General features: G+C 43.0%; 2 protein-coding genes across 5 annotated transcripts; one reads left to right on the top strand and one right to left on the bottom strand.

Moving 5' to 3' along the window:
• The first annotated feature begins 25,114 nt into the window (after positions 1-25,114).
• LOC115102592 (choline/ethanolaminephosphotransferase 1-like) lies at positions 25,115-56,268 on the top strand. The gene is made up of 9 exons (XM_029622698.2): positions 25,115-25,410; positions 25,932-26,465; positions 39,923-40,070; positions 47,997-48,138; positions 51,072-51,156; positions 51,518-51,649; positions 54,144-54,302; positions 54,597-54,722; positions 55,041-56,268. Exons 2-9 carry the CDS (start codon positions 26,046-26,048, stop codon positions 55,182-55,184), a joined length of 1,356 nt encoding a protein of 451 aa, XP_029478558.1. The 5' UTR covers positions 25,115-25,410; positions 25,932-26,045; the 3' UTR covers positions 55,185-56,268.
• A 15,989-nt stretch (positions 56,269-72,257) lies between these two features.
• Positions 72,258-123,128, bottom strand: LOC115102593 (DENN domain-containing protein 2D-like). Of its 4 annotated transcripts, XM_029622699.2 has the most exons (15): positions 109,555-110,496; positions 90,495-90,554; positions 89,758-89,856; positions 85,786-85,955; positions 84,314-84,426; positions 84,141-84,210; positions 83,955-84,032; positions 83,334-83,474; positions 80,337-80,485; positions 80,041-80,212; positions 79,437-79,487; positions 75,080-75,161; positions 73,950-74,195; positions 73,684-73,754; positions 72,258-72,756 (listed from the first exon to the last, which is right to left on the bottom strand). In XM_029622699.2, exons 1-14 carry the CDS (start codon positions 109,700-109,702, stop codon positions 73,684-73,686), a joined length of 1,650 nt encoding a protein of 549 aa, XP_029478559.1. In that variant the 5' UTR covers positions 109,703-110,496; the 3' UTR covers positions 72,258-72,756. The 4 variants fall into 4 exon arrangements, with proteins under 4 accessions (XP_029478559.1, XP_029478561.1, XP_064861623.1 ...); XM_029622701.2 differs by lacking the exon at positions 109,555-110,496 and adding an exon at positions 123,025-123,128 and having other exon boundaries at positions 72,258-73,754; XM_065005551.1 differs by lacking the exon at positions 109,555-110,496 and adding an exon at positions 90,749-92,833 and having other exon boundaries at positions 72,258-73,754.
• Positions 123,129-144,179: the final 21,051 nt, after the last annotated feature.

Genomic DNA, 144,179 nt, shown 5'->3' with positions numbered 1-144,179 from the left:
GTGACTGGACACAGCCCTTAGCTGTGGTATATTGGCCATATACCATAAACCCCAGAGGTGCCTTATTGCTATTATGAACTGGTTATCAACGTAATTAGAGCAGTAAAAATACATGCTTTGTCATACCCGTGTAATACGGTCTGATATATCACGGCTGTCAGCCAATCAGCATTTAGGGCTACAACCACCCAGTTTATAATACAAAATACATCCCTACACAGGCTCAGGGGCCTGTGATGGCGGTACATTCACAGACAAGAATTCTTGCATGGCCTCGGCTATGAAATCACGAAGGCCCAAAAAACTTTTAGCGGCATTCATTAATGATTCCAATTTTCTTAGACTTCTTCTCTGCTTGTGCTGTACAGTTTATGACCATTGCAAAAATCATACAAAGTCCACCTTTTTAACACATAGTATTTCACTATCCCTCAGCTGATCCCTTCACTGGTCGTGGTGGCTCTACTACCATTGCTTCTTCCCCACCACTCGTTCCATCCCATCTTCTCACCGACTCCAGATAAGAGATAAGCTGGACACTTCTTACCATTGCCAACTCATTCTCCTTCACCCTAACAGGGCAGTCCAGGAATTCAGGCACATGTTCACCTCCACAGTTGCAACATTTCACTTCATCTGGCATACAACACTTTTCCCTTCTGCACACACTTGACAAAATCTTCTACATTTACTGCATGGCACTGAAGGGGCTTGTGCACGAAAGCTCTTACAGGTTATCTCATGAATCCTAACTTTATATGAGAAGGGAGAGACTCTTCATCAAAGAACAGTAGCATGGATGAAGTGAATTTCTTTCCTCCGTCCACCATACAGGTCAGTCAGCATGCACCAACCACTCCATCGATGTCTTCAGTAATATCCTCAGTCTTTCTTTCTTGCACCACCCCAGAAATAACCCACTTGATTGGTGCCCGGCTACGAAAATCCATACAGGAAACGTTCTACTTCAATATCTTTTTGAGTCTTAAAACATGCTTCTTTCCTCCAAGACATTCCAGATTTTCTTTGAGACGTTAAACTGATTTTTGAAGTAGCATTGATCCAAAACCCTCACTCTGACTAAAACGAGTCTAGTGGTTTGAGTGGCTTGCTTGTGGGCGTGCTAGGCAGCAGTTTGTTTGTTTGGAGAGATTCCTGAGTTTCAACATGGGATTCTGAGTTGGAGGACCATTCAAAACAATTTTTCCCAGTCTGAGCTAGTTTTCCCGAGCTCCCAAGCACTAAAATCAGATATCTGAGAGTTCCTAGTTCTACGTTGTTTGAAAGCACATTATCCTAGGACATGGGTACTCAACTCTTACACTATGAGGTCCGGAGCCTTCTGGTTTTCTGTTCTACCTGATAATTAATTGCACACACCTGGTGTCCCAGGTCTAAATCAATCCCTGATTAGAGGGGAACAATGAAAACATGCAGTGGAACTGGCTTTGATGTCCAGAGTTGAGTTTGAGGCTCCTAGGGTTTTCAGCGGTTAGCAGACGGTTGGCTGCATGTGAACTACAATTCTGAAGCTGGGTTTGAACGTTTAGAAACTTCAATAATCATCTCTTGCAAAACTGTTTTAGAAACATATGCTGATATGCCCCATCTTTCATATCAGCAAGAAATAAGCATTCAAATAAAAAATATCACTTACTGTAGCAGTTTGCACAGATCCATACACTCAAATCAAAATCCAATCAAATTTATCACAAAGTGCTTATACAGAATCCCAGCCTAAAACCCTTAACAGCAAGCAAAACAGATGTAGAAGTGCGGTGGGAAAAACTCCCTAGAAAGGTAGGAACCTAGGAAAAAAGTGAGAGTTGCCAGGCTCTGGGGGGTGGCCAGTCGGCTGTGCCAGGTGGAGATTATAAGAGTACATGGCCATTGATTCAAGATTGTTCTTCAAGATGTTCATAGATGACCAGCATGGTCAAATAGTAATCACAGTGGTTGCAGAGTGTGCAACAGGTCAGTACATCTGGAGTAAATGTCAGTTGGCACTGAGAGGTCGAGACAGCAGGTGCGGGACAAGGTATCGCATCCGGTAAACAGGTCAGGGTTCCATAGCCGCAGGCAGAACTGTTGAAACTGGAGCAGCAGCATGACCAGGTGGACTGGGGACAACCAGGAGTCATCAGGCCAGGTAGTCCTGAGGCATGGCCCTAGCACTCAGGTCCTCTGGGAGGGGAGGACGAGAGAGAGAGAATTAGAGGGAATATACTTAAATTCACACAGGACACCAGATAAGACAGGAGAAATACACCAGATATAACAGACTGACCACAGCCCCCTGGGCACATAGACTACTGCAGCATAGGTACTGGAAGCTGAGACAGGGAGGGTCGGGGGACACTGTGGCCCCGTCTGACGATACCCCCGGAGAGGGCCAACCAGGCAGGATATAACCCCACCCACCTGCCAAAGCACAGCCCCCACACCACTAGAGGGATATCAACAGACCACCAACTTACTACTCTGAGACAAGGCTGAGTATAGCCCACAAAGATCTCCACAGCACAAGCCTGAGGGGGCACAAAACCGGACAGGAAGATCACGTCAATGACTCAAGCGATGCATCCCTCCTAGGGATGGCATGGAAGAGCACTAGTAAGCCAGTGACTCAGACCCCGTAATATGGTCAGACGCAGAGAATCCCAGTGGAGAGAGGGGAGCCGGCCAGAGACAGCAAGGGTGGTTCGTCACGCCATTGTCTTGCCGTCAACCTTTGCACCTCTGGGCCAGACTACACTCAGTCATAGGACCTAGTAAAGAGATGAGTCTTCAATAAAGACTTAAATGTCGAGACCGAGTCTGCATCTCTCACATGGATTGGCAGACCGTTCCATAAAAATGAATCTCTATAGAAAAAAGCCTTGCCTCCAGCAGTTTGCTTAGAAATTCTAGGAACAATAAGGAGGCCTACCTCGCGACCGTAGCGTACGTGTAGGTATGTACGGTAGGACCAAATCTGAGAGACAGGTAGCAAGTCCATGTAATGCTTTGTAGGTTAGAAGTAAAACCTTGAAATCAGCCCTAGCCTTAACATGAAGCCAGTGTAGAGAGGCTAGCACTGGAGTAAAATGCTAACATTTTGGGGTTCTAGTCAAAATTCTAGCAGGTTCATTTAGTGCTTTATCCAGAAAGCCAGGGAGCAGAGCATTGAAATAGTATAATCTCAAAGCTATAAAAGTATGAATTAGCTTTTCTGCATAATAAAAAATAAAAAAGGTTTCTAATTTTTGTAATGTTACGCTTACACACAGGTGTTCGGAGCATGCTAGAGGTTGAAAATGTTGTAAAGGCCACTGAAGACATCTGCCAGTTGGTCAGCACATGCCAGGAGCACACGTCCTGGTAATGCGTATGGCCCAGCGGCCTTGTGAATGTTGACCTGTTTAAAGGTCTTACTCACGTCGGCTATGGAGAGCGTGATCACACAGTCGTCTGGAACAGCTGATGCTCTCATGCATGCTTCAGTGTTGCTTGCCTCGAAGCGAGCATAGAAGTGATTTCGCTCATCTGGTAGGCTCATGTCACTGGGCAGCTCGCGGCCGTGCTTCCCTTTGTAGTCTGTAATAGTTTGCAAGCCCTGCCACATACAACTTGCGTTAGAGCCGGTGCAATATGATTAAATTTTAGCCCTGTATTGGCGCTTTGCCTATTTATGGTTCGTCGGGGGGGCATAGCAGAATTTATTATAAGCTTCCGAGTCCCGCACCTTGAAAGCGGCAGCTCTACCCTTTGGCTCAGTGCGAATGTTGCCTGTAATCCCAAGCTTCACGTTGGGGTATGAATGTACAGTCACTGTGGAGACGACGTCCTCAAAGCACTTATGTGGTGAACTCCTCAATGCAATCTTTTTATTTTTATTTTACCTTTATTTTACTAGGCAAGTCAGTTAAGAACAAATTCTTATTTTCAATGACGGCCTAGGAACAGTGGGTTAACTGCCTGTTCAGGGGCAGAACGACAGAAACAGAGACCTTGTCAGCTCGGGGGTTTGAACTTGCAACCTTCCGGTTACTAGTCCAACGCTCTAACCACTAGGCTACGCTGCCGCCCCGGAACATGTTCCCGGAACATGAATCCCGGAACATGTTCCAGTCTGTGATGGCAAAATAGTAAGCAGGAATCATTTGGATAGAATTGTGGTCAGGTTTAACCAAATGGAGGGCGATGGAGAGCTTTGTATGCGTCTCTGTATGTGGAGTACAGGTGATCTAGAATTATTTTTCCTCTGGTTGCGCATTTAACATAGAGACCAGGCAAAACTGATTGAAGTTTCCCTGCATTAAAGTCTCCGGCAACTAGGAGCGCCGCCTCTGGGTGAGCGGTTTCCTGTTTGCTTATTTCCCTATACAGCTGACTGAGTGTGGTCTTAGTGCCATCATCTGTCTGTGGTGGTAAATAAACAGCCACGACAAGTATAGATGAAAAATCTCTTGGCAAATAGAGTGGTCTGCAGTTTATTATAAAATACTCTACTTCAGGCGAGCAAAATCTAGAGACTTCCTTAGATTTCGTGCACCAGCTGTTCTTTACAAATATGCACAGACCGCCAACCTTCTTCTTACCAGAGTGTGCTGTCTAGCTGAATATCCATGTCATCATTCAGCCACAATTCAGTGAAACATAAGATGTTACAGTTATTGATGTCCTGTTGGTAGGATATTCATGATCGTACCTCGTCTAATTTATTGTCCAATGATTGCACGTTGGCGAGTAATATTGATGGTAACGGCAGCTTTCCCACTCGCCTACTGTGGCTCCTTACGAGGCACCCCGCTCTGTGTCCTCTGTACCTGCGTCTCTTTCTTTTGCCAATAACGGGGATGTTGGCCTTGTCAGTGTTAGAAGTATATCCTCTGCATCCTGCTTGATGAAGAAAAAATCTTTGTCTAATCCGAGGTGAGTGATCGCTGTCCTGACATCCAGAAGCTCTTTTTTGCAGTAAGATACGGTGGCAGAAACATTATGTACAAAATAAGTTACAAATAAAGCAATCAAAACAAACACATGATAGCACAATTGGTTAGGCCTCCGTAAAACTGCTGCCATTTCTTCCGGCGCCATTTTGGACCTAGACTTGGAGCTCCGGTACCGCTTGCCGTGCAGTAGAAGAGAGAACAGTCTATGACTAGGAAGTTATTATGCTAGTTTTCTTTTTACTGGTTAAGGTAGGTAATATGCGTTGTACACGTAACTATAGTCGGTGCTTATCTAGATCATTTTCATAAGCACCTATAGATCTTTGACCTAATCAAAATAGCTTGTAAGCAGCTAGCAAACAGGGCGTACCTTATTACACAACTCCATTGAAATAACTCTTACTTACAGAGGTCAGAAAACAGTAAAAATGCACGTTTGCATATCAGAATAGTGGTCGGATCGACGAAGAGTCCTAAGGTAAGCTAGTTAGCTAAAAAGAGTAAAAAACTTGAGTAATTTGAAAAATGCTAAACAATACACACGAGTAATAATGGACGTACCGGGCTGGGAAGGCGCACTGGAGGCCTGGTGCATGGAGTCGGCACAGGTTGCACCGGACTGGTGACACGCTCTTCGCCTGCGCTGCAGCCTACTCCTGGCCAACACCTCTCTCCGATACCCCTCCTCAAACTGCTCCATTGACTCCCAGACGGTCTCTGGCTCTCTCCTCAGCCGACCGCCCCTTGTGCCCCCCACCAAAAAAGACTTGAGGTTGCCCTTGAGCTGTTTGTGGCCGCGGACCTCGGCATCGTCACTGTCATCCTTTACTCCTCGGCGACTCCCGTCAAGGAAGGGTCTCACATTCACCTAGTATCTCTTCCCATGACCAACCCTCCTTCACCTCCTGGGCACGCTGCTTGATCCTGACATGGTGGGATATTCTGTCACGACCGTCGTATGAATAATTGGACCAAGGCGCAGCGTGAGTAGAGTTCCACATTTTAATAATAGTGAAACTTCCAAAACAACAAAGCTATAACGATCATGAAACACGTAGTGCACATAGGCACTCACTCAAAACAATATCCCACATCGCAGGTGGGAAAAAGGACACACTAAGTATGATCCCCAAGTGTCATGACGTTGGCTTGGGGGATAGGTTTATGACAGTCATAAATACCTCTTTCCCCCTTTTTCCTCTCTCTACCCTACTGATGTTACATTTGCAAACCCTTGGTTAACATAGAGATTCTGGGAACATCAGAAGGTGGGGCGAAATGAACAATATTCTGGTAATCCGACCAATGGAACATATGCGGTGGTACTTAATGAATATGATGTCAGTGCGGTTGTCATCTGAGACATTCTCATCAATGATAAGATGACATAAACTCTACCATGGAAACTCTACATATCAGAGTTATCGGATTCACATGGAATTGTTGTTCAATTTAAATGTTTGAATATGAAATTATTCGTAATAGGATGTAATGTGATTTTAGCTTCTAAAATGGGAGATTTGGGTTTTCATAAGATAGGGCACTGCTCAATCAGTGGCCCGCCCCTGTGAAGGGACATGGACTATAAAACTTTTCAAACACACCCTCCTCTCCCTTCCCATATAAGCCCTTGATGACAATATAACCTCCTGTTCTGAGGACGTGAGGACGACGGTCCTATGTCAGAATGGTTCAGATAATAATTACAGAACGAAACCAACATCAGCGTGAGCTTTGGTTGCGAATGGTATGAACTCTTATTCACTACAGAAGTGATACATCCTAGCCGTTGAGTTAGCAACAGCAGATGCAAACGAGGGTTAGGAAGGAACAGACAGAGTATCCCGTCTACCACACAACGACGTTACGACAACGTATCCAATTGACCACCAGAGACATTCTTCAAAGGACTCGGTTGGGCAACACGGCCTTCCATCTACCACCAACCTACCCAAGCGCAGCTCAGAGTAAATATTTATTGCATTTTCCTTTTCCAAATGGGCAGTAATTAAGAATGCATAAGATACTGTATTTACAATAGCACAGCTTCTTCCCTTTGTTCCTCAGTCTTCCCGCTCTTTCACTCAAACCCAGCCCCTTGTCACGACTCCTACTGAAGGTGGCTCCCCTTCCCGTTCGGGTGGCGCACGGGTGGTCGTCGTCGCAGGCCTACTAGCTGCCACTGATTCTTTCCTCCTCCTCCTTGTCTGTTTATCGGTTACACCTGTTATGTATTGTGGTGATTAGTTGGGCCAGCCAGCCCGCCTGTTCTTTGTGCGAGATTGTTTGTGTGACATTTGTGCATGTTTGAGACGAACGTGCTTTTTCCTGTTCGTGGGTTTTGCTGGACTGTTTTAGTCCCCGTGTTTGGGGCATTTGTTTTTGTGAGAGCCCAGTGTTTCGTGGGGTGGCCTATGTTCGCCGTGTGTGCATTAAAAAGCACTACCTTGAACTCTCTGTTTCCTGCGCCTGACTTCTCACCCACTACACCCAGATCGTTACACCCCTTTTCTTTTGTGAAACAAGCTGTCATATCTGTTCCGCCCGCTAGGGACATTTTCCTTTATGGCGTAATTTGTAATCAGCTTTAGGATCTTAGTGAAACAGTCATTTATTGGTTTAGGGTGTGTTAGGCCAAGGCCAGAGTTACAACCCACAGGACAGCAGACCCCCCAGGGCCAGCCCAGCAGCTAGGGATTGCCTAAATAGGTGTCTTCCTATTATGCATGTTTTCAATACCTTTATTCCTACTGTATTCCATATAAGGAATCCAGACCCCAATGAAAGTAGCCCAGTATACTCTTAATCTTGTAATAAATCAAATCTAATGTATCATAACTTGACATTGTGGGACTATAACCAACCAAATAACAGCAAAGCATTTCTTAGCCACTATAAATGCTTGGTTACAAAGTTTATTAAGATAATAGTCTCCAGTATCAATATTTCCAAGCAAACGAAAACAGGGAGAAGGGAGAATCTGTAGCCATACTGAGATAAAAGAACATACTCTTTTCCAGAATTCAGGCAGACTTCACAAGACCATAACATATGTCCCCGTTTGTGTTTTTACAACTCTAGCAGAGGAAGACATTTCTGAGTGCATGTATTTCAATTTCAATGGCAAATAGTATGTTCTATGAATGGACTTAAACTGCAGTAATTTATGTCTGAGATGATATGAACATGACTGGGCATTCAAACACATCTGTATCCATTCATCATCATCATCAATAGCTTCTCCCAGGTCTTCCTCACAATTATTTATTTTTTTACATGTTTTGTGTCATTGGGAAAAGCCTCTATCAACCCTTGATACAGTTTGGAATTCAACTTTCGAAGTTTGTCAGACTGCCTTAAAATAGCAACTGGCTTGTTCAGTGTTTACTGCACAGAGAGAATAAAGTGTTGTATCTGCAATAATTCACCTCAACTCTGTCACAGACTGGTCTTCCCTGGCTGTCGGACCCTGCTGAGGCCACTGTCACCATCTGATCCTCCTAAAATGAGGCATGACAAAGAATTACCTTGGTGTACATTTATACATTAGATTATCCAAGAAAATAATCAATGGTTCAATAATTTAAATAACCATTATTCCCAGATCCAAGACTCGCTTTAAGCTGCCCTGTAGCTACTTAAATATTAAATTAACTTACATATGATTAGACTGTAGTTTACTACAGTGTCTGCAAATAAACAGCCTAATGGAAAAAAGTAGAGCGGTCTCAACCAACGTGAGTCCAAGTGCAATCAAAAATATAATCATCATTGAAAAGGAAAAGGCACAATGCGCACATAGGTTACATGCTGACTAGACTAGGCACATGTGTGCGTCTGCGTGCGCCATCGCTCGCATGTTGATTTTGTCCATCAACACCAGATGCTATCAGGACACGCAGGTTGAAATATCAACACAAACTCTGACAGGTCGAAACGCAAACATTCATGGACATTTAGCTAGCTAGCTTGCTGTTGCTAACAAATTTTTCCTGGGATATAAACATTGGGTTGTTATTTTACCTGAAATGCACAAGGTCCTTTTTATCCTGGATCTTTGTAGAAGTTTGATCCATTTTGAGTTACACAGAATTGTGCGTTTTCTACTCCGACAATTAATCCACAGATAAAAGGGGAAACCTAGGTTCTAGTAATCTCTCCTCCTTCAGTCTCCTTCTTCTTCTTCTGTGGACTTTATATGGCGGGTGGCAACCAACTTAAGGTGCATTACCATCACCAACTGGACTGGTGTGGACCTCAGTTCAGCTTTTAATCACCCACTGGTGTATATTCTGCTAAAAACCAATGAGGAGATGGGAAAGGCGGGACTTGCAGTGCGTCAATCGTAAAAAATAGAGCCAAGTTCTACTTTAGCAACTGGCTACACAGACGCTCGCGAGCAGTTTTGATGAAAAGATTGAATAAAATGTACGTGTCATTTTATTTTGCAATGTTCGCTCGTGCAACTCATATATTCTGCTAAAAACCAATGAGGAGATGGGAAAGGCGGGACTTGCAGTGCGTCAATCGTAAAAAATAGAGCCAAGTTCTACTTTAGCAACTGGCTACACAGACGCTCACGAGCAGTTTTGATGAAAAGATTGAATAAAATGTACGTGTCGGTGTGGTCAGCATGAGCGAGCGTCGCGCCTTTTCATTTTCAATTAATATTGATTACCCATTTATTTTTCTCTGCCTGCAAATTGTCCTCCTAAAAGGTAGGCTATATCCTATAGATCTATGCAAAGCGTAGCAAGTGTTGCTGTCATCATTATTTGCTACTTCAAGTTCAGTAGCCATACCTGTGACATCAGGTGTGCATCAGGAGCTCGTGTGGTCTCAATTAAATAGAGTAGGCTATAGCCTATACATGAGTGGAGAAGCACAGGGCAGTTGTCTTTCCAAGGAAATGTCTGAAAATATTTCCTCTCCTGAAAGGTAGGCTATAAAATAGCTAAAGAGAAAGTGCAAGTCTCTCCTACTCTGCTCTCTTCAAACTACATCTAGCATATTGGCTGATATAGCCCAGTAATACAGATAGCCGAACACAAGGGCCATATGAGAATCTCTGGGTATTTAAACTATTTCTTAAGTTCTTTTTGCACGTTTGATTTTGCCTATCGTGTACAAAATTGCTGGGACCATGGATGGCAAGTGAGCTGGGTCACATATGCCTAAAATAACATTGTGGGACTGTGGTTGGGTTTGGTACCAGTTCTTGTGGTGGAGGGTGGGAGTCAGACAGAAAGCCAGTGGGTGTGGGCCCAGAATGGTATGAAAAGCTGTGGATGGGGGTGGGAGCGGAATGAAGAAAAGGCATACCTCTACTGTGCACCATAAGAGTGAAGCCTGTGAAGTTAGAGCTGTTTATTACGGTGTCAGTGTGAAAATGTGGGAATTAGCTAGGGAAACTGACAGATCAATAACAGTACATTTCCATACTGACTAATACAAACACACATTGCACTGAAAAAACATCAGAATATCAATCTTCAATCATTTGGCTGATAGTTTCATCATTTGATTCAGGTCTAGTGTGATTGAAGCAACTAAGTAACTAATTCATTCACCTCAGTCAAGAGGAATGAAACATTAGCTAATGTTACAAGTCAGTTACAATACTAGCTCAGAACTGCAAATAAACACTTTCATTTTTCTTGTTAAGTTAAACACCAGTTACCTTGTCAGCTAAAGAGTAGCCAGTTTCTGCTCTACTTGCTTTTACAACTTGGTGAAAGAACACAACATACACACTGAACTATGCTCAACTCTCCTGTGCTGTTCCAGTCAGCCTTCCAGAAGCTTTGCCTTCACACAGCCTGTCAGCCTGCTCTGTGGTGTCCAAGTTGTCCTAAATTCAGCATTTACATTGCAATGGAAACCCATTCACGTGTATTTTTCATTCGGTAAATAGGAATTTAACAGTAAAGTTATTTTACGTGCACTACGTCATCACACACAGACTTTCATCCACAATAAGTCAGTTTGTTTGAAACATACAGTATCTCTTGTGGGAAAATGTACATATTGTTTTATGCAAATTTGCATGAAAATCTGTCGCAAATTGGATGTAAACCTAGCTACTGATAGTCACTCACTTAGCCCATGTCAGCTAACATTTTTTAGATTGCTAAATTACTCTAGCTATCTAAACTTAGTAATCATGGTCGAATTACCGGTCGGGGGGCCCCCAATGATTTTGTTAGTCAGTCTAAATCAGATATCAACATGCAACAATTTCAAAGATTTTACAGAGTTACAGTTCATGTAAGCAAAACAGTCGATCGAAAAAAATTAATTAGGCCCTAAATCTATGGATTTCACATGACTGGGAATACAGAAAACTGGATCAGAAAACCAGTCAGTATCTGGTCTGACCACCATTTGCCTCATGCAGCGCAACAGAGTTGATCAGGCTGTTGATTGTGGTCTATGGAATGTTGTCCCACTCCTCTTTAATTAATGGCTGTGCTGAGTTGCTGAATATTGGCAGGAACTGGAAAATGCTGTCCTATACGTAGATCCAGAGCCTCCCAAACATGCTCAATGGGTGACATGTCTGGTGAGTATGCAGGCCATGGAAGAACAGGGACATTTTTCATCTTCCAGGAATTGTGTACAGATCCTTGTGACATGGGGTCATGCATTACCATGCTGAAACATGAGGTGATGGCGGCAGATGAATCGCACGACAATGGGCCTCAGGATCTCATCACGGTATCTCTGTGCATTTAAATTGCCATCGATAAAATTAAATTGTGTTCGTTGTCCGTAGCTTATGCCTGCCCATACCATAACCCCACCTCCACCATGGGGCACTCTGTTCAAAACGTTGACATCAGCCAACCGCTCGACTGCACGGCACCATACACGCTGTCTGCCATACAGCTGAAACCGGCCACTCCGGGATTCCTCCGTGAAGAGCACACTTCTCTAGCGTGATAATTGCCATTGAAGGTGAGAATTTGCCCACTGAAGTCGGTTACAACGCCGAACTGCAGCCAGGTCAAGACCCTGGTGAGGACAACGAGCACATAGATGAGCTTCCCGATAGTTTGTGCAGAAATTCTTTGCTTGTGCAAATCCACAGTTTCATCCGCTGTCTGGGTGGCTGTTTTCAGACGTTCCCGCAGGTTAAGAAGCTGGATGTGTAGGACCTGGGCTGGCGTGGTTAGACGTGGTCTGTAGTTGTGAGGCCGGTTGGACATACTACCAAATTCTCTAAAACACCATTGGAAGTGGCTTATGGTAGAGCAATGAACATTCAATATTCAGGCAACAGCTCTGATGGATATTCCTGCAGCCAGCTTGCCAATTGCACGCTCCCTCAAAACTTGAAACGTGTGGTATTGTGCTGTGTTAAAAAACTGCACATTTTAGAGTGGCCTTTAATTGTCCCCCAGCACAAGGTGCACTTGTGTAATGATCATGCTGTTTAATCAGCTTCTTGATATGCTGCACCTGTCAGAGCCGTGTGTATAGGTGGCAGGGAAGTCAGGCGCAGGAGAATCAAACTGAATGTAATGGAGTTGTTTTATAACAATAAATGAAACATAACTCCAACACTAAATATAACAATAAAACAAAGTGTGTCGGAGGACCTGTCGCGCACAAATACAAACACCACAACACTGAACAACAAACAATCTGTGACAAAGACATGAAGGGAAACAGAGGGTAAATACACAACAGGTAATGAATGGGATTTAAGCCAGGTGTGTAGGAAGACAAGACAAAACCAATGGAAAATGGATCAATGATGGCTAGAAGACCGGTGACGTCGACCGCCGAGCACCACCTGAACAAGGAGAGGCTTTGACTTCGGTAGGAGTCGGGACAGTAGCCGCGCGCCGACATCGGCCTCGGGGACGACCCGGAGGGCGAGGAGCAGGGCGACCCGGATGGAGACGGTGGAATTCTTGCAGCATGGAAGGATCTAACACATCCTCCACCGGAACCCAGCATCTCTCCTCCGGACCGTACCCTTTCCAGTCTACAAGGTACTGAAGGCCCCTCGCCCGACGTCTCGAATCCAAGATGGATCGAACGGATGTCCAGAGGGGGCGGAGGAACATCCCGCACTTCAGCCTCCTGGAGGGGGCCAGCCACCACCGGCTTGAGGAGAGACACATGGAACGAGGGGTTAATACGGTAATTAGTGGGTAGCTGTAACCTATAACATACCTCATTCACTCTCCTCAGGACTTTAAACGGCCCCACAAACTACAGACCCAGCTTCCGACAGGGCAGGCGGAGGGGAAGGTTTCGGGTCGAGAGCCAGACCCTGTCCCCTGTGTGAACACCGGGGCCTCACTGCGGTGACGGTCTAAGCCAACTTTCTGGCCCAGGACTTTCTGGCGCTGAACGTGGGCGGCCTCCCAGGTTTCCTCCGCGCGCCGGAACCAATTGTCCACCGCAGGAGCCTCGGTCTGACTCTGATACCAAGGAGCCAGAACCGGCTGATACCCTAATACACATTGAAAGGGAGAAAGGTTAGTGGAGGAGTGGCGTAGCGAGTTTTGGGCCATCTCTGCCCAGGGTACGAACTTCGTCCACTCTTCCGGCCAGTCCTGGCAATAAGACCGCAGAAACCTACCCACATCCTGGTTAACTCTCTCCACCTGCCCATTACTCTCGGGGTGAAAACTTGAGGTAAGGCTGACCGAGACCCCTAGACGTTCCATGAACGCCTTCCAGACCCTTGATGTGAACTGGGGACCCCAATCAGACACTATATCCTCAGGCACCCCATAGTGCCGGAAAACATGTGTAAACAGGGTCTCCACAGTTTGTAAGGCCGTAGGGAGACCGGGCAAAGAGAGGGGTGACAGGACTTAGAAAAACGATCCACAACGACCAGGATCGTGGTGTTACATTTACATTACATTTAAGTCATTTAGCAGACGCTCTTATCCAGAGCTACCCTGTGAATGTGTTACCCTGTGAAGGTGGAAGATCAGTTAAAAAAATCCACCGAAAGGTGCGACCACAGCCATTGTGGAACGGGTAAGGGTTGTAACTTACCTCTGGGCAGGTGTCTAGGAGCCTTGCACTGGGCGCACACTGAGCAGGAGGAAACATAAATCCTCATCCTTAGCTAAAGTGGGCCACCAGTACCTCCCATCAAGACAGCGCACCGTCAGACCTATCCCAGGATGACCAGAGGAGGGTGACGTGTGGGCCGAATAGATCAGTCGGTCGCGGACAGCCCAGCTGGACACTGAGAGGGAGAGGGCTCTGCACGTGACGCCCGCTCAATGTCCACGTCCAGCTCCCACACTACCGGCGTCACCAAACAAGAAGCTGGAAGTATGGGAGTGGGATCCATGGACAGCTCCTCTGTGTCATACAGCCGGGACAGTGCGTCTGCCTTAACGTTCTGGGAGCCTGGTCTGTAAGAGAGGGTAAACACAAAACGGGTGAAAAACATGGCCCACCTTGCCTGACGAGGATTCAATCTCCTCGCCGCCCGGATGTACTCCAGATTGCGATGGCTAGTCCAGATGAGAAAAGGGTATTTAACCCCCTCGGGTCAATGTCTCCACGCCTACAAGGCTTTTACGACAGCCAACAGCTCCCGGTCCCCCATATCATAGTTTCGCTCCGCTAGGCTGAGCTTCTTCGAAAAGAAGGCACAGGGGCGTAGCTTCAGTGGCGTATCCGAGCGCTGAGAGAGCACTGATCCTATCCCAGCTTCGGATGCGTCCACTTCCACTATGAACGGCAAAGATGGATCCGGATGAGCCAACACAGGAACCGAGGTCAACAGAGCCTTCAGGTGCCTAAAAGCCCTGTTGCTTCAGCTGACCCCTGCAAGTGCACCGGGCCCCCCTTTAGCAGTGAGGTAATGGGAGCAGCGACCTGACCAAAACCACGGATAAACCTCCGCGCTCTCCATCTCCACTCCTGACGTGGAAATCCGATGCTCTAGGAAGGAGACGAACTGTTGGAAGAACAAGCATTTCTCAGCCTTGACATATAGATCATGCTCCAACAGGCGACCAAGCACTTTTTGCACCAGGGACACATGCTCGGCGCGTGTAGCGGAGTATATCAGGATGTCATCGATATACACCACTACACCCTGCCCATGCAGGTCTCTGAAAGTCTCGTCTACAAATGATTGGAAAACTGATGGAGCATTCATCAACCCATATGGCATGACGCAGTACTCATAATGCCCTGAGGTGGTGCTAAATGCCGTCTTCCACTCGTCTCCCTTCCGAATACGCACCAGATTGTACGCACTCCTGAGATCCAGTTTAGTGAAGAAGCGTGCCCCGTGCATTGATTCAATCGCCGTAGTGATAAGAGGTAGCGGGTAACTATACCTCACCGTGATTTTTTATTTTTATTTTTTATTTTACCCCTTTTTCTCCCCAATTTCGTGGTATCCAATTGTTTAGTAGCTACTATCTTGTCTCATCGCTACAACTCCCGTACGGGCTCGGGAGAGACGAATGTAGAAAGTCATGCGTCCTCCGATAAACAACCCAAACAAGCCGCACTGCTTCTTAACACTGCGCCATCCAAACCGGAAGCCAGCCACACCAATGTGTCGGAGGAAACACCGTGCACCTGGCAACCTTGGTTAGCGCGCACTGCGCCCGGCCCGCCACAGAAGTCGCTGGTGCGCGATGAGACAAGGATTTCCCTACCGGCCAAACCCTCCCTAACCCGGACGACGCTAGGCCAATTGTGTGTCGCCCCACGGACCTCCAGGTCGCAGCCGGTTACGACAGAGCCTGGGCGCAAACCCAGAGTCTCTGGTGGCACAGCTGGCGCTGCAGTACAGCGCCCTTAACCACTGCGCCACCCGGGAGGCCCTACCGTGATTTTATTGAGACCGCGATAATCAATGCACGGGCGCAAACCGCCATCCTTCTTCTTCACAAAAAAGAAACTCGAGGAGACGGGTGAAATGAAGGGCTGAATGTACCCCTGACGCAGGAATTTGGAGACGTATGTCTCCATGGCCACCGTCTCCGCTTCCGACAGGGGATACACGTGACTCCTGGGAAGTGCAGCGTCTACCAGGAGATCTATAGCACAATCCCCCCCGTCGATGGGGTGGTAATTGAGTCGCCTTCTTTTTACAGAAGGCAAGAGCCAAATCGGCATATTCTGGGGGAATGCGCACGGTGGAAGCTTGGTCTGGACTTTCCACCGTAGTAGCAACAACAGAAACCCCTACACACCTACCTGAGCACTCTCGCGACCACCCTGTGAGAGCCCTCTGTGGCCAAGAAACAGTGGGGTTATGACAAGCAAACCAGGGAAGGCCCAGCACCACAGAATACACAGGAGAATCAATAAGGAAAAGACTTATCTTTTCCTTGTGACCCCCCTGCGTTACCATAAGCAAAGGAGCGGTGGCCTCCCTGATAAACCCTGACCCTAATGGTTGACTATCGAAGGCATGAATGGGGAAAGGCATATCCACAGGAACAATGGGGATCCCTAAACTATGAGCTAAACTTTTATTAATGAAATTCCCAGCCGCACCTGAATCTACTAGCGCCTTATGCTGGGAACGCGGGGAAAATTCAGGAAAAGTGACAGACAAACATATGTGCAACAGAGGGCACTGGATGAGAATGGTGCCTACTCACCCGGGGTGAGGCCAGAGTGCCCTGCCTGCTGCCTTGATTCCCAGAGGAACCAACCTGGCGCTGACAAGCAGTGTGACCTCTGCGACCACATATGGTGCATGAGCGGGAACCCCCTCCGGTCTCCCTGTGCACCATCCCTCCCAACTCCATGGGTACAGGAGAGAGGGTGCGGGAGGATGGAACAACCAGACCCCGATCTAGACGTCCACGAGTAGCCAGCATGTTGTCCAGGCTGATGGACATGTCCACCAGCTGGTTGAAGGTGAGGGTGGTGTCTCTATAGACCAGCTCCCGACGGACGTCCTCGCGTAGACTACAGCGATAATGGAAGATCAGGGCCCTGTCGCTCCATCCAGCGCCGGCAGCCAGGGTTCTAAACTCCTGTGCGCTCCTCGTCTCCTGCCTCAGATGGTAGAGGCGCTCACCTGCCGCTCAGCCCTCAGGTGGGTGGTCGAATATTGTCCTCAAAATGGTCCAACGCCGAATCCTTTTCCCCACATACAGTCCTGGCCCACTCCAGGGCTTTCCCGGTGAGGCACGAGACGAGGGTATAACTCTTCTCACGGTCCGATGGAGCTGGGTGGACCGTGGCCAGATACAAGCTTAGTTTGAGGAGAAAACCCTGGCAGCAGGCAGTGTCTCCGTCGTACCCCTTTGGCAGGGATAAATGGATCCTGCTGGGTTCAGGCGGGGAAAGGGGGCTCACAGTGGTACTGGTGGAGGCGCTGGAAAAACTCCCTGTGTCTCCCAAAGCGATCCATGGCGGCGCTCAGATTGTAAATCATCTCCGTATATTCCATGACGAGCTCCTCCACCTCCATGGCCGGGGTACCTTCTCCTGCTGACTTCATTTTTTGGTCAGAGATTCTGTCAGAGTCGTGTGTATAGGTTGCAGGGAAGTCAGAACAAGGAGAGGCTTCGACTTCGACAGAAGTCGTGACAACACCTGTCAGGTGGATCGATTATCTTGACTAAGGGGAAATGTTCACTAACAGCCATGTAAACCAATTTGTGCACAACATTTGAGAGAAATAAGATTTTTTGTGTATGGAAAATTTCTGGAATCTTTTATTTCAGATCATGAAACATGGGACCAACACTTTACATGTTGTCACGCCCTGACCGTATAGAGCGTTTTATGTCTCTATTTTGGTTTAGTCAGGGTGTGATTTGGGTGGCAGTCTATGTTCTATGATTTTCTATTTCTAGGTGTTTGGCCGGGTGTGGTTCTCAATCAGAGGCAGCTGTCTATCGTTGTCTCTGATTGAGAACCATACTTAGGTACCCTTTTACCCCACCTGTTTTGTGGGAAGTTAACTTTGTAGTTGTTCAGGGCACATAGCCCAAAGCTTCACGGTTAGTTTTTTTGTTCTTCGTTTGTCGGCGTCATTTGTAAATAAAGTTCAAATGTATGCTTACCATGCTGTACCTTGGTCCAGTCCTTCAGCCAGCCGTGACACATGTTGCGTTCATATTTTTGTTCAGTATAAAAAACAGAGCAACTGTGGGCCCTCATGATGATTTCAGATTTTTTTGTGGCCCCCACCCAATCAAAGTTGCCCATCCCTGGTTGAGAAGAAAGACTAGCTAGGTTTCCATCTAATTGGCAACAGATTTTCAAACCAATATTCTAAAATCCGCTTAAAACAATGTGCAAATTTTTCCGACCAGAGATGTAAATCCATCAAATTGGGGGGATTCGCGTTATTACGGCAAAAAAGAGCTTCTGGATATCAGGACAGCGATCCTTCACCTCGGATTAGACAACGATTTTTTCTTCAACAAGCAGGATGCACTGGACATACCCCGAACACCCGACAAGGCCAACATCCCAGTTATTGGAAAGAGGAAGAGACGCAGCTACAGAGGACAGAGCGGGGTGCCTCGCAAGGAGGCGCAGAAGGCGAGTGGGAAAGCTGCCGTTACCGTCAATACTACTCGCGAACGTGCAATCATTGGACAATAAATTAGACGAGGTACGATCACGAATATCCTACCAATGGGACATCATAAACTGTAACATCTTATGTTTCACAGAATCATGGCTGAATGATGCCATGGATATTCAGCTAGCGGGATATACGCTGCACCAGCTAGATAGAACAGCACACTCCGGTAAGAAGAAGGGGGAGGTCTGTGCATATTTGTAAACACCAGCTGGTGCATGAAATCTAAGGAAGTCTCTAGATTTTGCTCGCCTGAAGTAGAGTATCTTATGATAAACTGCACACCACACTATTTGCCAAGAGAGTTCACATCTATACTTTTCGTGACTGTTTATTTACCACCACAGACAGAGGCTGGCACTAAGACCGCACTCAGTCAACTGTATAAGGAAATAAGCAAACAGGAAACCGCTCACCCAGAGGCGGCGCTCCTAGTGGCTTTAATGCAGAAAAACTTCAATCAGTTCTACCTAATATCTATCAACATGTTATATGAGCAACCAGAGGGAAACAAATTCAAGATCACCTGTACTCCACACACAGAGACACGTACAAAGCTCTACGCATACAAAGTACTACACCGGCTCTGACGCTCGTCTTATGCGGTAGGGCTTGCAAACTATTACAGACTACAAAGGGAGCCGCCAGCTGCCCAGTGACACAAGCCTACCAGACGAGCTAAATCACTTCTATGCTCACTTCGAGGCAAGCAACACTGAGGCATGCATAAGAGCATCAGCTGTTCCGGACGACAGTGTGATCACACTCACATACAACAACACAGAGTTACACATGGAATAAACAAACATACAGTCAATAATACAGTAGAAAGGTCCATATACAGCATGTGTGTCACGCCCTGACCTTAGTATTCTTTGTTTTCTTTATTATTTTGGTTAGGTCAGGGTGTGACAAGGGGATTTATGTGTTTTAGGCTTGTCTAGGGGTTTTGTATGTTTATGGGGGTGTTTACTAGTCTAGGTGTTATGTATGTCTATGGTTGCCTAGATTGGTTCTCAATTAGAGGCAGCTGTTTATCGTTCTCTCTGATTGTGAACCATATTTAGGCAGCTATATTCCTTAGGTTCTCTGTGGGTTATTGTCTATGTCTAGTTGCCAGTGTCTGCACTATTATATTATAGCGTCACGTTTGTTTTGTTGTTTTTGTAAGTTTGTTTAGTGTTTTCTTCATGAATTAAATAGGTATGTATTTACATCACGCTGCGCCTTGGTCTCCTCCATATAACGAACGTGACAGAATAACCCACCATAAAAGGACCAAGCAGCGTGAATGGGAGGAACAGCGCTTAATGGAGAAATGGACCCGGGAGAAGGACGAGTGGGTAACAACCTGGGAGGAGATTGAGAGGTGGTCGATCGATCCAGGGAGAGTGCCAGAGCCTGCATGGGATTCTTTGGAACAGTGCGAGGAGGGATACAGGAGAATGGAGGAACGAAGATGATATAAAGGTACACGGCTAGCACGGAAGCCCGAGAGGCAGCCCCAAGATTTTTTGGGGGGGGGAGCACAGGAGGAGATAGGTTGAGTCAGGAGGGAGACCCAAGCCAACTCCTCGTGCTTACCGTGGGGAGCTTGTAACTGGTCAGGCACCGTGTTATGCAGAGATGTGCACGGTGTCCCCAGCCCAGTACCACCAGTGTGAAAACACCACGCACCATGCTTCCTGTATGTCTCCAGAGCCCTGTATGCCCTGTTCCTCCTCCCCGCACTCGCCCTGAGGTGTGTGTCCTCATCCCGGTACCACCAGAGCCGGCACCACACATCAGGCCTATAGTGCGTCTCGGCAGTCCAGTACGCCCTGTTCCTCCTGCCCACACTCACCATGAGGTTCGTGTCCCCAGCCCGGTACCACCAGTGCCGGCACCACGCACCAGGCCTACAGTGCGCCTCGCCAGTCCAGAGCGTCCGGCGACAGTACCCAGAGCGTCCGGCGACAGTACCCAGTCCAGAGCGTCCGGCGACAGTACCCAGTCCAGAGCGTCCGGCAACAGTACCCAGTCCAGAGCGTCCGGCGATAGTCTACAGACCCGGAACCTCCTACGACAAGCCGCAGACCGGAACCTCCTACGACGTGCCGCAGTCCGGAACCTACCATGACGGGTCACAGTCCGGATCCGCCAGAGTCTCCCTCCAGTCCGGATCCGCCAGAGTCTCCCTCCAGTCCGGATCCGCCAGTCTCCCTCCAGTCCGGATCCGCCAGAGTCTCCCTCCAGTCCAGAGGCGCCACTCACTCCAGACTCGAGCATCAGTCCAGTGGCGTCCTCTAGTCCGGGGTCGGCGGTGAGGGTTCCCGCTCCAGAGACATCATGTAAGTGGGCCGGGTCAGAAGTGGAGCGGGGTCCACGTCCCTCACCAGAACCGCCACCGCGGAGTTATGCCCACCCAGACCCTCCCATATAAGCTTATTTGTGCGGCCGGGAGTCCGCACCTTCGGGGGGGGGGGGTTAGGGTGTGACAAGTGTGATTTATGTGTTGGTCTTGTCTAGGGGTTTTGTATGTTTATGGGGGTGTTTACTAGTCTAGGTGTTATGTATGTCTATGGTTGCATAGATTGGTTCTCAATTAGAGGCAGCTGTTTATCGTTGTCTCTGATTGGGAACCATATTTAGGCAGCCATATTCCTTAGGCTCTCTGTGGGTTATTGTCTATGTCTAGTTGCCTTTGTCTGCACTATTAAATTATAGCGCCATGTTCGTTTTGTAAGTTTGTTTAGTGTTTTCGTCATTAAATAAGTATGTATTCACATCACGCTGCGCCTTGGTCTCCTCCATATAACGAACGCAACAATGTGAAAATGAGGTAGGATGGAGGTAAGGCAAAATACTTATTTTCCACCATAATTTGCAAATAAATTCATAAAAATATCCTACAATGTGATTGTCTGGATTTTTTTTTCTAATTTTGTCTGTCATAGTTGAAGTGTACCTATGATGAAAAAGTTACAGGCCTCTCATCTTTTTAAGTCGGAGAACTTGCACAATTGGTGGCTGACTAAATACTTTTTTGCCCCACTGTATTTGTAGTTGTCCACATATTCTAAGTCAAAACCGTCCAAAGTAGTGATGCTAGACGGGCAGGCAGGTGTGGGCAGCGATCGGTTGAAAGCATGTATTTAGTTTTACTTGCATTTAAGAGCAGTTGGAGGCCACAAATGAGAGTTGTATGGCATTGAAGCTCGTCAGGGGGTTAGTTAACACAGTGTCCAAAGAAGGGCCAGAAGTATACAGAATGGTGTCGTCTGCGTAGAGATGGATCAGAGATTCACCAGCAGCAAGAGTGACATCATTGATGTATACAGAGAAAAGAGTCGGCCTGAGATTTGAACCCTGTGGCACCTCCATAGAGACTGCCAGAGGTCCGGACAACAGGCCCTCCAATTTGACACACTGAACTCTGTCTGAGAAGTAGTTGGTGAACCAGGCGAGGCAGTCATTTGAGAAACCAAGGCTGTTGAGTCTGCCGATAAGGATGTGGTGATTGACAGAGTCGAAAGACTTGGCCAGGTCGATGAATACAGCTGAACAGTAATGTCTCTTATCAATGGTGTTTATGATATCGTTTAGGACCTTGAGCGTGGCTGAGGTGCACCCATGACCAGCTCGGAAACCAGATTGCTTAGCGGAGAAGATACGGTGGGATTCGAAATGGTCGGTGATGTGTTCGTTAACTTGGCTTTCGAAGACCTTAGAAAGGCAGGGTAGGACAGATATAAGTCTGTAACAGTTTGGGTCCAGAGTGTCTCCCTCTTTGAAGAGGGGATGACCGCTGCAGCTTTCCAATCTTTGGGGATCTCAGAGGATACGAAAGAGACATTGAACAGGCTAGTAATAGGGGTTGCAACAATTGTGGCGGATAATTTTAGAAAGAGAGGGTCCAGATTGTCTAGCCTGGCTGATTTGTTGGGGTCCAGATTTTGCAGCTCTTTCTGAACATCAGCTATCTGGATATGGGTGAAGGAGAAATTGGGGAGGCTTGGGCAAGTTGCTGTGGGTGCAGGGCTGTTGACCGGGTAGGGGTAGCCAGGTGGAAAGTATGGCCAGCCGTAGAAAAATGCTTATTGAAATTCTCAATTATCGTGGATTTATCGGTGGTGACACTGTTTCCTAGCCTCAGTGCGGTGGGCAGCTGGGAGGTGCTCTTATTCTCCATGGACTTTAGTGTCCCAGAACATTTTGGAGTTAGTGCTACAGGATGCAAATTTCTGTTTGAAGAAGCTAGCCTCGGCTTTCATAACTGCCTGTGTATGTTGGTTCCTAACTTCCCTGAAAAGGAGCATACCGTGGGGGCTATTCGACGCTAATGCAGTACGCCACAGGATATTTTGGGGTGGTCAAGGGCAGTCAGGTCTGGAGTGAACCAAGGGCTATATCTGTTCCTGGTTCTACATTTTTTGAATGGGGCATGCTTATTTAAGATGGTGAGGGAAGCACTTTTAAAGAATAACGAGGCATCCTCTACTGATGGAATAAGGTCAATATCCTTCCAGGATACCCGGGCCAGGTCGATTAGAAAGGCCTGCTCGCTGAAGTGCTTTAGGGAGTGTTTCACAGTGATGAGGGGTGGTTGACTTCAGACCCATTACGGATGCAGGCAATGAGGCAGTGATCGCTGAAGTCCTGGTTGAAGACAGCAGAGGTGTATTTGGAGGGCAGGTTGGTTAGGATGATATGTATGAGGGTGCCCGTGTTTACAGATTTGGGGTTGTACCTGGTAGGTTCATTGATAATTTGTGTGAGATTGAGGGCATCTAATTAGATTGTAGGACGGCCGGGTTTTGTGTCATCTGTAGCCTAATAAACTGCATGCTTTCCTGATGAGTCGTAGTGTGAGGACTAATTTTATTTGAAAATGCTGCTTAAAGTGAAGCCTTGTGCATTTTTGTTTGTGTATACCCCAGTGTATAAAGTTTGTTATTTTATAGATTTTTTTTGTAAATTATGTTTGTATATTGTATTATAATTGTTCTTAATGCATTTTTAAAAAAGATGGTTATATCAATATTAGCGCATAAAAGCGTTTCCACCGACATTTGTCGGATTATTAATTTTACCAACACATAAAGATCCCATCCTATGGAACGCCGTTTGGGTCTTTGCATGTCAAAAAATATACACGTCAAAAAACACTATTTAACACGTTAAATAAGCTCTTAATTTGACACGTCAAATAACAGTTCTATTACAGAACGTGTGTTCTGAATATGCATGTGCAAGCCAAGCGCCATCACTACTATCAGTAGCACTGTCAAAGCTGTACAAACAAGCAAACACCGGCCACGAACGATGTGTTTACATTCATTGTTTTACCACAACTTCTGGGGTAGGTAGCTAGCTAGCTTTAGCTTGGCACCTAGCTAGCACCAATACAACCAACCTGAAAACAATGACCAGTAGAAACTGCAGTCATTTTCATTATTGTTAACAATAATTTAGGAATCCTTGTAAGTATTATTAGTATTGTATTAGCTAGGTAGCCACTTGTTTTTCGCCTATTGAAATTGAACTTCAGGCTCGACCGGACCGGTTTATGTGTTGTGAAGATAGCCACAATAACGATTATGCACAATAGTGGAATTTGTGGTTTGCCTTCAAAATAAAAGTACCTATTTGAAAGTGATGCAGAAGGTTACAATTGGTGGAATCATGCCATATTTAGACTAGACGATGTTAAACAAGGTTGGAATGTGAAGCAATGAAATGCAGTATCAGTCCTTGGTGTCACACAGAGAACTGTGAAGAGTTTACGGAAATATTTGCGTCGTAGCTCTTATTGTGGGACTTTGACTGCGGGATCATCTCCCCAGTCAGCCTATTGTGCGTATTGACATTCATATTGCACTGTACAGCCTTACCTAACGATTGGGGAACAATGAAATTGTGTATCAGCCTACTCAGAACCCAAGTGTTTTCCCCCAAAGCCCTCAAGAGTTAGCAGGCTCCAAAACATTCGCGTTGTATTTTTTTTCCTCAGGAATAGTGTTCAATATACATAGCAGGTTGACTGGTACAATAAATGTGGCTCAATTCACAGGGGTTTCAGAGTCCCGCAATAAGAGGGGCGGCAGGTTGCCTAGTGGTTAGAATGTCATGCCATATTGGATTTGTAACTGTAAGGTTGCAAGATCGAATCCCCGAGCTGACAGCCCCTGAACACGGCAGTTAACCCTGAATAAGAATATAACTTAACTGACTTGTCTAGTTAAATAAAAAGAAGAGCTACGATGCTGATGTTCTCCTTGTGTCTGACACCCCATGCCATTGATCCACAATCCATAAGGCTGTACAGTGAAATGTGTACGCTCCAATGCAATTCTAATACACCCAGGGTGATTTTAACACATTATTGTCTTCTGTTGAATTTATATAAGAACATTCCAACCTCGTTTAGCATGATCTATTCCAATATGGCATTACCTTTTTTTATCTGACGTGCTTTACTCGCATAAGACATTCGACATGTACTTTTACTCGCATAAAAAGTTGGTTATTGACGTTTATTTATATATATATATATATATATGATTTTAAATTGATTTATTTAGACCGGATAAGGCTTTTGATGCACCCGTAGCTAAGATTCCTCCCACTCCCCTTAGTGAAACGTTTTCCAAGTGAAAGGCCTATTGTGCGACGGAAGTGGGATATCCCTATTCCCTGTCAAATATCGCTCCGCTTTTCTTAAATATCTCTCCGCTATAACCACAAAAACAGCTCATAGCTCGTTGGGAACTAGACTCATTTGTGCGGGGATTAGACTCCTGCAGCTAGTCCATACACTTGTTAGTTACATATAAACTGACAAAAGGGTCCGAGGTTGCCGCATAGTTAAATTAGCACACTAGCTCTCAGGCAGACCACGATAGAGGCCATCGCTTCCGCATAGAATCAAGCATCAAGGTAAGAGATTTCCGAAGGACGACTGTTTGTCAACTTGTCTCAGCTTTTCATGATCATGATTGTATGGTGTTGACAATCTATTATATGTTTAGTTAGCTACATATATTGATAGCTAGCTAGCTAGCTGACCAGTGGATTTTGTTGCTAACTACTATGATTGCATAGGGCAACATGAGATGAACTTCCTAGCTATATAACATTGAATGGCTTTTTTTGTAGACATGATTTGGTTACTATTCACTATAGGTAGACTTAAAAATGCCTGCCCTAAGTATATACCCTTCAATGCTAATTCAATGCCCTAGCTATAATGCAAGCCTTGCATTTATTTACTCTGTCTCACTGACTGCTGTTTGCAATATCAGCACAATCTATCAGGAAAATTGTGATATGCATGTATGGTTTAGCAGTAATTTTTTTTTACCAGCCCTCCCTCTGCTTGTGCCCAGCATGTTGCCATAGTCAAATTGTGCTCACCAAAACATACTGTCAAGTAAAAAATAACTCTCTCTCCTCATAAGGGCCAAGCCCAGGAAAACTGTTGTTACCCCACTGTGGATTCCCTGAATAGTACCAGGGTGGAGGCAGTCGTAGGCAGAGTGGGCGCCACGTGAAGTGTGGTTTCGGCTTCCTCCATGAGTAACAACGCTGGTCAAAGAGCTCCACGGACCCGGGCGGCGAAGGAAGCCCAGGGGGCAGGGGGGACAACGACATGGATCCCTCAGGACCAGAGAATGGACCCATCCTACAGGCCAACTACCACTGCAGGCCCAACCACAACATGCAGTGGTGGAGGGAGTTCCTGTGTCCTGAGTAAGCTGATCCAGCTGCCGGCTCCACCGCTGTCGCGCCACCAGCTGAAGAAGTTGGAGGAGCACAGGTATAGCAGTGCAGGCCACTCCCTTCTGGAGCCCTTCATGCAGCACTACTGGGAGTGGCTAGTGGCGCGTGTGCCGGCATGGATAGCCCCCAACCTCATCACTATCGTGGGCTTGGCCACAAACATCCTCACCACATTGGTGTTGGTGTACTACTGCCCCACTGCCACTGAACAGGTAGGTGCAGGGGCACCGCTGGGAATTCTAGGCCACGGGGGAGAATTTAACGTTGGGGCCCTTTCACACACTGTCTATCACGTGACCCACCCTCCCACTGAGCACCCACATATTAATTATTGAACAGTTATTGCTACTAAGTAATAACCATGGAATAGTAGGTCAATGTTTATTGTCACAGCTGTACGACTAATGTACACTACTGACAGGACATTGAGAAAAGACGAGAGCCTTCAGAATTTCTTGATTGAAAAGTATTGATTGTCAGATATAGCCTACCCATTTGGAGCCAAAGTCTAGATATGATTGTTTTGCCAATGTTTACTGCACTTTTTTCTAGATAAGTATGCTACATAGCCTAATACTATCCACATTGTCTGTATGAGAGAACTGTATTCTAAACCAGTTTACAGTCGCAGTCTTTGATGAACACTGTTGCGGTAAAACACCAGAATGTCACAAACCGGATCTTAAATGTCACTCCCTTGGCTGTGTCTGAAAATGTTACTAGCTGTCAAATCCTCCCTCCATCCTAGTTTCCTCAATTTCTCTCAAAGCTCATTAGAGGAGGAGGTCAAAGGGAGGGACCTTAGATCCTCTACTCCAATGCGATTTCAGAAGAATTTGAAGAAACGAGGCAAGGATTGGACACTAGCTCGTAAAATTTGTCACTAGCTATACCGAACAAAACATAAATGGAACAATTTCAAAGTTCATATAAGGAAGTCAGTCCATTTTTAAATAAATTCATTAGGCCTTTATCTATGGATTTCACATGACTGGTAATACAAATACCCCCCCAAAAATAGGTAGGGGCGTGGATCTGAAAACCAGTCAGTATCTGGTGTGACCACCATTTGCCTCATACAGCACGACATCTCCTTGGCATAGAGTTGATCAGGCTGTTGATTGTGGCCTGTGGAATTCTTTGCCACTCTTCTTCAATGGCTGTGCAAAGATGCTGGATATTGGCAGAAACTGGAACACACTGTTTGTACACGTCGATGGGCGACATGTCTGAGTATGCAGGCCATGGAAGAACTGGGACATTTTCAATTTCCAGGAATATGCATCATGGGGCTGTGCATTATGCTGAAACATGAGGTTATGGTGGCGGATGAATGGCACGACAATGGGCCTCAGGATCTGGTCATGGAATCTCTATGTATTCAAATTGCCATCGTTAAAATGCAATTGTGTTTGTTGTCCGTAGCTTATGCCTGCCCATACCATATCCCCACCACCACCACAGGGCACTTTGTTCACAACGTTGACATCAGCAAACCGCTCGCCTGCACGACGCCATGCACGCCATCTGCCCGGTACAGTTGAAACCGGGAATCATCCGTGAAGAGCACGCTTCTCCAATGTGCCAGTGGCCATGGAAGGTGAGCATTTGCCCACTGAAGTCGGTTTCGACGCCGAACTGCAGTCAGGTCTAACATGGGTTTGAATGAGAAGAATAGGAATACAGTGGTTGCTATGCTATACTAAACAAAACTATAAACTCAACATCTAAAGTGTTGGTCCCATGTTTCATGAGCTGAAATAAAAGATCCCAGAAATGCTCCATAAACAAAAATCTTATTTCTCTCAAATTTTGAGTACAAATTTGTATACATTCCTGTTAGTGATAATTTCTCCTTTGCCAAGATAATCCATCCACCTGACAAGTGTGGCATATCATGGAGCTGATTAAACAGAATGATCATTACACAGGTGCACCTTGTGCTGAGGACAATAAAAGGCCACTCTAAAATGTGCAGTTTTGTCACAACACAATGCCAAAGCTATCTCAAGTTTTGAGGGAGTGTGCAATTGGCATTCTGACTGCAGGAATGTCCACCAGAGCTGTTACCAGAAAATGTAATGTACATTTCTCTACCATACGCCGCTTCCAACGGCATTTTAGAGAATTTGGTAGTACGTCCAACCGGCTTCACAACCGCAGACAATGTGTAACCACACCAGCCCAGGGCCTCCACATCCGCCTCTTTCACCTGCGGGATCATCTGAGACCAGCCATCCAGACAGCTGATGAAACTGAGGAGTATTTCTGTAATAAAGCTCTTTTGTGCGGAAAAACTCATTCTGATTGGCTAGGCCTGCCTCCCCTGTGGGTGGGTCTATGCCCCCACAAGCCCACCCATGGCTGCATCCCGGCCCAATCATGTTAAATCCGTAGATCAGGGCCTCATTTATTTAAATTGTCTGATGTCTTTGAAATTGTTCATTGTTGCGTTTTTTTTAAATATCTTTGTTCAGTATATATGGTCCTGCTCCTTGGTCAATTAAGCTACAACAGCAACTTTAAAAAGTTCAGCCGAGCCTAACTTAAAATTCTCTAAAACCTTTATGAACTATATATATTTTTAAAATTGGCATACATTTTTGCATAAATCACCAACTGTCAAGTGTCAGTTGTGCAGAGGTGAGGACGGAGTCAGGCGCAGGACACAGAACTGAGTAAAACAACGTACTTTACTCTGAAAAATAAATCAGCCAAAATAAATCCACGCAGGGAATAACAAACCCTAACACAAAAGACTAACACAAACCAGGAACAATCACGCACAAAACATAATGAGAACCAGAGGGTTAAATAGGGAAATAATAATAACGTAATGGGAACCAGGTGTGTACAATCAAGACATAACAAATGGAAGGAAACGTGGATCTGTGGCAGCTAGAAAGCCGGTGACGACGACCGCCGAACAAGGAGAGGCACCAACTTCGGCGGAAGTCGTGAGAGTACCCCCCCTCCGACGCGCGGCTCCAGTGGCGCACCGACACCGGCCTCGGGGACGACCCAGAGGACGAGGCACAGGGCGATCTGGGTGGAGACGGTGAAATTCCTGCGATAAGGAAGGGTCCAGTGTGTCCTCCACCGGCACCCAGCATCTCTCCTCCGGATTGTACCCCTCTCACTCCACGAGGTACTGCAGGCCCCTCGCCCGACGCCTTGAGTCCATGATGGCTCGCACAGTATACGCCGGGGATGTCCAGAGGGGGCGGAGGAACCTCCCGCACCTCAGACTGCTGGAGCGGACCAGCCACCACCGGCCTGAGGAGAGACACATAGAACAAGGTGTCAATACGATAATCGGGAAGAAGCTGTAACCTATAACATACCTCGTTCAGTCTCCTCAGGACTTTAAATGGCCCCACAAACCGCAGACCCAGCTTCCGGCAGGGCAGGCGAAGGAGCAAGTTTTGGGTCGAGAGCCAGACCCGATCCCCCGGTGCATACACCAGAGCCTCACTGTGGTAGCGGTTGGCGCTCGCCTTCTGTCGCCTGATGGTCCATTGCAGGCGTACATGGGCAGCGTCCCAGGTTTCCTCCAAGCGCGGAAACTATTCATCCACCGCAGGTGCCTCGATCTGGCTCTGATGCCACGGTGCCAGAACCGGCTGATAACATAGTACACACTGAAACGGAGACAGATTAGTGGAGGAGTGGCGGAGGGAGTTTTGGGCCATCTCTGCCCAGGGGATGAAAGCCGACCACTCCCCCGGCCGGACCTGGCAATAAGACCGCAGAAACCTACCCACATCCTGGTTAACTCTCTCCACCTGCCCATTACTTTCGGGGTGAAACCCTGAGGTCAGGCTGACCGAAACCCCCAGACGTTCCATGAACGCCCTCCAGACCCTTGATGTGAACTGGGGACCCCGATCAGACACTATCCTCTGGCACCCCGTAGTGCCGGAAGACGTGTGTAAACAGGGCCTCCGCAGTCTGTAGGGCCGTAGGGAGACCGGGCAAAGGAATGAGACGGCAGGACTTAGAAAACCGATCCACAACAACCAGAATCGTGGTGTTCCCTTGTGACGGAGGGAGATCCGTCACGAAATCCACCGATAGGTGTGACCACGGCCGTTGTGGAACGGGTGGTGGTTGTAATTTCCCTCTGGGCAGGTGTCTAGGTGCCTTGCACTGGGCGCACACCGAGCAGGAGGAAACATACACCCTCACGTCCTTAGCTAAAGTGGGCCACCAGCACTTCCCACTAAGACAATGCACTGTCCGACCGATGCCAGGATGACCAGAGGAGAGTGAAGTGTGGGCCCAACAGATCAAACGATCACGAACGTTGAACGGAACATACTTACGCCCAACTGGACATTGGGTAGGAGTGGGCTCTGAACATGACGCCCGTTCGATGTCCGCGTCCACCTCCCATACCACTGGTGCCACCAGGCAAGAAGCTGGAATAATGGGAGTGGGATCTGCGGACCACTCCTCTGTGTCATACATCCGGGACAGTGCGTCTGCCTTAACATTCTGGGAACCTGGTCTGGAGAGGGTGAAAGAAAAGCGGGTGAAAAACATGGCCCACCTTGCCTGGTGAGGGGTCAGTCTCCTCCCTGCTCGAATGTACTCCAGATTGCGGTGGTCAGTCCAAATGAGAAAAGGGTGTCTGGCCCCCTCAAGCCAATGTCTCCACGCTTTCAGAGCCTTGACAACAGCCAACAACTCCCGGTCCCCCACATCATAGTTTCTCTCCACCGGGCTGAGCTTCTTCGAAAATAATGCACAGGGGCGGAGCTTTGGTGGCATACCCGAGCGCTGAGACAGCACAGCCCCTATCCCTGCCTCGGACGCGTCCACCTCAACTATGAAAGCTAAGGAGGGATCAGGATGAGCCAGCACGGGAGCCGAGGTAAACAGAGCCTTCAGGTGACCAAAAGCCCTGTCCTCCCCAGCTGACCACTGCAGTCGCACCGGTCCCCCCTTCAGTAGTGAGGTAATGGGAGCCGCTACCTGACCAAAACCCCGGATAAACCTCCGGTAGTAGTTGGCAAACCCTAAAAACTGCTGCACCTCCTTTGCCGTGGATGGAGTTGGCCAATTACGCACAGCGGAAATGCGGTCATTCTCCATCTCTACCCCTGATGTGGAAAGGCGGTACCCTAGGAAGGAGACGAACTGTTGGAAGAACAGACATTTCTCAGCCTTGACGTACAGGTCATGTTCCAACAGTCGACCAAGCACCCTGCGTACCAGGGACACATGCTCGGCGCGTGTAGTGGAATATATATTAGACTCATCTATATACACCACTACACCCTGCCCATACAGTTCCCTGAAAATCTAATCTACAAAGGATCGGAAGACTGATGGAGCATTCATTAATCCGTACGGAATGACGAGGTAATGAGTACGGGTTAATGAATGCTCCATCAGTCTTCCAATCCTGGCCGGACAGATGCCAGGTAGAGCTCCAGCTGAAGTAGGAACCCCTGACACCCGGCAGCCGTCCCATCATACGCCCTCGGGAGCGAGAGCTGAATCCCACCGGATCCTGATGATGGAGAGGCAGACATCACGGTAAGTAGCGGTGGAACCTGAGGAGACGACACAGGGTTCACAGGAAAAACCCCTCTCTCCCATCGGTCCATGGTTTGCAGCACGCGATCCATGGCTGTATCCAGACTCTGCAGCATGGTCGTGTGCTGCTGAACGCGCTCCTCCATTTTAAGCGGAGGGCTGGCTGCACCTGCTGACTCCATGTATATGGTGTGGGATTCTGTCAGTCTATCTAGAAGATAGCGAAGGAATCGGGCGCAGGACACAGGATAGAACTCCAACACACGAAAGACAATCACGCACAAACAGAAAGGGAAACCAGAGGGTTAAATAAGGAACATAATTATGAGATGGGAACCAGGTGTGTAAACAGACAAAACAAAAGGAAAAATGAAACATGGATCGGTGGCAGCTAGAAAGCCGGTGACGTCGACCCCCGAACGCCGACCAAACAAGGAGAGGGAACAACTTCGGTGGAAGTCGTGACAGTATCTGTCACGATCTTCCTCCTCTTCATCTGAAGAGGAGAGGCGAGAAGGATCGGAGGACCAAAATGCGGCGTGGTATGTGTTCATGATGAATGTTTAATTAAAGAAAGAACTGAACACTGAATACAAAAACAATAAACAAATAGACTGTGAAGCTATCATAAGGACTGTGCTGACACAAGCAACTAACATAGACAATCACCCACAAACAAACAGTGCAACCCAGGCCACCTAAGTATGATTCTCAATCAGAGACCACTAATGACACCTTCCTCTGATTGAGAACCATACTAGGCCAAAACATAGAAATCCCCAAATCATAGAAAATCAAACAGACTGCCCACCCCAACTCACACCCTGACCAAGTGACTAAATAATGAATACAAAACAAAGGAAATAAAGGTCAGAACGTGACAGTATCCTAACTTCAAAGTCTTTTAAAATCTTTATAAACTAACAATTTGCATAAACTAACTCTTGAACTGTTAAAGCTAGACTCACCATATTAACTTTCCCATGTTCAGGCTATCCTATCTATCAATCTGAACACAATCGCGCAACTATCAAATTTAATTGGTCACATACACATGGCTAGCAGATAAAAAAATGTATTGTGCTTCTAGTTCCGACAATGTAGTAACATCTAACAAGTAATCTAACAAATTCCCAACAACTTCCTTATACACACAAATGTAAGGGATGAATAAGAATATGTACATATAAATATATGGATGAGCGATGGCCGTGCGGCATAGGCAAGATGGTATAGAACAGTATATTCATACACTGCTCAAAAAAGTAAAGGGAACACTAAAATAACACATCCTAGATCTGAATGAATGAAATATTCTTATTAAATACTTTTTTCTTTACCTAGTTGAATGTGCTGACAACAAAATCACACAAAAATGATCAATGGAGGTCTGGATTTGGAGTCGCACTCAAAAGTAAAGTGGAAAACCACACTACAGGCTGATTCAACTTTGATGTAATGTCCTTAAAACAAGTCAAAATGAGGCTCAGTAGTGTGTGTGGCCTCCACGTGCCTGTATGACCTCCCTACAACGCCAGGGCATGCTCCTGATGAGGTGGCGGATGTTAGGTGGCGGATGTTATTTACGGTGACTAGTGATACCTTTTTTAATAAGTCAATATACTCAAATGTCTGACCAATTTAATGTCTGTTTAACAGGCCTTGAGGTAGAAGCTGTTTTTAAGTCTTTCGGTCCCAGCGTTGATCCACCTGTACTGACCTTGCCTTCTGGATGATAGCGGGGTGAACAGGCAGTGGCTCGGGTGGTTGTTGTCCTTGATGATATTTTTGGCCATGCTGTGACATCGGGTGCTGCAGGTGTCCTGGAGGGCAGGTAGTTTGCCCTCCGGTGATGCATTGTGCAGACCGCACTACCCTCTGGAGAGCCTTGCTGTTTAGGGCGGTGCAGTTGCCGTACCAGGTGGTGACACAGCCCGACAGGATGCTCTCGATTGTGCATCTGTAAAAGTTTGTGTATTTTAGGTGACAAGCCAAATTTCTTCAGCCTCTTGAAGTTGAAGAGGCGCTGTTAACAAGCTATAGTTTTGGCATGTCATTTTTCCAACAATTGTTTAGACAGATTATTTCACTAATACTTCACTGTATCACAATTCCAGTGGGTCAGAAGTTTACATACACTAAGTTGACTGCCTTTAAACAGCTTGGAAAATTCCAGAAAATTATATCATGGCTTTAGAAGCTTTTGATGGGCTAATTGACATAATTTGAGTCAATTGGAGGTGTACCGTACCTGTGGATGTATTTCAAGGCCTACCTTCAAACTCAGTGCCTATTTGCTTGACATCATGTGAAAATCAAAAGAAATCAGCCAAGACTTCAGAAAAAAAAAATGTTGACCTCCACAAGTCTGTTTCATTGTTGGGAGCAATTTCCAAAGGCCTGGAGGTACCAGGTTCATCTGTACGAACAATAGTATGCAAGTATAAACACCATGGGACCACGCAGGCATCACACCGCTCAGGAAGGAGACACGTTCTGTCTCCTAGAGATGAATAAACTTTGGTGCGAAAAGTGCAACTCAATCCCAGAACAACAGCAAAGGACCTTATGAAGATGCTGGAGGATAACGGGTACAAAAGTATCTATATCCACAGTAAAACAAGTCCTTTATCAACATAACCTGAATGGCCACTCAGCAAGTGAGAAGCCACTGCTCCAAAACCGCCATAAAAAAGCCAGACAACGGTTTGCAACTGCACATGGGGACAAAGATCGTGCTTGTTGGAGAAATGTCCTCTGGTCTGATGAAACCAAAATAGAACTGTTTGGCCATAATGACCATCGATATGTTTGGAGGAAAAAGAGGGAGGCTTGCAAGCCAAAGAAACACCATCCCAACTGTGAAGCACAGGGTTGGCAGCAACATGTTGTAGGGGTGCTTTGCTGCAGGAGGGACTGGTGCACTTCACAAAATAGATGGCACCATGATGACGGAAAATTATGTGGATATATTGAAGCAACATCTCAAGTCATCAGTCAGGAAGTAAAAGCTTGGTCGCAAATGGGTCTTCCAAATGGACAATGACCCCAAGCATGTTGTGGCATAATGGCTTAAGGACAACAAAGTCAAGGTATTGGAGTGGCCATCACAAAGCCCACACCTCAATCCTGTAGAAAATATGTGGGCAGACTGAAAAAGTGTGTGCGAGGAAGGAGGCCTACAAACCTGACTCAGTTACACCAGCTTTGTCAGGAGGAATGGGCCAAAATTCACCCAACTTAATGTGGGAAGCTTGTGGAAGGCTACCCAAAATGTTTGACCCAAGTTAAACAATGTAAAGTCAATGCTACCAAATACTTTGAGTGTATGTAATCTTCTGACCCACTGGGAATGCGATGAAATAAATAAAAGCTGCATTAAATAATACTCTACTATTATTCTGACATTTCACATTCTTAAAATAAAGTTATGAGCCTATCTGACCTAAGACAGGGAATTCATACTAGGATTAGAGTTTAGGATTAGGATTGGCTTCCAGTTGAAGCTCGCATCCACTACAAGACCATGGTGCTTGCCTACGGAGCTGTGAGGGGAACGGCACCTCAGTACCTCCAGGCTCTGATCAGGCCCTACACCCAAACAAGGGCACTGCGTTCATCCACCTCTGGCCTGCTCGCCTCCCTACCACTGAGGAAGTACAGTTCCCGCGCAGCCCAGTCAAAACTGTTCGCTGCTCTGGCCCCCCAATGGTGGAACAAACTCCCTCACGACGCCAGGACAGCGGAGTCAATCACCACCTTCCGGAGACACCTGAAACCCCACCTCTTTCAGGAATACCTAGGATAGGATAAAGTAATCCTTCTCACCCCCCCCTTAAAAGATTTAGATGCACTATTGTAAAGTGGCTGTTCCACTGGATGTCTTAAGGTGAACGCACCAATTTGTAAGTCGCTCTGGATAAGAGCGTCTGCTAAATGACTTAAATGTAAATGTAAATGATTAAATGTCAGGAATTGTGAAACTGAGTTTAAATGTATTTGGCTAAGGTGTATGTAAACTTCTGACTTCAACTGTATGTATATGTAATGAATTTCCTCCTCTTCCTTTGAAGAGGAGAGGCAAAACGGATCTGAGGACCAATATGCGTCGTGGTAAGTGTCCATGGTTCTTTTTAATACGTTAAGGTACACATGAACAACTGACTACAAAAAACAAGAAATGTGAAAACTCAAAACAGTCCTATCTGGTGCAAACACAGAGACAGGAACAATCACCCACAAACACACAGTGAAACCCAGGCTACCTAAGTATGATTCTCAATCAGAGACAACTAATGACACCTGCCTCTGATTGAGAACCATACTAGGCCGAAACATAGAAATACTCAAATCATAGAAAAACAAACAGACTGCCCACCCAACTCACGCCCTGACCATACTAACTAATTACAAAACACAGGAAATAAAGGTCAGAACGTGACAGTATAGCTTACCTATCGTATGAATATCCTTTTCTGACTCAAATAGGATTCCCTAAAGATTGATTTGATGTCCAAAATATTTCAAATCAATATTACGTATATTTGAAAATATCTACATTGGTCAATCCTAAATAGATTTTTATTTCCTATTACCAAGTCATTTACGGTTTCTTTGCCTTAAATTGGTCCGCAAGGAAAACGAATCTGTGAATTCTGAAACGCTATCTCTGGTGTGATGAATCACGCTTCACCATCTGGCAGTCCGACAGACAAATCTGGGTTTGGCGGATACCAGGGGAACACTTCCTACCCCAATGCTTAGTGCCAACAGTAAAGTTTGGTGGAGGAGGAATAATGGTGTGGAGATGTTTTTCATGGTTCGAGCTAGAGGTCGACCGATTATTATTTTTCAACGCCGATACCGATTAGTGGAGGACCAAAAAAAGCCGATACTGATTAATCGGCTGATTTAAAAAAAACATATATGTATTTATTTGTAATAATGACAATTACAACAATACTGAATGAACACTTGTTTTAATGTAATATAATACATCAATAAAATAAATGTAGCTTCAAATAAATAATGAAACATGTTCAATTTGGTGTAAATTATGCAAAAAGTGTTGGAGAAGAAAGTGAAAGTGCAATATGTGCCATGTAAGAAAGCTAACGTTTAAGTTCCTTGCTCAGAACATGAGAACATATGAAAGCTGGTGGTTCCTTTTAACATGAGTCTTCAACATTCCCAGGTACGAAGTTTTAGGTTGTAGTTATTATAGGACTATTTCTCTCTATACGATTTGTATTTCATTAACCTTTGACTATTGGATGTTCTTATAGGCACTTTAGTATTGCCAGTATAACAGTATAGCTTCCATCCCTCTCCTTGCCGCTACCTGGGCTCGAACCAGGAACACATCGACAACAGCCACCCTCAAAGCAGCGTTACCCATGCAGAGCAAGGGGAACAACTACTCCAAGTCTCAGTTTATTCTTTCAGGAACCGTTCCGTATTTTATCTAACGGATGGCATCCCTAAGTCTAAATAATGCTGTTACATTGCACAACCTTCAATGTTATGTCATAATTACGTACAATTCTGGCAAATTAGTTTGAAATGAGGAGCCAGGCTGCCCAAACTGTTGCATATACCCTGACTCTGCGTGCAATGAACGTAAGAGAAGTGACACAATTTCACCTGGTTAATATTGCCTGCTAACCTGGATTTCTTTTAGCTAAATATGCAGGTTTAAAAATATATACTTCTGTGTATTGATTTTAAGAAAGTAATTGATGTTTATGGTTAGGTCCACATTGGAGCAACGACAGTCCTTTTTCGCGAATGCGCACCGCATTGATTATATGCAACGCAGGACACGCTAGACAAACTAGTAATATCATCAACCATGTGTAGTTATAACTAGTGATTATGATTGATTGTTTTTTATAAGATAAGTTTAATGCTTGCTAGCAACTTACCTTGGCTTCTTACTGCATTCGCGTAACAGGCAGGCTCCTCGTGAGGCAGGTGGTTAAAGCGTTGGACTAGTTAACCGTAAGGTTGCAAGATTGAATCCCTGAGCTGACAAGGTAAAAATCTGTCGTTCTGCCCCTGAACAAGGTAGTTAACCCACCGTTCCTAGGCTGTCATTGAAAATAAGAATGTGTTCTTAACTGACTTGGCTAGTTAAATAAAGGTGTAAAAAAATAAATGCAAAATCGGCATCTAAAAAAAACGATTTCTGATTGTTATGAAAACTTGAAATCGGCCCTAATTAATCGGCCATTCCGATTTAATCGGCCAACCTCTAGTTCGAGCTAGGCTCCTTAGTTCCAGTGAAGGGAAATCGTAACGCTACAGCATACAATGACATTCTAGACGATTCTGTGCTTCTTACATTGTGGCAACAGTTTGGGGAAAGCCCTTTCCTGTTTCAATATGACAATGCGAGGTCCATACAGAAATGGTTTGTCGAGATCGGTGTGGAAGAAATTGACTGACCTGCACAGAGCCCTGACCTCAACCCCATCGAACACCTTTGGGATGAATTGGAACGCCGACTGCGAGCCAGGCCTAATCGCCCAACATCAGTGCCCGACCTCACTAATGCTCTTGTGGCTGATGTCCCCGCAGCAATGTTCCAACATCTTGTGGAAAGCCTTCCCAGAGAAATGGAGGCTGTTATGGCAGCAAAGGGGCATTAATATAGAGTTGGTCCCGCATGATTTTGGAATGAGATGCTCGACGAGCAGGTGTTCACATACTTTTGATCATGTAGTGTAAATCGTTTTATTGTGAGGCACAGCTGAGTGAGCATAATAATTCATGTTTTTTGTTCTTTCTTTTTTTTACTGGACCGATTGTCTGCATCTGATTGTCAGTCTGAGTGGACGGAGGGAGCAGCTCCCAACATTTTTGTTGTTTTAAAGTGACTTTGAGATTCTGTATGAAAAGCACCATATAAAATGCATCTATTGTTCAGTATACATCACCATGAAGAGAATTGCATTCATAATTATGCATTTCTGTAGAGTACAGATCAGGGACCATGATGTCATTCTGTTACCATGACTCTGTTGCCAGAGGTTAATCCACTTCACTTGCTGTAGTTTTCAAACTCAAGGTGTCATATCATAGCTGACACCCCATTCTTTCTGCAGACAATTTGAATAATATTTCAGAGTAGATATTTAAGATTTTGGAAAACATGGTCACAATAAACAGAGGGAGATTTTAACATCATTCTGTTACCAAACTACATTCTTTGGTTTGAAATGGGTTTTTGTCAAATTTATATTGGAAATGTAAAAAAAGTTGTCTTTGTGTATAGATTGTATGGTTTGTTTTAACTTAGCAATCAATGTTTTTTGTTTGGTATACTTTTACAGTGAAAAATCTGAGTTTCTGCGTCATTTTGTTACTTTGGAATTACCCATATACTGCAAGTTTTGCATTTGACACATTCTTCTAGAATATTAAGATTTATTATGTAGTATAATATGGTGGTATCTATCCCAACAATGGGCTTTGCATAGGCGTTTTGAGAACTCACACACTACTGTAAGCCTCATTTGAAGCAACAAAAACGAAATTGTTCAAACTTAACTTGTGATAACTATACAACAGAACAGATGAACAGGAAGGACATTTACTCTCATGAGTGGTTAAAAATAACTATCTGAACGCCACGTGCCTACTAAACTACCCCTCCAGTCTTTTGATCTGACCCGCTGGGTAATACAGTATCTCAATAACCCAGCACCAAACCAACCATGCTCTTTTTTAAAGAAAACAGCCCAACTAAGTGACATCAAATAGCACCTTGGTTGAACCCATAGCAACCCCACATACTTGTCTTTTCCTATTAGCACTGATTTTGCTGATAGCTGCTTTTTTTTTTTTTAAATGAAAGTGTTTTACTTGCAATAAATGTGATATGTGGTTGTCTTACCAACCTTAGTTGAGTGCATTGGATGTAAGTCACTCTGGATAAGAGCATCTGCTAAATGCCAAATGTAATCATATTACTCAAACATGGAAATGACGTTCATGAAGGCTGAACCCATGCTTTTCTGTGAATGTCGACGAGCACTAGACTAATAATATTATTGTGAAAGTTTCTGATGCCATAGAGATTCCTCATTTATGATGTTGAATGTTTGTGCACTTTCCCTTTCAGGCACCTCTGTGGGCATACCTGTCTTGTGCAGTGGGTCTCTTCATCTACCAATCACTGGACGCCATCGATGGGAAGCAGGCACGGCGCACCAATAACAGCACCCCACTGGGAGAGCTCTTTGACCATGGTTGTGACTCCCTCTCGACAGGTGTGTGTGTGTGTGTGTGTGTGTGTGTGTGCTGGAGCGTGTGTATACAGTCTCAAACATACAGAACACACTCACAGACTACAAAGGACAGTACAAAATGCTCTCAGTCCCCTACAAACACTCGCTCTAAGACGGAGATGTAGACATAACACACTTGCAGACATAAACAACATACACTAACAGTTGAAGTCGGAAGTTAACATACACTTAGGTTGGAGTCATTAAAACTAGTTTTTCAACCACTCCACATTTCTTGTTAACAAACTAGTTTTGGCAAGTCGGTTAGGACATCTACTTTGTGTATGATACAAGTAATTTTTTCCCAACAATTGTTTACATACAGATTTCACTTATAATTCACTTTCACAATTCTAGTGGGTTACATACATTAAGTTGACTGTGCCTTTAAACAGCTTGGAAAACTCCAGAAAATGATGTCATGGCTTTAGAAGTTTCTGATAGCTAATTGACATCATTTGAGTCAATTGGAGTATGTACCTGTGGATGAATTTCAGGGCCTAACTTCAAACTCAGTGCCTCTTTGCTTGACATGGGGAAAATCAAAAGAAATCAACCAAGACCTCAGAAAGAAATTGTAGACCTCCACAAGTCTGGATCATCCGTGGGAGCAATTTCCAAAAGGCCTGAAGGTACCACGTTCATCTGTACAAACAATACAAACTGTACAAACAACAACGCAAGTATAAACACCATGGGACCACGCAGCTGTTATACCACTCAGGAAGGAGACGCATTCTGTCTCCTAGAGATGAACGTACTTTGGTGCGAAAAGTGCAAATCAATCCCAGAACAACAGCAAAGGACCTTGTGAAGATGCTGGAAGAAACAGGTACAAAAGTATGTATATCCACAGTAAAACGAGTCCTATATCGACATAAAATGAAAGGCTGCTCAGCAAGGAAGAAACCACTGCTCCAAAACCGCCATAAAAAAGCCAGACAATGGTTTGCAACTGCACATGGGTACAAAGATCGTACTTTTTGGAGAAATGTCCTCTGGTCTGATGAAACAGAAATAGAACTGTTTGGCCATAATGACCGTCCTTATGTTTGGAGGAAAAGGGGGGAGGCTTGCAAGCTGAAGAACACCATCCCCACCGTGAAGCATGGGGATGGCAGCATCATGTTGTGGGGGTACTTTGTTGCGGGAGGGACTGGTGGACTTCACAAAGTAGATGGCATCATGATGACAGAAAATTATGTGGATATATTGAAGCAACATCTCAAGACATCAGTCAGGAAGTTAAAGCTTGGTCGCAAATGGGTCTTCCAAATAGACAATGACCGACCCCAAGCATACTTCCAAAGTTGTGGCAAAATGGCTTAAGGACAACAAAGTCAAGGTATTGGAGTGGCCATCGCAAAGCCCTGACCTCAATCCCATAAAACATTTGTGGGCAGAACTGAAAAAGCGTGTGCGAGCAAGGAGGCATAAAAACCTGACTCAGTTACACCAGCTCTGTCAGGAGGAATGGGCCAAAATTCACCCAACTTATTGTGGGAAGCTTGTGGAAGGCTACCGGAAACGTTTGATCCAAGTTAAACATTTTAAAGGCAATGTTACCAAATACTAATTGAGTGTATGTAAACTTCTGACCCACTGGGAACGTGACGAAAGAAATAAAAGCTTAAATAAATAATTCGCTCTACTATTATTCTGACATTTCACATTCTTAAAATAAAGTGGTGATCCTAACTGACCTAAGACAGGGAATTTTTACTAGCTTTAAATGTCAGGAATTGTGGAAAAACTGAGTTTAAATGTATTTTGCTAAGGTGTATGTAAACTTCCGACTTCAACTGTACGTTCATAAACGGAATGATTTCCATTAGGGCTGTCCCCGGAAAAAAAAATTATAGACCGAAAGTCATCTGGTCTTTTGACCAAATGTTTGCTCAATTTTTAAATGTGTATTTTTCCATTATATAGATTTAATGTGCAATGAGCTAGTTTGATGCTTTAAACTTACGGTTTGATGTCTCGAGGGCACCAGAGATCTATATAACCAGAAGAAAAAAACCTTAACCTAACCCAACCATTCTCCTCCAGCTGGCTTTCACAGGTTCTGCCATTTCTCTCCTGAAGTTGCTGTTAATAGGCTACACGAGGAGTCAAACTTTCTCATGTGGAATGACCATTTATCTTACAATTTCTACCAATCTGCATGCCCTTTTATAGTTTTCATATGCACATTTTCATGAAACAGTTTCATTTCATTCATAATAATGTCTTCATATCTCATATCTCATTGTCGTGGTTAATACAAATTATATCCAAATCTAAAAGAAAATTACACAAACGTAAAAAGTAACTTATTGCCAACTATGTAAAAATAGTCTACATAAAGCCAACAAATAAAAACAATGCAGCTTGCAGGTAGAACATTTCCAGATTAAAAAATATATAAATATCCTATAAATCACATTGGCTACACATGGCTTGTCTACATTGAGCTTGAAACATTGTATCAACTTGGATCTGGCCCAAAGCTTGTGCTAGCAAACTTGCAACATTGTATAGAATATTCTGTGCCCTCAGTTTCCTGCACCTGTGAGCTCAGGACAGACACAGCTGTATGCTATTTGCGCAAGGGATAAGAAGCAGTGCTTGACTTGAACAGGAGCTCACCGGAGCTGACTACCGCCACCTCAAATGTTCTCCTGCTTGAGCTCCTGTTCCTCTTATATAATATTAGCTCAAAAGTATTGTGGAGCTCCTGCACCTACATATAAACAGTACCAACACCCAAAATGAGGACCGGAACGTATTTCAGTCCAAGTCGAGCACTGATAAGAAGCCTATTTTATGACGTATCCACTGTATCGGAGCATGACATTTCCCCCTTTCATTTTCCCTTTCACGCTGAGTGGTTATTGAAAGTGAGAGAGCTGGAAAGATTTTTCAATTACATTGAGGAGCTATTGGAATGTATGTAAAAACAGACTTTGTTTGCTTGAAGAAAACAACATTACTTTGAGATGCTCCACGGGTCATTAGTGGTGGTGCGTCAAGCCAATCAGAAATACTATCAGATCCCCAAATGGGCACATTTACAACGTCCTTACTCAACATCGACAGGAGCGCTCAAAACAAAAGACAATGACTAAATTTGACAGAACTCGTAAACGGAATTAAATAAACCACAACTTTTTTTTCTCAAAGTGTAGCATAGGTTGTGCGCTCTGCAAACAATGTATCCACTCTGACAATGAGAACAGGAAGACTGGAATAATATTGAATGCATTAAAATAAATGACCGTAACCAAAGTAACAAACATTGTAGATCAGAAAGGATAGGAATTGATGGTAAATGTACTACTGGTGAAATGTAATGGGAAATTGATATACGCTAACAATCAAACGCAAACAATTCACAAGATGAAGTTATGACACAATGAATGTGCACAAATTGGTGGGAGAGAGCGCATTCTGGAGAGAAGAGCATTGTGCATCTGGGTGAATGGTCAATCCGCCGTCTGCGTTGTCCATACAACATTTCCCGGCGATATGGCCTCAGCAGAAGTCAGGGCATTCATACTTCTTGCGCTTTGCGGAGCAATGCAGAGATGTTGTCAAGGAAGTGAGTTTGTGTCCAAACGTTTGACTGGTAGTGTGTGTGTGTGGAATATAGTAAAAAATGAAGAAAAACCCTAGAATAAGTAGGTGTTATATATTACATTACATACTACCGGTCAAAAGTTTTAGAACACCTACTCATTCAAAGGTTTTTCTTTATTTTACTATTTTCTACATTGTTGAATAATAGTGAAGACATCAAAACTATGAAATAACGCACATGGAATCATGTAGTAACCAAAAACGTGTTAAACAAAATATTCTTTAAATAGCCACCCTTTGCCTTGATGACAGCTTTGCATGCTCTTGGTATTCTCTCAACCAGCTTCACCTGGAATGCTTTTCCAATAGTCTTGAAGGAGTTCCCACATATGCTGAGCACTTGTTGGTTTGGGATAAGTCGGACCGCAGAAGCAGCCATCTCAATTTGGTTGAGATCGGGGGATTGTGGAGGCCAGTTCATCTGATGCAGCACTCCATCACTCTCCTTCTTGGTAAAATAGCCCTTACACCGCCTGATGGTGTGTTGGGTTTTCATTGTCCTGTTGAAAAACAAATGATAGTGTGACAAAGCACAAACCAGATGGGATGGCCTATTGCTGCAAAATGTTATGGTAGCTATGCTGGTTAAGTGTGCCTTGAATTCTAAATAAATCACAGACCGTGTCACCAGCAAAGCACCCCCACCCCATCACACCTCCTCCTCCATGCTTTACGGTTGGAAACAAACATGCGGAGATCATCTGTTCACCCACACCACGTCTCACAAAGACACGGCGGTTGGAACCAAAAATCTACAATTTGGACTCCAAACCAAATGACACATTTCCACCGGTATAATGTCCATTGCTCATGTTTCTTGGCCCAAGTAAATATCTTCTTCTTATTGGTGTCCTTTAGTACCCTTTTCGTGGCAGCAATTCGACCACGAAGGACTTATTCACGCAGTCACCTCTGAATAGTTGATGTTAAGATGTGTATTACTTTTATTTGCGCTGAATGTGTCTGTTAGCATTTATTTGGGCTGCAATTTCTGAGGCTGGTAACTAATGAACTTATCCTCTGCAGCAGATATAACTCTAGGTCTTCCATTCCTGTGGCAGTCTTCATGAGAGCCAGTTTCATCGTAGCGCTTAATGGTTTTTGTGACTGCACTTGGAGAAACTATCAAAGTCCTTGAAATGTTCTGTATTGACTGACCTTGTCTTAAAGTAATGATGGACTCATTTCTCATTGCTTATTTGAGCTGTTCTTGCAATAATATGGACTTGGTCTTTTACCACATAGGGCTATCTTCTGTATACCCCTCTACCTTGTCACAACACACACTAAGAAGGAAAGAAATTACACAAATTAACTTTTAAGAAGGCACACCTGTTAATTGAAATGCATTCCAGGTGTCTACCTCATGAAGCTGGTTGAGATAATGCCAAGAGTGTGCAAAGCTGTAATCAAGGGAAAGGGTGGCTATTTTAAGAATATCAAATATAAAATATATTTTGATTTAACTTTTTGGTTACTACATGATTCCATATGTTATTTCATAGTTTTGATGTCTTCACTATTATTCTACAATGTAGAAATTAGTACAAATAAATTAACTCTTGAATGAGTAGGTGTTCTAAAACTTTTGACCGTGTGTGTGTATAATTTGTTCCTGCTCGACGAAAACAATCTCAGTCGACCAACAGCCTAACGACCAAACAATTGACCAGTATACTAATTGGGGTAAAAATCATCCTTCTCCATGACCACTATCTTTGTGTACCGTCTTCTTAAAGCTAATGAATCATTCCTGTCTGAACTATCTGAACTACTTACTATTGCTGTCCCACTTACCCGCTAGAACTCCCGTCAGTGGCCACACCTCAGACTCAGCTGTGGTTACACAGGCTGTCCCCCAGGGCTCTGTGCTGGGTCCCTTACTATTCATAATTTACATCCTCCCCTTTGGTTAGATCCTGCATCACTTCAACCTTGACTTCCACTGCTATGCTGATGACACACAGATCTACCTCGGCACAAAATCCCTCAACCCACCTCTGACCCATATTATTGATTCTTGCCTCTCTGCAATAAAAACATGGATACAACAAAACTCCCTCAAGCCCAGTGATAAAACAGAACTCCTTTTCATAGGCACCAAACCCACCCTTACCAAAGTTGGCACCCTCACCATTGACGACACCACTGTCTTTCCCACAAACTCATAATACTGGAATCCACCCTCTCCTTTGAGCACCACATAAAACAGACGGTCAAATCCTCATTCTTCCACCTCCACAACATTGCCAGATTAATGTCCTATCTCTCCTGTCCTCTCCGCTGAAACCCTCATACATGCATTCATCTCTTCCAGTCTTAACTATTGCAACTCACTACTCTCCGGCATCAACTCAACTCCCGCCATAAGCTCCAAATAGTTCAAAACTCTGCAGCCCGACTTCTCACCCACACCGTGGGTCCTGTGCAGCACATCAGCCTTGTAATCCGTGAACTCCACTGTCTCCCTGTCTCCCAACGCATTGATTGCAAGATACTCCTTCTAACCTACAAAGCCTTTCACCACCTTACCCCCCCTCCCACCCCACCTCTGTTAAGTTCTCCTTTTTCAGAGTAAATAACTCATGGACACTAGAGAAGCTTAACCAAGTTTAATTCTTCCCAAAGGGTTGTTACAGCTGTAATTCAGGCAAAACATGTTCTCACCATATATACTCCACTTTAGACACCCCTCCATCTCTCCAATCCTTACATCTTATGGTTCGACAGGAAGAGAGTAACAGGATAATAAAACCATTATTTCTCCCTTCCAAGGGATCTGACCTGACCTCCTGATCTCAACCCCTCCTTCACCTAATCCACAGATGTCCTATCGTATCACCTATCGCACTCCCGTGACCCTCTCCCTCTCTCCCAGCACATTCCACAGCCACTCTGTCTTTCTACAGATCTCACTCCTTTATATACAATGTGTCTGATCTGTCATGTCTTTAATATCTCAATGTTAAAAGTTTACCCAGAATCCAACACCTCTCAGACCTTCTCCCCTGCAACCCACACATGCATTTCACCTTGTCCTCAGGTCGAAGCTCCAGAGCTTCGGCGAGTCCATCACCATTTTTCAGTCCCTCCTAAAGCCCCACCACATACAAGCAAAGTATATTGAGCACCACCTAACCCAAACCCTCACCCTATCCATTAACCTAAAACATGTTCGTATCTTACCCTATCTGGGTTTGTATACAAACCCCTACCCTCCCCATACACTGTTACATCACACTCTTTCCCTTCCTTGAGCCCACCCCTCTCTTTGTTTTTGTTTAGTCTGATGTTTTGACTACTGTTTATTTGTTGTTTAATTTCTACAATTGTAAAGTGACTTTTGGGTCCTTGAAAAGGGACCCAAAAGTCCAATTTAAATAAGTCCCACTTATTATTATACTGAACAAAAGTATAAACGCAACATGCAGCAATTTCAAAGATTTTACTGAGTTAGTTCATATAAGGAAATCAGTCAATTGAAATTAAATTAATTAGGCCCTAATCTATGGATTTCACATGACTGGGAATACAGATATGCATCTGTTGGTCACATATATACCTTTAAAAAAATGAGCCTCACAATTGGCCTCAGGATCTCATCACGGTATCTCTGTGCATTCAAATTGCCAATGATAAAATGCAATTGTGTTCATTGTCCATAGCTTATGTTTGCCCATACCATAACCCCACCGCCACCATGGGGCACTCTGTTCACAACATTGACATCAGCAAACTGCTGTGAGGCCAGTTGGACGTACTCCAACTGCTCACAAACAGGGATGTAAACAAATTTGTGTACAAAATTAGAGAATACGCTTTCTGTGCATCTGCAAAATTTCTGGGATATTTTATTTCGGCTCATGAAACATGGGACCAACACTACATGCTGCGTTTATATTTTTGTTCAGTGTAGTATTATATTATTTTTTTCTTGTGTAATTGAACTTTTCTCTCTCTCTGTCACTCTCTCTCTTTCCCTCTCTGCATCCATTGATGTCACTGGTACTTGACCCACAGTAAAATACATGTTTCTTACTCATGTTCATTTCCACACGCAATTAAGCACAGTAAGGATAATAGCCTGGTGCCAGATATATTTGTGCTCTTGCCAACCCAATTGATTGCTGTCATTGTCAAGCCAAACTTGTGCCATTACAATGAGTGAGAAGGAGTTGGCATGATGGCACAAACAGACACTCAGGCTGGAGGATACCTGCCTCTTTTGAATCTTTCTCTCACTCACTCATTTTCTCTCTCGGACTTCCTTCTCTGCCCCTCCCTCAGTGTTTGTGGTCCTGGGTACCTGTATCGCCGTCCAGCTTGGCACTAACCCCGACTGGATGTTCTTCTGCTGCTTTGCCGGCATGTTCATGTTCTACTGTGCCCACTGGCAGACCTACGTATCAGGCACCCTGCGCTTTGGCATGTGAGTGAGTGGGGGAGGCAATAACAAGGCAGGAGGACAAGAGCATCATGCCTGATGTTCCAGGGGCCGTGTTCATAAAGCGTCTCAGCGTAGGAGTGTTGATCTAGGATCAGGTCCACCTTCTTATTCTTTCTGAACAAAAAGGCAAAACTGATCCTATATCAGTTCTCTGAGACGCTTTATGAACACGGGTCCTGAAATGTTTGAATAAAAGGGCTATGTCATCGCACTCTTTAGTATTTGTCTAGTATGTATGCAACCATGGGAACATTTAGTAACCACGTGCTGTTTTGTCATAGGCCTACATGTAGGGAGATGGGAGATGTTTATTTCATAGCCAGGTTTTAACCCAGTGTCTATCTAGCCATGTCACAGAGCTACCTTGTCTTTTTCCTGGTGGGCAGATTTGATGTCAGAGTATCTGATCGTGTAGCTATGTTAGACGTGCACAGCCACGTTTGGGCCCGGGTTCTGGAACTTAACGGTAAAACGAGAGCATAATCCGCGTGACTTCCCTGTTGAAGATAACCTTTGTGTCCAATCAGGCCCCACTTCCTGCACAGACTGCCCCCATCGCCAACACCAACCATTCCTGTGCAATAGGACAACTTTCTTATAGACCCTGTTTCATTCGTTCTCACATCGCTTTGATACTGTCATTTGGTATTTGATAGAGGTGGCTCAATTTGATTAGATGTGAGATATCCTAGATTACGTTAATCTCTGTTGACCACTAGAGTAATTTTAGGAAGCAGAGAGATGATGGAATTCACATAAATCTTATAATTTACGACAAATTTTGGGCCCACCACCACCTTTGGTGCAAAGCTTTAAGATCAATGGCTATATTTCGACCTCAAACTAAACATGTTTATTCTGATTGTTTTTAATAACGATAGGTCTGTCATGACAGCTTGTTCACCCAGTACATTTCTGTACCAGCAGCCGTGTTGACGTAGACACCAGGACATTAGCAGCTGATTTAGATTTTGATGGAACTTCACATATCAACATTGGCTAATCCGATTGGCTTTCGGGAACAACCACAAGGACAAGCGATGAATGTCCTTGGAGTATGGTTGATTTCATTGAACAATATGATTTGATATGATGTAAGCCCTTCACAGAGTAAGTAAGCGCTAAGTAGGTTGTCAGACAGAACAACTAAAAAAACTTTTAACAGATCAGGTTCCTCTCAGGCTTTCAAGGGAAATGTTCTCCACACTCTACACACACACACATTCACAATAGAGGTCGACCGATTAATCGGAGTGGCCGATTAATTAGGGCCGATTTCAATCGGAAATCAGTATTTTTGGGCGCCGATTTCCGATTTAAAAATATATATTTTTTTTATACCTTTTGTTTATCTAGGCAAGTCCGTTAAGAACACATTCTTATTTTCAATGACTGCCTAGGAACTGTGGGTTAACTGCCTTGTTCAGGGGCAGAACGACAGATTTTCACCTTGTCAGGGGTTCCAATTTTGCAACCGCACAGTTAACTAGTCCAACGCTCTAACCATTGCACTCCACGAGTAGCCTGCCTGTTACGCGAATGCAGTAGAAGCCAAGGTAAATTGCTAACTAGCATTAAACTTATCTTATAAAAAACAATCAATCATAATCACTAGGCAATATTAATCAGGTGAAATTGTGTCATTTCTCTTGCGTTCATTGTACGCAGAGTCAGGGTTATGTGCAACAGTTTGGGCTGCCTGGCTCATTGCGAACTAATTTGCCAGAATTTTACGTAATTATGACATACATTGAAGGTTGTGCAATGCAACAAGAATATTTAGACTTAGGGATGCCACCCGTTAGATAAAATACAGAACGGTTCCGTATTTCACTGAAATAATAAACGTTTTGTTTTCGAAATTATAGTTTCCGATTTCGATTATATTAAATGACCAAAGGCTCGTATTTCTGTGTGTTATTATGTTATAATTAAGTCTGATTTGATAGAGCAGTCTGACTGAGCAGCAGCAGGCCCGTAATCATTCATTCAAACAGCACTTTCGTGCGTTTTGCCAGCAGCTCTTCGCAAGCACAGCGCTGTTTATGACTTCAAGCCTATCAGCCTAATGGCTGGTGTAACCAATGTGAAATGGCTAGCTAGTTAGCTGGGTGTGCGCAAATACTGTTTCAAATGTCCCTCGCTCTGAGACTTGGAGTAGGTATTCCCCTTGCTCTGCAAGGGCCGCGGCTTTTGTGGAGCAATGGGTAACGATGCTTCGAGTGTGGCTGTTGTCTGTGTTCCTGGTTCGAGCCCAGGTAGGGGCGAGGAGGGGGACGGAAGATATACTGTTACACTGGCAATACTATAGTGCCTATAAGAACATCCAATAGTCAAAGGTATATGAAATACAAATGGTATAGAGAGAAATAGTGCTATAAATACTATATTAACTACAACCTAAAACCTCTTACCTTGGAATATAGAAGTCTCATGTTAAAAGGAACCAGCAACTTTCATATGTTCTCATGTTCTGAGCAAGGAACTTAAACGTTAGCTTTTTTACATGGCACACATTTTCACATGGCACATATTACTTTCTTCTCCAGCACTTTGTTTTTGCATTATTTAAACCAAATTGAACATGTTTCATTATTTACTTGAGGCTAAATTGATTTTATTGATGTTTTATATTAAGTTAAAATAAGTGTTAATTCAGTATCGTTGTAATTGTCATTATTATTATTATTATTTTTAAATCGGCCGATGAATCGGTATCGGCTTTTTTGGTACTCCAATAATCGGTATCGGCGTTGAAAAATCATAATTGGTCGACCTCTAATTCACAACCAAGAGGAATGGGTACAGTTTGTGCAGGACCTGCTAGGGGGTGCTATGTGCATGTTGTTTTTCATGAGTGATATGTGAAATCACTAATGGTTGCTCATGATTCCTCTGTCTCTCTGCCCGTTCAGCATTGATGTGACTGAAGTGCAGTTCTTCATTATAATCATGTATTTGCTGGCTGCCATCGGAGGATCAGCTTTTTGGCAGTTCTTGGTAATGCATTTAACCCATTTGATTCAGCAAATTATGGCCTGTTTCTACTGCTTGGATTTGAAAAAATGACACTAATGCTAATATTTACAGATCATGCATTTGATCTGGCATGTTGGTTGAAGTGTTCAGACTCACGTCCTGGTTCATGATTGTGTGAATACTTCAGAAATGCATCCTTTCCTTCTTTCCTGGAGGTAAGCACAAATCTAATACGTGATTGGATAGGTGAAAGCCAGGTTACAGCCCTATTACTTTCACCAATCCAACTAATTCTGATCTGTCTTTACTTAAAGTATGGTAGGAAGGATGCATTTCGAAAGTATTGGAACAGGGCTCTTACTAATCTCCCTAACATACACAGATCCCTGGGGTGAACATCCAGATTAAGATCATTCCAGCCATCCTCACTGTGGCAGGAGCCATCTTTTCCTGCACCAACTACTTCCGGGTCATATTCACGGGAGGTGTAGGAAAGAACGGATCCACCATAGCGGTAAGTAAGACGTGATCCATCCTTGCTGATGAGGATCCAGTTGAATTGTATGGCTGAGTTACAGTCTAGGAAGGAAGGTTTACAGTCCTACTGCTCATTGTATTGGTTATTTCAACAGGTAGTAATATGATATGGGTGACAGTTACAGAAGGTTGGTGGTACCTTAATTGGGGAGGACATGGCTCATTGTAATGGCAGGAGCAGAAGATGTGGAATGGTATCAAACACATGTTTGATGCCATTTCATTTGCTTGGTTCCAGCCATTCTTATGAGCCATCCTCCCCTTGGCAGCCTCCTGTGGCGGCAGGTAGCCTAGCGGGTAGAGGCAAATCCAAGGTCTGATGGGAAAAATCTGGTAGGTAGTGAGCTGGCAAATGGAGGGTTGCACGTATCAAATCCTAGATGCTATTGCCTACTATTGTACCCTTGAGCAAGGCAAACCCCCACACCAAATGTGCCCATGGATTGGCTTCATGGGAACTTCTTACGTACCATATGGTCAAGCTGCTCCCACAACAGCTCAATAGGGTTGAGATCCGGTGACTGTGCCGGCCACTCCATTATAGACAGAATACCAGCTGACTGCTTCTTCCCTAAATAGTTCTTGCATTGTTTGGAGCTGTGCTTTGGGTCATTGTCTTGTAGGAGGAAATTGACTCCAATTAAGCGCCGTCCACAGGGTATGGTATGGCGTTGGAAAATAGAGTGATAGCCTTCCTTCTTTAAGATCCCTTTTACCCTATACAAATCTCCCACTTTACCACCACCAAAGCACCCCCAGACTATCACATTGCCTCCAACATGCTTGACAAATGGCGTCAAGCTCTCCCCCAGCATCTTTTCATTTTTTCTGCGTCTCACGAATGGTCTTTGTGATCCGAACACCTTAAACTTATATTCGTCTGTCCATAACAGTTTTTTCCAATCTTCCAATCTTCATCTTTTGCCCATCTTAATCTTTTCTTTTTATTGGCCAGTCTGAGATATGGCTTTTTCTTTGCAACTCTGCCTAGAAGGCCAGCATCCCGGAGTCGCCTCTTCACTGTTGATATTGAGACTGGTGTTTCGCGGGTACTATTTAATTAAGCTGCCAGTTGAGGACTTGTGAGGCGTCTGTTTCTCAATCCAGACACTCAAATGTACTTGTCATCTTGCTCAGTTGTGCACCGGGGCCTCCCACTCCCTTTTCTATTCTGGTTAGAGCCAGTTTGTGCTGTTCTGTGAAGAGAGTAGTACACAGCGTTGTACGAGATCTTCAGTTTCTTGGCAATTTCTCATATGGAATAGCCATCATTTCTCAGAAAAATAATAGACTGACGAGTTTCAGAAGAAAGTTCTTTGTTTCTGGCCATTTTGAGCCTGCAATCGAACCCACAAATGCTGATGCTCCAGATACTCAACTAGTCTAAAGAAGGTCAGTTGCATTGCTTCTTTAATCAGAACAACAGTTTTCAGCTGTGCTAACAATTGCAAAAGAGTTTCCTAACACAGGAATGATGGTTGCTGATAATGGGCCTCTGTATGCCTATTTAGATATTCCATTTTAAAAAATCAGTCGTTTCCAGCTACAATAGTCATTTACAACATCAACAATGTCTACACTGTACTTCTGATCAATTTGATGTTATTTTAATGGCCAAATCTGTGCTTTTCTTTCAAAAACAAGGGCATTTCTAAGTGACCCCAAACTTTTGAACTGTAGTGTATATCGTACAGTGGCTTATAAAAATTTAAAAAAAAAAACATCAACAGCATTTGTTTTTTTTGTAGCCAGTCTTTTCTAATGTTCAAAAGGTGACTGCACTTCCTGATTTGGCGTCGTTTTAGATTCGTTTTTTAAAGAAACGCTAGCGGCCATGACTGAATTCAAAAGCAAGTTGGTTTCGGGTGTGGTTTAATGTGTGTGTGTGTGTGTGTGTGTGTGTGTGGAACCTAATAAATACAAAATAAAAAAATTAAAATCATTTTGGATGATTGACTTTGATCAAAATGATTATTTACACTTTTGTAGTAATTTTTAACACTAGACTGACTCATATCGATGCCGCATAGGACATTTTCAAATCAAGATGTTGCTTTATTTTATTTAACCTTTATTAGGCAAGTCAGTTAAGAACACATTCTTATTTTCAATGACGGCCTAGGAACAGTGGGTTAACTGCCTTGTTCAGGGGCAGAATGACAGATGTTTACCTTGTCAGCTCGGGGATTCGATCTTGCAACCTTCCGGTTACTAGTCCAATGCTCTAACCACTAGGCTACCTGCCACCCAGCTTTCTGGTGGCATTCGCTCTTTAAATACCATTTTTCATTTCTTTGCCTCCATAAAATGGTGACAGTGGATGCCTATCATGCCTGGACTTTTTCCCATTTGTTTCAGCCAAGCCACTGACTGCTCTGCAGACCTTTACCGTGCAGTTTATTGATCACTTTAGAGAAGATTTTCAGCTAGGTACAGTGATTGTGACATCCATGTCCCGTCGTCTTCCTCAGGGAACGAGTGTCCTGTCACCGTTCTTCCACATAGGGTCAGTTATCACTCTGGCTATTATGATCTACAAGAAGTCTGCGTCCCAGCTGTTTGAGAAGCACCCCTGTCTCTACGTCCTGGCCTTTGGGTTTGTGTCGGCCAAGATCACCAACAAGCTAGTGGTGAGGAAGCAGATGGTCTGAAACATTAAACACTGAAAGGGCCTGGTTACTTTCCAAATCCACACTAGTATACCACTTGGAATACATGTCCAATCTTTTGCTTCATTCTAAATAGTATGTTGGTGTGGATGTTGGAACATTGGCCTAATGTGCCCTGTTTTAGTTGTGTTAACTTAGGGTTAAAGCTCAAATCTGGGATTCCTTATTCAGCAAATTGGCGTACCAACTCTAGTCTTGTTTTTCCTTGTTTAACTTAACACTGCCCCATCTTATTTATATATATTTGTTTTACAGGTGGCTCATATGACCAAAAGTGAGATGTCTCTCCATGACTTGGCTTACCTGGGGCCAGGGCTGCTCTTCTTGGACCAGTATTTTAACAGCATCATAGACGAGTACTTGGTCCTCTGGGTGGCACTAGTAAGGCTACACCTCAATCGGTTCATCCATGTGCACGTACCAAGCCAATTGAAACCTAAATGAAAGTTAGGATTTCCCCTTTTAACTTATTTTGCAGTACAATGTAGATGCCTAGCTTAGATTTGTGCCATTTTTTTTTTGGACCCCAGGAGGAGTAGCGCCTGCCTTGGCAGCAGCTAATGGGATCCTAATCAAATACCTTTTCAAGGGGAATTTATTCAAAAGATGATTGACCATATAATAAACACAACCAGTTTTGTATATAAGGAGCCTTAAATTGACTATTTGACATCCACCCTCTGTCTTGTTTCTCTCTAGTTCCTGTCCATCTTTGACCTGGTGCGCTACTGCGTCAGCGTATGCAACCAGATCGCTTCTCACCTGCACATCTTTGTGTTCAAGATCAAACCCCCCAACCTGCGGCCCATTGCTGCCTCCCAGTCAGGCAAAGATGTGTGGTGACACTTGTGTCCCTGGTCTGGTGACACTGTCCGTACGGAGATGAAGTTGGTGGGTGTACCTCTACCGCCTCCCCCTTGTCACCACAGGATTCCCATTGGATGAGACAAATTGGGAGGCGGTTTCTCTACGAATGTATTAGCCAATGAAATTATGAATACATTGAGGGTGGTGGAAAAAAATGGAAATAATTTATTTCAATCTATTTGTTGTGCAATAATGCTCTGTTTTTGCCGATGTTGTGTTGTTTTGGTGTTAAAGGTTCATAACCGAAGAGAAAGGGGTTTTGTTTAGTTTGTCATAAGAGCACCCCGTTATTTGGTAACAAACTATTTGAGAATTAGTTGTCTAACCAAACTTTATGGATAGGGGTTAATGTTGCTTACTATAACCGTGCTGCCACTATCTGTGTATTAGCTATTTTTTAAACTGAAATAAATGTTATCCATGGGAAGGAGCAGGTTATACCTAACCAAGTAATATTATAATATTATATTTATCTACAGGAAAAACACCTACAGTTTATTAATGTGTCAGAGCAGTATGACTGAATTTAAATGTCTCTGTTCTTTCAGTATTGGTACTAGTTTAGCTCCTCTACGTACAACTACTTGTTCCACTCCATAGAAAACATTAGTCCTCTGTTCAAGGTATAGTTCTGTGTACTGCATTCTGAGGTCTCATCATTAACCAAGTATTAAACGTTAGAACTATATCCGTACGGATGAACGCAGTACCCGTCCATGTTCAAACATAAGGAATGTTTTTTTTTCTGCAAAAATTAAGGAATGCCTCTTACCTTATATCAAACAGTGACGCACAGAGTATTCAAATGTCTGCAGCTAATGTCTCATAACAAGAGTAGAACTTGTCATTGTTCTCGTGTGTATCATATGCATGGGATGGGCATTTACAACCCACTGTAGTGGTCACAGCCAATATCTCTAACTGATGGGGTTCAACCAATCGAAACATCCATTCAAACGTACATTTTTTCTCCCTTGGATTGTTTGTCATTACTGATAAATGCAGAGATTTTGAAAATAAAATGCGAAGGGTGAATCAATCGTTGGCCGTTAAAAACAAATGCGTCTGTCTTTTTTTTTTTTTTTTCAAAATGGTTACTTTGTCAAAGAATATAGAGGCTATTGGAAGACCGCATAATTGGAGAAAAAATACTTTCAATAGAGTGGAGAGAATGTTTCAGAGGGACAAACACACACGTTCACTCTAGACCCATTTTTCCTAGTTCTAACATGCATCCTTCGTGCGGATAATGTCCTGATGTCCGTTTGTACTTTTAAGATTGGATCACAATGAGTCTTGTCTACACACCCATCAAAGAATGTGGACAAGATCAAGACAAAGGACATGTTAGAACCAGGTATAAACGGGGCATCTCTCACTCACAGATCTGTACCACCTTGCTTTATTCTGCAACATAGCAGAAGTTTGTTTCTTTATTCTGTGTACCACAATCCATGTGTATATTCAACATAACTCACAAATAAAACTGAATATATTAAATATTTAATTCATAAAACCTTATTGTATATATTTCACAAATGAAACCATAGGGGTCTATTTTAACAGATCTAACTCAATGGTAAATCTAAGCACTGCTTGTAGCACTATAGGTTGGGGGGGGGGTGTCAAATATTTGAGCTATTTTCACAACCACTATCTGCTCAGATGCTGGTGTTATCACAAAAGGCCTGGGTTTTGATGAATTAACTAATTGTGGATGTGTTGAGGATTGGCAGCGCATTGGCCAATCAGAACGTGCCCCATGGCTAAATATGTGGTTGCTTCAAGTTGTATATTTAAGGTATTTTATGTATTGCCTTGGGATCAACTCCAAAGTTAGTATGTTATTGTTAAACAGCTTACAGAAACAAAATAGCTAAATGTAGACCTATCCCAGCCTTCCTAAATACACTACTCAAAAAATAAAGGGAACACTTAAACAACACAATGTAACCTCAAGTCAATCACACTTCTGTGAAATCAAACTGTCCACTTAGGAAGCAACACTGATTGACAATACATTTAACATGCTGTTGTGCAAATGGAATAGACAACAGGTGGAAATTATAGGCAATTAGCAAGACACCCCCAATAAAGGAGTGGTTCTGTAGGTGGTGACCACAGACCACTTCTCAGTTCCTATGCTTCCTGGCTGATGTTTTGGTCACTTTTGAATGCTGGCGGTGCTTTCACTCTAGTGGTAGCATGAGACGGAGTCTACAACCCATACAAGTGGCTCAGGTAGAGCAGCTCATTCAGGATGGCACATCAATGCGAGCTGTGGCAAGAAGGTTTGCTGTGTCTGTCAGCGTAGTGTCCAGAGCATGGAGGCGCTACCAGGAGACAGGCCAGTACATCAGGAGACGTGGAGGAGGCCGTAGGAGGGTATTTTAGTGTTCCCTTTATTTTTTTGAGCAGTGTATGTTAACTTGAACCTGTTTGCAATCCACTTGTTCTAAGTAATTGCATGGCTTCAATGTGGAAATATACTGAGCAAAAATATAAAGGCAACGTGTTGGTCCCATGTTTCATGAACTGGAATAAAAGATCACAGATATTTTCTGTATACACAAAACGTTTATTTCTCTCAAATTTTGTGCACAAATGTGATTATATCCCTCTTAGTGAGCATTTCTCCTTTGCCAAGATAATCTATCCACCTGACAGGTGGCATATCATTAAGCGTATTAAACAGCAAGATCATTACACAGGTGCACCTTGTGCCGGGGACAATAAAAGGCCACCAAAATGTGAAGTTGTGTCACACAACACAAAGCCACAGATGTCTCAAGTTTTGAGGGAGCGTACAATTGGAATGCTGACTGCAGGAATGTCCACCAGAGCTGTTGCCAGATAATTTGATGTTCATTTCTCTACCATAAGCCGCCTCCAACGTTGTTTTATAGAATTTGGTAGTACGTCCAACCAGCCTCACAACAGCAGACCACGTGTAACCTCGCCAGCCCAGGACCTCCATATCCAGCTTCTTCACCTGCAGGATCATCTGAGACCACCCACCCAGACAGCTGATGAAACTCAGAAGTATTTCTGTCTGTAATATAAAGCCCTTCTGTGGGGAAAAACTCATTCTGGTCCTGCCTCCCCAGTGGGTGGGCCTAGCTCCCAAGTGGGTAGGCCTATGCCCTCCGAGGCCCACCCATGGCTGCGCCCCTGCCCAGTGCTGTGAAATCCATAGATTAGGGCCTAGTGAATATATTTCAATTGACTGATTTCCATATATGAACCGTAACTTAGTAAAACCGTTGAAATTGTTGCATGTTGCGTTTATATTTTTGTTCAGTATATATATATATATATATACACACATATACAAAAGTATGAACACCCCTTCAAATTAGTGGATTCGGCTATTTCAGCTACACCTGTTCCTGACTGGGGTATAAAATCGAGCACACGGCTATGCAATCTCCATAGACAAACATTGGCCGTAGGATGGCCTTACTGAAGAGGTCAGTGACTTTCAACGTGGCACCGTCATAGGATGAAATGGAAACGTTTAGGAGCAACAATGGCTCAGAAGTGAAGTGGCAGGCCACACAAGTTCACAGAACGGGAACACCAAGTGCTGAAGCGCATAAAAATCATCACTCCTCGGTTGCAACACTCATGACTGAGTTCCAAACTGTCTCTGGAAGCAACGTCAGCACAGTAACTGTTTGTCGGGAGCTTCATAAAATGGGTTTTCAGCTAACCATGCGCAATGCCAAGCGTCAGCTGGAGTGGTGTAAAGCTCGCCACAATTGGACTTTGGAGCAGTGGAAATTAATTATTTGGAATGATGAATCACGCTTCACCATCTGGCAGTCTGGGAATCTGGGGTTAGCAGATGCCAGGAAAACGCTACATGCCCCAATGCATAGTACCAACAAACTCCTTTGGGATGAATTGGAACACAAACTACGAGCCAGGCCTAATTGCCCAATATCAGTGCCCAACCTCACTAATGCTATTGTGGCTGAATGGAAGCAAGTCTCCTCAGCAATGTTCCAACATCTAGTGGAAAGTCTTCCCAGAACAGTGAAGGTTGTTATAGCAGCAAAAGGGGGGTCCGACTCCATGTTAATGACCATTATTTTGGAATGAGATGTTCGACGAGCAGGTGTCCACATACTTGGTCAGGTAGTGTATCATTCATACTGATATAGGGGCAAGGCCTGCTCTTAATTGCATTATGGCTGAACATGCCAAATGTTGTCAATAAAGCAAGATATTTTTTTCACCTTTATTTAACTAAGCAAGTCAGTTAAGAACAAATTCTTATTTACAATTACGGGAACATTGGGTTAACTGCCTTGTTCAGGGGCAGAACGACAGATTTTTACCTTGTCAGCTCGGGGATTCGATCTAGCACCTTTCGGATACTGGCCCAACGCTCTAACCACTAGGCTACCTGCCGCCCCCACATTCATAACGGATAAAGCCTAAAAAGAGAGCAAATAACTCCAATCAAATTCTAAAACATCTTGTTTTAAATAGGCTATACAGGCACCATAATTGCTTCCTGTAATATGCAGTCATTTCAAGATGCAGTAATCTCAATGCTTTCCACTCAAGCACGAGTGGTCTTTCTACAGATTTAAGAAGGCTGTGGTTAAACGATTAGTGTTCTTTGAGTACACAACAGGAAACACTGCTGAGCATATCTTCCTTTTTAGAAAATACAAAACAGGCGCACGCATGCAGCAGGCACACACACACACACTCCATATCAGTTACAATAGTTGAGTGGTCTTACTAAAAGTATGAAGCGGTCTATACTCCCAATCAGACTACTAGAATTTAGTGCCTGAAAATGTTGTTAAAGTGGGTGACAGTTTGCAGGACTGATAGTTTGTTTCCTCTGTGACCTAGTTCAACACACTGCTTGAACATGGACTTGATTCTATTCCCGGTTGAACACTTCCAGGGAATTCAGTCATGGTGGAGTGTGGCTTTGAATGTCAGCCAAGGAAATGACTCTGCTAAGAACAAATCTAGTGTCATGGGATGTTATTTACGAAGCAAAAAGTATCCCGCTGGGCACAATGGTTGAATCAATGTTGTTTCCACGCTATTTCAATGAAAATATGTTGAACTAACGTGGAATAGAAGTTGAATTGATGTGCGTGCCCAGTAGGATGTGTTTGGTTCAGTTAGACCTAGCAGGGATTGTGGAGCGATTAGTTTGATGATCTATGTGGCTTCATTGTTTCTCTGCAGTTAAGTTACAGTGGGTACTTTTATTAGTCATATGACATGAAAGAGTGACTTGAAACACACACACACACACAAAGTAGGGGTGCTGAGGGTGCTGCAGCTCCCTATTCTTTTTTCTCACCTCGAGGCAAATACCATTTCTTCCATCTGGAATGTGTGACAGCTTGGGTCAGGTATGGATGTGTTGTTCTGCGCTTTCACAGAAAACCACCACCATGACAGTATACCTGCAGGGCGCTCTACATCCTGGTTGAAATTGGGGTGTCGTACCACGGGCCGGGACATCCTGTGGGCGCGGGCTCACAAACACACATGCACACGCACACAGGGAAGCTGCAGACATTGACACATTAGAAGGGGACACAACACTGGGAACTGAATGGATCTGTTAAACGACCATGGAAAAGCATTGCATTTTGGAAACTCGTGGACCACTTGTAGGCAAGGAATGTAAACACATTTTACTTTCCTTGCCTGTAGGGACAGTTTCTCAGGCTCAAATTAAATTACTCCTTGCCCGTCAGGAAGTCGAGGATCCAGTTGCAGAGGGTGATGTTCAGACCCAGGGCTCTAAGCTTGGTGTCGAGCTTGGAGGGAACAATAGTGTTGAATGTTGAACTGTAGTCAATGAACAGCCTTCTCACATAGGAGTTCCTCTTGTCCAGATGTGTTAGGGTTAAGGCTGTGGCGGGTCATTACATTTTGTTAGCTGGTTATTGTCATGCGAAAGACTGCAGGTCTCACGGTATTTGACGTTAGTTAACATGAACACATTTAGCATCTCCAAGCTACTGATGTGCGCCTTTGGAACATATACATTGAAACAGTGGTGGAAAAAGTACCAAATTGTCATAAAAGTAAAGATACAGCACCTTAACAAAAAATGACAAGTAAAAGAGAGTCACCCAATAAAATACTACTTGAGTAAAAGTCTAAAAGTATTTGGTTTTAAAATCTACTTTAAATCTGCTAAACATCGAAGACAGGCATCCAAAAAATAAAAGCATCCGGTAGTGGACTAAGTTGTGATAAAACGGCAGAGCACTCACAACAACACAGGCAGAGCTCTAGTTGATCTTAGAACGCTCATTAGAGTGCATTCGGAAAGTATTCAGACCCCTTGACTATTTATACATTTTGTTACATCATAGCCTTATTCTAAAATGGATTAAATCGCCCCCCCCAATCAATCTACACAACATACCCCATAATGACAAAGCAAAAACATGTTTTTAGAAATATTTGCAAATGTATAAAATTTTAAAAAAAAACTGAAATATCACATTTATACAGTGGTGTAAAGAAACCTACTGCCTCTGATCTGGCAGACTCACAAAAACACACAAGCTTCATTTGTAAATAATGTCAGAGTCTAGGAGATAGCCCCTGGCTTTCCGTAAATTAATTTTAAAAAAGAAAATGGCGCCATCTGGTTTGCTTAATATAAGAAATTTAAATGATTCATACCTTTACATTTACTTTTGATACTTAAGTATAATTGGAACCAAAGTGACTTTCACTTTTTCTTGAGTCATCTTTTATTAAAGTTATCATACTTTTACTCAAGAATGACAAATCGGGGACTTTTTCCACCACTACATTTACATAAGTATTCAGAACCTTTACTTAGTACTTTGTTGAAGCACCTTTGGCAGCGATTACAGCCTTTTTTGGGGAGTTTCTCCCATTCTTCTCTGCAGAACCTATCAAGCTCTGTCAGGTTGAATGGGGAGCGTTGCTGCACAGCAATTTTCAGGTCACTCCAGAGATGTTCGATTGGGTTCAAGTCCGGCTCTGGATGGGCCACTCAAGGACACTCCAGAGATGAGCGTTGCTGCACAGCAATTTTCAGGTCACTCCAGAGATGTTCGATTGGGTTCAAGTCCGGCTCTGGATGGGCCACTCAAGGACATTCAGAGACTTGTCCCAAATCCACTCCTGCGTTGTCTTGGCTGTGTGCTTAGGGTCGTTGCCCTGTTGGAAGGTGAACTTTCGCCCCCAGTCTGAGGTCCTGAGTGCTCTGGAGCAGGTTTTAATCAAGGATCTCTCTGTACTTTGCTACGTTCATCGTTCCCTCGATCCTGACTAGTCTCCCAGTCCCTGACGCTTTAAAAACATCCCCACAGCATCATGCTGCCACCACCATGCTTCACCGTAGGAATGTTGCCAGGTTTCCCACAGATGTGATGCTTAGCATTCATGCCAAAGAGTTTAATCTTGGTTTCATCAGACCAGAGAATCTTGTTTCTCTGAGAGTCCTTTAGGTGCCTTTTGGCAAACTCCAAGCGGGCTGTCATGTGCCTTTTGCCGAGGAGTGGCTTCTGTCTAAACACTCTACCATAAAGGCCTGATTGGTGGAGTGCTGCAGAAATTGTTGTCCTTCTGGAAGGAGTAACCATTGGGTTCTTAGTCACCTCCCTGGCCAAGGCCCTTCTCCCCCGATTGCTCAGTTTGGCCGGGTGGCCAGCTCTAGGAAGAGTCTTGGTGGTTCCAAATTTCTTCCATTTAAGAATGATGGAAGCCACTGTGGTCTTGGGGACCTTCAATGCTGAATACATTTTTTGGTAGCCTTCCCCACATCTGTGCCTCGACACAATCCTGTCTCGGAGCTCTACGGACAATTCTTTCGACCTTATGGCTTTGGTTTTGTCTCTGACATGCACTGTCAAATGTGGGACCTTATATAGACCGGTGTGTGCCTTTCCAAATCATGTCCAATAAATTGATTGGAGTCCACCTGTGGTAAATTCAAGTTGTAGAAACATCTAAAGGATGATCAATGGAAACGGGATATACCGGAGCTCAATTTCAAGTCTCATGGCAAAGGGTCTGAATACTTACGTAAATAAGGTACTTTTGTTTTAATTTTTAATAAATTTGATGAAAACCTGTTTTCACTTCATCATTATTGGGTATTGACGCAGAGTGCCTGGTTACAGCCCTTAGCCGTGGTATATTGGCCATATACCACAAACCCCGCAGTGCCTCATTGCTATTATAAACTGGTTACCAACGTAATTAGAGCAGTTAAATGTTTTGTCATACCCGTGGTATATGGTCTGATATACCATCGCTGTCAGCCAATCAGCATTCAGGGCTCAAACCACCCTGATTGGTTAAAGTTACCACCGGCTAAATCTATGACATTAAAATGCATATTTACTGCACAATCCACTGTCTTATCAGCCCAGGCAGAGAAGTTATGAACTTGATCTCCACTATAAAAAGCATCTAGACATTATCTTACATTTCTTTTAGACTAACATTTAGTTTTCAACAGCGGAGATTTGTCTAAACCTTACTGTCTGTCTCTCTGACATTTGCAACAATATTCAAATTTGATCTCCAGCTGTCACATGGTGATGAACGTGTCGCGGTCGGGAGTCAGGACGAGACAGACAGGCAGGCAGTGTTTCTCAGCCAGTTGAAATCATGAATCAGCTGGCATCATTTTTATGGATATATACAAAGAAATGTTGATTGAAAAAAGGTCAAATGAAATGAATTGCAGCTAGTTGGCAGTCTTTCCAGCTTCAGTTTGAAGTGATTGTGTTAGCTGTGTTGTTGGCTAGCTCCCCTGAACAACAGTGTCCTAACGAGGCAGCACATTTTCTATGCCAGGGGAAATCATGTCTCATTCGCTCAATGTTATGGATGTGTCCAAATAAATGTCACTAGAAAACAGCTTAAACAAATGCAGCTACTTTTGTTATTCTGTCTGCACTGTTTGACGTGACTAAGTTAGCTGTAGTTGGCTAGCTAGCAACAAGGGATAAGAACGTTGCCAGCCAGTATGACAATGGAACATTTTGAACGACTGGGTCGCGTCCATAGAAACAGAACAAAAAGATTGAACGGCTGGGTCGCGTCTCTGGCAACCGAACCAATAGAACGAACGACCACCTGGCTTGGGTAGCAATCCTAGATTTGTTTCGGGACTGTATCTTGTGGAAGGATGAAATAGTATTTACATATTTATCAAAATAACGTTTTTTATGAAAATATGTCACTCATTATTCAAATATGTTATATTGGATATATTGGCATGGTTTGGCGGCCTGAGACGAAGTCTTGGTGTTCCGGTACGGCTTGCCGTGCGGTAGCAGAGAGAACAGTCTATGACTTGGATGACTGGAGTCTTTGACAATTTTTGGGGACTTCCTCTAACACCACCTAGTACAATAGGTCCTAGATGTCATGATGTCAGGAAGCTTGGCCCAGTGATGTACTAGGCCGTACCTACTACTCTCTGTCGCGCCTTACGGTCAGATGCCGAGAAGTTGCCATACCAGGCGTTGATACAACCAGTCAGGATGCTCTCGATGGTGCAGCTGTAGAACCTTTTGAGGCTCTCGGGACCCATGCCAAATCTTTTCAGTCTTGTGCCCACTTCACTTCAGTCCCGTCGATGTTAATGGGGGCCTGGTCGGCCTTTTTCCTATAGTCCACGATCAGTTCCTTTGTCTTGCTCACATTGAGAGAGACGTTGTTGTCCTGGAACCACACTGCCAGGTCTCTGACCTCCTCCCTATAGGCTGTCTCATCGTTGTCGGTGATCAGGCCTACCACGGTTGTGTCATCAGCAAACTTAATGATGGTGTTGGAGTCATGCTTGGCCACACAGTCGTGGGTGAACATGGAGTACAGGAGGGGACTCAGCACGCACCCCTGAGCGGCCCCAATGTTGAGGATCAGCATGGCAGATGTTTTGTTGCCTACCCTTACCACCTGTGGGCGGCCCATCTGGCAGTTCAGGATCCAGGTGCAGAGGGAGGTGTTTAGTCCAAGGGTCCTTAGCTTCGTGATGATTTTTGTGGGCACTATGGTGTTGAACGCTGAGCTGTAGTCAATGAAAACACATTCTCTTTCCAAACCACTCAACTTTTTTGTGTTATGTTTATGTCCAATGGCCGATGAGCACTGATACGTTTTATCTATAATAGCTTTCTAGCTAAGATTTTGAAAGTATGATGTTGACATGATCAGTCCAAAGCTAAGGTAGATATAACGTGATTTGAAGTTATTTTATCTGTGGCCAATGACATTGAGCCTTCTTATATGGTTACTTCTAATGTAAATCTATGGCAGCACCCAAGGCATTTGAACTTTCTAGCTCTCCCTGTAGATTTTGCGGTGACTGGTGTCCCCATGAGTGACAGAACACTGAGCCAATCACAGCGCAACTAGAAAACATTACCAACCCCTAAACTCTGTATATTCTGCTGGCTGCCCCACAACCACAGAAAGCACGAGAGCTGCTTTACTCAAGAAAGCAAAAAGAGACCGTTTGTATGTGGCTTTATTAACTCATGAACTGATTTTTTTGTTTGCAAACTTATGTGTGACACGTATTAATGCCAAAATAATATGTAAAACAGGCTACAACAACAAATGTTTATATATATTTACAATCGGCTCATTCATCCCCCTCCTCTCCCCTGTAACTATTACCCAGGTCGTTGCTGCAAATGATAACGTGTTCTCAGTCAACTTACCTGGTAAAATAAAGGATAAATAAAATAAATAAAAATATATATACACTGCTCAAAAAAATAAAGGGAACACTAAAATAACACATCCTAGATCTAAATTAATGAAATATTCTTATTAAATACAAAAATTATCAATGGAAATCAAAATGTATCAACCCATGGAGGTCTGGATTTGGAGTCACACTCAAAATTAAAGTGGAAAACCACACTACAGGCTGATCCAACTTCGACGTAATGTCCTTAAAACAAGTCAAAATGAGGCTCAGTTGTGTGTGTGGCCTCCACGTGCCTGTATGACCTCCCTACAATGCCTGGGCATGCTCCTGATGAGTTGGCGGATGGTCTCCTGAGGGATCTCCTCCCAGACCTGGACTAAAGCATCCGCCAACTCCTGGACTCCTGGACAGTCTGTGGATGGAGCAAGACATGATGTCCCAGATGTGCTCAATTGGATTCAGGTCTGGAGAACGGGCGGGCCAGTCCATAGCATCAATGCCTTCCTCTTGCAGGAACTGATGACACACTCCAGCCACATGAGGTCTAGCATTGTCTTGCATTAGGAGGAACCTAGGTCCAACCGCACCAGCATATGGTCTCACAAGGGGTCTGAGGATCTCATCTCGGTACCTAATGGCAGTCAGGCTACCTCTGGCGAGCACATGGAGGGCTGTGTGGCCCCCCAAAGAAATGCCACCCCACACTATGACTGACCCACCGCCAAACCAGTCATGCTGGAGGATGTTGCAGGCAGCAGAACATTCTCCACAGCGTCTCCAGACTCTGTCACGTCTGTCACATGTGCTCAGTGTGAACCTGCTTTTATCTGTGAAGAGCACAGGGCGCCAGTGGCGAATTTGCCAATCTTGGTGTTCTCTGGCAAATGCCAAACGTCCTGCACGGTGTTGGGCTGTAAGCACAACCTCCACCTGTGGACGTCGGGCCCTCATACCACCCTCATGGAGTCTGTTTCTGACCGTTTGAGCAGACACATGCACATTTGTGGCCTGCTGGAGGTCATTTTGCAGGGCTCTGGCAGTGCTCCTCCTGCTCCTCCTTGCACAAAGGCGGAGGTAGCGGTCCTGCTGCTGGGTTGTTGCCCTCCTACGGCCTCCTCCACGTCTCCTGATGTACTGGCCTGTCTCCTGGTAGCGCCTCCATGCTCTGGACACTACGCTGACAGACACAGCAAACCTTCTTGCCACAGCTCGCATTGATGTGTCATCCTGGATGAGCTGCACTACCTGAGCCACTTGTGTGGGTTGTAGACTCCGTCTCATGCTACCACTAGATTGAAAGCACCGCCAGCATTCAAAAGTGACCAAAACATCAGCCAGGAAGCATAGGAACTGAGAAGTGGTCTGTGGTCACCACCTGCAGAACCACTCCTTTATTGGGGGTGTCTTGCTAATTGCCTATAATTTCCACCTGTTGTCCATTCCATTTGCACAACAGCATTTGAAATGTATTGTCAATCAGTGTTGCTTCCTAAGTGGACAGTTTGATTTCACAGAAGTGTGATTGACTTGGAGTTACATTGTGTTGTTTAAGTGTTCCCTTTATTTTTTTTAGCAGTGTATATTACACAAACACACACACATACAGCTGAAGTCGGAAGTTTACATACACTTGGTTGGAGTCATTAAAACTATTTTTTCAACCACTCCACACATTTCTTGTTAACAAACTAGAGTTTTTGTAAGTCGGTTAGGACATCTAATTTATTCATGACAAGTAATTTTTCCAACAATTGTTTACAGACGGATTATTATTATTTCACTGTATCACTTTTCCAGTGGGTCAGAAGTTCACATACACTAAGTTGACTGTGCCTTTAAACAGCTTGGAAAATTCCAGAAAATTAAGTCATGGCTTTAGAAGCTTCTGATAGACTAATTGACATAATTTGAGTCAATTGGAGATGCACCTGTGGATGTAATTCAAGGCCTACCTTCAAACTCATTGCCTCTTTGCTTGACATATTGGGAAAATCCAAATAAATCAGCCAAGACCTCAAAAAAATTGTACATCTCCACAAGTCTGGTTCATCCTTGGGAGCAATTTCCAAATGCCTGAAATTACCACGTTCATCTGTACAAACAATAGTACGCAAGTATAAACACCATGGGACCACGCAGCCGGCATACCGCTCAGTAAGGAAACGCGTTCTGTCTCCTAGAGATGAACGTACTTTGGTGTGAAAAGTGAAAATCAATCCCAGAACAACAGCAAAGGACCTTGTGAAGATGCTGGAGGATACAGGTACAAAAGTATCTATATCCACAGTAAAACGAGTCCTATATCGACATAACCTGAAAGGCCGCTCAGCAAGGAAGAAGCCACTGCTCCAAAACCACCATAAAAAAAGCCAGACCACGGTCTGCAACTGCACATGGGAACAAAGATCGTACTTTTTGGAGAAATGTCCTCTGGTCTGATGAAACAAAAATAGAACTGTTTGGCCATAATGACCATTATTTTGTTTGGAGGAAAAAGGGGGAGGCTTGCAAGCCCGAAGAACACCATCCCAACCGTGAAGCACGGGGGTGGCAGCATCATGTTGTGGGGGTGCTTTGCTGCAGGAGGGACTGGTGCACTTCACAAAATAGATGGCATCATGAGGTAGGAAAATTAAGTGGATATATTGAAGCAACATCTTAAGACATCTGTCAGGAAGTTAAAGCTTTGTTGCAAATGGGTCTTCCAAATGGACAATGACCCCAAGCATACTTCCAAAGTTGTGGCAAAATGGCTTAAGGACAACAAAGTCAAGGTATTGGAGTGGTCATCACAAAGGAGGAATGGGCCAAAAATTCACCCAACTTATTGTGGGAAGCTTGTGGAAGGCTACCTGAAAAGTTTGACCCAAGTTAAACAATTAATGGCAATGCTACCAAATACTAATTGAGTGTATGTAAACTCCTTACCCACTGGGAATGTGATTAAAGAAATAAAAGCTGAAATAAATCACTCTACTATTATGATATTTCACATTCTTAAAATAAAGTGGTGATCCTAACTGACCTAAAACAGGGAATTTTGACTAGGATTAAATGTCAGGAATTGTGAAAAACTGAGTTTAAATGTAGTTGGCTGACACGGAACCCAAACCGTCTGCGCGCGCCATCGTGCATAAATATATTTTGTCCCCCTACACCAAACGCGATCACGACACACAGGTTAAAATATCAATACAAACTCTGAACCAATTACATTAATTTGGGGACAGCATTAAATATTAAGGCAATATAGCTTGCACTTGCTAGCTAATTTGTTCTATTTAGCTAGCTTGCTGTTGCTAGCTAATTTGTCCTGGGATAAAAACAGAGTTATTTTACCGGAAATGCACAAGGACTTCTATTCCGACAATTAATCCACACATAAAACGGTCAACCGAATGGTTTCTAGTCATCTCTCCTCCTCCCAGGCTTTTTCATCTTTGAACTTATATGATGATTGGCATCTAAACTTTCATAGTATTACCACGATGACCGGCAAAACATTTAGTCTTTCCCACTTGGGTATAACCAATGAGGAGATGCCACGTGGGTACCTGCTTCTATAAACCAATGAGGAGATGGGAGAGGCAGGACTTGCAGCGCGGTCTGCGTCAGAAATAGGAATGACTTCTATTTAGCCCTTGGCAACGCAGATGCTCGTTGGCGCGCACGAGCAGTGTGGGTCCAATAATTCATTAACATGGATATCAACATTTATTTTTGCAAGCGGTGGTCAGCCTGTAAGGTGTATGTAAACTTCCGACTTCAACTGTATATTTATTTTTTAGCTAAACAGGTGGGGCTCAAAACGCCATTGGTGCAAAAAATGAAGTGGCTATGTTGAGCGAAAAAGTTAGCATTTGAAACAAGTCCTATATGCTATTTTCTTTTGTTATTTGGCAACTTTAGTTGTGAATGATACAAACCTTAGAATATGCCTCAGAAATCAAAAGACTTATGGGCTGCATGATGCAACTATAAGCTATTAATGATTTGAGAAAGTTGCAAAGTAAGCTTGTGCTCCGTTTTCTCCAGCTCCAGTTGTTTTCTCCAGCGATCATTATTTCACACATCAGAATATTCTCAATTTAATCTCGTCTTTACTATTATGTACATTTTGTTTAGATTTAGAATGGCCCATTATGGGTAGGAACAGGGGCAAGAGACATGTCATCCATAGGCCCTCTATAGGAATGGAGGCCACTTTCCCACCGGTATATCCCATGTGGGATAGGCTACTCAGGTTATTTCACCATGCACAAGTGACATTCCCCCCAAACTATGTATGCCATGGGCTCTCCAGCCCTGTTCCTGCAGTTACCCAGTGCTTAATTTGGGAAACAAAGTGAAATCTGTTCGGGAACATCAACGAAACAACTTTCATTAAACTGTTGACAGCCCCTCTCGACACGCTGTAGAAAGCAATGAAGGCAAGAGGGGAGGAGATAGATACGGTGGTGAAATATTCTGTAGCTAAAGTTAATGTGTCAGTCTATTAATTATGAAAATATAAATAATGTCCTATTACTAGGCTTTTCAAAATACAAATTCACTATAATGTTCTGTAGGCTAACTCAATTAAATCCTTTTAATTTTTTTATCATTTTTCTGCCTTCTGTAATATGCCGGTAGGCTATGTATTGTATAAAAGCACGATCATTATTTTAATTCTGTTTTTTTTGGGGGGGGGGCTTATACATAGGCCTTTGTGTATCCACAAGCTCTAATATGCATATGTGTGTTTTGAATTAATCATCACTTTAGAAGGCACTGTCTATTTCTTTAAGCTTTGAAACAACGTCCAATGTTAACCACTCAGTTTCAACCTGTTATTGAACTTTTTCAAATTGATCAATCCGGTGAGGTGAGTTTTAAAAGCACAATGTTTTGATGACAAGTTTTTGATGTGATTTTCAATTGCATTTACATTTATGTCAGAGTGGTTAGAGGGACAATAGAGCCCCGAGTAATAGGCCATTAGCGACCTGATGATCGTTAGTGAGTTGGGTACTACTAACATGTCCAGCGTGCATAAAAGGAGATTACCGTGGCTCAACGGGTCATGACTCATGACTGCCGGTGTGGCGGTAATGCAGTCACTGCAATAGCCCTAGTTAGGGCCGTGTGAATAGCGATGGAAATGGCATCTTCCATGGATCTTTTGGAGTGGTAGGCAAACTCGAGTGGTTCCAGCGTGCCTGGCATGCTGGCCTTGTGGGCCATGACCAGTCTCTCAAAGCACTTCATGATGACCGGGGTGAGTGCGACGACAGGATAGTCATTTGGGCATCTCACCTTGGTTTTCTTGGGCACTGGGATGATGGTGGTCTCCTTGAAGCAAGTGGGGACGACAGCCTGGGACTGTCCGTGAAGACATCCGCCAGCTGGTCGGCACACACTCAGAGGACATGGCCAGGGGTGCCATCTGGGCCGGAGAGTTTTCCTCACATCAGCCTCGGATAGCGAAAGCACTGGTCGTCCGTAGCAGCGAGAGCCTTCCTGAATGGCTTGGCATTGTCTGCCTCGAAGCAAGCATAGAATGTGTTAAGCTCATCTGAGAGGGAGACATTTTAGCATCAGAAACTCCAGGTCATGTGAACAGGAGCTAGAGATGTTTTCAATTTCGGTACACCAGGAAATGTTGATCTGGAAGCATACACTTCTAGCTTGCTCTCACCATAAGCCGCCGTTCGATTCATAATGGAAAATGGATCGAATGGTTGATATGCACAGTTGAGTGTATTGTCCTTCAGCCACGTTTCTGTAAACATAAAGACAGCATTCCCAGATGTCCCTCTGCAATGGAACATTTGTTTTTCCTTATTGGACCGGTCCAGGTAGTCTGTCCCTGCTTCACTCAGTATTCTTCCATTTGGTGGTACATTTTTTTTAAGTCCAGTTTGCCTTTTTTATATCTGTAAATGTAGTTTTGATGCTACCAAATTTCTGCTATTGTACTTTTCCACAAATAAATCATAGGGATTTTGTTGTACACACACACACACACGGTGTTAACCTTTTGATATTTTACTTGGCAACATATTTCTTGAACAGAACTGAAAAACTGGAAAGCAGTAGTAAAGGGTCATAAAAAAAACGTGATTTTTTTTTTGCTTCATCTAATTGATCGTAGCAGGTTCAGATGGTAACAGACTGAAGCCAACACTAATTCTGAATCTAGTCTTGTCAACCATCTATATTGAACAAAAATATAAAACAATTTAAGATTTTACTGTTATTTAAACGCCACACCTGTCAGGTGGATGGATTATCTTGGCAAAGGAGAAATGCTCACTAACAGGGATGTAAAACATATTTGTGCACAAAACTTGACAAAAATACGCTTTGTGTGTATGGAACATTCCTAGGGTTAATTTATTTCAGCTCATGAAACATGGGACCAACACTTTACATCTTACGTTTATATTTTTGTTCAGTGTATCATTTTATACAGTAGCAGCACATTAAAAATACCCACTGTTACCCCAACCCCTCTCACACATACTCTTGCTCACATACAGATAAATAAATCAAACTGGGCCTCCCGAGGGGCTGTGCCACAACCGGCCGTGGCTGGGAGTCCCATAGGACGGCTCACAATTGGCCCAGCGTCGTCAGGTTTAGGGGAGGGTTTGGCAGGGGGGGGGGGCTTTACTTGGATCATCGCGCTCTAGTGACTTCTTGTGGCGGGCCGGGTGCCAGCAGACTGATCCCGGTCGCCAGATGGGCGGTGTTTCCTCCTGTTGCGGCTGGCTTCCGGGTTAAGCTGGCGGGTGTTAAGGAGCGCGGTTAGGCAGGTCATGTTTCAGAGGACGCATGACTCCACCTTTGCCTCTCTCAAGCCAGTTGGAGTTTCATCGATGAGAGAAGATTGAAATTTGTGAGAAAAATAGGAAAAACAAAATACAATAGTAAAACATTTATTTTTTATATACAATAAACTACACTATTCACTTCCAATATTTACATCTACATCTAAAAATCTAGATATTATCACACATCTACAGTAAATGCCTTATATACACACACACACAATCACCTCGAGCTCAACCTCGACAAGACGGAGCTGCTCTTCCTAACAGGGAAGGCCTTCCCGCTCCAAGACCTCTCCTTTCATGGTTGACAACTCCACGGTGTCCCCCGCCCGGAGTGCAAAGAATCTTGGCGTGACCCTGGACAACACCCTGTCATTCTCTGCAAACATCCAAGCAGTGTCTCGGTCGTACTCAACATCCGTAGAGTACGACCCTACCTCACGCAGGAAGGGGGGCAGGTGCTAATCCAGGCACTTGTCATCTCCTGTCTGGACTACTGCAACGCACTGTGGGCTGTGTTCCCCGCATCAAACACCTGCAACCTGTCCCAAACGCTGCATGATGTACAACCTTCCCAAGTTCACCCATGTCACCCTGCACACGTCACTGGCTTCCAGTTGAAGTTTGCCTCCACTACAAGACCATGGTACTTGCCTATGGAGAAGCAAGAGGAACTGCCCCTCCCTACCACTAGGCTATGCTCTACCCTACACCTCAACCCGAGTACTCCTATCTACCACCTCCCTTTAAGCCCAGTCAAAGATCCCCCACCCCCATACTACCACTGACTTGGCTGATGGCTACTATAATGCACTTACTATGACAGAGATGGCTAGGTGGGACAACCACATATATTTTAAGATGAATGCACAAACTAAGACGCTCTGGATAATAGCGTCTGCTAAATGACGAATGTAAATGTAATATCATGGCCTCGTTTACAGTGTATTCATACTTAGTGTCTCTTCTTTGCCTTCTCGTTTTTCTTCTGTTCCTGGTATTCAACAATCTTTTTGTGGAAAATTCCTGAAAAAAAAAAAAAGAGTAGATGATTAATTTACTCCTTTATGATAAGCAAACATATACCCCAGGAACAAGCTGGCTTCATTACCATGGTTAACAACTTCAGAAATGGTTTCTAACACATAAGTAGCATCTTTCAAATACTGTTCGGTTATGTAAGTATGTATAATTTAAATAAACTCTCCCTCGCACAAGCACCTTGCTGGGGGCTCCCTGGCTGCTGCTCCACCTCCTGGATAAACAGGTCAAACATCTGGGTCTGGAGGAACTTCTTGACAAAGTGCCGCGTGGTCTTGGACTTGATGGTCTTGTAGAAGGCTCTGCTCTGGAACACCCCTGGCTGGCCCTTGCTGTTCCGCGTCACGTACAAATCAAAATGGCCAACAGTCTTCACGAAGAAGGGCAGGAAGGCTTCCGAGACCACGCTGTTCAGCTCCTCCACGGCTGAGGGGGAAATGGTACACACACGGTCCTCAGAGAGGTGTCATTTGAGAGTGCTCATGAGCCATAACACTCTGGCTCTCCAGTACCACAGTAAGGCATCACATTGACCTTCCACCAGTTTGTGTTACTATGATGACACATGCTAATTTTCCTTAACCTCTCATAACTTCGAAAAGATCAAAGAAAGCATGAAGTAATCTACAGGCAACTGCCAAAATAAAGGATATACCAACGTAAAGACAAAGTGTCTTAATAGGGCGTTGGGGCACCACGAGCCACCAGAAAAGCTTCGATGCACCTTGGCATAGATTCTGCACGTGTCTGGAACTCCATTCGTCCATGAGAAATTCCAGAATTTAATGTTTTCTTGATGGTGGTGGAAAACGCCATCTCAAGCGCCACTCTAGAATCTCCCATAAGTGTTCAATTGGGTTGAGATCTAGTGACTGAAACCAACTTTAAACCCCCTATGCTCCTTTGAGACCTCTCAAAAAGTCAGATCTCTTCTAGCCATGGTAGCCAAGATAATGGGCAACTGGACATTTTTATACATGACCCCTAAGCGTTGAATGTTTTAATTGCTTAAATAACTCAGGAACCACACCTGTGTGGAAGCACCTACTTTCAATATACTTTGTATCCCTCATTTACTCAAGTTCTTCATTTATTTTGTCAGGAACCTGTATTTTCAGAGGTTACAGTTAATAAAATGCATGTATTCATATCACATTTGAATTGTGTCAACGTATGTCTATCTGAACACCTGATGTGGTACTGCAGGTGCAAAAGTGCGATAATCTCTGGACACTTCGTGAAAGAATACCCCATGCAACACATCATTTGCATTTTGGATAATCAGCTTTTTTATATATGAAAATACTCACTGGATGTTTCTTTCCTGTTTCTTAGTGCCTGCAGTATTTCATCTTGAAGCTTAGGGGGCAGAATAGACTTCTCATCCCCGATCTATGAAACAGAGGAACCGTATTCAATGGTATGTCAAAGCAAAAAATACCCCCCATAGTTTTAAAGCTGCAGTATGTAACTTTTTGGGCGACCTGACCAAATTCACATAGAAATGTGAGTTATAGATCTGTCGCTCATTGAAAGGAAGTCTAGGAAGCTGTAAATCGGTTCAGTGTGTGTTATTTCTATGCTTCCCGTTCTTAAGTTTTGTTTGTGTCTTTTACTTGTCGGTTTTGTACACCAGCTTCAAACAGCTGAACATACAATATTTTTGGTCATTGAAAATATATTCGAAAGCAGATCATTTATTTTTGTTTTAGAGTTAATATCATGCAATTCTACACATTTTGCCATGGGGCATAAAGAAAATTAGCTGTTTTACAACCAATTTCCTACCATTGAATACATTTTGCCAAGGGTAGAGAGAAATGTTTGCAATTTTGAATATGAAATCTGAGTAAGACTGTCTAACAAAAACAAAATGGGGGCTTCCCGGCCGGTAATTCAACTACAATTACTAAGTTTAGATAATTGTTAAGTTAGTCTAGAGGCCAATTAAAACAATGTTAGCTGACATGGGCTAATTGAGTGACTTTCAGTGACTGACTGACTGACAGACATAAGTGAAAAACTGCTGATGCACAATCAAGTTTCAAAATTGCACCCTGTGCATTCTATTCTAACTTGCAACAGTCAGTGAAGACCCCACCAAGTTAAAAAAAAATATATATATATACAGTACCAGTAAAACGTTGACTCAAACCCTTGACTGAGTAGGTTCTTCTTTCACTATTTCTACATTGTAAAATAATAGTGAAGACATCAAAACTATGAAATAACACATGGAATCATGTATTAACCAAAAATGTGTTATATCAAAATACATTTTAAATTTGAGATTCTTCAAAGTAGCAACCCTTTGCACACTCTTGGCATTCTCTTAACCAGCTTCACCTGGAATGATTTTTCAACAGTCTTGGAGTTCCCACATATGCTGAGCACTTGTAGGCTGCTTTTCCTTCTCTGAGGTCCAACTCATCCCAAACCATCTCATTTGGGTTGAAGTTGGGTGATTGTGGAGGCCAGGTCATCTGATGCAGCATTCCATCACTCTCCTACTTGGTCAAATAGCCCTTACACAGCCTGGAGGTGTGTTTTGTGTCATTGTCCTGTTGAAAATGAAATGATAGTGGGACTAATTGAAAACCAGATGGGATGGCGTATCGCTGTAAAATGCTGTGGTAGCAATGCTGGTTAAGTGTGCCTTGAATTGTAAATAAATCACCGACAGTGTCACCATCAAAGCACCCCATCACACCTCCCCCTCCATGCTTTAAGGTGGGAACCACACATGCAGAGATCCGCTTATCTACTCTACATCTCAAAAAGACACGGCGGTTGGAACCAAAAATCTCAAAATGAGACTCAGACCGAAGGACAGATTTCCACCGGTCTAAGGTCCATTGCTCGAGTTTCTTGGCCCAAGCAAATATCTTCTTCTTATTGGTGTCCTTTAGTGGTTTCTTTGCTGCAATTCGACCATGAAGGCCTGATTCATGCAGTCTCCTCAGAACAGTTGATGTTGAGATGTCTGTTACTTGAACTTACCATCCATTCTGAGGATGGTAACTAATGAACTTATCCTCTGTGTCTTCCTTTCCCGTGGCAGTCCTCATGAGAGCCAGTTTCATCATAGCACTTAATGGTTTTTGCGACTGCACTTGAAACTTTCAAAGTTCTTAATTTTCCAGATTGACTGACCTTCATGTAAAAGGTAACAGACTGTCATTTCTCTGATTATTCTTGCCATATAACAACAACAACTGACTGGCAAACGCATTAACTTCTTATGGCTGCAGGGGCAGTATTGAGTAGCTTGGATGAAAGGTGCCCAGAGTAAACACTAGAAGTTTAGAAGTTAGAAGTTTCTAAAACTGTTTAAAGGATGTCTGTTAGTATAACAGAACTCATATGGCAGGCAAAAACCTGAGAAGAAATCCAAACAGGAAGTGAGAAATCGGAGGTTGGTCAATTTTCAACCCAGCCCCTATTAAATACACAGTGGGATATGGATAAAGTTGCACTTCCTAGGGTTTCCACTAGATGTCAACCGTCTTTAGAAACTTGAATGAGGCTTCTACTGTGTTGTGGAGCCGGATGGGAGCTCTTTGAGTCAGTGGTTTGGCAGAGAGCCAGGTCCTGGTCACGCGCATTTCACATGATAGGGACATGCGTTCCATGGCTTTCCTACAGACAGACACAGGAATTCTCCAGTTGGAACTTTATTGAAGATTTATGATAACATCCTAAAGATTGATTCTATACTTAGTTTGACAAGTTTCTTCGACCTGTAATATAACTTTTTGAAGTTTTCATCCGATGTTCGGATGGACCTGCACAAGCGTTTGGATTTGTGTACTAAACAAAAGTAGCTACTTGGACATAAATAATGGACATTATCGAACAAATAAAGCATTTATTGTGGAACCGCGATTCCTGGGAGTGCATTCTGATGAAGATCATCAAAGGTAAGGGAATATTCTAATATTCTAATGTCACCCCGCTCCTCCGCTCTCTCCACTGGCTTCCAGTTGAAGCTCGCATCCGCTACAAGACCATGGTGCTTGCCTACGGAGCTGTGAGGGGAACGGCACCTCAGTACCTCCAGGCTCTGATCAGGCCCTACACCCAAACAAGGGCACTGCGTTCATCCACCTCTGGCCTGCTCGCCTCCCTACCACTGAGGAAGTACAGTTCCCGCGCAGCCCAGTCAAAACTGTTCGCTGCTCTGGCCCCCCAATGGTGGAACAAACTCCCTCACGATGCCAGGACAGCGGAGTCAATCACCACCTTCCGGAGACACCTGAAACCCCACCTCTTTCAGGAATACCTAGGATAGGATAAAGTAATCCTTCTCACCCCCCTTAAAAGATTTAGATGCACTATTGTAAAGTGGCTGTTCCGCTGGATGTCTTAAGGTGAACGCACCAATTTGTAAGTCGCTCTGGATAAGAGCGTCTGCTAAATGACTTAAATGTAAATGTAAATATTTATAATGTGATTTCTGATCAACACGGCGGATATTTTTTTTATTTTTCTGAGCACCGTCTCAGATTATTGCATGGTTTGCTTTTTCCGTAAAGTTATTTTGAAATCTGACACAGCGGTTGTATTAAGGAGAGGTATATCTATATTTCCATGTCTAAGAATTGTATTTTCATCGACATTTATAATGAGTATTTCTGTGAAATGATGTGGCTCTCTGCAATATCACCGGATGTTTTTGGAACTAGTGAACGTAAAGCGCCAATGTATACTGAGATTTTTTTATATAAATATACACTTTATTGAACAAACCATACATGTATTGTGTAACATGAAGTCCTACGAGTGTCATCTGATGAAGATCATCAATGGTTAGTGATTAATTGTATCTCTATTTGTGCTTTTTTTGACTCCTCTCTTTGGCTGGAAAAATGGCTGGGTTTTTCTGTGAGTTGGTGGTCACCTAACAATCGTTTGTGGTGCTTTTGCTGTAAAGCCTATTTGAAATCAGACACTGTGGTGGGATTAACAACAAGATAACCTTTAAAACTATATAAAATATATGTATGTTTGAGGAATTTTAATTATGAGATTTGTTGTTTTGAATTTGGCGCCCTGTACTTTCACTGGCTGTTGTCATATCGATCCCGTTAACGGGATTGCAGCCCTATAAGAAGAAATTACACAAATTCTAGGTGACTACCTCATGAAACTGGTTGAGAGAATACCAAGAGTGTGCAAAGCTGTCATCAAGGCAAAGGGTGGCTACTTTGAAGAATCTCAAATATAAAATATATTTGGATTTGCTTAACACATTTTTGGTTACTACATGATTCCATTTGTTATTTCATAGTTTTGATGTCTTCACTATTATTCTACAATGTAGAAAAAAGTAAAAATAAAGAAACTCTGGAATGAGTAGGTGTCAAACTTTTGACCGGTACTGTATGAGGGCCTTCAAAAGAGGGGCCCCGCCAGTTGCCCATTCCTGCTCTACACTATACTTGCTTGTCTTGTCAAACTGAAATTAGGAAAACTATTAGAATTTTAGCAACCAGGAAATGGTGGAGCGATTTTTGCATAGTGCATATGTAAGTGCAAAACAGTGAAAAAAAGAATTTCAATTCAAAAGCATGCGTTCAAGTAAATGTGATACTTAATTGTGTCTGTAAACGTAGGCCATTCGTTCCACTCTTCAGACAACACAGGACAGATATTTCAGACACTTACTTGAACTAGGAAAGTGTCCTTCCGATCCTCTGACAAGTCCACCACAAGGAGCTGTGTTAGGGAGAACAGAGCCTAGAATTAATATTTCAACACCAATCCATTACCATTACAACTAGACTCCCAAACTTTCCATCCAGTCATTCAGGGGATCTCTCAAATCATCTATCCTTGATTCTTCACATCTTCAACTCATCAGAATGCATTGGAGAAGGGAACCTTTGACCTCTTCCAATATGTTGAGGTGGCAAGGAAAGATGAATTGAGATAGACCGTGGCTCTGATCCAGGAACAACCCCTTAGCCCCTACCTCCTTGGAAGTTCCTGCGCTTTAACAGAGAGGCTAGCAGACTTTGCCATATTGCTTATACCTATCCAAGGGGTAATGGGTTGCTTCTGAAAGGCCCACATTAGCAGCTCTAATCCTTAACGTTTCTCTGGTGCTAACACTGCTGTAGCCTCAGGGGGCCATCCTTCTATTATTAAAAGTCTCTACCGTACTTTACCCCTGTTTAGAGTCTTCCTGCCAACCTGTTCCCATGGCTTTCGGAATGTACATGATCAGGGTGTCCAAGGCTAATGGGGAGGGGGGGGGGGGGGGACTCACGTCGGTCTGGTCCGTGACCTGATCCATTAGCCGCTTCTGCACTCCCAGCAGGTAGGGGGTGGGGGCCATAACAACGTCAATGAGGATCTCAGGGACTATGGAGATGAAAGTGTGTTGCCAGGTGAATGGATAGAGGAGGGCGGCCACAGCGTGGATCACCTGGGACAGGGTGCTGTGGAGGGGTCAGACTTAATCAGTGTATGTGTGTCACTGTGTGAAGTAGTTAAGCTCTCAATTGATGAAGTTGACGCATGCGTGTCTGAGAGGACTAAAATAATGGTGTGTGTGCGCAGTACCTGAGCTCCACGGCTATGAAGACAATGCGTCGCTCCATAACGGCGGCAGCGAACACCAGCACCACCTCCTCATTGGTCAAGCAACGGAAGAGCGTGCGGAAGTCCACGTGCTCCAGCCACGAGTCCAACGGACGCGTCAGACTGATGATCTGAAGGAGACAATCAATTCTTATTGTTATATACAGTAAATGTCCCCACCATCACCAACATGTTACATACAGTAAGGTAATAAAGTTGATTTATTGTTTAATGGATTTTTTGTGTGTTTTTTGTAATGCGAGCAAGCGGAGAACAACTTTACCTCAAGATAGTTCAGCCTGTTGATAAGCATGGCTTAACTCTTAGTATAATGGCAAAGATTTTGGAATGGCAGTCAATGGGGACAGGGTTTGAATCCTAGTCGGGGTACCCTCCTAATTAACTACAATAGTCCCATTGAAAGCATGTCCTAGCCACAACTGCGGCACAGTTGATTTTTCTGAGGCATAGTTCAGCCTCAATTTTTCATGAGTGTACTTGCTGAAATATATAGCAGTTTACTAAAGTAATCACACCTAAACGTACAGATACAATACAGCAACAACTAGAGTGTGTGTGGGGGTTAATTGCGGAAAAAAGGACCTGAAAGATGGAATGTTGCAGGATGGGATTGGTGTTACTGGGATTTTAGCCCTGGGACAACATTGAGTAAGAGGGCAGGTTCAGACACAGCACCACACACACACACATATCAGTGCTGTGTGTGTGTGTAGACACACAGATGTTTTGTTTAACCAGTCATATACACCACACTTTCCCCAATGGTGCCAGAGCAGTAACTTGGGGTTATCCAAAATGAATGCAAATGACTAAACATACACACTGTGGAATGTGTGTACACAAATGTCCACTATTCTTGCAGACATTGACGTTCCTATTGTCACGTTGGCTGTGTGTGTCACCTCTGCCTTAGTGCATCTCTTTTCTTATCAGCATTATCCCAGGCTAAATGGATTTCCTTTTCTTTTCAGTCAATGCATCTCCAACTGCTGGCATGGTCTCCTAGATCTCTAGCTGTGTGCTTTATTTTGACTTCCTGTAGCTTGGAAGAGGAGTACCCCTCATCCAGAATCTCTTTTCTCCTGGCCTGGATGATCAGATTGGTGACGGGGCCGGAGTATGTTTCCACCATATTGCTCATCACCAATCAATGTGGACATTTCTCATCTTTTGGAACTGTGTATTCTGGTTTTCATTACAACCAATTATTCCCATCATCCTAATGTTTTGTTATGACGTGCCCTAATGAATACCACCCAAGTCTCAAGGAAGACCATGGAGTCGTTCCATGTCATGTCAGCAAGCCATAAAACATTTTGTTGAAATGAACATTTGAAACTAAATTGATTGCACCCAATTTGGCCCTTTTATAGGACTCTCACAATATTCAACAAATATAGTACCCAACATACAATTTGGCCCGAACATTATCCTACCATTGGGTAGACATGATGAATCCAATAAAATAGTCAGTCACACATGGACCTCCTAAACCCCACGCCAATCCCACCCCAACAACCAGTATCAGTTCTCTATATCTGAGAAGTAGTATGGAGCTGCGGCTTGGAGTTTTGCTTCCTCACCCATTCAATGTATTCCCTGTGATTCTGATGGTTTTTTTCCCCCTGTTCAGAGAAATTAGCCATTGATGTCGTTTGCATTATTTATCATAAAATAGTGTGAAAGTACCAGGGGTGTATCCATTATGGACACGTTCACCGTTTAAGAACCAAACGGAAGTAAACAAAGCAAAACAAGAGTTTATATTGGACAGATTCAGGTTAGGCCCCTCCCTGTTCAGCTTAAGAAACAGAATCGGCGTAATGAATACGCCCCCAGGTTTCGCCCACTAGATGCTGCTGTTCCTGCCACACCCTTTTATACATTCTCCTGAAAGCAAGTCCTTCTCTTAGAAACTTAATGCTTCAACCCAACTCTACTTGAATTGTCCAACAAATGGCAGCTCTCTGAGGGCTATCCCTATGGTGCACTTCTCATATGAAGACTTTTCCTACATGCTCAAAACTTTGATGGAGAAATGGGCTATGATTAAAATGTTGTGACAATAAAATACAATTCATGTTTTTCAATACAATTACTAGAAAACATCTTTATATGTAGTATGATTAGTGATATTTACCATTAAACCCAACACCAGACAGTGTGTTCGGGACGTTTACCATTGAAGACCATAACATTGAAGCCATTAGAACTGCTGTGGCCTAATGGTTTGCTTTAAACCAGGAATGGTCTAACTAATCCAGACCTTTTTTGAAGAGAATAAACCACACAGAGTGTCCGTTTCCTGGACACAGATTAAACCTAAGAGAAGGACAAACTGAATTGCTTTCATGGAGGACTGGCTTGAATTGTGATAATGACCACACAATTTATTTTCATAATCAGCAAAAAGCTATTGGTTTTCTACCCAAGGTTGCAAAGAAAATGTTGTGATTGAAATGAATAAAGAGACCAGAATAATTGATAAATGGCCTTGACAGTAGCAGGAAGAGCGACATGTAGCGGGTAAAATCTGGTACTTTCACACTAATTTATGGTAACTAATGAAAGCGACTTCAATCAGGTGAAAAGAAATCCTCACTTTCACAGGGAATAACATTAAATAGTATAAAGAAGCAATAGTTCAAGCCTCCGCTCCATGGTCAGACAGAGAAATGATACTGCATACTGGCTGGTTGTTGGGGTGGGATTGGCGTGTAGGTGCTCCGTCGGTGGCTTTTGAGCATATCATTGGATTCCTCATACTCATTGTTAGAAATAATTATGGTCCGAATTGAATGCTAGAGATCAAATGATATTTCAACAAAGTAATGTTTCAGGAATGCTAATCGTCGGTTTCTAACTAAAGAAATTATTTCAACACAATCCGAGATGGTAGTTGTCGAAATCGTCTTGTGCTATACTAACTTAGTAATGTGGCTAAGTCAGGGTGCTAACCTCGGTGCCCTTGTCAGGAACGAAGCTCTTGATCTTGACAGTTTTGCCTGGGGCGGGGAACGCTGCCTCCCTAAGGCTCTGCATGAACGGGTAAATCATCGCCATGGAGATCTGGTGTCGCTTCTCCACCTCGTCAAAGATCTGCACCAGAAGACCGACAGGAATATTCCAACTCAGATATCGTCATTGTGCACCACTGGAATAATAACAATTCCCCCCCCCCCCCCCCACACACACACCCTCAGTGCACATTTCAGTGGGTGAACTTTCAAGCCCTTCACAAAACCAACAGAAACCACAATGAATGGTGCAGCAGAAATAAGTATACGAGGAAGTAAACGGTGGGGCTTAGTATTCCCACTAGCCTAAGTGATAGTGTAGTGGTGGTGTGTGTCAATATTCATGTCAAAAGATTTGGGGCACCACTGAAAAAGAGTGAATTATGTGTATGGAAATTGATTGTATCAGTTCAAAAACACAAAAAAAAGTGGCCTATATCCCTTTAATGGTGAAATCTGAGTAAGCATCGTTACACCCACAGTTCAACTCATCCATGCTGCCGTCTCTGTGCAAAACACTGATTGTTGACAGCCGAAAGCCAATAACCTTCGAGCGTGTTACCTTGGAGAAGAGTCCGAAACAAGCCAGCCTGCTAATGATGCAGAAGGCCTCAGGGGGACGCGCTCCGTTGCCGTGGGGCTAGGCGAGAACAATGGAGAAACAGACAGAGGAATAAGGAGACATTTGTCACACTATAATAAATCTTAAGGTAGAGCATATGAAGTGAAAAACCAAAGTGAAACTTACCAGTAGCCTTCTGCAGTATCCATTCCTTCTACTGCCATCGATCTCAGTCAAGACAAAGGAGAATGTCTCACTAGAGAAATGTGTGAAAGAGCATTTATATTTCATTATCAACAACACACCCAGCTTTCCCACTATGAAAAAATAAAGGACATTCATATCAGGTGCAGCGTTACCTGTGGTACTCTGTTAGGGGGGCCCAGCTGATCCCCTCAGGGAAACAGAAGAGCGTGATGGCCTTCAGGGTCTTTTCTTCCTCCTCTCTTTGGAATCTCACCATCCCATCCCTCTGAGTGAGAGTGAGAGACAGAGCGTAAGTATTCAGACCCCTTCCCTTTTCCCACTTTGTTACGTTACAGCCTTTTCCTCACTCTACACACAACACTCCATAATGAAAAAGCGAAAACAAAGAATTTTTCGCAAATCTATTTTTGTAAAAAAAAAATACAGTTTAACTACCTCATTTACATAAGTATTCAGGCCATTTATTATGACTAGAAATTGAGCTCAGGTGAGCTCAGGTGCATCCTGTTGCCATTGATCATCCTTGAGATGTTTCTACAACTTGATTGGAGTCCACCTGTGGTAAATTCAATTCATTGGACTTTTTTTTGGAAAGGCACACACCTGTCTATATAAGTTCCCACAGAACTGGGGAAGGGTACCAAAATATGTCTGCAGCATTGAAGGTCTCCAAGAACACAGTGACCATCATTCTTAAATGGAAGAAGTTTGGAACCACCAAGAACTGGCCGAATTAAGAAATTGGGGGAGAAGGGCCTTTGTCAGAGAGGTGCCCAAGAACCCGATAGTCACTCTGACAGCTCCACAATTCCTCTGTGGAGCTGGGAGAACCTGCCAGAAGGACAACAATCTCTGCAGCACTCCACCAAATCAGGCCTTTATGTTCAAGTGGCCAGATGGAAAGGCACCTAAAGGAAAAAAATATTCTCTGGTCTGATGAAACCAAGAGTGAACTCTTTGGCCTGAATGCCAAGCGTCACGTCTGGAGGAAACCTGGCACCATCCCTATGGTGAAGAATGGTGGTGGCAGCATTATCCTGTAGGGATAGTTTTCAGTGGCAGGGACAGGGAGACACATCAGGAGAGGGAAAGATGGACTGAGCAAAGTACAGAGAGACCCTTGATGAAAACCTGTTCCAGACTGCTCAGGCTCTCCGACTGGGCAAAGTTTCACCTTCCAACAGGACAATGACCCTATGCACACAGCCAAGACAACACAGGAGTGGCTTCTGGACAAGTCTCCGAATGTCCTTGAGTGGCCCAGCCAGAGCTCGGACTTGAACCCGATCTAACACCTGTGGAGATATCTGAAAATAGCTGTGCAGTGACAATCCCCAATCCCCTGCTGCCAAAGGTGTTTCAAACAAAGGACTGAGTAAAGGGTCTGAATACTTAGGTAAATGTGATACATTTTGCTCTGCGTTTTATCACACCTTAGTCCACTACCGGATGCCTGTCTGATGTTTAGCAACCCTCCTACTTTCCTTGCTGAAGGCCTACCTGAACTATTTTATCCTACCTCCCTTTTAATCTTCAAGGACTTCCAATGCACTTTTAATTTCTTCACATTTTTCCTTCATATCCCTTTCGGGAGACATGCAGTGTGTCCAACTAGCGGACTCACCTTGGGGAACTGGTAGGTGATCTGCGGCTCGTAGGCCCCCTCTTTGGACTTCTTGAGGCTGACCACCACCAGGTACTCAAAGAAGTAGTGCCCGCTCATGTAGCGCTGCTCCCTGGCTGTGGTGTCCACTGGGGCTGAATCCAGAGACTCCTGACATGGCTCCTTCACCTCTGCAGCGACAACATTGTGTTGTGTAAGCAGAAGCTTACTATATAGTAACATAACATTTAGTTGTGTGTCTTTTTATCCACTTTGTTTTTGATAGTTAAATAAGAATTGATTAATAATCTGATTTGTCCAGGTTTTATAACACTGCGATGTTGAAAAGTGTATGCTAGCTTGCTGGAACTGGGAACTGTTTTGGTTAGAATGCGGACATCGGCTTCAACGGCAGTGGAGAAGTGCAGTGAGAGGATTGCGGAGACAGCAGAGTCGCGTAGAGATCAGGACTACTTTGATGATTACCGATGTGTGGTAGGCATTCTGGCGCCAACGGCTGCCGTGGCATCTCCCAAGTGGGTGCTACACAGTAGTGCAAAGGACTTGCTACAGTACCTACCGCATCCATAAGAAGAGACCACAAAAAAATCTAAATCTGTGTTCTTTGGAGAGGCTGAAGATGGCAGGGACAGCGAGGTGTGCCGATGGTTGCAGACCCGTCTCTGACCACCTACCTCCCGTGCTGTGACCAAGATGCGCTCTCCAACCTCTGTTCTACCGCTATCCTTGCTTCACTCCCTTTTCTTTTGATTTTGTTGCCTCTATTTTATTGAAATATGCTTGTACGCGTTACTGTAATTCAGCTTTTAGCTGCCATAGTACACATGAAACTAAATGAAATAAAGCATTATAAAAATAAAATAACATTTTATTAGTCACATGCGCTGTAAGGTCTACAACAGGTGTACACCTTAGAGTGAAATGCTTACTTACGAGCCCCTAACCAACAATGCAGTTAAAAATGAATTAAGAATAACAAATAAAAGTAACAAGTAATTAAAGAGCAGCAGTAAAAAAACAATAGCGAGACTATATACAGGGGGGTACCGGTACAGAGTCAATGTGCGGGGGCACCGGTTAGTTGAGGTAATATGTACATGTAGGTAGAGTTATTAAAGTGACTATGCATAGATAACAGAGTAGCAGCTGTGTAAAAAGGGTGGTGCAATGCAAATAGTCTGGGTAGCCATTTGATTAGGTGTTCAGGAGTCTTATTGCTTGGGGGTAGAAACGGTTTAGAAGCCTCTTGAACCTAGACTTGGCACCTAGACTTGCTGTGCGTTAGCAGAGAGAACAGTCTATGACTAGGGTGGCTGGAGTCAGATAATTTTTAGGGCCTTCCTCTGACACCGCCTGGTGTAGAGGTGCTGGATGGCAGGAAGCTTGGCCCCAGTGATGTACTGGGGCCATTCGCACAACCCTCTGTAGTGCTTTGCGGTCGGAGGCCGAGCAGTTGCCATACCAGGCAGTGATGCAACCAGTCATGATGCTCTCGACTGTGCAGCTGGAGAACCTTTTGAGGAGCTGACGACCCATTCCAAATCTTTTCAGTCTCCTTAGGGGGAATAGGTATGTCGTGCCCTCTTCACGACTGTCTTGGTGTGCTTGAACCATGTTTGTTGGTGATGTGGACACCAAGGAACTTGAAGCTCTCAACTTGCTCCACTGCAGCCCCGTCGATGAGAATGGGGGCATGCTCGGTCCTCTTTTTTCTGTAGTCCACAATCAACTCCTTTGTCTTGATCACGTTGAGGGAGAGGTTGTTGTCCTGGCACCGCACGGCCAATTCTCTGACCTCCTCCCTATAGGCGGTCTCGTCGTTGTTAGTGATCAGGCCCACCACTGTTGTGTCGTCAGCAAACTTAATGATGGTGTTGGAGTCGTGCCTGGCCATGCATTCATGGGTGAACAGGGAGTACAGGAGGGGACAGCGCACGCACCCGAGGGGACCTCGTTTTGAGGATCAGCGTGGCAGATGTGTTGCTACCTACCCTCACCACCTGGCGGGGGACATCAGGATGTCCAGGATCCAGTTGCAGAGGGAGGGTGCTTAGTCCCAGGATCCTTAGCTTATTGATGAGCTTCGAGGGCACTATGGTGTTGAACGCTGAGCTGCAGTCAATGTATAGCATTCTCAAGTAGATATTCCTTTAGTCCAGGTGGAAAAGGGCAGTGTGGAGTGCAATAGAGATTGCATCATCTGTGGATCTGTTGGGGCAGTATGCAAATTGGAGTGGGTCTAGTGTTCCTGCGATAATGGTGATGTGACTCATGACCAGCTTTTCAAAGCACTTCAAGGCTACAGATGTGAGTGCTACAGGTCGGTAGTCATTTAGGCAGGTTACCTTATGGTTCTTGGGCACAGGGACTATGGTGGTCTGCTTGAACCATGTTGGTATTACAGACTCAAGTCAGGGATATGTTGAAAATGTCAGTGAAGACACCTGCCAGTTGGTCAGCACATGCCCGGAGCACACATCCTGGTAATCCGTCTGGCCTTGAACGTTGACGTGTTTAAAGGTCTTCCTCAAAAATGTAGCTGTTCATATTCGTTTCTGACATTTAAAAAAAAAAAAAAAAGATTTATTCAAACATCCATGGGTATGCAACAATGGGTATGCAAACTATTTATTCAAAAAGTTTAGTCCGAAGTCTTGGTTGAATCATTGCAATGCGCAATTCAGTCATCATGCACTGTTTGAATGAACATTTCTGAAGGCTTTCCCCAAATAATCTTCCCAATTATAGATTGACTGCCAAGTAGTAATGATATCATGATTTGCATCAATCGCAAAGGCATTTATTTAGCAAACTCTGCCATCACATGTAGCCTTACTGTACATTGCACAGCACAAAAACACTGCTAGCCAAACAACAATCTCTTGCTAAGAGTGCAATTAAAGTAAAGGGCAACTTTCTTGTTTCTTGTTTCTTGTTCCCAGACCTCAAACTGGATCTCCTTTAATGTGGTTTTAGCATTTGAGTTTTTATTTATTTTTTGAAGTGTTATTTTTAGAGTGAAAATCTGAAAACACAACATGTTTACAATCACGAACATTAACATCTTTGAGATTGTGCAAATTTGTTCAATAAATGTAAATACGATATTGTCAACTTAAAATGTAATTACTTGTGTATGGTAGGCTATAAGCTATATTATATTCCAGGTTATATATTATAGTCTACTTGCTCAGCTCACAAATTAAAGACATAATTTGCCTGTTTTCCTGGGCCAGTCGCTTTCTGTTGGCACTGGCCTGGTGTGCCAATGGCAAATTTACCTGAATGTCAAGCCCTGCAAGCGCATGCTAATTTAAAAGATGGCTAGTCATTATTAGCCTGGTTTGGAATACAGGTACATTATGGGACACAGGTCAGGTCATTATTGCTGTACAGCGGCAAATCATGTGCTGGTTCCATCAACTGAAAAAGTTATGTATTAATCTAACAGTAAATTGAATGTCCTGAATTTTTTGTTGTTGTAGCCTACTACCCTATCCACTCACAGTGGCTGAGCTGATGCGCTCCGTATCTCAAAGCCATATCAAATATTTATGTTGTAAGATAATTGCTATTGAACTTAATATTAAGAGTTGAGGTAAACAAATGATACCCACAGAAAGTCGTTTCAACGACAGTTGCTTCCAAAGCTGTGTTTTAGCCGCAATTGGATTTTGAAACGTTATACTATCAGAAGCCTTTTTTTTTTTTTTTTGGAGGAGCGCACATCGGGGGAGAGGGATAGAGAGTGGCTCACTCATCACAGCTGCAGGCCCCACCGCAATAGGACTAGGGCCTGGACAGACACTTGCATCACAGGAATCATTAGGATACTGACCAAATCATGGTCCTGGCTACGCAGAAAAAAACTATTGTGTGTGTGTGAGAAATAGGAAGTACTTCATAGAAAACAATACGTTTTTTTAATGTAACGAGACATTTCCATGGAGCGTTTTAAGGCCTTATACTCACGATCTCTGTTGAGCTTGGCCCGGAATGAAGACCACATTGTGCTGAGCCTCTTGAGGGCACCTCTCTCAACCTCCTCATCCTCACTAGGCTGGACAGTGCCTAGAAGGGACCACCGGACCAACAGATGATTAGTAACTCCTACACAAGGGTCACGTTACCAAACGGAACAAAATTAACTGAAACCGGGAGGGACTAGGTGGACTTGTCTAATAAGAAACACTTATTTTTCTGTTGCAAAACGTGTAAAAAAAATAAAAAAAATAATATTTGGAGTGCCCTATTGAACATGACCAATGCGGTACCCTGTTACAGGAGCTTTGGCACCTAAACCTCACATTCATCTGCCTTCAGATTGACCAGACTAAAACAAGGACCCTGTGACTGATGTGCTAAAATATGGACCACTTCAAACAATGTGAAATCATAAAATGTACAACAATGGAAACAGCCTAAGTAGAATATTGCAATTCTGTGCTCTGACCTTGCTCATAGGTTAGTCATCAGCGAACTAATCTACGCTCAAACAAGAAAACACTGGAGGCACCTGTGGAGCGTTATCATTACATCTCTAATGTGTGTATTTTCCCTTTTGATACCTTTATTTGGTTAACAGTATGCTTGTATGGTTACAAGCCGCCTGGACCAAACAAAGCCATGGAACACACTCCTAGAGCTAAAGGTAGAGTCAAAGTGAAAAATGTGTACTGTGCCCAATAAGGCCTACTGTTACTACTCACTGAGGTCACATGATGGGGCGTCTTTCTCTTTCCCATTGGCAGCACCTTGAGGTTGCTCACCTGTTCAGGGGAAAGTCATTCTGTGAAACTGGTTTGTCATAAAGTTCCCACAATGCCAGAGGTTCCACCTTATTGAAACATACTGAACCAACAAAACTGTCCAGAGCAATACATAGGTTGGCTTATGGACAAAATGACCACATGGTTTGCTAGTTGATTAATTCCCCCCGTGTGGTTCTGGGATTTTTGCTCACCGTTCTTGTGATCGTTTTGACCCCACGGGGTGAGATCTTGCGTGGAGCCCCAGATCGAGGGAGATTATCAGTGGTCTTGTATGTCTTCCATTTCCTAATAATTGCTCCCGCAGTTGATTTCCTCAAACCAAGCTGCTTACCTATTGCAGATTCAGTCTTCCCAGCCTGGTGCAGGTCTACAATTTTGTTTCTGGTGTCCTTTGACAGCTCTTTGGTCTTGGCCATAGTGGAGTTTGGAGTGTGATTGTTTGAGGTTGTGGACAGGTGTCTTTTATACTGATAACAAGTTCAAACAGGTGCCATTAATACAGGTAACGAGTGGAGGACAGAGGAGCCTCTTAAAGAAGAAGTTACAGGTCTGTGAGAGCCAGAAATCTTGCTTGTTTGTAGGTGACCAAATACTTATTTTCCACCATAACATGCAAATAAATTCATAAAAAATCCTACAATGTGATTTTCTGGATTTTCTTCTCATTTTGTCTGTCATAGTTGAAGTGTAGCTATGATGAAAATTACAGGCCTCTGTAATTTAAGTGGGAGAACTTGCACAATTGGTGGCTGACTAAATACTGTTTTGCCCCACTGTAACTACCTAAAGAGCTCCAGTTATGCATTTGCTCTAGTCAGTGACTCAGGCTACTTTTCCAACATAACCACCAAATGAATACCTGGACTCTTTATTCAGTTTCAGCTATCTAAACTTGTAGTAATCATGGTTGAATTACCAACTAGGGGGGCCCCATTGATTTTGTTATTTACTCTCACTCTGGTATCGAACTGCAAACAATTATCCACTCCCTATGGCAAAATGTGTAGAATTTCTGGAAATTAGCTATAAAACTGCTAATTTCTCTCCCCGCCCCATGGCAAAATGTGTAGAATTGCAGAAAACCTGCAATATTTTCTCCACGCCCTATTTAAAATGTAGAACTGCAGTAAATTATAACTTATTTGTCTTCTCTCCCCTGTCAAGAGGGGGGCCGCTAAAATGGGGGTATGGATGTGGGTATGTGTTGCAGGAATTTAATTCCTCTGTTTTAATTCCCAATTAAAATGAAACACTGTCAATTCATAAGAATTTGTATGACCCTTATTTTATAGAGATCGACAGAGCCCGGTCTTAAAGTCAAATAGCAGAGTACTGAATACGATACAGTTTACCACAGGTTACCACAGGTTATAAACTGAAAATGACGTCATTAGTTTCAGCACCAACCAGTGCCATCTCCGTTCCAGTACAAAGGCTGTATCTCAAGCCTTCCCACATCCGTCTCCCTACCAATTTAATATAATTTACGGCTGAGCCAAGGTTTTCCGGTGTAGATAAGCATTCTAGCCAGTCTGAAGATTTAGTTCATTCATTCCTACCAAGGAACAGACCGTCATTGTTCTAATCCTTGATTCATTCACACACATTATATTCAGTACTAATATTAAGAAAGAAAACTCATACATATACAGAATAGTATTCTGGGGGGATCACGTGACCCTTGAACGAGATGGCAGCATTAACTAAGAGCTCCGCACAAGTAGTTTCCAATTCCTAATTTTACCTCCACTCCAAGTTCACACTCATTTAGCTTTAGTAAGAAAAAGTCATGGCGGCTACAAAAGGCGACACTACAGGTGACATTTTTACCCGGACTCAAGTATTAGCGACGGAAAAAGCCTCCAAGAAGAAGCTAGCTTCAGAAAAAACTAGCGCCATTAGCCAGGAGCAAGAGAACCCGCTCCCCCACGAGGCACAACGAACGCCAACCTCGCACTCTGTCGAAGACATCCTTTCTGAGTTGAGATCCCAACGTACAGAACTAACCACCAAATTAGATGCCATTAACTCTCAGCTCAGTGCGATAGGGGGCAAGGTGACAATCCTGGAAAACGCTTTGCCTGACATCAACAACAAGATAACCATAAACGCGGGGCGCCTGGACGAGGCAGAGGGGCGAATCCTATCCATGGAAAACTTATTGACAGATGCCATGGAAACAATAGCATATGCTAAAAAGAAAATCGAGCATCTGGAAGAGAAAACAGAGGACCTGGAAAACAGGGGGCGAAGGAATAATTGTGTTCTATTCAATCTGGGCGAAAAAGAAGAGGGAAACATGCCACTGATCCGCTACCTGCAAGACAAACTTCCCGAGTGGCTCCACCTGCCCACCGACAGGCCCATAGAACTCGAGAGAGCTCACCGAGCACTGAGGCCCCCACCAGCAGCCAGACAACCACCGCGCCCAATCACCATACGTTTCCTGAGATTCACCGACAAGGAACGAGTCCTACAGGCGGCGAAAAACAACACCATCACAGTGGGAAACGCCAAACTCGCTTTACACCAGGACCTGTCAGCTGGAATATGCCGAAAGTGCCGAGAATTTGACGAAGTGAAGAAATACTCCATTGACCGAGGCATCTTCAGGGGATTCAAATACCCAAACGAGCTCAGGATTCTTCACCAAGGAGCCTTGCGACACTTCAAAACTCCCGAAGAGGCAAAACGTTTTTTGAAAGACAATCCTGGCCAATGAGAAACAGACCAATGACTAAATGCGATTAATGCCATTACTAAAGGAGGTAAGATGACATATAGCCGATATCCAGAGACCCACCCCCTAAATGTCATTATAGCCGTCCAATTTATATTTATTTTCCTTTAACTGAGAGGGATGGGCTGTATAGCCTAACCTAGGCCTACTAATGTTTCAGCCTACTTTTATTTCCCTGTTTTTTTGTTGTTGTTGCTATTATTACCTGGGGTTCCTTATGTCCCTTGGGGGAGGTATATGTAGGCTGGGCTATTGATTTTATTTTTCTCCCCTCTTTTACTGTGGTCTGGACGAGGGCAACTGTGTTATTTACTCAATGCGGGGTGGAGAGGATGAGGCATTTCTTTGGTGGCGAGAGGGAGACGTTGTGGGGGGGGGGGGGGGGGGGGTGTAATAGATCCAACGGGATGTGTCGAGTTGTTTGGGAACTCGGCTGGGGTGTTCAAAGATTATTATTTTATGTACACCATTTATTTTCCTTTTATGTGAACGCAGCTGTAATTTCTATCCACTTTTACCCAGCGATGACTTGCACTAAAGTTCGATTACTGCTCGATGACGATGACTAGTACCTTAAATCTATTGACATGGAACTGCCATGGTCTAGGGCATGCAATGAAACGGAAAAAGATACTGTGCTCTAAAAAAGGAAAAAGCAGACATTGCGCTATTACAAGAGACACACCTCTGTGATGCTGAACATGCCAAATTCCGCAGAGCTTGGGTGGGACAGGTGTATTTATCATCTTTCAAATCAAACAGTAGAGGCACAGCCATACTTATCCATAAAAATGTTCCATTCATAATTGACAAAAACATATCTGATCCGGAGGGGAGATTTATTTTGATAACTGGGTCACTATATGGTCAACCAATTACTATATTAAACATATACGCCCCTAACACATATACTCCTGCCTTCATGTCAAAAATTATAACCCTGTTCAATGAGCATTGTGTCTCCTTTGGCGTGGTGGCCGGAGATTTTAATTGTACCCTTAACCCAACCCTAGACAAATCATCTCAAGTCCCCACCACAAATCCTAGATCTGCAAAGATGTTGAACTCTCTTACTAAAGAGATGGGACTGATAGATATCTGGAGAGAGAATAATAGCTCATCTATGGACTATACATACTACTCTAATGTCCATAACACCTACTCCCGTATAGATTACATATTTATCCCAAAGAGTTTCATAAATTCAGCCACTTGTACAATCGGACCCATAGCACTTTCAGATCACGCCTTTGTCCACCTCCGCTTTGACCTCTGCAAAAACATCCCGAGGTCAAAGAGCTGGAAATTCAACACCTCCATGCTATCAAATGACGAGTTCCATAAATTGGTAACTACATGGATAGACAACTACACACAAGACAATAAAGATTCTCCTGTTTCTCCGGCCACAATGTGGGACGCTGCTAAAGCCACACTAAGAGGTCATCTAATTGCATATGCTTCCTCTAAGAAAAAAGCTATGGAAGCACACAGGCTAGATCTTGAGAGGGAGCTGGAATGCTGTGAAAAAATACATAAACAATCCCTAGACAGCACCTCCTGGAGTCATCTTAAAGCAGCCAAAGCCAAACTGAATTTGGACTACACTCGGGAGATAAAAAAAGTGTTCTTTACTAAACAGAAATACCATGAGTATAGCAATAGGCCCAGTAGATAGCTTGCTTACCAATTAAAAAAGGAGCAGTCAGAGCGTACAATCATGGCTATCCGAACAGCAGAGGACGAGGTCACATATGACCCAAAAAAGATCAATTGAACTTTTCATGATTTTTACTGCAAACTATATACCTCTGAGAGAAAACACACAGAGGCAGAACTCCACTCTTTCCTAGAGGGAATCTTGCTACCTAAACTATCAGAGACCGACCAGGAAGATCTCAACTCCCCCTTCACTCCTGAGGAGATCCTGGAGGCAATTACCTCCATGCCACCTAATAAGTCCCCAGGCCCAGATGGATTCCCCAGAGAGTTCTACAAAGCTTTTTGGCCCCAGCTCAGCCCTATCTTCATGCCAATGCTGGAGGATTTTTGTTCTCCCAGACTCAATGCACACAGCTCGCATTACAGTGTTGCTCAAAAAAGGACAAGGACTCCCTATCCTGCTCTTCCTTCCGGCCCATAACCTTGTTGGATTTCGACTATAAAATAATTACCAAATTGCTCGCCAAAAGACTAAACACTCTTCTTCCCAAAATAATAAAAGCGGACCAAACTGGATTTATTAGAGACAGATACTCTTCTGATAACATTCGCCGTCTTTTTGATATTATTGATCAAGTAAACGCACAAAAGACCCCTGTCCTGCTGGCTTCACTGGATGCTGAGTAGGCGTTTGACAGGATGGAGCGGAGCTTTCTGTTTTCAGTCTTAGAAAAGTTCAATATGGGCCCAAATTTTATTAAATGGATCAAATCACTATACTCTCATCCAAATGCCATGGTGACTACTAATTGACTGAACTGACAGATTCCTTCTGGAACGGGGCACAAGACAAGGGTGCTCGCTGTCCCCGCTGCTCTACTTGTTGGGGGCGGAGCCTCTGGCAGAGCTGATAAGGAGCAATCCAAGTATTATGGGTGTTTCTGCAGGTGGCCTGCAGCACAAGATTTCGCTTTACGCGGATGATGTCTTGCTCTACATATCCAACCCTGAGAAATCCCTCCCTCTCATTTTAGACACAATTGCTCAGTATGGCAAGTTCAGGTTATAAGATCAATTTGAACAAATCCACTGTCTGCCCTCTCAATATTACACTCACCAGCCCTATGAAGACACTTTGTCCTTTCCAATGGAAAACACAGGGGTTGCAATACCTCGGGATCTTCATAACACCAGATCTGAATAGCCTTTTTAAGGAAGATTATCTTCCACTCCTGGATCGAATCAAGAACGATCTCCAAACCTGGATCTCCCTCCCAATTAGCTTAGTAGGAAGAATTAATGTAATCCGTATGAACGTCCTCCCTAGACTGAACTACTTATTTCAGATGCTCCCATGCTATCTCCCAGTTTCCTTCTTCAAAACAACTAACCAAAGCATCACCAAATTTATATGGGGCAATAAAAAACCTAGGATCAAGTTTTCCACTTTATCAAAACCTGAATCTAAAGGTGGTCTTGCCCTTCCCTCCCTTCAATTGTACTACTGGTCTGCCCAAATCCGCAACATGCTAACATGGATCACAAACAGACAAGAGTCAACATGGATTCAGATAGAAGCCCAATCCTGTGGTTCATTGCCCTTAAGCTCAATTATATTCATTAATAACTTTAGTGAAGTGGGCAACATAGCCAAAACCTTTGCGATTTACAGCACCCTACTAGCGTGGAGGGACTGTAAGAAATACCTGGGCATTTCCTCCCAAATATGTTCTCACTCGCCTATAGTAGGCAACCCAGACTTGCCAAAAGCCCTGAGGGATGCAAACTTTAATCTTTGGCATACTCTAGGAATCAGGACCTTTTCAGACCTATTTCATCAGAAAACCACTACACTGAAATCCTTTCAAGAGCTCTGCAGTGAATTCGATGTGCCAAGATCCCATTTTCTTTTTTAAATATCTTCAAATTAGACATGTAATTTCCTCATTTACCTCCAAGAGGAGGTTTAGAACTCAGTTGAATGAAGTTGAAACCCTTCTTGTCACAGCACAATCCATTAAAGGCAAAATATCTTACATCTATAGACTACTTTCTGAGAAAGGAAGCTCCTCCTTTACTCCTTTGAAAATAATCTGGGAAAAGGACCTTGGTCTGACTATCAGTGATGAGTTATGGGCGGAGGTTTGCGACAGGGTATACTGCTCCTCTACCAGTGTAAAAATGAAAGAATCTAATTACAAATGTTTGTACAAATTTTATTATACTCCTTTGAGACTCCATAGAATGAAAACAGATATGTCTCCTAACTGTAAAAGATGTACCTCTGAAAGTGGAACCTATATGCATGTATTTTGGAGCTGTAGGGAGATTGCCAGATTCTGGCAATCTGTACATACTGCTGCACAGAAAATACTAGAGGTACAGTTTGATATGACCCCGTGTATCTATCTTCTTAATGCCCAGCAGGACTTTGTTCTTGATCCTGACAGAGAAAATTTGCTTATGACTATTACATACTTTGCTAAGAAATGTATTCTTCTATTGTGGGCCTCTAATACACCCCCCCCCCCCCCCCTACCCTACATTTAAAATGTGGATTGACCAGATTGTTGACTTTCTTCCTCTTGGAAAGCTCACATATGACCTCCACAAGAGACAGCCCAAGTTTGATAGACTCTGGTCTCCACTATTCAACTATATTTCAAACTGGACAGAGTGAACGGGGTGACTAGGGAAATGCGCAGATACATGTTGTGTAAGGTACTGTAAAACCTAAAAAATAATTATTGGCCCGTCGTCTCAGCGAATGCTTGAAATAGCTGATAAGAAACTTGATAGTGCTGCTGCAAGTGTTATATGTTGTTTTTGTGTGTTTTTATTTTAATTTAGTTTTTGAGTACGTGTGCGTATGTGTGTGTGTGTGTATGTATATGTGCGTATGTATGTATGTATGTATGTATGTATGTATGTATGTATGTATGTATGCATGTATATATATATACCAAGGAAAATATATAGATTAAGAAAAATAAATGCTTTTATTTGACTTTATCATTCATTTTAATTGTATTTTTATTTTTTCAAATGTATTATTTTTTTACTTTTTATTTTTTTAAAGCCTGTCACATCTGTGAATGTGTTTTGTTGGTTCATTGAAAAACAAGAAAACTTAATAAAACTTTAAATAAAAAATTAAAAAGAATAGTATTCTGATTAGTACATATACAGTAACATAATAGTATTCGGATTAGTCAGTCCCGATTGAAATGTATACATAATTAGTCATCATTGATAAAAATTCCCTTAACAGTATGAAGACCCGCGAGCCACTGCGGCCCCTCATGATGATTTCTGTTTTTTTTTGTGGCCCCCATCAAAGTTGCCAATCCCTGGTTTATATTGTGTTGTCTGTGTGTAAAATGGAGTTCACAAAAACAAAAATGTTTGAACACAGGTAAAGAGATTAAATGTCACCTAATCATTACCTCATACCTACTCAACTTATTCTCACCGTTTCCCGCCAATTTATGCCTCTTCTCAGTTGTCCAAATAGACTCCCTTGCTAGCTGCACTGTAGACACATTTACTGGGCACATAATTTGGGCCTGACAAAGACACATTGTTGGATATCTGTAGGTCTATATAAAACCACTGAGAAACAACAGCTGTGAGATTACTTATTATCATCTTTTTTCTGTCCAGCAACTAGATGTGCTTCCTTTTTCTACATCTTTATTTACCACTAATTCACAAGCACCACACTTGGACTACCAAGGATGTGTTTCGTTCAGACAAAAACATTATTATTATTATTTTTAAATACTGCCTTTAGTTTACAAACTAAATCTCACTAAATCTCACACCTGTCTCAATAAGTCAAGTAATCACCAAGCTCTTCATTATTTGAATCAGGCGTGCTAATTCTGGAATTTCCTATATAATAAGTGGAAGGTTGGGAAACTCTGCATTACACTTCAGCTCCACTATACGCGTCACTTTGCTTTGAGGGGAGAGGTGCAGAGAGGTAGAGCATCTTTATTTTCCTCTACTATACCATATTCATTGATTAAGCGTAAGTACAATAGCTTGTTTTCCAGCTAGTGGTTGTACTAAATGATCCTCTAATTCACAAGTTGCTTTTGTTTACATTGTGAATAGTCAAAATGTAGCTAGCAAGAGTTTCTGCTCGCTAGTAGCTATTTGACTTCGTACATTTTTGTAAAATAAAGAGTGGTGTATATGCAACAAATCAACTTAATTTCACATTATTTGAATTCACAATACGGAATTAATGCACGCGTCAGCCATCAAGAATTGAGCATCAGCAAATCTTGAGCTTGGATGCTGCCATTTGACGTGGGCAGTATAACAGCTTTAATTTCAAAGGAAGCATTCATTTAATGGCTGATGTCAATGCCCGATGGCTGTAGCGTAGCAGGACCACTAGAAGAACATGAGAACAGCCAGGCTTACATACTGCGTCGTAGGTGTAAAGAATTCATTCTCCATCACAGGGTGTGCTGCCTGCCCTTCAGGTTACATAACATGTTACAACATCTTCTCTTGACAGCCAACAAGCCTCAACTCAATCCAGTTAGGGATTGGTAGCTTCTCATTCTGGCAAGGATCTCGCTCACTCTCCCTAAACCTTTATCTGTATGTAATGTACTAAAGTATTATTGCACTTGAAATATGACCATGATAGACTGCTAAAATCAGTGCTTCATGGTTTAGGTTCTGCGGTTTCAGAAATGCACTGTGAAGAACCGATGACATTTTTGGCCGATACAGATATCCAATATTTATTTATTTTTTATTTTTTTTGCCCCAAAAAACTAGACCGATATTTTATATTTTTGCGGCCTTTTAAGCATTCTATAACAGTTAAATAGTTACACACGCAGCGGTCTAAGGCACTGCATCTCAGTGCAAGAGGCATCACTACAGTCCCTGGTTTGAATCCAGGCTGTATCACATCCGGCCGTGATTGGGAGTCCCATAGGGCGGCGCACAATTGACCCAGCGTCGTCCGGGACGTCATTGTAAATAAGAAATTGTTCTTAACTGACTTGCCTAGTTAATATAAAAAGGTCACACACCACACTAACCAAAATGTTATTTTGTTGGCATTTACGCATGTCCCCATTACCAGTAAAACATAATCAAAAATTATTTCTTCAACTTACCTTCTGTGCTGTTTTGTTTCATTCTCAACCAGGATTTCTATGGAATGCCGTTTGGGTCTTTGCGTGTCAAAAAAGATGCATGTCAAATAACACGACACTGTTTCAGTAGCTAACTATATAGCTAGGTGTCATCTAAAATAACCTTAATTTATAAGACAGTTCTTGTTTGATTAATTGTGGTCGAATCCATCGGTGAAGTTAGCAACAATAAGGATTAGCCACAAGTGGACTTTGCGGTTAGCCTTCAGAATAAACGTATGACATATTATTTTATCATTTGCATCAATGACACTTATTTTGAAGGCAAACTCCACAATTGTGACTAATCCTTATTGTGGCTAGCTTCACAACACATAACCCGGTCCGGTCGAGCCTCACTAGCCAGATGACACTAGCTAGCTGCTTATAACGTTAGCTTTTGGCAACAGGGTTAAGTAGCTGGGTAGCCATTTATTTTCATGAACTGAATTTCAATAGGCGAACAACAATACTTACAAGGATCCCTAAATCATTGTTAAGAATAATGAAAATGACTGCAGTTTCTACTGGTCATTGTTTTCAGGCTGGTTGTATTGGTGCTAGCTAGGTACCAAGCTAAAGTTAGCTAGCCCAGAAGTTGCGGTCAAACAAATAATGCTTTATTACCAACGCGGTATTGTAAGCACATCGTTCGTGGCTGGTGTTTGCAGACTTTTTTGTACAGATTTGACAGTGCCACTGGTTATTTTTTTCACACTCGAAGACCCAAATGGCATTCCATAGTATTACATGTCGTGAAGCTAATCGCAGTGACGCTTTTACTGTGCAACTTGAGTAGGGCATCATCTGAAAAAATAGTGCACTTGGTAGTGTGTACCGGTGCTCGCCCAGGTGGCAAAAGCCAACATCACCCACGGCAGAACGGTTTATTGTCAAGGGCAATCGATTCCATTAACTTGGCTTTAATGGATTTTGTCTAAGTTGTCTTGCTGAAAATGTCTTACTCTTTCAAAATGAATGCTCAAGCCACACAGCACACAATGTGTGGGCTAGGTTAGGAATGCTGTGTTGAACAAAATTGTACGTGCCATTATTACGTCATGTGCCTACGCTATATAGGTATGCACGGTAGCTTTGACATCGACGTTAAACTAGACATTGGACCGATACCGATGTTGGCATTTTTAGCTAATATCGGCCGATTCCGATATGTTCACTGATATATCGTGCATCCCTAGTCATGACTATCCTATGAGGACCCAAAGGATCAGGTTAGTGGATCAGCGCACTCCCTCCCCCGCAGAGGGGGAGAGGGATGGATGTTGGGGTTTTGTGACAGTTCACCCATTGTAAACCATAGGCAACAGACAATACCCTTTGTGGCCTAGTTTGGGTGACTCTTATGAAGAGTTAGTCTAAGACATGTGACCAAAGACGAGAGGGAAGAACAGATCCCTCACCACTGTGGTACACCTGAAGTATCAATTCTAACGAACACTCCCAGACAGAAGCCTACAACTAAGGACATTGTGACCTCTGGTGGACAACCAGAGACTTGCGTCAAACCACCTCCCATAGACGGGATCGAGTGGATTCAGATAGAACAGAGAAAGACATCTACGCGTAAATATATTGCGTTTCTAATCCGAATGAGTGGTTGTTAGGGTGCTAAGTATTCTGGTTACGGTGAGCATAGCTTCCAAATGTATGTACGATAAATTGACTGTCTATACCCCTCCCATTGCGTCCCATTCCAATCAAATGAACTGTTTACCTTTGATGATCTTTGGATGTTTTCACTGACGAGACTCCCAGTTAGACAGCAAATGTTCCTTTTGTTCCATAAAGATTATTTTTGTACCCAAAATACCTCAGTTTGTTTGTCACATTATGTTCAGAAATCCACCGGAAATAGTGGTCATATCCATAATATCGACAGAAACATGGCAAACGTTTTTTATAATCAATCCTCAAGGTGTTTTTCAAATATCTATTCGATAATATATCAATCAGGACAGTTGGCTTTTCAGTAGGACCGGGAGGAAAAATGGCTACCTCTCTCTTTACTACGCAAGAATCACTCAGAGCCATCAGCTGGCCACTTATGCAATGTGTTCGTTTACGCTCATTCTTCAACATAAAGGCATGAAACTACGTCTAAAGGCTGTAGACACGTTAGGGAAGACGTAGAAAAAGGAATCTGGTTGATATCCCTTTCAATGGGCAATAGGGATGCATAGAAAGACAGGGGTTTCAAAAAGGGTCACTTCTTGATTGGATTTTTCCCAGGATTTTGCCTGCAATATCAGTTCTGTTATACTTACAGACAATATTTTTACAGTTTTGGAAACTTTAGAATGTTTTCTATCCTAAGCTGTCAATTATATGCATACTCTAGCATCTGATCCTGAGAAATAGGCAGTTTACTTTGGGAATGTTATTTTTTCCATAAAAAGAAATAGTGCCCACTAGCTTCAAGAGGCTTGCCTAGTAAAATAAAGATTTAAAAAATCTGCTGCTTGTTCAGAGTGAGCAGTCTGTCGATCACAAGATGGTTGCTGACTGCAAGACCACCTGTAAAGGCCTGCAGTTGTCTCTGGGGGACCCTCTCCCCTGCCCTACCTTCGGGAAATCAGATCTTGACTCCATTTTGCTCATCCCTTCCTGTAGGCTGAAACTCAAACAGGAAGTACCTGTGGTAAGGTCTATTCAACCCTGGCCTTACTAATCAGAATCCATGCTTCAAGATTGTTTTGATATGTTCCGGTAGTCCCTGAGAATAAATCAGCGTATACACTGAAACGGTGACTGAGTTCATCAGGAAGTATACAGCGGATGTTGTTCCCACTGTGACTATTAAACCCTACCCCAATCAGAAACTATGGATAGATGGCAGCATTCATGCAAAACTGAAAGCCACTGCTTTTAACCATGGCAAACTGACTGGGAATATGGTTGAATACAAAAAGTATAGTTATTCCCTCCGTAAGGCAATCAAACGTATAGAGACAAAGTGGAGTCGCAATTCAACAGCTCACACACCAGATGTATGTGGCAGGGTCTACAGATAATCTAAACACCTGCTTTGCCCGCTTTCAGGATAACACAGTGCCACTGATGCGGCCCGCTGCCAAGGACTGTGGGCACTCATTCTCCATGGCCGACGTGAGTCAGACATTTAAACGTGTTAACTTCTTTGGGGAAGGGGGCAGTATTGGGTAGCTTGGATGAAAAACGTGCCCAAATTAAGCTGCCTGCTACTCAGCCGTAAAAGCTAGAATATGCATATAATTAGTAAATTTGGATAGAAAACACTCAGAAGTTTCTAAAACGTTTTCAATGATGTCTGTGAGTATAACAGAACTCATACGGCAGGCAACAACCTGAGAAAAAATCCAATCCAAATCCAGAAATCTGAGGTTTATTGTATTTTAACTCAGCCCCCATTGAGGATACAGTGGGATATTAGTCATGTTTCACTTCCCAAGGCTACCACTAGATGTCAACAGTATTTAGAACCTGTTTTGAGGATTCCACTCTAAAGGAAGGGCTCATAAGAGCTCTTTGAGTGAGTGGTCTGGCAGAGCGCTCACGTGAATGGTAGCTTACGTTCCACTTCATTTGTACAGACAAAGGAATTGTCCGGTTGGAACATTAATGCATTTTTATGTTAAAAACATCCTAAAGATTGATTCTATACCTAGTTTGGCATGTTTCTACGGGCTGTAACGGAACTTTTCGTTCGACGTTCAGTGCGAGCTGAAAGCGCTTTTGGATTTGTTTACCAAACTCCCTAACAAAAGAAGATATTTGGACATAACTGATGGACATTATCGAACAAGTCAAACATTTATGGTGGAACTGGGATTCCTGGGAGTGCGTTCTGATGAAGATCATCAAAGGTAAGTGAATATTTAAAATAATATTTCTGAGTAACGTTGACTACCCAATATGGCCGGTATCTTTTTGGCTGTTTTGTTGTCTAAAGGCTGTACTCAGATTATTGCATGGTTTGCTTTCTCCGTAAAGTTTTTTAAAAATCTGACGCAGCGGTTGCACACAACTTCTTGACGCTACCCATCCCTTAAGCGGGATAATTGTCATCAACAACCGCTGAATAGCATAGCGCCACAATCAAATAATATTACTAAAAATATTTATATTCATGAAATCACAAGTGCAATTTTGCAAAACACAGTTTAGCCTTTTAATCCACCTGTCGTCTCAGATTTTGAAATGATGCTTTACAGCGAAAGCAATCCAAGCGTTTGTGTAAGTTTATCGATCGCATGACAAAACATTAAGTACACTTAGCATCAGGTAGATTGGTCACGAAAATCAGAAAAGCAATCAAATTAATCGTTTACCTTTGATGATCTTCGAATGTTTTCACTCACGAGACTCCCAGCTACACATTAAATGTTCCTTTTGTTCCATTAAGATTATTTTTATATCCAAAATACCTCCATTTGTTTGGCGCTTTATGTTCAGAAATCCACAGGAAAGAGGTGGTCACGACAACGCAGACTAAAATTCCAAATAATATCCGTAATGTCCACAGAAACATGTCAAACGATTTTTATAATCAATCCTAAGGTTGTTTTTAAAATATATAATCAGTAATATATCAACCGCAATGGTCTTGTTCAGTAGGAGAAGAAAGGAAATGGCTGCCCGAACTCTGTTGCTCGAGCAAAACTCATGTGACCACCTGACGCGATGTTATCTTTCTGGATCATTTTTCAAAATAAAAGCCTGAAACTATGTCTGAAGATTGTTGACACCTTGAGGAAGCGATAGGAAAAGAAATCTGTTTGATGTCCCTTTAAATGGAGCAATGGGAGGCTATGGAACATGGAGTTTTCAAAACCACTTCCTGGTTTGATTTTTCTCAGGGTTTCCTCTGCAATATCAGTTCTGTTATACTCACAGACCATATTTTGACAGTTTTGAAAACTTTAGTGTTTTCTATCCTAATCTGTCAATGATATGCATATTCTAGCATCTGGTCCTGAGAAATAGGCCGTTTACTTTGGGAACGTTAATTTTCCTAACCTAAAAATAGTGACCCCTAGCTTCAAGAGGTTAAGGCTGTAAAACATCAAAATGTGAAAAGTCAAGGGGTTTGAATACTTTCTGAAGGCACTGTATGTTAGGTCCTAGGCCCATAACTGCTATGATTTGATGGTAACAGACTATAACAGGAACTTGTTACAGCCTTTGTAGATCAAATACATCAAGAGTGAACATGTTCTGAAGCCCAAAACTTTGAACATAAGTTGAACACAAAAAGCTCAAATTAAAGGGCTAATTTTTTTGACGGTTGCTCGTTTGTTTGATGCACAAGTATGCAAAATGTGCAAAATCCTAATAATTATTTACAAGCCTAAATTCACATAGCATACATGTAAATACATACACCGAGTGTACAAAACAGGAACACCTGCTCTTTCCATGAGACTGAGCAGGTGAATGCTATGATCCATTATTGATGTAACCTGTAAAATCACTTTCAGTGGAAAAGACAGGTTAAAGACTTTAAGCCTCGAGACATTGTATGTGCCATTCTGGGGGGCAAGGCAAAATATGAAGTGCCTTTGAAAAGTAGTAGGTGCCTGGTGCACTGGTTTAAGTGTGTGAAAGGCAACGCTGCTGGGATTCACTCTCAAGTATCCCGTGTTTGTCAAGAATGCTCCCCCACTAGGGATGGGCATGAGTAATCGAGAAGGACGTCAAAATTCTCTTTAACCAGAGATCACATTTTGTTCAAATACTGTAAAACCATTTGTTTGTAATTGATGTCTTGACTCCACTGTTCCATTTGGGACACAACAAAAAAGAAACCGAGCATCACAGTTCTGCTCCCTACATTTCCTTTCCCCTTCATGTCTTACTTAATTGCGTTCAGACCACTCCCTCCACACACGCATGCAGAGTGCACATACGCTTTTATAGGCATTTACTTCTGCATCTACCTGATGGGATACACGAGCTAAATTCCTTGTCAAATGACGACAGTTTTAACACGTTCAAAATGGACTGGTGAACGGAAGGAAATGGATTCGGCTATTTCGGATACAAGTGTGTATAAGGTAGTAGTTGTGGAATTGTTAGGTTAGATTACTCATTGGTTATTACTGCATTGTCGGAACTAGAAGCACAAGCATTTCGCTACACTTGCATTAACATCTGCTAACCATGTGTGTGACAAATCAAATTTGATTTGAGCGGAACCGCCGAGTGCTGAAGCAAGTAAAAATAGTCTGTCCTCGGTTGCAACGTCAGCATAAGAACTGTTCGTTGGGAGCTTCATGAAATGGGTTTCCATGGCCAGGCAGCCACACACAAGCTTAAGATCACCATGCGCAATGCCAAGCGTCAGCTGGGGTGGCGTAAAGCTCGCTGCCTTAAACTCTGGAGCAGTGGAAACGCATTCTCTGGAATGATTTTATTTAACTGACTTGCCTTGTCTCATCCTTCTAGACCTATCGGCTGCCTTCGATACTGTGAACCATCAGATCCTCCTCTCCACCCTCTCCGAGTTGGGCATCTCCGGCGCGGCCCACGCTTGGATTGCGTCCTACCTGACAGGTCGCTCCTACCAGGTGGCATGGCGAGAATCTGTCTCCTCACCACGCGCTCTCACCACTGGCGTCCCCCAGGGCTCTGTTCTAGGCCCTCTCCTATTCTCGCTATACACCAAGTCACTTGGCTCTGTCATAACCTCACATGGTCTCTCCTATCATTGCTATGCAGACGACACACAATTAATCTTCTCCTTTCCCCTTCTGATGACCAGGTGGCGAATCGCATCTCTGCATGTCTGGCAGACATATCAGTGTGGATGACGGATCACCACCTCAAGCTGAACCTCGGCAAGACGGAGCTGCTCTTCCTCCCGGGAAGGACTGCCCGTTCCATGATCTCGCCATCACGGTTGACAACTCCATTGTGTCCTCCTCCCAGAGCGCTAAGAACCTTGGCGTGATCCTGGACAACACCCTGTCGTTCTCAACTAACATCAAGGCGGTGGCCCGTTCTTGTAGGTTCATGCTCTACAACATCCGCAGAGTACGACCCTGCCTCACACAGGAAGCGGCGCAGGTCCTAATCCAGGCACTTGTCATCTCCCGTCTGGATTACTGCAACTCGCTGTTGGCTGGGCTCCCTGCCTGTGCCATTAAACCCCTACAACTCATCCAGAACGCCGCAGCCCGTCTGGTGTTCAACCTTCCCAAGTTCTCTCACGTCACCCCGCTCCTCCGCTCTCTCCACTGGCTTCCAGTTGAAGCTCGCATCCGCTACAAGACCATGGTGCTTGCCTACGGAGCTGTGAGGGGAACGGCACCTCAGTACCTCCAGGCTCTGATCAGGCCCTACACCCAAACAAGGGCACTGCGTTCATCCACCTCTGGCCTGCTCGCCTCCCTACCACTGAGGAAGTACAGTTCCCGCACAGCCCAGTCAAAACTGTTCGCTGCTCTGGCCCCCCAATGGTGGAACAAACTCCCTCACGACGCCAGGACAGCGGAGTCAATCACCACCTTCCGGAGACACCTGAAACCCCACCTCTTTCAGGAATACCTAGGATAGGATAAAGTAATCCTTCTCACCCCCTTAAAAGATTTAGATGCACTATTGTAAAGTGGCTGTTCCACTGGATGTCTTAAGGTGAACGCACCAATTTGTAAGTCGCTCTGGATAAGAGCGTCTGCTAAATGACTTAAATGTAAATGTAAATGTAAAAGGTTAAGAACAAATTCTTATTTACAATGACGGCCTACCCCAGCCGAACCCGGATGACACCGGCCGCCCTATGGGACTTCCAATCATGGTCGGATGTGAAACAGCCTGGATTCGAACCAGGGACTGTAGTGATGCCTCTTGCACAAAGATGCAGTGCCTTAGACTGCTGTGCAACTCGGGAACCCCCGATATGATGAATCATGCTTCACAATCTGTCAGTCCAATGGATAAATATGGGTTTGGTGGATGCTAGGAGAAAGCTACCTGCCCGACTGCATGGTGCCAACTAAAGTTTGGAGTATGAATAATGATCTGGGGCTGTTTTCATGGTTCAGGCTAGGCCCTTAGTTCCAGTGCTACATCATACAATGACATTCTAGAAGATTCTGTGCTTACAACTTTGTGGCAACTGTTTGGAGAAGGCCCTTTCCTGTTTCAGAATGACAATGCCCCCATGCACAAAGCGAGGTCCATACTGAAATGGTTTGTCGAACGGCGTGAAAGAACTTGACTGGCCTGCACAGAGCCCTGACTTCAACCCCATTGAACACCTTTGGGATGAATTGGAACACCCACCGTGACAGGCCTAATCGCCCAACATCAGTGAATGATGTTCGACAAGCAGGTGTCTCCATTCCTTTGGTCGTATTTCATCTCCACTTCCTACCATCAAAAGAATCAACAGCGTGACTCCACGTTTACTTCAATATGATAGTTATTATATCAATATTTGCACATAAAGGCGTTTTCACTGCCATTTCTAGCAATTTAACCAACAAAGATTCCACCATGTTGAAGAAATTGTCTGCATTTGTAAAATTGTAGCGAATCGTCCAGTTTCCTGGTATGACTTTACTCATGTAAAAACGGTGGATGGAACGAGGTCGTAGGAAATAAACACTTTCAGAAAACCTAGTGTCAAAATGTAAATGTGGTTGAAGCGTTTCCATTACCTATTTAGGTAAATTGCGCATTAATACACTGAAGACAGGCCTGCATGCCCTCCCACCTATATATCAGGTAGCCCTCAAAAGCCTTCATGGATCAAATGTTAGTCAATTCTAACATTTGACATTCTAATTCCCATGTGCCAACATATCGCCACGGGCTGTGCCATTATGAAACTTGCACTCCTGTAGACCTGAAATAATTAGATGGTGAAACTTGCTTCCAACCAATCACACAAGCAAAGTAATTCCGCCATTGTTAAATATCAGGACAAGGATCCTGCAAATAATCATTTTTATAGTTGAAATACATTTAGCAGGCAGACATTTCGAATTAGTTCTACATGTGGGTGGAGTGGCGATTCATAGTTAAGTTGACATCACCATCCCCGTGTACCGTAAATTATTAGTTCAATAAAGGTTCAATAAAAATAAAAATAAACGTTTCCATTTTTGTCGCAAAGACAAGTTAGAGAAGATAAATCTAACGGATATACAATTGTTGTCAATCTTAAGAAAATGTCTCATCTGCGGTTTCCATTACACAAGGCGCAAATATATTTTTTTTGTTGCGACGTTGCTTTTGTCGAATAAACTGGTCAATGGAAACCTGCCTGCTGTTGGCACCGTCGGAATGCGAGTAGTGACTTGATTGAAGCCACTTTTTCAGTAAATGTACACTTACATTTTTACAAACCTTGTCATACAATCAGTCATTCATTCTCAATGCGAACATGTTTAACTTCTTAGGCTATAAATTCATGTCATCTACTCACTCCATCTCTGCTTGAAGTTTTTTAATCCATGTCTTTTTCGAATCCTTCTCGATACCTCTCCACTCATAGCTCTCACAGGTATCAACGTTGAGCGTCTTATCTCCCTGGACTGCTTGTCGTTTCTCAAATTAATATGTATCAACCACATTCATCATGGCAGCACAAAGGAGAATAGTCGCACAAGTAACTCAATGTTCACGGGTTGGCTTCTCTGGGATTTGGCGAGATGAACGCACCAAACTGTACAGTGCGCGGAGTTTATGGTTCGATCAATTGTCAGTGTCTCACGTGGATGTGCTTCATCCGATACAATTACGCTACCAATGCATAACTATTCCTTTGATAACTATAATTACAGCTAATTTCATCTGGTGAGTTAAGATGACAATCAAATAAAATTGCCATAGGATAGGCGACAAACATATCAGGCAAACATATTTCATCCCTAATAAATCGTTTTAAAACTTTTCTTAGATATCCTTTTTTGTTTTCAGTGCAGTTATGTAGGACAGCTCATAACTATTAATTAGCCTTTACAATACTGACCAAATAAACGCAACATGTAAAGTGACAGATCCCAGAAATGTTCCATATGCACAAAAAGCATATTTCTTTCAGATTTGGTGCACAAATGTGCTTACATCCATGTTGGTGAGCATTTCCACTTTGCCAAGATTATCCATCCACCTGACAGGTGTGGCATGTCAAGAAGCTGATTTAAACAGCGTGAGCATAACACAAGGCCACTCAAAAATGTGCAGTTTTGTCACACAATACAATGCCGTGTTTCAAGTTAATGAGCATGCAATTGGCAGGAATGTAGGAATGTCCACCAGAGCTGTTGGCAGAGAATTTGTTCCTTTCTATGCCCTTGGAGACCAATGTCGTTTTAGAGAATTTGGCAGTACATCCAACCAGCCTCACAACCTCAGACCACGTGTAAGCGTTGTATGGGAGAGCGGTTTGCTGATGTCAATGTTGTGAACAGAGTGGCCCATGGTGACAGTGGGGTTATAAACTCAGCAAAATAAGAAACGCCCCTTTTTCAGGACCTTGTCTTTAATAAGATAATTTGTAAAAATCCAAATAACTTCACAGATCTTAATTGTAAAGGGTTTAAACACTGTTTCCCATGCTTGTTCAATGAACCATAAAAAATTAATGAACATGCACCGGTGGACTGGTCGTTAAGACCACCTTGAGCTAGCCACGAGCTAGGCCCATATTCCAGCTAATTCTAGGGCTACAATACCTCTTTTGCCAATTGGCCTGGACTCTTTATTGTCCATACGGAGCCCCGCCGATCCATCATGACTGGTCTGCCGACGTGGTCGCCCAATGTGGTCACAGCGGGCTTTTCTGTTGCGATGCCTGCTGAAGACCCATCTTCTTGCCCTGGCCTGCTAGCTTTCTAAGCGCCGTGTCTCCCACTCACCTAGCGTAATACTGACTACTGAACGGCTCCCTGACTCACCTATTGCTATTCTTTGGACCCTATGATCACCCGGCTACACAGCTGATGGCCCCTGGACTGTTTCAATAACACGGTACCTCATTTTGTTTATCTGTCAGCCCCAGCCTCGAACTCAGGTCCTCTATGTACCTAACTGACCCGCTCTGCCCATTCATCGCCATTTACCCGTTGTCTTAGCTCTCCTGATCAACACCTGTGACTGCTTTATGCCTCACTCACTAATATGACGTGTCTACTGCTATTTCAGCTAGTCCATATTGTTTTATTTCACTGTAGAACCCTAAGTCCCACTCACCTTGCCCACCGTGCCTTAGCTCTTTTGTCCCACCTCCCACACATGCAGAGACCTCACCTTGCTTAACTGGTCCCACCAGAGACAAAACATCGTCACTCAACGCCTAGGTTTACCTCCACTGTACTCACAACCCACCATACCCTTGTCTGTACATTATACCCTGACTCTGTTCTACCACGCCCAGAAATCTGATCCTTTTAATTCTGTTCCCAACGCGCTAGACGACCAGTTCTTATAGCCTTTAGCCATACCCTTATCCTACTCCTCTGTTCCTCTGGTGATGTAGAGGTTAATCCAGGTCCTGTAGACCCCAGTACCACACCTATTTCCCAGGCGCTATCATTTTTTGACTTCTGTAACCGTAAAAGCATTGGTTTCATGCATGTTAACATCAGAATCCTCCTCCCTAAGAATGTTTTATTCACTGCTTTAGCTCACTCCACCAACCCTGATGTCCTAGCCGTGTCTGAATCTTGGCTTAGGAAGGCCACAAAATTCAGAAATTTCCATCCCCAACTACAATATTTTCCGCCAAGATGACAACCCCGCCCTCTTTGGCAGTTATATCTACTGTAGAGAGAGCCTGCAGAGTTCTGTATCCAGGTCTGTGCCCAAACAGTTCGAGCTTCTACTTCTAAAAATCCACCTTTCCGGGAAATAAGTCTCAGTGTTACCGCTTGCTATAGACCCCCCTCAGCCCCCAGGTGTGCCCTGGACTCCATATGCAAATTGATGCCCCCCATTATCTTCAGAGTTCGTACTGTTAGGTGACCTAAACTGGGATGTGCTTAACACCCCAGCTGTCCTACAATCTAAGCTAGATGCCCTCAATCTCACACAAATTATCAAGGAACCTGCCAGGTACAACCCCAAATCCATAAACACGGGCACCCTCATAGATTTTATCCTGACCAACCTGCCCTCTAAATACACCTTTGCTGTCTTCAACCAACTGGTTATTCTTTAAAAGCGTTTTCCTCAACCTCTTAAATAAGCATGCCTCATTCAAAAAATGTAGAACTAAGAACAGATATAGCCCTTGCTTCACTCCAGACTTGACTGCCCTTGATCAGCACAAAACATCCTGTGGTGTTTTGCATTAGCATCGAATAGCCCCCACAATATGTAACTTTTCAGGGAGGTTAGGAACCAATATACACAGGCAGTTAGAAAAGCAAAGGCTAGCTTCTTCAAACAGAAATTTGCATCCTGTAGCACTAACTCCAAAAAGTTCTGGGACACTAAAGTCCATGGAGAGTAAGAGCACCTCCTCCCAGCTGCCCACTGCACTGAAGCTAGGAAACACTGTCACCACTGATAAATCCATGATAATTGAGAATTTCAAGAAGCATTTTTCTATGGCTGACCTTGCTTTCCACCTAGCTACCCCTACCCCGGCCAACAGATCTGCACCCCCCGCAGCAACTTGCCCAAGCCCCCCTGCTTCTCCATCACCCAAATCCAGATAGCTGATGTTCTGAAAGAGCTGCAAAATCTGGACCCCTACAAATCAGCTGGTCTAGACAATCTGGACCTTCTCTTTCTAAAATTATCCTCCAATTGTTGCAACCCCTATTACTAGCCTGTGCAACCTCTCTCGTATCGTCTGAGATCCCTGAAGATTGTAAAGCTGCCGTGGTCATCCCCCTCTTCAAAGGGGGAGACACTCTATACCCAAACTGTTACAGGACCTATATCCATACTGCCCTGCCTTTCTAAAGCCTTTGAAAGACAAGTTAATAAACAGATCACTGACCATTTGGAATCCCATCGTACCTTCTCCGCTATACAATCTGGTTTCAGAGCTGGTTATGGATGGACCTCAGGCCCGCCCAAGGTACTAAACGGTATCATAACCGCCATCGATAAAAGACAGTACTGTGCAGCCGTATCCTTCGACCTGGCCAAGGCTTTTGACTCTGTCAATCACCACATTCTTTATCGGCAGACTCAACAGCCAATCTTGGTTTCTCAAATGGCTGCCTCGCCTGGTTCACCAACTACTTCTCAGAGTTCAGTGTGTCAACTCAGAGGGCCTCTGGGGCGTCCGGACCTCTGGGGTGCCACAGGGTTCAATTCTCAGGCTGACTCTTTTCTCTGTCAGTGCCTTGCGAAAGTATTCGGCCCCCTTGAACTTTGCGACCTTTTGCCACATTTCAGGCTTCAAACATAAAGATGTAAAACTGTATTTTTTTGTGAAGAATCAACAACAAGTGGGACACAATCATGAAGTGGAACGACATTTATTGGATATTTCAAACTTTTTTAACAAATCAAAAACTGAAAAATTGGGCGTGCAAAATGATTCAGCCCCCTTAAGTTAATACTTTGTAGCGCCACCTTTTGCTGCGATTACAGCTGTAAGTCGCTTGGGGTATGTCTCTATCAGTTTTACACATCGAGAGACTGAAATTTTTTCCCATTCCTCCTTGCAAAACAGCTCGAGCTCAGTGAGGTTGGATGGAGAGCATTTGTGAACAGCAGTTTTCAGTTCTTTCCACAGATTCTCGATTGGATTCAGGTCTGGACTTTGACTTGGCCATTCTAACACCTGGATATGTTTATTTTTGAACCATTCCATTGTAGATTTTGCTTTATGTTTTGGATCATTGTCTTGTTGGAAGACAAATCTCCGTCCCAGTCTCAGGTCTTTTGCAGACTCCATCAGGGTTTCTTCCAGAATGGTCCTGTATTTGGCTCCATCCATCTTCCCATCAATTCTAACCATCTTCCATGTCCCTGCTGAAGAAAAGCAGGCCCAAACCATGATGCTGCCACCACCATGTTTGACAGTGGGGATGGTGTGTTCAGGGTGATGAGCTGTGTTGCTTTTACGCCAAACATAACGTTTTGCATTGTTGCCAAAAAGTTCAATTTTGGTTTCATCTGACCAGAGCACCTTCTTCCACATGTTTGGTGTGTCTCCCAGGGGGCTTGTGGCAAACTTTAAACGACACTTTTTATGGATATCTTTAAGAAATGGCTTTCTTCTTGCCACTCTTCCATAAAGGCCAGATTTGTGCAATATACGACTGATTGTTGTCCTATGGACAGAGTCTCCCACCTCAGCTGTAGATCTCTGCAGTTCATCCAGAGTGATCATGGGCCTCTTGGCTGCATCTCTGATCAGTTTTCTCCTTGTATGAGCTGAAAGTTTAGAGGAACGGCCAGGTCTTGGTAGATTTGCAGTGGTCTGATACTCCTTCCGTTTCAATATTATCGCTTGCACAGTGCTCCTTGGGATGTTTAAAGCTTGGGAAATCTTTTTGTATCCAAATCCGGCTTTAAACTTCTTCACAACAGTATCTCGGACCTGCCTGGTGTGTTCCTTGTTCTTCATGATGCTCTCTGCGCTTTTAACGGACCTCTGAGACTATCACAGTGCAGGTGCATTTATACGGAGACTTGATTACACACAGGTGGATTGTATTTATCATCATTAGTCATTTAGGTCTTTTGCTGCACTGAAAGTAAAGGGGCTGAATAATTTTGCACGCCCAATTTTTCAGTTTTTGATTTGTTAAAAAAGTTTGAAATATCCAATAAATGTCGTTCCACTTCATGATTGTGTCCCACTTGTTGTTGATTCTTCACAAAAAATACAGTTTTATATCTTTATGTTTGAAGCCTGAAATCTGGCAAAAGGTCGCAAAGTTCAAGGGGGCCGAATACTTTCGCAAGGCACTGTATATCATTGATGTCGCTCTTGCTGCTGGTGATTCTCTGATCCACCTCTACGCAGACGACACCATTCTGTATACTTCTGACCCTTCTTTGGACACTGTGTTAACAAACCTCCGGACGAGCTTCAATGCCATACAACACTCCGGTGTCCTCCAACTGCTCTTAAATGAAATGCTAGTAAAACTAAATGCATGCTTTTCAACCGATCGCTGCCCGCACCCGCCGGACTAGCATCACCACTCTGGATGGTTCTGACTTAGAATATGTGGACAACTATAAATACCTAGGTGTCTGGTTAGACTGTAAACTCTCCTTCCAGACTCACATTAAGCATCTCCAAACCAAAATTACATCTAGAATCGGCTTCTTATTTCACAACAAAGCCTCGTAAAACTGACTATCCTACCGATCCTTGACTTCGGCGATGTCATTTACAAAATATCCTCCAACACCTTACTCAGCAAATTGGATGTAGTCTCACAGTGCCATCCGTTTTGTCATCAAAGCCCCATATACTACCCACCACTGTGACCTGTGTGCTCTCATTGGCTGGCCCTCGCTTCACATTTGTCGCCAAACTCACAAGCTCCAGGTCATCTATAAGTCTTTGCTAGGTAAAGCCCGCATTATCTCAGCTCACTGGTCACCATAGCAACACCCACCCATAGCACGCACTCTAGCAGGTATATTTCACTGGTAATCCCCAAAGCCAACATCTCATTTGGCCGCCTTTCCTTCCAGTTCTCTGCTGCCAATGACTGGAACTAATTGCAAAAATCACTAAAGCTGGAGACCCATATCTCCCTCACTAACTTTAAGCATCAGCTGTCAGAGCAGCTTACTGATCACTGCACACAGCCCATCTGTAAATAGCCCACTCAACTTCCTCATTCCACCAATTATTTATTTTTGCTCTTCTGCACCCCAGTATCTACTTGCACATCCTCATCTGCACATCTATCACTCCAGTGTAAATGCTAAATTGTAATTATTTTGCCACTATGGCCTATTTATTGCCTTACCTCCCTACTCTACATTTGCACACCGTGTATACATTTTCCTATTGTGTTATTGACTGTATGTTTGTTTATCCCATGTGTAACTCTGTTTTTGTCGCACTGCTTTCCTTTATCTTGGCCAGCTCTCAGTTGTAAATGAGAACTTGTTCTCAACTGGCCTGGTTAAATAAAGGTGACATTTAAAATATATATATTTTAAAAGACTAACTGCTTACAGACGGTAGGAAATTAAGGTCACAGTTATTAAAACTTAGGACACTAAAGAGGCCTATCTACGGACTCTAAAAAACACCAAAATAAAGTTGCCCAGGATCCCTGCTCATCTGCGGGAACGTGCCTTAGGCATGCTGCAAGGAGGCATTAGGACTGCAGATGTGACCAGGGCGATAAATTGCAATGTCCGTACTGTGAGACGCTTCAGGGAGACAGGACGGACAGCTGACCGTCCTCGCAGTGGCAGACCACGTGTAACACCTGCACAGAATCTGTACAAACGAACATCACAACTGCGGGACATGTACAGGATGGCAACAACTGCTCGAGTTACACCAGGAATGCACAATCCCTCCATCAGTGCTCAGACTGTCCACAATAGGCTGAGAGAGGCTGGACTGAGGGCTTGTAAGCCTGTTGTAAGGCAGGTCCTCACTAGACATCACCGGCAACAACGTCGCCTATGGGCACAAATCCACCGTCGCTGTTACCAGACAGGACTGGTAAAAAAGTGCTCTTCACTGACGAGTCACGGTTTTGTATCACCAGCGGTGATGGTCGGAATCGCGTTTATAGTCGAAGGACTGAGCGTTACACCGAGGCCTGTACTCTGGAGCGGGATCAACTTGGAGGTGGAGGGTCCGTCATGGTCTGGGGCGGTGTGTCACAGCATCATCGGACTGAGCTTGTTACTATTGCAGGCAGTTTTAACGCTGTGCGTTACAGGGAAGACATCCTTCTCCCTCATGTAATACCCATCCTGCAGTCTCATCCTGACATGACTCTTTAGCATGACAATGCCACCAGCCATACTGCTTACTGATACTGATCTGTGGCGTGATTTCCTGCAAACAGGATTGTCAGTGTTCTGCCATGGCCAGTGAAGAGCCCGGATCTCAATTCCATTGAGCATGTCTGGGACCTGTTGGTCGGAGGGTGAGGGCTAAGGCCATTCCCACCAGAAATGTCTAGGAATTTGCAGGTGCCATGGTGGAAGACTGGGGTAACATCTCACAGCAAGAACTGGCAAATCAGGTGTAGTCCATGAGGAGGAGATGCACTGCAGTATTTAATGCAGCTGGTGGCCACAACAGATACTGACTTACTTTTGATTTTGACCCCCCCCCCCCTTTGTTCAGGGACACATTATTCAATTTTTGTTAGTCACATGTCTGTGGAACTTGTTGAGTTTGTTTTAGTTTAATCTTTTTATGTTCATACATATATTTACACATGTTAAGTTTGCTGAAAATTAACGCAGTTGACAGTGAGGATGTTTCTTTTTTTGCTGAGTTTAGTATGGGCAGCCATAAACCACGGACAATGAACACAATTACATTCTATCAATGGCAAATTTGAATTCACAGGTTATGTGACGAGATCTTGAGGCCCATTGCTCTGCCATTCATCCCGCCATTGCCTCATGTTTTAGCAAGATGATGCACTGTCCCATGTTGCAAGGACCTGTACACAATTCCTGGAAGCTGACAATGTCCCAGTTGTTCCATGGCCTGCATACTCAGACATGTCACCCATTGAGCATGTTTGGGATGGTCTGGATTGAGGGGTACGACAGCGTGTTCCAGTTCCCACCAATATCCAACGACTTTGCACAGCCATTGGAGAGGAGTGGGCCACCATTTCACCATTCCACTGAAGTCGGTTCCTCTCCTTGTTTGGGCGGCGTTCGGCGGTCGGCGTCACCGGTCTTCTAGCCATCGTCAATCCACTTAATTTTCCATTTGTTTTGTCTTGTTTTCCTACACACCTGGTTTTCATTCCCTCATTACGTGTTGTGTATTTAACCCTCTGTTCCCCCCATGTCTTTGTGTGGTACTGTTTGTTTTAAGTGCTTGTGCACATGTTTACTGGTGCGCATCGGGTTTTGTACCCATGTTGGTTATTTCTTTATGCTGTTGGTTTTGCAATTAAACTGCAATTAAACTGCTCCGGCTATTACCTAGTTCTGCTCTCCTGCGTCTGACTTCCCTGCCACCAGTTACGCACCCCTTACAATAACAATCAACAGCCAACTCTATGCAAAGGAGATCTCGCACTGCATGAGGCAAATAGTGGTCAGACCACATACTGACTTGTTTTCTAATCTACGCCCCTATTTTTAAGGTATCTGTGACCAACAGATGCATATCTGTATTTCCAGTCATTTGAAATCCATAGATTAGGGCCTAATTCATTCATTTCAATTGACAGTTCATATAATCTTTGAAATTGTTGAGTTGTTTTTGTTCAGTAAATGTACGAGTTCACTAAGCTCATGTTACCAACTAGCATTATCAATTGCCACTAACAGTTCCATAATGATGGTTTTCACCATTAAATGCTATCCTATATGCTTTTGTCCTATAGACTTATTCTATACACACATTTGGCACAGATCAGTGATTTGACATTAATCATCATACAGTGCATTCGTAAAGTTCAGACCCCTTGACATTTTCCACAGCTTGTTACAATACAGCCTTATTCTAAGATGGATTTTTTTAAAATTGTTGTTGCAAATTTCAAATATTTTCTTTAAATATTGCATTTACAAAGGTATTCAGACCCTTTTACTCAGTACTTTGAAGCACCTTTGGCAGCGATTACAGCATCGAGTCTTCTTGGGTATGATGCTACAAGCTTGGTACACCTGTATTTGGGGAGTTTCTCCCATTCTTCACTGCAGATCCCCACAAATTCTGTTAGGTTGGATGGGGAGCGTTTTTCAGGTCTCTCCAGAGATGTTAGTTCGGGTTCAAGTCGGGTTCTGGCTGGACCACTCAAGGACATTCAGAGACTAGTCCGGAAGCCACTCCTGCCTTTTCTTGGCTGTGTGCTTAGGGTCGTTGTCCTGTTGGAAGATGAATCTTCATACCAGTATGAGGTCCTGAGCACTCTGGAGCTGGTTTTCATCAAGATCTTTCTGTACTTTGCTCTGTTCATCTTTTCCTCGATCCTGGCTAGTCTCCCAGTCCCTGCCCCTGAAAAAGATCCCCACAGGATGATGCTGTCACCGCCATGCTTCACCGTAGGGATGGTTCCAGGTTTCCTCCAGACATGACGATTGGCATTCAGGCCAAAGAGTTCAATCAAAGTTTCATCAGACCAGAAGATCTTGTTTCTCATGGTCTGAGAGTCCTTTAGGTGCCTTTTGGAAAAGTTCAAGTGGGCTGTCATGTTCCTTTTACTGAGGAGTGGCTTCTGTTTGGCCATTCTACCATAAGGGGCTGATTGGTTGAGTGCTGCAGAGATAGTTGTCCTTCTGGAAGGTTCTCCCATCTCCATAGATGAGCTCTGTCAGAGTGACCATCGGGTTCTTGGTTACCTTCCTGACCAAGGCCCTTCTCCCTCGTTTGCTAAATTTGACCGGGCTGATAGCTCTATGAAGAGTGGTGGTGGTTCCAAACTTCTTCCATTTAAGAATGATTGCGGCAACTAGGCATGCCTGATATATCGGTGAACATATCTTAATCGGCCGATATTAGCTAAAAATGCCAACATCGGTATTGGCCCGATGTCTAGTTTATCACCGATGTCAAAGCTGACGTACATGACGTAATGTTGCTCTACACGTGCAACACAGCATTCCTAACCTAGCCCACAATGTCTGCTGTGTGGATCGAGCAGTCAACGAGTCGAGCAGTCATTTGAAAGTAAGAATTTCAGCGAGACAGCTCCAAGGCAAAATCCATTAACACCAAGATAATGGAATTCATTGCCCTTGACAATCAACCGTTCTCTGTCGTGGGTGATGTTGGCTTTCGCGACTGGTCGAGCACTGGTACACACTACCAAGTGCGCTATTTTTCTGATGTTGCCCTACCGGAGTTACACAGTAATAGCGTTACTGCTATTAGCTTTACAACATACTTTGGAATGCCGTTTCGGTCTTTGCGTGTCTAAAAAGAACCATCAAATGACAATAACACTATTTGACACGTCAAATAACAGTTCTATTACAGAATGTGTGTTCTGAATATGCATGTGTAAGCCAAGCGCCACCACTACTATCAGTAGCACTGTCAAAGCTGTACAAAAAAAGTCTGCAAACACTGGCCACGAACAATGTGTTTACAATACTGCGTTGGTAATAAAGCATTATTTGTTTGACTGCAACTTCTGGGGTAGCAAGCTAGCTAGCTAGGTACTCAGCTAAAGCACCAATACAACCAGCCTGAAAACAATTTTCCCAACGTTATCAGCCTCAAACGTCCACGCAGTATTGTTTTTCCTCAGGAATAGTGTTCAATTCAGTTTCAGAGTCCCTCATTAAGAGCTACGATGCGAATGTTCTCTAGTTGTCACTGAGTAGACTGATACCCCATGTCATTGAACCACAATCCATAGGTAAGGCTGTGCAGTGAAATAAGGATGTCCCCAATGCAATTCTAAAGTCTAATACATCCAGTGTGATTTCAACAGATTTTTGTCAAATTAACAAATCATTGTCTTTTGTTCATTTTATGTAACAACATTCCAACCTCGTTTAGCATGATCTATTAAATGATGACAAGTTTACTATTTGCATCACTGTCAATTACATACTATCCACTATTGTGGCTAGCTAAAACATAGATGGGTCTGACCACCATTAATCAAATAAGAAATGTCTTATAAATTAGGGTTATTTTATGATACCTAGTTATATAGCTAGCTAACTATAGCTACTGAAACAGATTGTCATTTTGCTATGTTTTTGGGGAAGAACACTGTTTGCATCCATGAGATGACCAGCACTGTAGGTGCGCGAGACAACTTTACCAGCATCATAGCAGACGTATCGATGAATCATTGTGACATATGAGTGATAGTGTAATCAATGTGTAAGAACTATGTAAAAGATGTTTGAATGCATTAAATTATTGTGCAGTCATATTCAGGTCCTGATTGGTCAAGCTTATTTGGGTCTTTGCGTGTCAAAAAATACACACGTCAAATAACACTATTTGACGTGTGTATTTGACACGAAAAGACCCAAACAGCGTTCCATAGAAATCCTGGTTGAGAATAAAACGACTGAACAACAAAACAGCACAAAGTAAGTGAAAGAAATAGGTTTTGATTATGTTTTGCTGGTAATGGGGACATGCGTAAATGCCAACAAGTATATTTTTGGTTGGTGTGAACTTTATTTAACCAGGCAAGTCAGATTAAGAATAAATTCTTATTTATAATGACGGCCTTCCCTGTCAAAAAGTCGGACGACTCAGGGCCAATTGTGTGCCGCCCTATGGACTCCCGTTTATGGCCGGATGTGCATGGATGCATGCATGGCAGCATGGATTCGACCCAGGGACTGTAGTGACGCTTCATGCACTGAGATGCAGTGCCTTAATCCGCTGTGTGTGTGTTAACTATTTAACTGTACTAAAATGCTTAAGTCCGCCAAAATTTAAATACCGGGTATCGGGATCGTTTTATTTGGCATGGAAAATATAAGGTATTGGCCAAAAAAATGACATTGTTGATTCACTAGAGGCAACTGTGTTCTTGGGAACCTTCAATGCTGCAGACATTTTTTGGTACCCTTCCCCATATTTGTGCTTCGACACAATCATGTCTTGGAGCTTTATGGAAAATTCTTTAGACCTAATGGCTTGGTTTTTGCTCTGACATGCACTGTCAACTATGGGACCTTATATAGACAGGTGTGTGCCTTTCCAAATAATGTTCAATCAATTGAATTTACCACAGGTGGACTCCAATCAAGTAATAGGAACATCTCAAGGATGATAAATGGAAACAGGACACACCTGAGCTCAATTTCGAGTCTCAAAGCAAAGGGTCTGAATACTATTGACTACTGTCGTACCCCATTTTTTTTTTGCACATTTTATAAACCGTTTTTCTCTTTGTCATTATGGGGTATTGTGTGTGTGTGTGTGTGTAGATGAGAAACAAAACAAATATTTTATCAATTTTAGAATAAGGCTGTAACAATGTGGAAAGTCAAGGGTTCTGAATACTTTCTGACTGCACTGTAAAGTGATGCATCGTGGCATTCATGAGGTTGAGCGATGAATTGTTTGGTTTGTTTACTCTTTAACCAGTCTGCCACCAGCCTCAGCTGGACCAGAGCGGTGGGTCCTCCTGAGGCACCTGTCACAAGAGCATCAACCTCCTCCCTCTCCTCTGGAATGCTTTGAAGATTTTTTCAATTCATGCTTTACTTGCATGGTCGGTATACAACTATTCAGGTTCAGACAGAAGGGGAGAGGGAGATCGTAGATGTTTAGATGAGAGCCACTCACGCTTGAGGCCTCACGCACCGACGAGTAGGACTGCACCCCCCCCAAACCTAAATCCAGCCTCCTTCGCCATCCGTTTACCTTCGCTTGAGATTAAGCATCAAGATTACACCTTACTTCTGTATGTGAACTGAAGGAAGGTTTAATCAACATTTTAGAAAAATGGGTAGCAATAATGACGATATTTATCAATTTGGCTAGGAGAATAACAATTTTGGTGTCTATGGCACTAGGTCAAGACCGATGTATTTCTTCTGAGTCAATTCCAAATAAATGACCTCATTCATTTGTTAATCCCAAATAATAAGGGATGACAAGGATGCTCACACTGGGATCGACAAGAGGAAAAGCTCCAGTTTCTCTGCTTCTCCCGCCATCCTAGCTCTATTTGTCTGGAAGAGATGTGGATAAGTAGTTGAGAATTTCTTTTTTTAAAGAAATACAATTAATTGGAAGCAGTGACATGTCAACATCTGACCTTCAACTACTTTTGAAGATTATTTACAGTGATCACTTCTGTGAAGATATTTTCATTACCTGTGAGTGTAGTGTCCATCTTGTTCAGTAGTGTGGTTTGAATCTCATAACCCAGTAGTGAGGCTCATATTTCAGACTCCCTCACAATGTATTGTCTCTCCTTCAAGCTATCAGTTATTGTTTGCTCTAATGTAGACTTTGAAACTCTATATTTAAACTGTGGGCACACCCTTTTGATTTGCCTAACAATATGATGTGCTTGGAGTCATGCGTCATAAACAGAAATCCAAAGCAGACATCTGTGTTGTTTACAGGATATGATACCAAGCAGAGTTTAAAAGTTAACTTGAAAGTGCCAGGACTAAACTTAATCTTAGTCCCGGAAATCGGCCCTAAATGTCCTAACAGCTTCACCTTTCGACCTCAAGCACCAAATTCAGTCTTGTGTCACTACTACTTGATATCAATTTTACATTGTGGCTGTGGAATCTAGTGGAAACTGTTTATCATCCTCACACAGGCTTGAAAATCACCTCACCAAATCCTGATTTGTCCAAATAATCAACGACAAACCCCAAACCAGGAACTACTGCTGCTCATAATCACATCATTTTATGTGAGTCTTGACAGATTCTGGTTTCACCTGTCCATGAGAATCTGTCCACGGAAGATTAGGTCAATTCCAACGCAATTTGTTTTTGGAATGGATTTCAGTATTCGAATTGAAACATTAAGTTAATGAGGGTTTTTCCAGTTGTAATACCATTTTCTACTGAACAATTCAAAGGAATGTACCTCAGTCAAACAAATCAACATTAAGCTTGTACACAGCAAATTGACCAGTGTTGATTGATTTCAGGAGTCAGAGTGAAATGAACACTCAGTGGTGTAAAATAACTCCCAATGTTGGTGTTAACTTCTACTGGATTGGTGTCCCGAAATCGGGTTAGTTATTGCTCAATATGCGATAATGTGACTAGAATGACATTGTTAACAGCCAACTTCCCGGGACATAGACATATGACTAGACTTATAGACTTATATGGGCAGAAAGCTTAAATGATTGTTAATCTAACTGCAGTGTCCAATTTACAGTAGCTATTACATTACAATTCTATGCTATTGTTTGAGGATAGTGTTCTGTTGTGCACTATCACGGCAACTGGTTCTACAGTTTGACCCCACTGCTGTCTCTGGTCCACACCCACCCCGCCCGGCCATCCAAATGTGTGAAGGTTAGTGTCTTTTCTGTAGGGAATCTAATGATCCATTATGTATGACATTCCTGGGAGTGTGGAAACTTACATTTTTTATTACCATAGCATTTTTGTATCTTTATAGTTATGTACTTGAAAGTTTATCAATTGAGCAATTCGGCACATTTGGGCAAACTCGTGAAGGACAACTTACTTACTTACTGACTTTATTGTCCCCATGGGGAGATTTTGTTGCGGTGTCATGTACACATTTAAAGTGACATTTAAATATAAAACAAAATTGACAACACAACTTTAATAACAGTTACATACCAATACATTAAACACATTTTTTTAAAGGCTGGCCTTACTGAATCGATAGGAACATTAGCCTGAGCTATTTAGGAGGGATAACACACCTGGCACAAATGATTGTCTAGTTCTGTTTTTCCTGCTGAGGGGTGCCCTATACCTGCGCCCAGAGGGGAATAGTTCAAAGTCCGGGTACAGGGGGAGGCTTGGGTCTAGACCTGACAGACTTGATACAAAATATTATGCAGTGATGTAATTCTGAAACTTTGCGCATACACACTGCTGTCTTGTGGACAACATCTAAATTACACCTAGAATCCTACATCACTGTCTGTCCTTTCTCTTCAAAGACGATGCAAAAAATGTTTTGAAAACGCATGTTTGTTTTATCTTTCACCAGATCGAATGTGTTTTATTCTCCTACATTAATATCACATTTCCACAAACTTCAAAGTGTTTCCTTTCAAATAGTATCAAAAATATGCATATCCTTGCTTCTGGTCCTGAGCTACAGGCAGTTCGATTTGGGTATGTCATTTCAGGCGGAAATTGAAAAAAGGATCCGGTCCTTTAGGGCTCCTTTTTTCTCAATTTCCGCCTGAATGACGTGCCCAAAGTAAACTGCCTGTTGCTCAGGCCCAGAAGCCAGGATATGCATATAATTGGTACCATTGAAAAAAACACTTTGCAGTTTGTAGCAATGTTAAAATAATGTAGGATAATATAACACAATAGATATGGTAGGAGAAAAACCAGAGAGACCATCCTCTTACAATGGCAGGTATAAGGTCATACTGAAAATAAGGTCCCTGAATGCAATTCCTATGGCTTCCACAGGGTGTCAGCAGTCTATGCTCAAGGTTTCAGGCTTCTAACTTCAAAAACTAACAAATAACAGTCAAATCGATGACTTCAACTAAACTGACTTTTTGGGATATAAAGAAGGATTTTATCTAACAAAATGACACTACATGTTATAGCTGGTACCCTTTGGATGACAAATCAGAGGAAGATTTTCAAAAAGTAGGTGAAAATTAATCGCTATTTGTGAATTTATGAAACCTGTGCAGGTGGAAAAATATTTTGTTGTGGGGCGCCGTCCTCAAACAATCGCATGGCATGTTTTTGCTGTAATACCTACTGTAAATCGGACAGTTAGATTAACAAGAATTTAAGCTTTCAACCGATATAAGACACTTGCATGTACCTAAATGTTTAATATCCATAATTTTTATGATTATTTATTCGAATTGCGTTCCCTCCAGTTTCACCAGAAGTTGTCCCGCTAGAGGGACGCCTAGTCCTAAAAGGTTTTAACCTCTTACGTCGACCCGGCACGCATGCGTCCCATCTAGACATCTGGAAATGCAAATGAGCTACGCTAAATGCTAATAGCACTCGTTAAAACTCAAACGTTCATTAAAACACACATGCAGGGTACTGAATTAAAGCTACACTCACAATCCAGCCAGCAAGTCAGATTTTTAAAATGCTTTTCGGCGAAAGCATGAGAAGCTATTATCTGATAGCATGCAACACCCCGAAATACCCGAAGGGGACGTAAACAAAATAATTAGCATAGCTGGCGCTACACAAAACGCAGAAATAAAATATAAAACATTCATTACCTTTGACGATCTTCTTTGTTGGCACTCCTAGATGTCCCATAAACATCACTATTGGGTCTTTTTTTCGATTAAATCGGTCCATATATACCCTAAATATCGATCTATGAAGACTGTGTGATCAAGGAAAAAACAGCGTTTTAAAACGCAACGTAATTTTTTAAAATTAAAAAAGTCGACGATAAACTTTCACAAAACACTTCGAAATAATTTTGTAATGCAACTTTAGGTATTAGTAAACGTTAATAATCTATCAAATTGATCACGGGGCGATGTGTATTCAATAGCTCCACGTCTTGAAATCATGTTCAGAAATTTCTCATCCAAAACATCCTGTCAAAGACCGGAAGAAATGGACTCTCTCTCGCTCGTTTGACCAAGAAACAAAGGCCAGGCAAATGACAAGACTGGCGACATCGTGTGGAAGCTGTAGGACTTGCAATCTCAGCCCCATGTAATTTGGTTTCCCATCAACAATACATGCAAGTGGCGCATTGATACTTTTTCCAGTTTTCAGTGATCAGTTTTTCTTGCGCTTTTCGATTAAACGCAGGCTCTGTTATAGTCACAGCCGTGACTTAACCAGTTTTAGAAACGTCAGAGTGTTTTCTATCCACACATACTAATCATATGCATATACTATATTCCTGGCATGAGTAGCAGGACGCTGAAATGTTGCGCGATTTTTAACAGAATGTTCGAAAAAGTAGGGGGTCGACTTAACAGGTTTGGGATAGGGGGCAGCATTTTGGATGAAAAGCGTGCCCAGAGTAAACTGCCTGCTACTCAGTCCCAGTTACTAATATATGCATATTATTAGTAGATTTGGAAAGAAAACACTGAAGTTCCTAAAACTGTTTGAATTATGTTTGTGAGTATAACACCTCATATTGCAGGCGAAAACCTGAGAGAAATCCAACCAGGAAGTGGGAAATCTGAGGTTTGTAGTTTTTCAAAGCTTGGCCTATCGAAGTGTCTATGGGGTCAAATTACACTTCCTAAAGCTTCCACTAGATGTCAACAGTCTTTAGAAATTGTTTGAGGCTCCTACTGTAAAGGGGGGGGGCTCATAAGGGCTCTTTGAGTCAGTGGCCTGGCAGAGAGCCACAAACTCGTGACGCTCGTTCACGTGAGAGGTAGCTCGCATTCCATTGCTTTTCTAAAGACAAAGGAATTCTCCGGTTGGAACATTATTGAAGATTTATGTTAAAAACATCCTAAAGATTGATTCTAAACATCGTTTGACATGTTTCTACGGACTGTAACAGAACTTTTTGACTTTTCGTCTGGACCTAATGCTCACGCCTCATGAAGATGGATTACTGGGCTGAACGCGCTAACAACAAGGAGGAATTTGAACATAAATTATTAACATTATCGAACAAATCAAACATTTATTGTGGAACTGGGATTCCTGGGAGTGTATTCTGATGAAGTTCATCAAAGGTAAGTGAATATTTATAATGCTATTTCTAACTAATGTTGAGCGCCGTACTCAGATTATTGCATGGTGTGCTTTTTCCGTAAAGCTTTTTTGAAATCTCACACAGCGGTTGCATTAAGGAGAAGTCTATCTTTAATTCTGTGAATAACACTTGTATCTTTTATCAATGCTTATTATGAGTATTTCGGTAAATTGATGTGGCTCTCTGCAAAACATATGTATTGTGTAACATGATGTCCTATGAGTGTCATCTGATGAAGATCATCAAAGGTTAGTGATGAATTTGATCTATATTTCTGCTTTTTGTGACTCCTCTCTTTGGCTAGAAAAATGTCTGTGTGTGTTTTTGTGACTTGGCTCTGACCTAACATAACCATAGGTTGTGCTTTCGCTGTAAAGCCATTTTGAAATTGGACACGATGGGTAGATTAACAAGAAGTTTCTTTCATTTGGTGTATTGCACTTGTTAATGTGTGAAAGTGACATATTTCAGAAAAAAAAATCGCGCACTGCCTTTTCAGAGGAATGTTGTCGAGGGGTGCCGCTAGCGGAACCCCTAGCCATAATTATAACACAAAGAAAATATGGCTGCTTTGGTGTTAACTCTACTTGCAATATTATCTCAGCTCCTGAGTAATGCAGGTTACTGGTAATCTGACTGTCGATTTAGGTTTGAAAGCATATCTAAACAAACCTGACACATTTTGGTCTTCCCGTATGCTGCAGCTCGTTTTTGTGTAATGTTACGAAACAAACACTAAGAAAGAAGAAACATCAGAACAACTCACATTTAACGCCAGGTTAAGTCATGTTTCTTAATTTTATCTATCAGTATTCTTTAATTATTTATTTTTAGTAGTTAATTACAGACATTTATTTTCTACAAATGTGCGGCAAGCCAACTCAGTTGAACTAACAATTCACCTGTGGAGGGCACTGAAACACTAGCACTGCCTTGTCTCAGAACCACCTGAAGCACAAATGCTATTATCTGCTTGAATAAAAGCTAGTGATAATGTACTACTGTAATGCCAAAATGTACTCAAATAAGATGAGTAAGTTGGATGTTTTCATATCTTTATAATAAGAGGAAGTCTCCAAATGCAGTGGTTGTGCTGTTACCACTAGCCACAGGAAGTAAAAGTGAAATTGTGTTAGTTTGATAGCACCTGCACCGTGTCAAGTAGGTCAAACATTTCCCCTCCCTTCCTGTCATATGATGTTTATTAACAGGAAATTGTGAGATGCATAAGTATTTGAAATGTGCCTCTTACACAAATTGAGATAATGCTGAAGAAATCTGCTATTGCAAAAATTATCCAAGGGCTGCATAAAAAACCTGAATACACAGTTGACTCGCTCTAATCCTCCAGACTGTGCAATACACATGTAGTGATTTGTCCATTTTTTTTGTTCTCTCTCTAGTCTCGTTTTTACACCTATCCGGTATATACCTTACACTTTAAATGTATTTACCAATATCCATTTTTCTGTGCTTTGCATAGTGAATAAAGATATCTCCTAAGCTAAGTACCACAGGTAATGCTGCGTAGTGCAAAATTGAACTCGACACTGTCATGACGTTGGCCTGGGGGGTAGGTTTATGACAGTCATAAATACCTCTTCCCCCCTTTTTCCTCTCTCTACCCTACTGAGGTTACATTTGCAAAACCCTTGGTTAAGAAGTGCCTGTTTATAAATATGAGACTTGAAACCGTCTGTGATAGCAACATGATCAAGTAGCTTGAAACTAGTCTGAAGCATCATTCAAAGACCAATCTGTGTGAGAACCAGGTGTAGAGAATATTTTCTGTACACCTGGTTCTATATAAGTTGAATTTCTGTCTTTTGACTTCTTCCTCACCCCCTTGTTCCTTACCTCCGCAGTCCTTCCCTGCATCTCCCAAGCCTTCTTCCAATGAGCCTCCAACATTGCTGGAGAGGGAATTGCTGCGGAAGTTAAGCCTGACCTCCTCGGGGGACCTTGAGCTGACGAACAGGGTCACTCGGTGGAAGAAGCTCATAACACAGAACAGGTGGGTACTATCGTCTCAGCTGTGCCATAACATGCCAATAACAGATTTGTATGAGTTTGCTATGAATCTCCTTGGCACTGCATTGTTAATTGACCAGAAAATACATTATCATATAAACTTTGCAAAGAAATTATTTTTTAAATTGACAAGCTATTTTTTCATTGTGTGATGTAAATAAAGGCTAGGTGGAGATGAATGTATGCTGATGATATTGAGTTGGTGACCCAAGAGGTAGATAAGCCTTTGACTGACGAGACCCAATAATCGATATCAAAGACCCCCAGACAGTATCATGGCTTTGACTTTGAGCAGTCGGCGAGGAGAGGATCAACCATTTCAGAGCACAACAGAGAAGGAGGCTGCCCTCAACACCCTGCATTCCCCAAGCTAAACGTCTCCAAAGTGGGGTAAAAAGGGCCCTCACAGATGTGTTGAATGTCATGGACGATTACTCCACACACTTTCATTCCTAAACGCTGCTAGAACATCCATACTGTAACTGGTAAACGTCTATTTTTTTAAAGGTAGAAATCCCATACACCTGTCCGCACTTTATCTCCCAAGACCTGTGATGCATGATCTTGTGATGGGTGAAAATATTTCATATGTTAGAAATAACTTATAGATTGTGATTATTTTATCAGAACGTCCAGAAGGACTTTTCATTTGATTATAACTGATGCAGTGTTTGTTTGATCAAACTTGCCTCACTATTGAATTTTAAGAAAATTGTTTGTAAATTAGTTAGAGTTGGAGTAATTATTTTGGAGAAACAAAGTAGTTAAATTATTTGGATTATTTTATTTTATTTTGGAGGGTTGAAGATGATTTATTTTCAACAAAGATGTTTGTTGCACGATTCTACACAAGTTATTTCTAGGTACTGAAAATGAGTTCCTCTTAAGTTATATTATTTATAAGTGAGGAATCCTTCAGGAGGCACAACACACAGGTGTCAATGTCAGTCTGTTACTAGTCAATCGGAAGGTTGAATGCTGTCAAATCACTTTGTTTTGTGTATTCTCATAACCATCGACCTTGTGCAATAAAGCAACCAATGTTTGTATGAAGGCATCGTTTTGTTTTTGTCATGTGCATTTCTTCACCAGTGACATATCTCTCAAACGACGCTGGCTATCTGCTCACTCTTCCTCGCAGACAGTGTACTGTAATGATGAAGGTACACTACAGTGTTGTCAGTTTCTTATATGGTCGGTTGCCCATAAGGGCCATGGGGTCGAAAGTCTAATACGTCTGTGACAGCAGTCAATGGTGATGTCCCAGGTTATCATTTATTTTTGGGAAGTTGCCTGGAGAAGTGTTAAACTTCTCAGGAACCACATTGATGTGGAACAATCCTCTGAGATGCACAGTGTGACAGCTAAAAAGATGACCTGGCACACACCCAATGATAGCCATGGTGAACATGTATGAAAATACAATGTAATGGAACTTGTAAGTCCATGCATTTCTCTTGTAACCCCAAATGTGGCCCTTAAGGCCAGCCGCTTCTATTGGGCTTTATATCAGCAAGACCTGGAATACCAGGGTCATGTTCAGAAAGGCACACTATGGCAAAATGGCAATGGAAAATGAGAATGAGTTTCTTAATGGAAACGTTCAGGTAAAACCTCCTTGTTTCAAAGTGTTTTCTCCCACTGGACACGACCCAGATGTGTAGGCTCTGGTCAAAGAGTAAAATAAGATGTAATGCCTTGAATACTTTTTCTCTAATCAATGATAGAATGTGCAATGGAAAGGCTTGCCCTGGCCTACATAATTCCTTGTAAGGTAGGCTACAGTATTTGACAACTTGCAGGACCTTTTTGATTACAATGGTCCCAGATCTGTTAGTGCTCTTGTTTGGGATGATAATGAGGGACAGGCATGAAATCACTAACAGACGCACTCAGGCTACTTTTTGATGTGGACACAAGATCCAATAGATTCCTTCCCCCTTTCTCTTTCGGCCGGTGAGGATGCCTAGAATGGAAGGAGGGAGCTGCCAAGCTCCAGGTCCTTCCCCCTCTCTGGGTGTGAGTATAAGGCGGCAGCTCCAAGGCCTTACTACCTCTACGCCTGTACAGACAAACAGACAGAATGAATTCCTCTCACTAAGCTGGTCGTCTACCAGAAGATGCACACTGATGCACAGTCACCCAGGGGAACTCTGCACGGTCCATTTAACTGATTCAGGACCAGTAGTTGACATTTCTACACTGAGGTGGATTGCTGAGGAGCATTTTGGAGATTCTCCATTGAGCATGATTTTTTAGTCGAGGATTAGATTTAGGCTAATCTGTCTGGGAAACCGGCCCGAAATAGAATTTGCATTAAGCTATTGGTCCCTAGGGAACGATGTATTTTCTTCAAAGAAATTAAAAAACATTGTTTTTACAAACTACAGTAATATAAATGCATGCTGTTATGTCCAGTTGTGGCTGTGCAGGAATTGAAATGTGTTATTCTCGCTGCAGTAGCATTTAAATGTCCACCTAAATGTCCATCCATCATGTGTCAAACTCGTTCCATGGAGTGCTGAGTGGCTGCATATTTTCGCTCCTCCCTTCTCCTTGGATTGATGAATTAAGGTCACTGATTAGTAAGGAACTCCCCTCACCTGGCTGTCTAGGTATTAATGAAAGGAAAAAAACAAAAACTAGCAGACACTAGGCCAGGGGTGTCAAACTCATTTCATAGAGGGCCAAGTGTCTACTGGTTTTTGGTTTTTCCATAATATAAGATCATGCTCTAGACATGTTTCGTGGGAACGTTGCCCAGTTTTCTGTGGGTTAGGAGAATATTCCATCTACGTCCCACCAAACATACACAGCACATGGTTGCCATGTTCTCAGAATATAAGATATTAATGTTCTAGACAAGTTTCATGGGAACATTCCTGTGTATAAGTCATCAGGACGTTGCCTGATGGCCCCTCCAAAAATAATATTGTTTCACCAAACCTGTTTACTGTGGCCCAGCCCATCAAGGATCTGATTGATGAACCACTAATCCATTAACAGCTCTTTGTTGGTAAGGTTAGGTACACTCACACAAACAATGCTTTTAACACAGTGTTTTCAACTTACATGTAGTACATTATTAAATTGTGCATGTTAATTTGTACAGTAATTATTATTCAACATGTGCTCCCCAGGGATTGGAACTCACAACCTCATTCCGATCATCCCGCTACGCCACCAATGATGAGAGAATCTGACTATTTTCTCATCATTGATTTTATTTACTTATTTCAGCAATTTTTTGTAGTTGTCTAATGTTGGTGGGGCATACAGCCCTGTTTTAATGTTACTCCTGAATCACTATTTTCTTGAGTGTACTTTTAACAGAGCTGAGATTTACTTCAAAGTGCATTCACCCTATTATTTACATCTATCCAGTTGTTTCAGATCTACACAAGGGCCTAGGGAAAAGGCGTTAGGATTTACATCTGGACAGGGCCTAACTATACTGGCCCAATAAGCACATGCCCTAGGGATATCCCTTATTAGGACAGTGTTCAAGGCATTTGTCATTGGTGCTGGTGGCCTGGGTTTGAGACCTGCTAGGGGAGTCACACTACTCACATTCTTAGCAATATATGTTAATATAAAACTATTTGGCAACAGTTACAACACCCCTAAATGATCTAACAAAAAATTCCCCCCTGCCATATGTTTGACACCTCTGCCTTAGGGCATGTGCTTATTAGGGCCTGTCCAGAAGGAAACCCTAACCCCTTTTCCCTAGGCACTTGTGTAGATCTGAAACAACTGAATAGGTGTAAGCAATAGGGTGAATGCACTTTGAAGTAGATCTCAGCTCTGTTAAAAGTACTCAAGTAAAAGGGTGTTATTGATCATAGTGAGTCAGTTGTAACATAAAATAGGGTAAAATATCCCACCAACAATAGACCACTGTACAGAAAGCCCTAAATTCGCTGAATGTTGTAAATAAAACCAAAAGTGAGAGAATTGTCAGATTAACTGATAACTGACACAGATCAGTTGCTCCAGATACTCAACTAGTTTAAAGAAGGTCAGTTTAATTGCCTCTAAGTGATGGTTGCTGATAATGGGCCTCTGTTAACCTATGTAGATATTCCATTAAAAATCTGCCGTTTCCAGCTAAAATAGTCATTTACAACATTAACAATGTCTACAATGGATTTCTGATCAATTTTATGTTATTTTAATGGATCAACATTTTGTGTTTTACTTTCAAAAACAAGGACATTTCTAAGTGACCCAAACCTTTGAATGGTAGTGTATATTTATTGATTAAAAAAAAGGGGATGTAAAAGGTTTTCAGTGTAAACATAAACAACTAAATACAGATACACAATGTCTTGAAAATAGCGCAATATATTTTTAAATAACATATTTGAGAACTAACAATACCCAAAATAAAAACTAGACAATAAGGGAGAATCAAACATTTAAAAAAAATGGCATGGGGCGCCCATTGATTTTGTTATAATGTTTGAGTCACTCAGATTGTACAAAAATGTGTGCACTCAACTGTAAGTCGCTCTGTATAAGTGTCTGAAAAATGACAAAAAAAAATGTAAATTGCATAGGAACACGACATAAGCCATGGGAAAATGTGTAGAATTGCATGAAATTAGCTTTAAAACTGTACAACGTACTCTCCACTGCATGGCAAAGTGTGTAGAATTGCAGGAAATTTGCTTTAACACAGCTAAATATTGTTTGTGGTCAAGAGGGCCTCTAAAACCATGCCATTTGCCACCCATACTACCATCCTAGGGGAACCACTGTTCTGGGTATCTTGGTTAGCTATTTTCATCTCCTTTTCATACCCATTCGGTCCCATTCATTTAATCTAGCCTATAGGCCTAGTCATGGAATTGAAGGCCTACCTCCCAGAACCTACACCAGTCCCAAGACAAACGAAAAGGACATGGCCGGGATCAACAACAAAGGTAGCTACTGTATGATTTTCGTACCAGAACTATGTACTGATAATGACGGTTGGTTGTATTTTGTCTGTACTATATATTTAAAATTCTCATTAACATCTACCTTCCTTAGATTGGAAGTAGAAAATGGTTTATAAGCCATGGCTACAAGTAAGTATTCCACTCAGGTAAAACATAGCAGAGCAACACACTCACTCCTTTCTGAAACGTTACTGACAGTTGCAACAGTCACTTGACATGCATGGCTCTTCCCCAGAGGACAACTCTTCCCAGGGTGATCACTGCGATACCCAAGACCGCCAGCATCCGTCCATTCAGGTAAAACAACATAATTGAAATTGCATGAATTTAGAAGGTATACTGACACCATTAAACAGTAGGGAATTGGTCACAGATGGGACTTGAACTCTCAACTTTTGTGGCGAAAGGTAACTGCAATGATCACTACGCCATCCTAGAAGATCCTACACAGGCCAGATTTCTGGGGATGGTGTTTAAAATATCCCTGTGCAATATATTTAATGCTGAGTGCCAAACAGACTCAAACGGTCACATTTTCTAAAAACTTGGTATAGCTCAGCCATCATGGAACACCCAACCTTGTGTCTTCAAAACAGAAACACTTACCACAAGACTACAGGGTAGGCTCAATATGTGGGAACTATACCAAAGTACAGGTTGATGACTGAGGTGCAAGCCAACAAGAGTTTTTGTTTGGCGGTGTTCTCCGGTTTCAATATTCAGCTTTATGTTAACATTACGGCTATCTATAGTCCTCCTTCTGTTCTGGCTATCTGTAGTGCTTAGAGGGAGACAACGCAGCTGGAGACAACACAGATGGACAAGGCAGGGACATCATTCATCAAGTCGGAGGACAAGGAGGGGGGACAAAAGGCTAAATCTATCCAAATGCAAAAATGGCGTTCAACAGTCTACAGGTCTTTTGACTGTAATGACACTTTTGAAATACAGTATATTTGTGACCCGATTCAGGAAACTAGGCGTATGTCGCAAGTCAAGACTTCACAGGAGAGCTGTTTGAACGTAAAAAATATTTGTTTATCAAAATGTGTATTTTGGCAGAAATGCCGTCTCGAACTTGTGAACTTTCATGTGTCTTAATATCAAACTTAAATGCCATCTGTAAATACGAATAAAATAGTTAAATTACGAGCCTAGTTGGTTTAGCCACAGAAAAAGTCAGCAACCTTCCCGCTACCCATTATTGGCTGAGATAATGAGTGGGCTGGACATGCGGAAAGATGAGTTTGGATTGGTCTGCCATATAGCACGCATTTGGTTAGTATGTCTAGGTAATCATGTCAAACGCTGTTAAAAAAAAAATATATATATCTATCACGTAGTAAAACTGCATAAACCTAATGTCAAGTTAAAGTGTAGTGTTAGATAGCTAACGTTAGCTGGCTGGCTCACTAGCTAACGTTATGTTTATGCTCCCCACTTTCTGGAGGACCGAGTTTTGAAATCAGTGGAATTCAAGTATGATAGCTAAGGAGATGGAGAGAACACCATTCTGGGTTACATCGTCAAACTAAGGGCAACCATGCATGGCATCCGACAGGAGACGCATCCAGCCATGATGTATACTGGTAAGATAGTCTAGCTAGCTACATTTTCAGATATTACACATTTCTAATTTTGACAGAAAGTGGTTTCATTTCAAGTGTATTGTTAGCTAGCTAATGTTAGCTGGCTGGGTCGCTAGCTGACGTTATGTGTATGATCTTATTCTTCGTATCTCACACATTTTCTTGACTAGTTATAGCCATAGAAGCTGGTTGGTTAGCTACCTGCAGATTCATGCAGGCTGGTAACGTCATGAGTTGTGACTATGGTCTATTGTTTAGCTAGCTATAGTCCATTGTTTAGCTAGCCATGTCTTAAAACTTCTTATGGCTGAAATCCCGCTAACGGGATTGATATGACAACAGCCAGTGAAAGTGCAGGGCGCCAAATTCAAACAGAAATCTCATAATTAAAATTCCTCAAGCATACAAGGATTTTACACCATTTTAAAGATAAACTTGTTGTTAATCACACCACAGTGTCCGATTTCAAAAAGGCTTTACAGTGAAAGCACACCAAACGATTATGTTAGGTCACCGCCTAGTCACAGAAAAACAGCCATTTTTCCAGTCAAAGAGAGGAGTCACAAAAAGCAGAAAGAGATAAAATGTTTCACTAACCTTCACCAGATGACACTCATAGGACTTCATGTTACACAATACATGTATGTTTTGTTCGATAAAGTTCATATTTATATCAAAAAATCTGTTTACATTGGCACGTTATGTTCAGTAGTTCCAAAACATCCGATGATTTTGCAGGGAGCCACATCAATTTACATAAATACTCATAATAAAACATTGACAAAAGATACAAGTGTTATGCATGGAAATATAGATATACTTCTCCTTAATGCAACAGCTGTGTCAGATTTCAAAAAATCTTTCGGAATAAGCACACCATGCAATAATCTGAGTACAGCGCTCAGACATAAAAACAAGCCATACAGATACCCGCCATATTGTGGAGTCAACAGAAGTCAGAAAGAGCATTATAAATATTCACTTACCTTTGATGATCTTCATCAGAATGCACTCCCAGGAATCCCAGTTCCACAATAAATGTTTGTTTTGTTCGATAAAGTCCATAATTTATGTCCAAATACCTCTTTTTAGTTTGTGCGTTTAGTTTACAAATCCAAATTCATGAGGGGCGAGCACTAGGTCCAGACAAAAAGTTCCACTACAGTTCGTAGAAACATGTCAAACAATGTATAGAATCAATCTTTAGGATGTTTTTAACATAAATCTTCAATAATGTTCCAACCGGAGAATTCCTTTGTCTTTAGAAATGCAATGGAACGCAGCTACCTCTCACGGGTGATCAGCTCATGGCCTTCAGTCAGACCTCTGGTTGAAACAGCTCTCATTCTGTCCTCCTTCACAGTAGAAGCCTCAAACAAGGTTATAAAGACTGTTGACATCTAGTGGAAGCCTTGGGAAGTGCAATCAGACCAAATTTACACTATCTTGGATAGGCAAAGAGTTGAAAAACTACAAACCTCAGATTTCCCACTTCCTGGTTGGATTTTTGTCTGTTTTTTTTTCCTGCCATATGAGTTCTGTTAAACTCACAGACATCATTCAAACAGTTTTAGAAACTTCAAGAGTGTTTTCTATCCATATCTACTAATAATATGCATATCTTAGCTTCTGGCCTGAGTAGCAGGCAGTTTACTCTGGGCAATTTATTCATCCAAGCTACTCAATACTGCCCCCCAGCCATAAGAAGTCTTAACAAAAGACTCTTGTCTTCGTGTACCAGAGTGCAGAATAACTGATACATTTTTGAACACTCAACACCTGTTGAATATGTCCGGTGTCAGTAAACGTCAGCAACAAAGCGTAATTCAATTGTTGCACCCAGCACAGTTACAGTCACCAACGCTCTGGATAACATGAAAACTGCCTAACCAGCTCTGCTAGGGGGAGTAAAATGGTCAGAGTGGGGTGTTCTCTCATTATGTGTCTGGAAGTAGCTAGCCAATGTTAGCCAGTTAGCTTGGGTGCTTGACTGTAGTTGTGAGGTCAGAGCTTTCGGAACAATCCTACTTATCGGTCAGAACGTCCAGTGTGCACTCTTTATGCAAAATCCTCTGAATTTATTAATGGACCATCTGACACCACAGTTGCAGTCACCAACGCTCTGGATAACATAACAGCGTAACCAGCTCTGCAAGGGGGAGTAATGTTCAGTGAGCTGTTCTCTCTTGGATGTCTGGAAGTAGCAGGGCTGCCTAGCCTGTTCCCCTTCCTCTGTGCACTCATCCACCCAGATTTGACTTTGTTTGAGTCCCAAACTGTTCTTTCAATTCCTATGTCCAAATGACCATCTGTATGAGTTGTGTAAAAAAAACAATATGGCGGCACTTACAGTACAGCAAAAGGGGATTGTTTACAAAATGTCACACTCCCCCACCTTTTTGACATACAAGATAATAAATGAAAAATGAAAGTCATGTAACAAGTAAGATCCATCGCCTAGATCTTTGTTTTCTTTGAAAGCTGTGAGTGTTATTATACACGTCTAGGATTAGTCTGCATTGGCCCCAGTTTCCCTCGACCCAGCTCAAATTTGTCCCTAATTCAAAATGCCAATGGAAATGGGGCTTTAGTCACTAGGTATGAGTAACCACAGCATAATATTTGTAATGTGTGACAGGGCAAAACCACTGAATGCCCTATATAGGAACATACTATAGGAACATCAATACACAAACAACCTTAACTGATTTGGACAAATTTGGTTGTTTGTCTGATGTGTTTTCACCTGACAAATGTAGTCTTATTTACCACTCTTTAGGCCATTTCATTGTCACTAGTTTGAGAGGCTGTATGATTACAGCTTGTATATAAGGAGGAAAAAAACATGTCAGGCATTATCAGACTGGACAAGATGGTGTAAACTAGGGTATCAATCAATAATTATGTAACAAAGATGTTGATATCATTGTATATCTAAACTGTTTCAAAGCACAAGATACGCCCTGGACAGTGGGCACTCATATGGATATAAAAGAGTATCGCTTTGGAGGTGTACTATGAACAGAATGCTGAATACAGAAATGACTCAAATGAACTGTGACCTAGGGGTGGTCTAGCAGTCTAGGCCAGGGTTTCCCACTCAGTTCTGGGGGCCCCACAACACAGCTGATTTAAATCATCAAAGCTTGATAACCCTTGTCTAGGCTGCTGCCGCCAGTGCACAGCTGAAGCATGTGTTTGAATCTCTCCTCTATATCTCTCTTTATCTAATAAACATACAAAGACTTAATGGAACAGGAAAAGGGTTTGTGGATGCTGATGTTGACAAAAAAATATATATGTTAACGTTTTTCTTAGATTAGAACATAATGATGATCTGGAATGAAATGAATGGCCTGCTTTTCCAGTTTTTAGTCAATACCATGAAATACACATTTTTGATTAAGGGCTCTGTTCAACCTGCATCGTGGAGGTTCAGCTTTACAGCATGATTGAAATGCAATTCTCGCTTTAGCATTCACAGTAAACACTGCATATGTCGGCTCAATCGGAAACTACCTTTACATGTCTATCGCGGGATCTGTAGCGCTTCAGCTTTACAGATTGAATAGAGCCCTAGGACTAGACCGAGTGTATGCAGCATTGTAGCTTTTCCATTAAGAGAACGTGCCACATATGTCCACTAGATGGGGATCCATGACCTAACTCCAGTTCATACTACTGTAAGGCTTGTTTTCAAACTTGGTAAATGAGTGTCATTTAACACTGATGTACTGTTTGGGACCAGGATAGATGTACGCTATTATTGTGCCACACTTCTTCCTCCCATTCTCCCACTTAAGGGAAACAACAAGCTAGAAGTCATACGAAGTGTAACAAAGATGGTAGAAATTAAATATTTTTTTAAATTTCCAATGCAAAGAAATTTAAATCAAGCTCACATTTGTAGTAGGTTGGCTAAACCATTATGAGTATGTTTGATCATTTTCTTCCATAAAGAGTATAAAAGAAGGTGCATAAGTTGGAGGGTGTCTACCCTCCTATTTCGTGACGAAACCACTTGTGATCACAGTAAAGACAGATCCGGGAAGTGAACAATGTGCACACTGACTGGAAAGCCTGGTGAGAGCTTTTAGTCTTTATATAGTGGCATTCTATGGATTACACATTCTTGTATTTATACATTGTCTATTAGAGCTTTACCCCTATAAAATGTTAATATTTTATTTACAACAGTTATACAGCAGGCTTGAGTACAAATACTATTTTATATCTCTCAAATGCTTTAAGCTTTTGCCTGTACAGAGTACCAAATGGATGGAGTTTGCCATTCTGGGACTGTTCTATTGGTCCATTAAGCCAGACAAGCTGAATCAAGCACCACAGATAAAGTATTTGAAATTATTTGAAATAATATTTGAACCCAGGTCTAGTATATAGTAAAGTAAACAATATTTTCATGTGTCATTCCAACACCTGAACGTTTAGAAATATGCTTAGTCGATGTTGTCATGGGTTATGCAATATGTAGACACTAGGTTGAAGACGATGCATTGTTTATGCATCGTGAAACATAGCTTGTTTGGAATACTTGGTTCCAGTTTGATCCTTGTCACAGACTATTGTAGAGCTCCTCTTCTCCAACCATTAGGGCTAGATTGATGCCTGAATGTGCTTCTTGGGTTGGTGGACATTGATCTTGTCATATACAGTAGGAGGGACACGAAAAGCATGCAGATGAACGAGATAACAATCATAAAGCATTCTCATATAGATGAGAACCAGTAAGCAGTGGGTTTTAGGCTATCTACAGCTAATGCCTGTGGCTTACTACTGACCTAAATGTTAATGAAGGACGCTGTAGCCCATTTCACTAAAATAAAGTAACCCTATCTGATTTAGCTGACATAACTTCAGATAAAGTACAGTGCTGTGTGTCAAATAGTATGTCAGAAATGATTCCGTTAGAGAAAGGGATAATAACATGTTCCAGAAGTATTACTTTGCTGTGGATAATAACCTGTGTTTGAAGGGACACACACACACACACACACACACACACGGTGAAATCAGGAGATTGGCCATACATTATACACACCTGTCCGTTGCAGATTCATGCTTAGTTTAGTTTATTAATAATGGGGGGGAAGAGGTATATATGACTGTCAGGCCAACCTGCATGTTGCAACCATGTTGTCCTGGTTGTGGACCATTGTTGTGGTCCCCATCTGGTGGTCGACCCGGGTAGGGTTTCTGCGAATGAAGTCCGCTACATGGCTCGGCAGCGGATGTCCGGATTGGGATCGCCGTTCCGGACCAGTCGTCTGGTCGTCCAGACTGGAAGATCTGGGTAGTAACTTAGGCAGATGTTAACAACACACACACTCATGAAATATATTATTACATTTCCTCCCAAATGAGCAGCGTTGTGGCACTAACTGATGGTTGTATGTGGAAGTTGTTTATGGCTCTATCACTTTCTATGTGCCGAAGAAAATGAAACAAAATGAATGAAAGCATAAACAAAACAAACTATAGTTATGCCCCCTTAATCATCTAATTGGACTGTATTCTATCTACGTCCACGGTCTTGGCAAAATGACCTTATCATGGCATTGTCTAATGTCATATCTAGGGCTTTCCTAATTTGCGGGGTGTTGCTTAGGGTACTATCCTAAGTTGATAACTACATGATAAGTCTACAGCTGTAAGGCACTAGTTTTGGGCAGTCTACAGGGATGACCTATGGAGAACTGAGAAGAAAACTGGTGAGTGCTGTAGCTGTAGAGGCCTCAAAATATATGTCCAACTTTACTAAGGCTGGTATTTTGCTCAGACCCTTAAGTGATCCTAGCATAAATCCTAATTGAATGTTCCGTTGTGCATGTGCATTTATGCTTACACAAGCACACATGTCAAGGGAAGGAAACCAAGTATCCTGGCAGATTACAACTTGTTCAGAATGAGTCTGATGTAGTCAGGTCATTTTCAAGTCGTTGCCTGGAGGTCAGTCAGAATTGGTGTCGAGGGAGTCTATAGTAGTTTTACTACCAGTCTCTGTCTTCCGCTATTGTAGTGGAGGTAGGTATGAAGAAGTAGAATTCATAGCTATGTTATCCACGGAGGAGCTAACTTCATGACGGAAGTACTCTAAGTATTAGACTAGTCGTACGTGGTGTGATCGTGGTTCATGACTTCTAATAACTTTTCTCCTGAACAGAGGGTTCTATTTATTAGTGGCATGTGTGTTAACCATTGGAAGAGTGCAATGGAGATTCCCTTCCCCGTGCTGCACTCTGAGTGACTGAAATGTTATCCTACAGGAATACATGATTAGAGCATTTTACTCGTTGTCTTGTAGTGACTACTACACATGGCAAGGAATGATTATTGTTGCCATTTGTTTTGGAGGTGGGCAAGTCCATTGGACTTCCTTTACGACCAGTGTGGTACACCTCAGTACTATCTTAGATGTGTTCTAAGATAATCCCAGTCTAGGGGCCTGTTTGCTCCTCACTGTTCTCCAATGGGAGTTTACAACTAGATTTGATTTATGCTCTGGCGGCCCCATACGGTGTTGTCCGTAGTATCGACCCCCCACCGGCCTCGATCATGGGTCTGGGCTACTATTCCTCCCCTTTGTGTCTCGGGACCCTCCCACCAGCATGTCGTGTTGGTATCCGAGGCGCAAACAAAAAGTTCAGACCCTATGTACGAGTTGTCAGTGGCCGCGTTATTATGAGAGTGGCTGTAACCTTTGAACCAAATCTCCTGGTGTTTGTGCTTCAACACCCTCAGTGGCTGTCGAGGTCTGTCAGTGAGCACCACATCCGCGTGTGGCACCCTCTTCAGTACCTGCAAACTGAGACGAGGATATCGGTCTGTGATATCGCAAAGTGTTTCACCAGTGGGAGTCATCGGGTCAGTTGCTGGACTGACGCCAGCAGTGTCATTGTAAGGGTTGACAGTCCCCCACAAAGCAGAAGGTGTATCATCGGAAGAAGAGTATACTCTGCGCATCAATGTTTCTTGCTGAGACAGCCACAGTGCTTGCGGAAGCGTCCGAAGGGCAAGAGAAGTTCATCTCAACTACCGTATTGCACGAATGCAAGGAGGAGGGAAGTGTAGTTTCAGCATGACTCTTAATGTGAGAGGCGAGGTAGTCTGAGTGACCCCTCGAAGTGTAGTGTGGCATCGTTCCATTTTTAACCAAAGTTTAGTTGGCTTCAAAGCCCTTTTTAGATCATCAAACAATGTTTGAGAGATGAGTGATATTGTCGCACCCGAATCAATTAGCGCATGACAAGTTAAGCAGTGCTCCAGGACTGTTTCCAGGTATGGGCGTTTCGATTCGTGTTTAGTGGACATATTCACAACAGAGTGGAGTGGTCGTTCGCAAATGACGTGATGTGTCAATTCTGTTCAAGGTGGAAGCAGATCGACTTTTCAGATTTTGAGTGGGCTTGGCTTTAACGAAGCGTTTGACCTTTTTCTTCGCAACTTTTGTATCAGTCTATAGACAAAGCCCGTGGGCTTGTTTCTTGATCAAGCCGGCCCTGGATAGGGTCTCGAGAGAGAGAGCGGGAGAGATTTGAATTTTAACGTCCTTGCTATGGGTGTTAATTCCTGCGGACCTGGTGTCCGGTAATTCCCCGTCTAGTCCTTGTGACTTATCCTTTACCCTTTTCTCAAATGTTTCTCGCTTTAGTTCTTCACGTAGTGGAACTTCTGGAGAACATTGGTCTACGTTTTGATCTCCCTTCAACCCTTTGTTACCCTTGTGCTCTGACACTGTGTGGGTTGGGTGCAGGAACGTAGTGAACAGGTCGATTGTAGCGGTTGTCGTTTTGATGGCGACATACTTTAGTTATTTAGACCGCAGAGGTTATTGGAATCATGGTTTCATGGTAGAAACTGTTGTTGTGCGTCATCTTTTAACACTCCAATACCTGATAATGCACCCTCTAACTGGAGTGAGTGCTCCTGGTCAAACTTCAAAACCGAGTGGTCAGGGCTCTTAGCATTGCGAGCTTTTGATGCCTCAAAAGCTGTGCTTGCAAGCTCTCTGAGTTTTAGATAGGCAAGCCGA

This window comes from Oncorhynchus nerka, linkage group LG20, assembly GCF_034236695.1.
Source record: "Oncorhynchus nerka isolate Pitt River linkage group LG20, Oner_Uvic_2.0, whole genome shotgun sequence".
NCBI lineage: Eukaryota > Metazoa > Chordata > Actinopteri > Salmoniformes > Salmonidae > Oncorhynchus > Oncorhynchus nerka.
Note: the sequence above shows the minus strand (reverse complement) of the source record. Positions and strands in the feature narration are given on the sequence as shown.

Excerpts from the sequence above, each read along its gene's own strand:
- LOC115102592 (XM_029622698.2), top strand. The coding sequence starts at position 26,046 with ATGAGTAACAACGCTGGTCAAAGAGCTCCACGGACCCGGGCGGCGAAG. Across the intron at positions 48,139-51,071 it reads GGCACCCTGCGCTTTGGCAT|CATTGATGTGACTGAAGTGC; the intron begins GTGAGTGAGTGG and ends CTGCCCGTTCAG. Across the intron at positions 54,303-54,596 it reads AGATCACCAACAAGCTAGTG|GTGGCTCATATGACCAAAAG; the intron begins GTGAGGAAGCAG and ends TTTGTTTTACAG.
- LOC115102593 (XM_029622699.2), bottom strand. The coding sequence starts at position 109,702 with ATGTGGTTGATACATATTAATTTGAGAAACGACAAGCAGTCCAGGGAG. Across the intron at positions 89,857-90,494 it reads CGCCCCATCATGTGACCTCA|GCACTGTCCAGCCTAGTGAG; the intron begins GTGAGTAGTAAC and ends GGTCCCTTCTAG. Across the intron at positions 84,211-84,313 it reads CCCCTAACAGAGTACCACAG|TGAGACATTCTCCTTTGTCT; the intron begins GTAACGCTGCAC and ends ACATTTCTCTAG.